General features: G+C 43.1%; 1 protein-coding gene across 1 annotated transcript; it reads left to right on the top strand.

Moving 5' to 3' along the window:
* The first annotated feature begins 21,749 nt into the window (after positions 1 to 21,749).
* On the top strand, positions 21,750 to 95,939 carry LOC126242335 (mite allergen Der f 3-like). Its single transcript, XM_049948079.1, has 7 exons — positions 21,750 to 21,828; positions 32,129 to 32,214; positions 43,422 to 43,510; positions 54,575 to 54,710; positions 59,005 to 59,121; positions 85,262 to 85,417; positions 95,760 to 95,939. The coding sequence occupies exons 1-7, from the start codon at positions 21,771 to 21,773 to the stop codon at positions 95,904 to 95,906; spliced, it is 789 nt and encodes a 262-aa protein (XP_049804036.1). The 5' UTR covers positions 21,750 to 21,770; the 3' UTR covers positions 95,907 to 95,939.
* Positions 95,940 to 119,264: the final 23,325 nt, after the last annotated feature.

Genomic DNA, 119,264 nt, shown 5'->3' on the forward strand with positions numbered 1-119,264 from the left:
CCGAGATTTTTGGAGAAAAGTGATCTGTTTTACTTTCTATCTCATCTCCCGAGCTCACGCAAACCTCATCACTCTCGTCTGACTGTACAACGTCAGGTTTGACCTCGTAGATATTGTAATCTACGTGGCTTTCAATTAGTTGTACCTGGTCATTATCGCCAAATTCATCTCGCACTTCCTCACAACATCCGCCTCTGTTTTCAATAGGACTAGCGTCGCTGGGGTTGGCTACTTCAAAAACTTCATTTGGACAAGCCTGCCATTCAGGTGCAGAGCTTTCCGTTTTCCCAGAGCTTATAAGTTTCACAGTAGAACACAGATAAATACAATAAAACGTCAACAGACTTCTACCTAAATGTACACATACAGTGAAGTAATGTCCTTACTTGTTAAAAGAAAGCATTTAAACTACAAATACACTCCTGGAAATGGAAAAAAGAACACATTGACACCGGTGTGTCAGACCCACCATACTTGCTCCGGACACTGCGAGAGGGCTGTACAAGCAATGATCACACGCACGGCACAGCGGACACACCAGGAACCGCGGTGTTGGCCGTCGAATGGCGCTAGCTGCGCAGCATTTGTGCACCGCCGCCGTCAGTGTCAGCCAGTTTGCCGTGGCATACGGAGCTCCATCGCAGTCTTTAACACTGGTAGCATGCCGCGACAGCGTGGACGTGAACCGTATGTGCAGTTGACGGACTTTGAGCGAGGGCGTATAGTGGGCATGCGGGAGGCCGGGTGGACGTACCGCCGAATTGCTCAACACGTGGGGCGTGAGGTCTCCACAGTACATCGATGTTGTCGCCAGTGGTCGGCGGAAGGTGCACGTGCCCGTCGACCTGGAACCGGACCGCAGCGACGCACGGATGCACGCCAAGACCGTAGGATCCTACGCAGTGCCGTAGGGGACCGCACCGCCACTTCCCAGCAAATTAGGGACACCGTTGCTCCTGGGGTATCGGCGAGGACCATTCGCAACCGTCTCCATGAAGCTGGGCTACGGTCCCGCACACCGTTAGGCCGTCTTCCGCTCACGGCCCCAACATCGTGCAGCCCGCCTCCAGTGGTGTCGCGACAGGCGTGAATGGAGGGACGAATGGAGACGTGTCGTCTTCAGCGATGAGAGTCGCTTCTGCCTTGGTGCCAACGATGGTCGTATGCGTGTTTGGCGCCGTGCAGGTGAGCGCCACAATCAGGACTGCATACGACCGAGGCACACAGGGCCAACACCCGGCATCATGGTGTGGGGAGCGATCTCCTACACTGGCCGTACACCACTGGTGATTGTCGAGGGGACACTGAATAGTGCACGGTACATCCAAACCGTCATCGAACCCATCGTTCTACCATTCCTAGACCGGCAAGGGAACTTGCTGTTCCAACAGGACAATGCACGTCCGCATGTATCCCGTGCCACCCAACGTGCTCTAGAAGGTGTAAGTCAACTACCCTGGCCAGCAAGATCTCCGGATCTGTCCCCCATTGAGCATGTTTGGGACTGGATGAAGCGTCGTCTCACGCGGTCTGCACGTCCAGCACGAACGCTGCTCCAACTGAGGCGCCAGGTGGAAATGGCATGGCAAGCCGTTCCACAGGACTACATCCAGCATCTCTACGATCGTCTCCATGGGAGAATAGCAGCCTGCATTGCTGCGAAAGGTGGATATACACTGTACTAGTGCCGACATTGTGCATGCTCTGTTGCCTGTGTCTATGTGCCTGTGGTTCTGTCAGTGTGATCATGTGATGTATCTGACCCCAGGAATGTGTCAACAAAGTTTCCCCTTCCTGGGACAATGAATTCACGGTGTTCTTATTTCAATTTCCAGGAGTGTATTTACATCGAATTAAAAAAAATTATGTATCGGTAGCAGGTGCCATGCATCCTGCATTTTCGATGTTACAGGTTATACAGTTCGGAAAGAACAGTGACGGTCTATTAGGGAACTGTCAAGCGAATTATTATCAATTTTTTTAATATATGTATTTTGCTTCAGTTTTGGTGTTTGTGGATATTACGGTATTCAGTCTCGTTACAACAACCTCGTGGTCGTCAGCTCCGGTATTCATCATGACGCTGTCTGTTTGCTCACGATTCTTTGCTGCCAAGAGGTCTAGTATGTTATCGCAACCATTCACACTTCATGTGGGCACCTGAACTGAATAACATTCGGAGAATGCATTTAGCACAATTTCGGACAAAGTTTTATGCCTACCACCGACATCTGTTTCCGCCGATATACCGAGGGTAGATTGAAATCACCTCCATATGTAAATGTATGTGTCGGGTACTCCTTCGAAATGAAACTGAAATTTTCATGGAACACTGCAGTAACTGTATCATATGAGTGAAGAGGTCGGTGAAAGGAAACAATTATTAATTTACTCCAGTTGTCGTGTATATACATACTAAGTTGCAGCAATTATCTACTTCAATTTCGCTTCGAAGTAAACTACTTCTAACACCAAAAAATTTAATTTAATCCTTCCTTTCTGAACAGCTTGGTAAAAGCTTCGGCTGATCGTATCACCGGCTTTAGCTAACTCTCAGTATCTACAGCAATGCATCAGTGCTTTCTACTCGCGTGAGCGTTTGGTGCTCTGATTTTTTCCCAAATACACTCCTGGAAATGGAAAAAAGAACACATTAACACCGGTGTGTCAGACCCACCATACTTGCTCCGGACACTGCGAGAGGGCTGTACAAGCAATGATCACACGCACGGCACAGCGGACACACCAGGAACCGCGGTGTTGGCCGTCGAATGGCGCTAGCTGCGCAGCATTTGTGCACCGCCGCCGTCAGTGTCAGCCAGTTTGCCGTGGCATACGGAGCTCCATCGCAGTCTTTAACACTGGTAGCATGCCGCGACAGCGTGGACGTGAACCGTATGTGCAGTTTACGGACTTTGAGCGAGGGCGTATAGTGGGCATGCGGGAGGCCGGGTGGACGTACCGCCGAATTGCTCAACACGTGGGGCGTGAGGTCTCCACAGTACATCGATGTTGTCGCCAGTGGTCGGCGGAAGGTGCACGTGCCCGTCGACCTGGGACCGGACCGCAGCGACGTACGGATGCACGCCAAGACCGTAGGATCCTACGCAGTGCCGTAGGGGACCGCACCGCCACTTCCCAGCAAATTAGGGACACCGTTGCTCCTGGGGTATCGGCGAGGACCATTCGCAACCGTCTCCATGAAGCTGGGCTACGGTCCCGCACACCGTTAGGCCGTCTTCCGCTCACGGCCCCAACATCGTGCAGCCCGCCTCCAGTGGTGTCGCGACAGGCGTGAATGGAGGGACGAATGGAGACGTGTCGTCTTCAGCGATGAGAGTCGCTTCTGCCTTGGTGCCAACGATGGTCGTATGCGTGTTTGGCGCCGTGCAGGTGAGCGCCACAATCAGGACTGCATACGACCGAGGCACACAGGGCCAACACCCGGCATCATAGTGTGGGGAGCGATCTCCTACACTGGCCGTACACCACTGGTGATCGTCGAGGGGACACTGAATAGTGCACGGTACATCCAAACCGTCATCGAACCCATCGTTCTACCATTCCTAGACCGGCAAGGGAACTTGCTGTTCCAACAGGACAATGCACGTCCGCATGTATCCCGTGCCACCCAACGTGCTCTAGAAGGTGTAAGTCAACTACCCTGGCCAGCAAGATCTCCGGATCTGTCCCCCATTGAGCATGTTTGGGACTGGATGAAGCGTCGTCTCACGCGGTCTGCACGTCCAGCACGAACGCTGGTCCAACTGAGGCGCCAGGTGGAAATGGCATGGCAAGCCGTTCCACAGGACTACATCCAGCATCTCTACGATCGTCTCCATGGGAGAATAGCAGCCTGCATTGCTGCGAAAGGTGGATATACACTGTACTAGTGCCGACATTGTGCATGCTCTGTTGCCTGTGTCTATGTGCCTGTGGTTCTGTCAGTGTGATCATGTGATGTATCTGACCCCAGGAATGTGTCAATAAAGTTTCCCCTTCCTGGGACAATGAATTCACGGTGTTCTTATTTCAATTTCCAGGAGTGTATTTCCTGGAGGTCTACCTCCGTCTTGCGTTTGCCCTGCAACCTTTGATATAGAACTGCTGTTTCTACACTTTCGGAACCCTCTAACCTATAAATTTCTTGATTACAACTGTTAAGCTCAATTCAAGATAACGATGTTGTAGCACACAAACATATTCGAAGTGTGATAACAGCGGCATGCTGAAGAAGGCCATTGACGTCATCAGTAACCTCCATTAATGTTGTTATCTGACTTACCATTACCGTGATAATAGTAACATGTAAGTGAATCTTAATATATCAGGCACTTGGTATCAAAATGCTCATTACGCTGTAGACGAATGCATAGTTACCCAGCAAGATGTCCCACACTCAGCGTCTGGATGAAATACGCAGTCGTCATTGTGGAGCAGTGGTTCCGATCCTGCACATAATTACCTTCAGAGAGGAAAAATGAAATTTTATGAGCAGTAATAAGAAAAAGGTTAAACTGTGTTTCGGTCACGAAACTATACTACTTTTAAAATATTGTTATTAATATCACTATTTCTTGAGACTGTAATACTTATCACGTAACCTACCAACCTGTACAGTTTTTGTTTCAATTATTAGCATTGAGTTGTGGTATAATGTGGTGGTTGCTAAAGTGATATGAGTGTATGAACAACTTCCTCAAAGAGTACATGCACTACACATATACTTTACACCATTCGTCTATGACAGTAATACTGAAGCATACGCCGACGCCATAACCTTATGACGACCTGTCTAATAGAGTGTTGTTCCACTTTTCAAACACAGTAGAACAGAGATTCTACTTGACATGGATTGTACAAGCCCTTGGCAGGATTCCAGAACTACGTGGCACCATATGTCTACGCACAGGTCAAGCAGTTTGTAACGTGCCGGGCTGAATCCTTGTATTAGTGCCACTTTAAGTTCACGTCACAACCGGAAGTAGTGAAACATTTCCTCACCCAGTAGATAGTGCGCAGTGTTCCTGACCTACCTTCCTTTGCTTATTCAATATTGTCTTCTCGGTAGCTGCGTCGTCTCACCTAAATCACATTGCAATTAAGAAGCCAGGATCCTAGATTATGTTTTCCAAAATCGAAAGTCAAGACCGTATTCGTTACTGAAAACTTATGGCAACCACATTGCGATTTATTTGTTATTACTCACACACACACAATATTCATGTGACCAGGCCTCTTACACTTATTAATCGTCACATTAGGTAGGTCAAAAACTTCCAGTCTTTAACAATGTTCACCATACCCCTTAAATGTTCAAAGCCGAATACAATTACACTTTTTTGGTACCGACCGGGAAAGTTAAGCTTCTGTTTCAAGTATTATCACATCACATTCCGGCACCGACTTGCCGCACTTTTGCTCCATGAGAATCTGACCGAGAACTAACTGAGAACTGCACCAGCTCGGACCTTATATAGACGAGTGCTTGAATATTTGACTATTTCTGTTAATATATTATAGTTTATAATTTCCTAGGGTTAAAATGATCCTTTCTAATTGGTTTTGAAATTAACTATTGGGTCATATTACTTAAATAACATGAGTGAGCTGTATCAATTTAAATACGCAGAACTAACTTATGCATCCGCAGTGGGAATTCCCGACTTATAACCATGGCAGCCCTCCTGAACAATAATGTTTACTTATTCAAATTTACTTAATTCTTAATTAATGCACTTACAAAGTTGGGACTGGAGTCATTTTACGTAGAAAAATAAAGGTACCAAAAGTATCAAAACAAGTCTTAATATCTATTTAACTAATAGACTTTAGGTTAATTTAAACACTTTGCTGGAATCAATAAAATTTAGGCTTTCTTTTGGATGCAGTCTTATAGCTGAATTCGATATATTAGCTCACTCGAATTTTACTTAATATGTATTGCACAATATACGTCATTGTTCATAACTTTTAATAGGATTCATTTCCAATAAAACTAATTAGCTCATCACTTTCAGAATAGACATTAGAATGTACTGAAATAATAGATTTTACTATGGGAATTTTATTTAAACTATTTCTGAATTCTGTGCTATGAGGCTGAAGGCCACAGAATCTGCAGTCGGAATCTGAGTAGTGAAAATGAAAAAAATAAAAGTTCATTGCTTAACTAAGTTACTGAAGGGGTGTAAAACCAAAACAGGATAGCAGTGGGCAACCCTTTTTAGTTACTAGTTACCGCAAATTACGACATGGTGGTCTACTGGCACGCAACTGGCGCCCTATATGTGTTCCAGAGGGTACAGATCAGACACATTAGCTGACCAAGAAAGCAATATGAGTTCACTAAAATGCCTCTCAGACCTCTGTAGCACCATTCTGACGTCGCAACACGGACACTTATCCTGCTGGAAGATGTCATCGCAGTAAGGGAAAATTTCCAGCATGAAGAGATGCAGGTGGTCCGCGATAAAGTTCACGTAATCATCTTGTGATGTTGCAGTTCTTCTTATTTCCGTGCTTGCTAAGAAACCCATGACAAGTTGTAGATTGTGTAGCAGACTCACAGTTACAAACATAAGCATTTAATAGCTTCTTGTAAGAAAGGAAATAAAGGGTTATAAAGATGGCACTGAAAGTGCTGAAACATATCTGGGTGAAACAAAACTCCATAGGTGTCTTGCGTAAGGCGGAATTCCTCGTTCGAAGTTCACGTAGTTTACTGCTGTCCTGATACTTTCGATTACCACCACATATTCCATGGAAGCCCAACTGAATGTACCCCAGCGCGTAATTCAGCTCTTACCGGCCTGCATATACGGTGCGTTGTACGTTTTGTGCAGCCATTCGTCTGGTTAATGGCGTGTAACCATCGACCTCGTGTAACAAGAAATCCGAATAATTCGACAGGCGACACGTTTCTATTGATCCACAGTGGAAGCTCAGTGATGCTGTGCCCACTGCAATTACAACTGACGATGTCGTTCGATCAACACAGGAACTTATATCTTTGTACTCTGTTAATGTAACCACAGTAAGCAAACGTAGCTCGTGAGGAAATCGTAGATGTGCTACATTAGGGTATCAAAAACACTTAACATCCTTGTCTTCATAAGTTTAAATCAATTTTTAAAAAATGACTGTCATACATTAGATTGACACAAATTGACAAATGTCATCACGAAGTAGGCCGTTATCAAGACTGCAAAAAAGAAACGTAGATTAGACTAATAGAGACAGGATTAAACTGATAATTCTCACCATCAAATATTTTTAAAAAAATTCCTATGAGTATTACGCATGATTTACAACTGGTGACTACTCAGAGAACAAATAAGAAAACTTGATTATCCCTCATATTACAGTGCAATTTACTTATTGGATGTCAAAGGTGCCAATTAGGATGTGTTGTTGTTTGGCTACAGAGATATAGTTTGTGTAACTGAACACCATACACTTGAGGCAAAGGGGTATGTATGGAAGATCAACATTCCAATACAGCACAAAGCGCAACTGTATTATCACAAAATCATAGAAAAAACTTATAAATTTTAGTATCAACGATGGATTCAAGGGTATAAGCTATTAAGGATATCCAATTTCTTAATGATGAATATGGTACAGATAGCGACAGGAAGAAGCAGCTTCATATGCCTTTTCACATGAGGACCAACTGAAAGGATACATGGTAAATGTCAGTGGTTCCCTGAAGAATACAACTTATGATGATAGTACTCTTTACAGTTCACAATTAAAGACACAAAAATGAGATAAAAACACTTTCATAAACAATATGATACTAACAAGAATTCTGAAAAGGTCTAGGATATGTAAACAAAAAGAAATGCATAAATAATTCACTACCCTACAGTATAATATGTCATGATTTCTTTTCGGCACTATACTTCACTCAAATGCAATAGGGTTTAAAGGGAATGACAATGGGTCTCCGTGGAAGTGCATATTTCTTCTAAAAGCCATTTGAAGGGCATACATGCAGCCTGCGGTTGCACTAATGTGGCTTGATCGAAGTTATTGTCTATCAGTTCAACAACAGTTACACGCACCCTCTGAACACAGTTCTTCCACAGTGTTCCACTAGTCCACTCATCAGAATCTTTCAGCACCACAGTCCATCTACCACCTTCACAGCACTGATCATGACCATTAATGTTTGATGATTCATGATTTGCTAGCTATTAACCGATTTCAATACGTGACACCCCATTTCCTCACAACACAATATGTACCACAAATCACGAAAGAATTACTTTTGGCATTGTCCACATCTATTAACGTTTGATAGTTCATGATTGGCTAAAGATTAGTCGACGTCATCACATTTTACTCCATCTCCTTGCAGCACAATGTCTATTGCAAATCTCCAAATGGGTACTTTTGACTGTGCCCATGACTATTAATATAGTTCATGACTGGCTAACGCTTAATCGATTTCAGCCCATGTCACTCCATCTCATCGCAACACAATGTGAACTGCAAGCCAATAAGAGTCTTACTCAGTCTCACAGTTGTTAGTCAAGCATGTTTATTTTTAGTCTATTGGTCTCATTCATACATGTGGACTGATGAGTGCAAGCTGATTATAATCTCAAATCATCTCCTCCCATCGAGGCCAGCAAGTGAGTTTCTCCATGGTCAAGGAAGCGTCGTCGTCTAACAGATTTCGGCAACTCCCTCACACAATAACCTCGTCCCAGGTCTCTCGTAGCAGGGAAGCCAGGTAGAGGCTGCGAGTCCTCGGTGACCGTGCAGGTCACGCTGGCACGGTGTGTGACGTCCGAAGACAGCAGTGATGTTCATCAGCCGATGTGTGCTCGTACTCCATGGGATGCAGGGCAGGCGTCTTGGCAAGGCCGACGAGAAACACCGCCGTTCTCGCTCCTCGGATGCTGACGTCAGCTGCTGTACAAGTAGGTAGGTGCCCTGATAGCAGTCTGAGTGGTGCTGGTCAGAGGTGGGGGTTGGAAAGCACCCCTTCCTCCCAGGCTCTGGCGGTGAGTATGGTTAAATGGCCTCAAGGTGTACAGTGGCTCAGTAATGTTGGACGGCCCCTAAGCTGCAGTCTACACTCTGTGTACTGGCTTGTCGCGACCAGCTTCACAACATAAATGAAAATGCACCAGGTTTACAGAAAAATACATAGACACTGAATGACAAAATTTCATAGGTGGTCTTCATTGACTTTCACAAACGAAGCATGTTATCGTTTTAACACTTCTTACGACAAGATCTGTTACATTCAGATTCGTACACCAATATATTTAATTTCATATTTACATTCTCTTGTAAATAGGAAGTGTAAAGGCTCATGTAGGACAAAGGACAAAACTTTCATTCTACATCAAGGTTGCTTCAGGTATTAACACCCCCAAACTTCGAAATCTCAACAGTATTAACTCTCTCTTTCACAGAACTCACAGATACAGTAGAGGTTCGCTCAACCTACTAGTCTATTACTTCAATTAGCAACAACACCACACTACACTGCACTGCTTGGTGCATATACACTACCTTCTTCTCATCAGTAGTACTGTGTCTACAGCTATTGCTCCATTTTACACAAGAAAATAGTGTACTACCATTCTACCACGAAATTTTGCACTGGTCATGTCACATCATATTTACATGTTGGCTCGCCATCGTGACATCTCTGGTTGATGCACATATGGTGTAACATCCCCGAAGAAATGTAATGAAATTATTTAAATGTGAATATTTATCGTGCTAAACGTAACCTCCCGGTAAAATAAGCAAAATGAAAAGAATTGAATAGAATTGCAAATAGTGCCAAATGTTAGCTTCCCACAGTAATAAAACTCAATGATAATAACAATGTGCAAAAATATTAAGTCCCCACAAAATTAACGTTAAGATCAACCTGATAAATTGATTCTGGGAGGAAAAGCAAAGGAAGTATTGTTTCAATTGTAATGATTATTTTCTTAAAAGGATGGTTTTGAGAACAAAATTATTATTTGGGCAATTCTTGAACAAATTAATTACAGTTAACATACATTACATTATCAGATATGCGCAATGCTGCTTCATTACCTTATTTAAAAAATATACCTCGTTCCAAACCTTGACCAGAGACCCATGTCGACGCCTGCCAACTCCTCACACACAACTCCGACTGTCTCTCGCGCGCTACTACCACGAACGAACTACATGCTCTCGCGACTCGCTACGTACAACAACTCCCTCGCAACTGAACTGAACTCTCGCGCGGTCAAGCACAGACTAGCAACGATAAATAACTCTCTGGTCAGAGATTCTGTCATGCCTCGCCATCGCTGCTACTGAATACATACGTGTTTCAATGGGAACAAATCAGATAAATTGCAGAAGATCGTAGGCATAGCTGATGGAAACCATTTTTATTTATATGTATAAAGACAAGCTTGGTTCTTTTTATAGGTTTTAATTACCAGACCAGTGATCATATACTCATATTTTACCTTTAAGCCTTCACAGAACGTTTTTTGTTTTCAGATGGTCTATTAATTTCATATACTTTCTAGCACATGCTCTTAAGATTATAAATTAGTCAAATCGCGCTTTCACGAGGACTGTGACGAACAGGAGGAGAACGATAGCTGCAAAAGTCACTGTTTAACTGAATGAAGCGCTCGGGGCCCCTGTAAGCACCAAACCAACACTAAAGGTGCTCCAAAAGCAGGGATTTGCAGGATTAGCTGGGATCCCAAACCATTCATCAGTAATGCGAATACCTATAACAGGAGAACGCAGTGTCAAAGCCATAAAACTTGGACTGTGGAGCAATAGAAAAATGTCGTTCAATCGTATGAGCGTTGTTTCTCATGGTTTCCAGTGTTGGTCGAGAATATGTAACGAGAGTGAAACCTGGCGGTGGTTCGGTGATGATTTGGGCGGCCACATCGTGGCATTCCCTGGGACCCATGGTTACGCTGCAAGATAACTTTACTACCAACATCGTTTTGACAGATCGGGCCCATCTCATAGAACAACGTTTGTTTCCCAACGCTAGTGGTTCAAATGGCTCTGAGCACTATGGGACTTAACTGCTGTGGTCATCAGTTCCCTAGAACTTAGAACTACTTAAACCTAACTAACCTAAGGACATCTCACACATCCATGCCCGAGGCAGGATTCGAACCTGCGACCGTAGTGGTCACGCGGTTCCATACTGAAGCGCTTAGAACCGCACGTCCACTCAGCCCGGTCCCAACGGTAATGCTGTGTTCCAAGAACACAGTGCTCCTTCTGACACAGCTCACATCGTCCGTAACTGGCGTTATGGTAAGCACGCGCTACTACAATAGCGTCATTAACTTTCTATAGCAGTTTAACCTTAGCACTGGAGTCGTTATTTGGAGACAGGTTGAACTTTGGGATTGCAATATTTTAGTAGTTCACAAGCCAGCGGAGCGGGAAACATAACTGAAAATAACATTAAATTAAAATTAGTGCATAAAAATACAATAGGATTTGAAACTTTATGGTAGATTAAATTTGTGTGCCGAACAGAGACTCGAAGTCGGGGCCTTTGCCTTTAGAGGACACGTGCTCTACCGTTTAACAGGAGAGCGTCTGTGAAGTTTGGAAGGTAGGAGACGACGTACTGGCGGAAGCCAAGTTCTGAGTCGTACTTGCGTAGCTCAGTCAGTAGAGCATTTTCCCACGAAAGGCAAAGGTTCCGAGTTCGAGTCTCAGTCCGCCACACAGTTTCAGTCTACCAGAAAGTATCATATCAACTCACATTCCGCTGCAGAATGAAAAATTCATTCTGGATACAATAGGATTTGCCTGTATCCCAAAAAATCGTGTTGATCAACAAAAACATTGTCCAAATGGCGACGGTTCCAAAAATGGTTCAAATGGCTCTGAGCACTATGGGACTTAACATCTATGGTCATCAGTCCCCTAGAACTTAGAACTACTTAAACCTAACTAACCTAAGGACATCACACACATCCATGCCCGAGGCAGGATTCGAACCTGCGACCGTAGCGGTCGCGCAGTTCCAGACTGTAGCGCCTAGAACCGCTCGGCCACTCCGGGTGGCGCGATGGTTCCACTTCTTTAAAAAATTTGCTCAAAATTCGCCCATCTGGTCACCCACACGCTACTAAATAATAAAAACCAGTCGAGATACGGAAAGATGGGGAGGGTTTTTGGAGAGCAGAAACAGTATGTGATGACAGCACGTTCTACAGTTCTTTCGTTTCAAAAATATTTTTCAGCGAGTTCCTTGAATTCGTTCAATCGTCCGAGCCAACTGCAACCTGCATCCGTCCCCCCTCTCGCCCCACCCCTCCCCTTTCTTCCATAATCTATTTCTCTCATAACACTACAATAAATGAAGCGCTTTCTGATGGTGTATGATAGTTTGCAAATTGTAATGTTTTTGAGTTATAAAAACAATTACACAAAAATTATTTTTTTTCGTCACCTTTGTACCAGTACTTACCTTGATTTGGAATACAGTTATTTATTTCTTGGGCAGACAGTATTTAATTTTAATGTTTTATTGCTTAAGATTTCAAGAATATGCGTAGTTCAGCGATATTTACATTGGAAGGTAGCCAGCAGTCTGCGCATAAGGATGGCTCACTTGTGGAACGGCGAAATATCAAGTCTTGAAGTTTTGCTGCAAGAAAGATTTCTGCTGTGAAATTTCTGATTCGTAATATCTTTGGAACAGTGAGTCCAACAGTCACAACTGTAACATACTCGTATTTTTAAATAAATGTCATATAAGTGACAACGTATGTTGCGCATCACAGACGAGTTTATTAGCTTAAAATATTGTATAATCATATTATCATGGATAAACGTAAACTGATTTGTCACATCGCATACATTACAAATCTAGTGGAAATCAATGCATGAATCAGTATTAAAAATCCGAAAACTGTAGCTCATAATATTTGTGTACTCCGTTTTGTTTCATAAATAAATTTGGTTGCCATAATTTAAGGTTGATTGTTGAAATAATAATTTAAAAAGTTCTTAATCATGTAAGGAAACTTAAGAACTTTAATGAAATGAAAGATATTTAATTTGAGATTGAATTGAGGAACTTGGGGTGCTTTAATATGCTGAAGGAATTCGGAGTTGGTTTTGAGGTAAGCCGGAAATTTAAATACAAGATCGTGGTAGGAGAAAGACAGCCGTTGTCAAAAGAGCTTTGAAACCTCTAACATTATAAATTTTTCATCCCAAAGTTAATATTCTTCTGTGTCGATAGTGAACCCTTTATTAGAAGACAGAGCTGTGTTTTGTTACCAAGAGGCAATAAATTGTATTAGAGATTTAATTCATTTCACTATAAATTGAAGTATACCTATAAAATTATATAAGAAAAGCTTTTCTTGAATAGGTGTAACATATATTCTCACCTATATAGATGGCGCTGCCATAGGTCAAACGCATATCAACTGTATTTTTTAAAAATAGGAACCCCCATTTTTATTACATATCAATGTTTTAGTTGGACCACTTTTTTCGCTTTGTGATAGATGGCGCTGTAACAATCACAAACATATGGCTCACAATTTTAGACGAAAAGTTGGTAACATGTAGGTTTTTTAAATTAAAATACAGAACGTAGGTACTTTGAACATTTTATTTCGGTTGTTCCAAAGTGATACATGTACCTTTGTGAACTTATAGTTTCTGAGAATGCATGCTGTTACAGCGTGATTACCTGTAAATACCACATTAATGCAATAAATGCTCAAAATGATGTCCGTCAACCTCAGTGCATTTGGCAATGCGTGTAACGACATTCCCCTCAACATTTTAACACGGGTAATGTATCACGAAGCAAACATCGTCCGCACTGACGGAATGTTACGTGATACCACGTACTTATACGTTTGTGAGTATTACAGGGCCATCCATCACAAAGCGAAACAAGTGGTCCAACTAAAACATTCATATTTCTTTACGCACTACACGAGAATGTAATAAAAAATGGGGGTTCCTATTTAAAAAAACGCAGTTGATATCCGTTTGACCTACGGCAGGGCCATCTAGAGGGCCAACCATAGCGCCATCTGGTTTCCCCCTTCAAGCTAGACGAGTTTCGTTCTTTGTAGTTTTTTCGTTTGATGCTTAATTCGTGAGATATTTGGCCCAGTCACTATCAATGGACCGCCCTGTATAAATAGCATTCTGTGTCGAGTGACCCTACTGGAATCCAAATTGTGACATAGTAACTAAATTGTTTCCACATAAACGTGAGACTTCTTTTGAGTACATTACTTTTTCGAGTATTTTAGAAGAATATCTCAATAGGGGCACTTGACCATAATTACTGAAGTTGCTTTGCCATCTTTCTTAAGAAGAAATTCAACCGTTCACATTTTAATCTGTCTGAAAAAATTCGCTGACGCAGTGATGCATTGCACGTACCAATAACGACATTACTTTTTAAGCTGGAACATCTTGTCAGAATTGTAGATTCCTAATGCAATCAGAGCATTCACAGAAAGTAATAAGTGCGGATTAAGTGCTTGGAGCCTTGTAACTAAATCACAAAATCCTATAACCAAAATCACTAAGTTCAACAGCGTGGAGTCTCGTTAGTATTCACCGAGAAATATAAACTTCATTGACTTTGTAGACACAACTAAAAACCAATCGACTTTATTCCACTAATAAAATTACGCAGTGCAACAAATCTTCTATAGTTCACAACTTCCTAATAGTATTCAAACAACAACAAATTTCGCACTGTTGTAAAATATTCAGTCACTGAAAGCTGCGTTGAGATTCTGAGTCCAACACCATTTGAGTTCCGAAAATACAGGGTGTCCACAACGAGACTCCAACATTTTAATATCCTATATCTTCCTCATTTCAGATGGTGGACCTGTGAATCCTAAAGGGGCAGACAGAGCATCTCAACAAGTTTGTGGTGTGCAAATTTGATACGCCAAGTGGTCGTAGTGGAGCTGAAATAAATTGGTTAAAACAAAAAAGGAGGGTATGAAGGAGCGTGCACAAGTGGTCTGGTGGTATGCAGAGACAAAATCGGCGACCCTAGTGCAAAGAAACTTTCGTCTAGTTTACAACAAAGAGCCCCCGTCGATCAAGACTATAGAGAAGTGGTGTGATCAGTTTTTAGCTACTGGGAGTGTTGCGAAAGGGCATGGTGGTGGTAAGCCTGGGATCAGCGAATATCATGTGGAACAAGTCCGGCGGTCATTCGAACAAAGTCCACAGAAGTCAGTGCGACAGGCAGCACCAGAACTTCGTATGAAACGTTCAACAGTGCACAAAGTGCTTCATCAGCGATTACGTTTGTACGCATATAAAGTGCAGGTTGTGCAGGAAATCGAGCCTGATGATCGACCAAAGCGAGAAGAATTTGCATGTGTCATGTTAGATCGCATAGCCGCGGACGAGACTTTTTTTATCACGCGTGATGTTTACTGACGAGGCAACCCTTCACGTGTCAGGGGCTGTCAATCGTCACAATGTGGGGTCCGAAAATCCACATGCACCTAGGGAACACATGCGTGACAGTCTGAAAGTTAATGTGTGGTGTGGTTTGATGAAAAATTGCATTATTGGTCCGTTTTTCTTTCAGGAGCCGACTGTGGATGGAGCCATCTACCTGGACATGTTGGAACAATTTGCCGTGCCACAGATAATAGACCTGCAGCCAAGTGTGCTGTTTCAACAGGACGGTGCACTACCCCATTGGAGCCTTGATGTCTAAAAATTTTTAAATGACACATTCCTGCAACGATGGATTGGCCATGGAGGTCCAATTCCTTGGCCGCCACGTTCGCCGGACATAACCCCCCTCGATTTTTTCTTGTGGAGTTATGTGAAAGACCTGGTATACGCTACACCAGTAAAGGACCTGCAAGGCTTGAAACAGCGCACAAGAACTGTCAACAACTCTGTCACAGAACAGATGCTCCGCAACACATGGCACGAAATCGATTGTAGACTTGGCGCTACCCGTGGCGCCCATGTTCAAGTGTACTGAACCGTTCATTTGTGCATGAAAACTTGATGAGCTGCTGTATGATTTCCTTGTTCGTCAATAAATTGTTTTTCCTCTCAGATTTTATGAGTTCAAATGTTGGAGTCTCATTGTGGACACCCTTTATTCTAATTCCTCAACTCAAGGCCACCGAAATATTCCAAGTTCGAAATAACAATCGCGGTAGCGTTCTCGCTTCCCGAGCACGGCGTTCCGGGTTCGATTTCCGGCGGGGTCAGGGATTTTCATCTGCCTCGAGATGACTGGGTGTTTGTGTTGTCCATATCATCTCATCATCATTCATGAAAGTGGTGAGATTGGAGTGAGGAAAGGTTGGGAATTTGTACGGGCGCTGACAACCGCACAGTTAAGTACCCCACAAACCAAACATCACCATCATCATCGAAATAACAACTGAAGCCCAAGCGACTCTCTCGCCACACAGTGTCTTCGAAACAGCTTAGAAAACTAACCACATACCGACAAAAGATCCTAAGCATTGTCTTGCTTATTTATTTAAAACCTTGTTTAGATGACCATTGCGTTAGTCAATACATTGTTTTCAATCTCACCAAAATTCGTGAAAATTGGAAATAATATACCATTTATTCGTTTCATAGTATACATTAAATACGCTTGGCTCATTTGCTATCTCACCTTAGAAGATTCGCCCTAAATTTAGCAGTAATAATTAGCTTCATTAACTGTATTCGCAACATCCGAAGCTGCAGTTACAGTGTGAGCGTGGGGTTGATCTGCTATTCTGCGCAACGGATTAATCTGAGATGTACCCTTTACCATGTGGCTTCTGCAAGATGCAATTTCCACTCCCACACTACTACAGAAGTCAAACAGACGCTGCTAACGTTCTAAAGAGAAATGCCTGAAAAACTTTCAGCAATAAATATCTTCTGGAGTCGTCCGCTGTAAGGAAATGACACAAAATTCTAAAATTTCTTACGTAACTAGTGGGATACTTGGGTACTGGAGTAGGGCTAGTTAGTGTAAGAAAAACATGAAACTAACGAAAGTTATTATTTATTTTGCAAAAATTCTGAGAAATCACAATGGCACTTTTAGTTATGAATTGAACAAGTTATATCCTGGTTCTTATCGGAATGAGAAGTTACCTCTCAAGGATAGGATTCGCTAATGAAATTTCTATACAAAGTTTAAGATGCTTATTGACTTGGCAGAATGGCTGAGAGGCGCGCCTACTCGACTTGAATAATTATCCTTTAGAATGTTGCTAGGCACGGTCAAGGCTGTCGCGTGTGAAATGCAGTGAAGTGTACTGTTGTGGGGGAAATATGGGGCTCGCAATAGCTGTAGCCCACAATACCGTAAGCTGCGATGACTGCTGTCTGCGCCGCTCGCTGCTGACAAATAAGGTACACTCAGTCGCAAAAGTATTCGGACAGTGTGAAGTTTCACAATGAGTACTCGAGAAACACTGACTATGAATCCCTAACATATTTATTAGCAGTATATATGCGTAGCAACATTAATTACAAAAGAATTATTGTATTATTTCGTTTCCATAACATAAATAACTGAAAAATTAACAACAAAAATGAAACATCCTGCACACCCTGCTGCTACAAAAGTATTCGGACACTGTCTAATAAATGTTCATAAGTTGTATGACGAAAATGTCAATACCTTTTGGGTCCACCTTTCATTTTAAATACCTCCTCCAATCTACTAGACATACTTTCCACGAGTTTTTTCGTGAAATCTGGGCCTATATTTGCCCATACTTGGTGCAGTTTCTCTTTCAAGGTCTCCTTCGTATAGATGATGTCCGCGCGGAGGGTCCGTTTCAATTTATCCCACAAATGTTCGCTTGGGTTAAGGTCTGATGATTGGGGAGGGGGGTGCAATACTTTCGGGCAATTGAAGAGCAGCCGCATTTGTACAATATGCACGGTATGCTTGGGATCATTATCCTGATAAAAATGAAAGTCGTTCGCAATACCTAAATGTCGTGCACTCTGCTTCAAATGTCCTCGCAGTATATTCAAATACGCTTCCTTGTTCATCGTATCATCAATGAGCACTAAATCACCCACACCATTGCCGGCGAGACCGCTACGGTCGCATGGATGTTTGTGATGTCCTTAGGTTAGTTAGGTTTAACTAGTTCTAAGTTCTAGGGGACTAATGACCTCAGCAGTTGAGTCCCATAGTGCTCAGAGCCACCATTGCCGGACATGCATCCCCACAGCGTGATGCTCCCACCTCCAAACTGTACTGTTGGTTTGTGGTTCCTGGGATTCAGCTCTTCATTGGTCTTTCACCACACGTTTGCCTTTCCATCGCTTTGCCATAATGTAAATTAACATTGGTCGCAAAATATCACCCGATTCCACCAAGCCTGATAGTATTCGGCGTATTCCCTCGCAAACTGCATACGTCTCTTCTGATTCACTGCATTTATGAATGGCTTTCGCCGTGCCACTCAACCATGGTACTGCAATCGTCGTAGTACCCTCCGCACGGTTTCGAGATGAACTTTTATACCAAGGTCTCCCTTCACCTCACTTGCAATTCGTGTGGCAGATATTTTCGGATTCTGTTGTACCTTTCACACAATCACACGTTCATCTCTCTGTGAAAATGTCCGTGGCCGTCCTGTACTGCAAAGGAATTCCAATCGGTCTTCTTTCTCGAACCGTTTAATAATGTCGTGAACTGTACTTTTCTTCATGTTCACTATTGCGGCAATTTCCCTGCAGGTTTTCCCCTTCGCGTGATGATAAACGACAAGTTGCCTTTGCTCGAACGTAGAACACTTCCCTCTGCGTCCCATCGTCGACGTGCACAGGCTAGCGATACGTGTTTACTAATCATCGCTATCGTCTCGCGGAAATGTCGGACACTGCAGTCGCTTCACCCTCTGTGCATCTCGGAATGAACTATTCTCTCACGTTGTCCGCGTTTGTCCGAATACTTTTGATGCACTTTCCCATGCCTTTTTCAGGAAATATTACGTAACAGACACATGTCCAACAACAATTCTTCGTATTTGACGCGTGTTTCACGTTGCGACATCGTACCCAGAGTCCCAAATACATTACAAAGTGCAATTTCTGTATTTGTTCATGCGGCAAACTGCAAAATTATGCGCCGTTACGCTCTGTCCGAATACTTTTGCGACTGAGTGTAACTCTCGTTCTATCTGGATTGGCCTTCGCCAATCAAACTCGCCCTATGCCTTGATGAAGTCAAGGACTCTTATTCGCCCCTAGTCTATTGGCGTGGTACACCAGTCAGATAACCAGTCCACCGTGATGCCACTCAAAATTCGCTCACAGGAGTTTCACTATAACTCTGTCCGTTCTCACCCCACAATAAGTGTGTCAGCCAACACAGTGAACAACGCTTAATTGCAAGGACTCAATATAGAGTAGCACTTCGATTCACTCTCTACAGAGGTGCTCTCCCAGTGAAGTACTGAGGAGAGACTTGTTCCTCACTCCAAGAGCGACAACGGAGCGGCGCCTCTCCACGTCAGAAGCGAAGGGGTATATCTTTCAGTCTCTTCCATTATTCCTTCAGCTCAAGGTGTCAGAAATATCGTCTGCCAATCAGCATTGCTCTTCTAAAACGGGAGAATGATGTTTCACTTAAGGCGACCAATCCGGAAACCTGTAGCATTGGCGTTTGGCGTTTGCTGTCTCCCTGTGAAAATCTCTGAAACTGCGTGCAATGTGTAAAGAATGTGTAGGCTGGCCGCTCCCACACAATGTAGCGGAATTTGCTTTTAAGCCGAACACGGGGTTGTTCCCCCCTTTCACTCAGGCCCATGCTTTCCGCTACACGGGCGGTCACCAGCCAACATAGGCTGGGTCGTCCTCTGAAGGGACCGGCGTCCCGTTGTGTGGTTTCTCTCCCGAACTAAAAGCTTCTGTGACCTTCGTCTCTGGAATGTATGTGTGTATGCCAGCCTCGAGTGTTTCAACCATGGTGTGCTTACTTGTTAATTGCATATCATTTACATGAATTCATACAACACTGACTTTATCTTATCGAGTTTGGGTTCGAATGAAGCGTCTTGACGTGTGGAATATGATTGTGAGGGCGTAATATGTAAGCAATGAAGGTCAGGAGACACGACGTCTTACAACAGTAGTCAAAATAATATCGTTACTCACCTCACGCTGCAGGCCTAAGCTAGCAAATGATGGTTTTACATACATTAAATTATATAAATATGACCAAATAGACATAGAAATTGATGGAGCTAGGATTCCCATGCCTCGCTAATGAATTGTGTTCTTGTGAAGAAACCATTGTTTTGGCGCCGTTGTTTATGTCATCTAAAATCTTTTGAAACAATTTACTCATTTGTTAAACAACAACAGTGACTTCTACATCCACACGACTTATCTGCAGCTCACACCTACGTGCCTGGCAGATGGTTCTTCAAACCACATTAAGACTATTTCTCCACCGTTCTACTCTCTAACAGAGTGTGGGGAAAATGAACAATTAAATCTTTTTATAAGAGCTCTAATTTCTCTTATTTTATTATTATCATCATGTCTCCATATGTAGGTTGGCAACAAAAATATATTTTCACATTCAGAGGAGAAAGTTGGTGATTGAAATTTCATGAAAAAACTCGTCACAATGAGAAACGCCTTTGTTTTAATGACTGCCATCTCAACTCGCTTATCATATTCATGAGACTCTCTCCCCTGTTTTGCGATAATACAAAACGAGCTGCCCCTCTATGAACTTTTTCGAAGCCCTATGTCATTCCTATTTGCTAAGAATTCTATACTGCATAGCAATAGTCTAGAGTCTAGCACAGGACGGAGAAGCGTAGTGTAGGCAATCAATCCCTTTAATGGACCTGTTGTATCTTCTAAGCGTTCTGTCACAAAAAAAGTGCAGTCTTTGGTTCGCCTTTCCCACAGCATTATCTATGTAATCATTTCAGTGTACGTTGTTCGTAATTGTAATCCAGAGGTATTTAGCCGAATTGACAGCCATTAGATTTGTACGACTGGTAGTGTAACGGAAATGTAACGCATTCCCTTTGTACTCATGTGAATGATCTCATACTTTTCGTTACTTATGGTCAACTGCCACTTTTCGAAAGACGTGCATTGCATCGTCTATCGATAACACCTTAAACACATGGAAGTACTACAGGAATGATACTATATATTTCTGCAAAAGTTGGAGATGCAAATCGTTGGTTGTCTACGGAACTGATGGATGAATCTGATAGGTCACAATTGCTTAACCCAGTTTTCGACTCGTGGACGTTGATATCTTACTTCATTATGACCCCTTCAAAATTGGATTACCAGAACATTAATTAGATGTTAGCTTGATTATCGAGTGAGGTAGTGCAGTGGTTACCATATTGGACTCGCATTGGGGAGGATGACAGTTCAAACCCGCGCCCGACAATCCAGATTTAGGTTTGCCTTGATTTCCCTAAACTGCTCTAGGCAAATACCGGAACGGTTCCTTTGAGAGGGCACGGCCAATTTCCTGCTCCATCGTTAAAACAATCCAGGGTTGTGCTCCGTCTCTAATGACCTCGATATCGACGGTACGTTAAACCCTGGTCTTATTTCTTTCTTGTTAGCTTCATCACTCGAGAATTCTGCCACGTGCTTGTAACGATCACGTAACAGTGATAAGGCCGCTAATGGAGGCAATATCGGCTGATATCTATCTGTGATGGTTATCGTTATGAAAAAGCGATGTGTGTCTGTGTTGTAGCGGCATTAAGGACGCCATGCCGCAGACAGCATTGCTTCTGTTGCTCCTAGCAGCGTTCGTGCGCTGCGCCCCAGGTGAGATCTGGATATGTTTACAAATTGTTCACCTACACTCTGCGACCAACTCTTAATTTGCCTGGAAGAGAATCCTTTCCTTATTTTACCACTAGCAAACCGCCCCAGCTCCGCAGGCCGAATTCTCTGGCATAGTGTTAATAAATTGTGTACACTGACCGTCCAAGAAGTCCCGAGACTGACTTTATTCCTGGCTTATAAGCGATGTCGGCACAGTAAGTACGGTGGCAGATGTAGTAACAGCAGATGTGCACTGGACTAGTCAGGTGTGAGCAGGCAATGTTAAGTAGTGGGAGGTGCGGATGTACTGTTTCACAAATCGGAATAGAGCAACATCTCTAAATCAAGTGTTCAACACCTTTTCCGGAATGTTTTGAAGACGCAAAAATGTCTGCAAAGTGTGTCCCGTACACCTTAACTCCAGCAGAAAAACAACGTCCGGGCACGTGCCGCGGCAATATTGAAATGTAAAGCGTGGGCGAATCTTTTCTGGAAAAAATCATCATGGTTGACGAGGCCCGTTGTTGTCAATACTAACTTACCACAAAGTGTCGAAATTCACATGAAGGGCCAAATTTGCCGACATATCATGCATTCAAACCACTGTGATGTGAGAGTTAAACAACATCCCAAAGGAGGACTTTGACAGCTTCACATGGTTGTATTAACGGAGTTAAGGGAAGACTGTGTAGAACACATGACGCATTAAAACCACAGTCTTAACATTCATTTCTTTTATTAATATTAACTAGAAACTTTTTGGACTGATGAGGTACACAAACGTTCCTTGTGAATCCATCTATCTACTAGTGAAACCCCCACAAAGTCCCTACAGTAGTTCCTGAGATTAGAATTCACATATAGACAGAAAAACCCGGTGAGGTATTTTAATCTGTGATATGTGTAGAAGATATGTATAGATGTAGAGATTCTGCTCAACATTCGCTGCCTTCCGGAGTTAGTTCGTTACTTGTTCCACACATCAGACTCACAGTGGAAAACATAAACAGAACAAACAGATAACAATTACATGCAACTAAATAAAAAATAGTATTTATATGGCTGCATGCTGGCTATTTATAGTTTTTTATATCTCTACCCAAGAATTCCTCTATGGCATAAAAGAAGTTGTTATGGAAAAGCCTCTGTAATCTAGAATGAGATTTTCACTCTGCAGCGGAAGGTGCGCTGATATGAAACTTCCTGGCAGATTAAAACTGTGTGTCCGACCGAGACTCGAACTCGGGACCTTTGCCTTTCGCGGGCAAGTGCTCTACCAACTGAGCTACCGAAGCACGACTCAAGCCCGGTACTCACAGCCTTACTTCTGCCAGTATCTCGTCTCCTACCTTCCAAACCTTACAGAAGCTCTCCTGCGAAACTTGCAGAACTAGCACTCCTGAAAGAAGTTCTGGAAACGTCCCCCAGGCTGTGGCTAAGCCATGTCTCCGCAATATCCTTTCTTTCAGGAGTGTTAGCTCTGCAAGTTCCGTAGGAGAGCTTCTGTAAAGTTTGGAAGGTAGGAGACGAGATACTGGCAGAAGTAAAGCTGTGAGTACCGGCCTTGAGTCGCGCTTCGGTAGCTCAGTTGGTAGAGCACTTGCCCGCGATAGGCAAAGGTCCCGAGTACGAGTCTCGGTCGAGCACACAGTTTTAATCTGCCAGGAAGTTTCATATCAGCGCACACTCCGCTGCAGAGTGAAAATCTCATTCTGGAACGTCCCCCAGGCTGTGGCTAAGCCATGTCTCCGCAATATCCTTTCTTTCAGGAGTGCTAGTTCTGCAAGTTTCGCAGGAGAGCTTCTGTAAAATTTGGAAGGTAGGAGACGAGATACTGGCAGAAGTAAAGCTGTGAGTACCGGGCTTGAGTCGTGCTTCGGTAGCTCAGTTGGTTAGCCGGCACGGTAGCTCAGCGTGTTCGGTCAGAGGGTTACGTGCCCTCTGTAAAAAAAAAAAAACTGAGTCAATCGATCAACAACGAACATAAATGGATGTCTTACGGCGTCCGCCCCGAGCAGACACAACGAACAAAAGCGAACAAAATGAGATTAAAAAAAAAAAAAACCGTGTTCGGTCAGAGAGCCGGTTGGCCTCTGTATTAAATAACTGAGTGGAAGGATCAACCATCGAACTTGAACAGGATGTCTTGCGACGTCCGCAACGACCAAACACAACGATCAATAACGAACAAAATATATTAAAAAAAAAAAGTTGATAGAGCGCTTGCCCGCGAAGGGCAAAGGTCCCGAGTTCGAGTCTCGGTCGGGCACACAGTTTTAATCTGCCAGGAAGTCTGTAATCTACTTTTGAAAACGCTTCTGCTATTTTTCAGACATTTTATTTCAGTGGGAAGATTGTCAAATAATTTTATAGCTTGCTATTTTGTCCTTTCTGAGCCGAAGTTAGATTCATTAAAGGATAATGCAAATTATTTTTCGTCTAGTATTGTACTTGTGAATATATTTCTTACTTTCAAACTTACATGGATTGTTGATAACAAATTTCGTTTACACTTGACTGTGTGGTTTTATCATTGTTTCATGTCCGACTTTATGTAACCGTTTTATACAAGAATGTATGGTCTTATCATGTTAGAGTTTCTTATATTACCATGTCGTACTAAATTGTAAATACAAATTTGTCTGTGGATCTATTTGTCGGTATTCTGAAAATTTGTTTTCGTACTAGTGTCGGCGAGGCGTTCAGAATAGGCACCGGCATGACGACATATAGACACCTTTTTGCTTCCGTTACAAATTGTAACTTAAATATCTTATGATTCAGATTTTTGCTTGTATTTGAAATATGTGTTTTCTAATGTTGGTTACCACATGTGCTGTTAATCACTTTACAGAAAACTGAAAGAAGGGAAAAATATATTTGAAATAAAGTTGCTGCTAGACGATAACCGCCTCGTGTCCTAGTCTTCCTAAAGCCTCCCGCACTTCAGTGTCTCACTTAGGTGAATGAAATTCAGGGCCCGCATCTCGTGGTCGTGCGGTAGCGTTCTCGCTTCCCACGCCCGGGTTCCCGGGTTCGATTCCCGGCGGGGTCAGGGATTTTCTCTGCCTCGTGATGGCTGGGTGTTGTGTGCTGTCCTTAGGTTAGTTAGGTTTAAGTAGTTCTAAGTTCTAGGGGACTTATGACCACAGCAGTTGAGTCCCATAGTGCTCAGAGCCATTTGAACCATTTTTTTGAAATTCAGGCCTGCACTGCATTACAAGATGTGTTTAAATAGAATGAACACCCATATGGTTGTCGTAATGTATACTTATATAACTACATAGCTTGATTGTATGTACCAATTGTCATTAGTTATCTTTGTGCTGTGGAACTGTTTTGTAATGTACAAAGTACTTAATGTTTGGTTTTTGATTTTTGGGACGATTTGGTAATGCTCTTAGGCTCGAAACTAGTCATCAAGTAAGAAAGAAAATTATTATTGCTGCTTCGATGGTTCTCTGTAATTTATTGCATAATTTGGTAAACCATACAGTTTCTGAGACCATTCCTTCAAGAATGCTGGAAATCAGCAACATATATTAACTTACTGACTTCATTATCCCCAACTCTGGCACTCATTAGTAGGGTAAAAGTAGCCAACCTATACATTTTAGTAAGTATACTATACAAGTCTTCCAGTTCAATTTTTTATCAATATGAACATCTAAGAACTTACTGTTTTCTACCTTGTTTATAAAATCTTGGCGATATACTAGGTTAATTCGAGGTGGGATATTTTTGACTGCACAAAGCAGTGTGAACTGCGTTTTTTTTTTTTTCAAAGTTTAAGTCTAGCCCATTCAGTAACTTTAAAAAAAAATTAAGTTAAGTACTCACTTGTTCCTATCTATCGTAACTCTAGTGCATTTGTCTTGTAGTCCACAACTTAACCATCTCTAAAAATCACAATTGACGGTAATGTCATAAAATTATAAACCAAAAGAACTGCTTACTGTAGATGTCTCCTGTTGGTAACTTTCCTAATATAGGGTGGAGCCCCTCCATTGCCATGCCGGCATGATAGCCAATACAAAAAGGCTACTGCCATCTCTGCATAAAGGGTTAGTTTTCACTAAAGAGAGGTCTCGCAGGGTGTGGATACTGCGATGTTTGCGTACGCCTGTCTCGAGTTCCTGTATAGTCGTGTGGCAAATCTTTTGAATACTTCCTTGAAGTTTTCAAGGCGGTGTTCATTGTGAAGGTCCACGGTACGAGTCTATCGTAGAGCGTTGCTAATGGTATATAGCACTTTGTTCTGTATGATCTGCAGGTGCCACAGGCGTGTAGGAGCCGCATATCCCCAGACGGGAGCTGCGTACGTCATCAGAGGTCTAATCAGCGTCGTGTATATGGACCTAGACACCCTCCTACAGGGTGTTTCAAAAATGACCGGTATATTTGAAACGGCAATAAAAACTAAACGAGCAGCGATAGAAATACACCGTTTGTTGCAATATGCTTGGGACAACAGTACATTTTCAGGCGGACAAACTTTCGAAATTACAGTAGTTACAATTTTCAACAAAAGATGGCGCTGCAAGTGATGTGAAAGATATAGAAGACAACGTGCAAGTGTGCTGTAGACAACATGGTTTATTCCTTAGAACAGAGGATTTTTCTGGTGTTGGAATTCCACCGCCTAGAACACAGTGTTGTTGCAACAAGACGAAGTTTTCAACGGAGGTTTAATGTAACCAAAGGACCGAAAAGCGATACAATAAAGGATCTGTTTGAAAAATTTCAACGGACTGGGAACGTGACGGATGAACGTGCTGGAAAGGTAGGGCGACCGCGTACGGCAACCACAGAGGGCAACGCGCAGCTAGTGCAGCAGGTGATCCAACAGCGGCCTCGGGTTTCCGTTCGCCGTGTTGCAGCTGCGGTCCAAATGACGCCAACGTCCACGTATCGTCTCATGCGCCAGAGTTTACACCTCTATCCATACAAAATTCAAATGCGGGAACCCCTCAGCGCCGCTACCATTGCTGCACGAGAGACATTCGCTAACGATATAGTGCACAGGATTGATGACGGCGATATGCATGTGGGCAGCATTTGGTTTACTGACGAAGCTTATTTTTACCTGGACGGCTTCGTCAATAAACAGAACTGGCGCATATGGGTAACCGAAAAGCCCCATGTTGCAGTCCCATCGTCCCTGCATCCTCAAAACGTACTGGTCTGGGCCGCCATGTCTTCCAAAGGAATCATTGGCCCATTTTTCAGATCCGAAACGATTACTGCATCACGCTATCTGGACATTCTTCGTGAATTTGTGGAGGTACAAACTGCCTTAGACGACACTGCGAACACCTCGTGGTGTATGCAAGATGGTGCCCGGCCACATCGCACGGCCGACGTCTTTAATTTCCTGAATGAATATTTCGATGATCGTGTGATTGCTTTGGGCTATCCGAAACATACAGGAGGCGGCGTGGATTGGCCTCCCTATTCGCCAGACATGAACCCCTGTGACTTCTTTCTGTGGGGACACTTGAAAGACCAGGTGTACCGCCAGAATCCAGAAACAATTGAACAGCTGAAGCAGTACATCTCATCTGCATGTGAAGCCATTCCGCCAGACACGTTGTCAAAGGTTTCGGGTAATTTCATTCAGAGACTACGCCATATTATTGCTACGCATGGTGGATATGTGGAAAATATCGTACTATAGAGTTTCCCAGACCGCAGCGCCATCTGTTGTTGAAAATTGTAACTACTGTAATTTCGAAAGTTTGTCTGCCTGAAAATGTACTGTTGTCCCAAGCATATTGCAACAAACGGTGTATTTCTATCGCTGCTCGTTTAGTTTTTATTGCCGTTTCAAATATACCGGTCATTTTTGAAACACCCTGTATTTAGTGTGTTTTCCCTGTTGAGCATTGAATAGAGCTGTTTGAGCCTCGCCTGCGCTCTGTTGGCAACGTACTCGATGTGGTCCTCCCCCCCCCCCCCCCCCATGTAAGTTTCCGGTCCAGCCAGACGCCGAGGTATCCGACTTTCTCTCGAAAACGTATTGGGCATGTATGTAGCGTTATCTGTCTACTGTGTTGATGTTTGCGCAGTAGTTTCGGTCTGCGTGTAAACAGAACTGCTTCGCACTTGTCGACGTTTACTTTAATACGCCATCGTTCCAGTCAGTGCTCGGCAGTTCTGAGTGCCGTCTGTATTCGTGAATTAATGTTCTAGGCGCTACAGTCTGGAGTCGAGCGACCGCTCCGGTCGCAGGTTCGAATCCTGCCTCGGGCATGGATGTGTGTGATGTCCTTAGGTTAGTTAGATTTAATTAGTTCTAAGTTCTAGGTGACTGATGACCTCAGAAGTTAAGTCGCATAGTGCTCAGAGCCATTTGAACCAATTAATGTTCGACTGTTTCCAATCTTGCGCAAGGATGGCTGTGTCATCCGCGTAGATGGCTAACGTCGTGTTTTGTGTTACTGGAAGATCATTAATGTAGAGGTTGAACACGATGAGCCCCAGAATGCTTCCCTGGGGTACTCCAGCTTGGATACCATGTTATGTCGATTGTTTGCCATGCACGTCAGTGTTGACACATCCGTTCGTGAGGTATGAGTGTATGAGACGTACGAGTCCGTCGTGGAAACCAGCATCGCTTAGTTTGTATGACTTGATGCAATAATTTTCTTGATGCAATAATTTACCAACAGCCGTATGTATTGTAGAAATTTATTTTATGAACTTCTTATGTACTACCAGCTTCGGTATTACATTGATGCCCTCTTCAGGCCCCACACGTCATAGTCGTAAAATCACTATACACGGAAGGAGCCATATAACTGGATCCGTGAATCAAATCGTTATGCAACAGCACTTGGTGGCCAGGCTGTTGCATAACGATTTGATTCACGGATCCAGTTATATGTCTCCTTCCGTGTATAGTGATTTTACCACTATGACGTGTGGGCCTGAAGTTGGCATGAATATAATGCCGAAACTAGGAGCACATAAGAAGTTCATAAAATAAATTTCTACAATACATACGGCTGTTGGTAAATTATTGCATCAAGAAATACATGCCAGCCGTTGTCCCATGGTCCACAATGGATCAACGAAGATTAGTTTGTATGAGGCTGTTATGCCAAAGGCGGCCGAAAACTGTGCCGATGTCCAGGAACACGGACCCTGTGCCTTTATTCGTGTTGTACACTCGTGTTATATGTTCAACTAGCGGAGGAGTAGTTTTGTTGTTGAGTGGTGATTCCTAAAGCCGAGCTGCTCCGGCCTTAGTGTGTCACTGGCGATGCAGTGCCTAGTGATGCGTTTTAATATTACCTTCTCAACAATCTTGCTGAGAAGGCACAGCAGACTGATGGGTCGGAAATTTTGCTGGTGCGAGTGGTCTTTCCCTGGCTTCCTGAACCTCAAGACTTCGGCCACCTTCCAAACGTCAGGGAAGTGCGGGTGTTGTAAGATGGCATTCGTTATGTGTGCAAGATATTCTACGGCTCTATCCGTGAACTCCTGGAGGACACGGTTTTGAATGCCATCGGGACCAGGGGCTTTCCTGGCATTGGTATGATTGATAGCCCAAGTAATCTCATTTGTGTTAGTGCATCTGATTTCCTCGTGCATGGGCTGGGCTACAAGTCGTGTAACCTTCTGGTCCGTTTCAAGTGTGAATACTGGGTCTCAAGGAGCCAGATTCGACATGAAGGACACTGCAAGTGTTGAGGCCATAAGCCCTGCCTCTTCCTTTGCGGAGTATGCAGGGCCGTCTGGTGCTTGTAGGGTAGGAATGTATTGTTGGTGAAGTGTCTGGCTAGCTTCCATATGGCAGCACGTGTGGTATCTAGCCCTGCGAGTTTCTGCCCCCATTGCTCGTTTCTAAGGGATTATATTTTCTCCTGAATTAGTTCCTGGAGTCTGCTGATGTGCAGTTTATACAACAGGTGCCTGGTACGCTGCCAGTATCTCCTGAGGTGATTCCTCATTGAGATAAGGCCCAGAACTTCCTGGGGAAGGGCCGTTGAGTGTTATTGTCGTGTTGTATGTGGAATGGCGTCAGATATTGCATCTTGGACTGCAGTAATAAGACCCTTCACTTCCTCATCAATTTGCTGCATGTTGACAGTTTCGTGAGTGTCCGGAATACGACTATCAAGCGTTTCCTTGAACAGGGTCCAATTCGCGCGCTTGTAGTTCAGTATCCTGAGGGCTTCTGTGTCCTGCAGTGTTTCTTTCATGTGAAGTATTACAGGCATGTGGTCCGAGTCCAGATAGTTTTCAACCGTAAGGTTGAGTGTGCATGTGATGCCCTTGATGAAGGCTGTGTCTAACACGCCTGGCTTGAATCAGACCTGTGCAACCATGTACATAGGGACGTTCGGCCCAAGTATAATATAGTTTCGCCCTAGCGCAGGTTCCTGTTGCTGGATCAATTAGAGAAGTGCAAAGTAGTTAGTTGTCTGTTGATTAGAGAGCACATGGCGCGATGTGGCACGATGGCTATGTAGGCAGCTGGGGTCAGAGTCGCATGGCACCCATGTGGAGACGGAATGGACTGGAAGACAGCAAGTAACACTGGCGGTGAGGTAGACACGTCCAAGGGTTGAAGCAAGGACCCTCACGCGGACCAGCTGCAGGCGGGCCGCAAGGCTGCAAGCTGCAGCGAGACAGTAAACCCAGGGCAAGGGCTGTATGATACAAGTTAGCAGATGGGTCGCGCACCTGATCGGCAGCAAACAGCATGGCTCAGGGGCAGGCAGTGCGGCAGAGAGCCTCTCAGTGGTGGTGTACCATGTCGACCGTGCAGAGCTTGCCTGTACATTTGGACAATGTCGGCAGTGTGTACTCAGTGCTTGGCATTGTTATCTGGTGACAAGACGACCCCCGGTGGTACTAGCTCACACACACACATCATTGTGTGGCTTGATTTTTGTGCCAGTCTGGCAGGGAAGTCGCAGAGTGGCTCCACGAACACTGTCCTGAGTTTAAACACTTCCGATGCCCACCAAACTCCCCAAACATGAACATTATTCAGCATATCTGGGATGCCTTGCAACGTGCTTTTCAGAAAAGATCTCCACCCCCTCGTACTCTTACGGATTTATGGACAGCCCTGCAGGATTCATGGTCTCAATTCCCTCCAGCAATACAGGGCTATTACAAATGATTGAAGCGATTTCATAAATTCACTGTAGCTCCATTCATTGACATATGGTCACGACACACTACAGATACGTAGAAAAACTCATAAAGTTTTGTTCGGCTGAAGCCGCACTTCAGGTTTCTGCCGTCAGAGCGCTCGAGAGCGCAGTGAGACAAAATGGTGACAGGAGCCGAGAAAGCGTATGTCGTGCTTGAAATGCACTCACATCAGTCAGTCATAACAGTGCAACGACACTTCAGGACGAAGTTCAACAAAGATCCACCAACTGCTAACTCCATTCGGCGATGGTATGCGCAGTTTAAAGCTTCTGGATGCCTCTGTAAGGGGAAATCAGCGGGTCGGCCTGCAGTGAGCGAAGAAACGGTTGAACGCGTGCGGGCAAGTTTCACGCGTAGCCCGCGGAAAATTGGCTCATGCCAGAACTGGAGACCGACAGCGCCGACTTCATCTTTCAACAGGATGGTGCTCCACCACACTTCCATCATGATGTTCGGCATTTCTTAAACAGGAGATTGGAAAACCGATGGATCGGTCGTGGTGGAGATCTCGATCAGCAATTCATGTCATGGCCTCCACGCTCTCCCGACTTAACCCCATGCGATTTCTTTCTGTGGGGTTATGTGAAAGATTCAGTGTTTAAACCTCCTCTACCAAGAAACGTGCCAGAACTGCGAGCTCGCATCAACGATGCTTTCGAACTCATTGATGGGGACATGTAGCGCCGAGTGTGGGAGGAACTTGATTATCGGCTTGATGTCTGCCGAATCACTAAAGGGGCACATATCGAACATTTGTGAATGCCTAAAAAAACTTTTTGAGTTTTCGTATGTGTGTGCAAAGCATTGTGGAAATATCTCAAATAATAAAGTTATTGTAGAGCTGTGAAATCGTTTCAATCATTTGTAATAACCCTGTACTTCAGACATTAGTCGAGTCCATGCCACGTCGTGTTGCGGCATTTCTGCGTGCTCGCGGGGGCCCTACACGACATTAGGGAGGTGTACCAGTTTCTTTGTCTCTTCAGTGTAGTTATCAGGGCAAAATTGGACGTTCATGTAATACAGAATAAATATCCATTCTTAGTAATGAACACTGGTCTCTGATTATCAGTAATACCCAAACGTTCATTCTATGAAGTGCTTGTGGTAAATGTACGTCTCATTGCAGGTGGCACAGTGCAGCAGAAGGTGTTGACACTACAGGGACGCATAGTGAACGGCGTCGAAGCGGCACCTGCGGAGTTCCCTTATCAGGTGAGTACTGATACCTAAAAACTAACAATCTGCTTAACAGTGTAAAACCCACTCTCTGAAAATAGGAAGTCCATATGGTGCCGATTGGGTTTCCATTGCAAAAGAAATTTTCGCTATTGCTAGTTACTTTGCTACCATTCAGCTCCCCAGTTACACGCCTATCCATTCACGAATCTCTCCTTCACTCAGAAATAAATGCTTCAGGTACCTGTGTCTAAACATCTTTTACCAAAAAGTTTTAGTAACTTCAATGCCGGTCGCCACGTTGATATAATCTGAAGACGGAAACTGAATATATGTAGCAAAAAAATGGAAATCATTGGCAAAGATCGGTATCCAAGACAATCGAAACTTGATAAGAGTGAATTGAAAGGCCTGGGATTTTTCCCTTCCAATAGAACTTTCTCACATACTGTGTAGGGATTCAGAGAGAGTTTCTGTTACTTTTTCGCTGGCTCTTATATTATTTGCTTTGTTTTACTATTACTCGCGTAACAATTCATATATTAAATGAAATATGTTACTAGGAAAAGAGCCCCGAAATACCTTTTAGTGATGCTGTGCCGTGACTTTCTTGGGATCATTAATTTTCAACAAAAAAAAAGATATTATGTTCTTATTCTTCTGGATCTGGCTTTCTATTAAAGGAACATTTTTCGTTACTGTAACTCACTATAAAGTTCAACATATCTTCCCTACTTTATAGTTATTGAAAAGGTTAATGAAAATTACTTTGTTATGAATACTGATGTTACAGTTCGCAATGATTGTTCAACATCAAAATTTTGCAGTGGATTTTTGTTAACAGTAAAACACCAATAAGTACCACGACTAGCACAAGAACATGAGACTATTATCGGAGAAAAAGACGTTTTTACTATAAGGTTTGCCAGACCAGAACTAAGCACAGCAAGATTTCTTTTATGTTATGAAGGTAAATTATCTTTTTTGTACTGTTAGTAATATATTATCAGCAGCCCGCGTCAACCTGCAAAACACATCATAAAATCTGCTGCTCTGCTCTGCAAGTCCGAAAGCTGAAAGAAATAATTTTATTTCACTATTACCTTCCCGCTTCTTTGCGGTATGATAGATTTCATTTAATGCAGTTTGAATGCGCCGCGGCAGCGGCTCGTTCGTTCGTAGCGCAGCTCTGCACCACGAATAGTATTTAAATAACTGAAAATGTCTTAAAGGGATGGGATAATATACCAGGCAAGCTTATTACAAATCATAATGCAAGGTTTCACTAAGTAACTCTATTCAAAACATTTAAATATATTAATTATTACACACCTTTACAATGAGTACGTAATGGCGTACGTCTCTCAATCTTGACACAAGAATGCTACGCTAGCATACACTATACTGTCACAGGCTATCCTACTCACGTAACTCCAAGAAGACGACAGAGAAATTAATGTTCGTTCTGTATTATTTATACTAGTCACACATTCTCATCTTTGTTTGATATTTAATAAGTATTGTCTGTGGCGGTTTCAGTACTCGCCGACACAGATATTATCTAAAGAAATAAATAAAAAAAAGTACATAATTTGATACAAGAACAAAACATGACACACAATGTTTTCTCTTTATTTCATAATATGTCTTTTGCTAAGAGACGTTACAACTTCTAGACGTTTTTCTTATAGGTCTGGCAGTTATGTGCATCTTAGGGAGAGTTAGAAGTATGAGAGAAATATGAGAGGAATTGACAATTGTGTAGAGTGAGTCACTGATAGAGTGTCAAGAGCGTATCATCTACTTGGCAGAATCTCATGGTGGCTGTTTGGAACTTTTGACGGTTACCTATCCATCAGATGTAGATGTAGATGTAGCAGTGGTACTAATAGTAGTTTTATTTATCTGTAGATCACTTTTACAAGGATACCGGACATGTTCGAGTATTACAATTGAAGAACGATGAAAATATTAGAATTTATATATACAAGCATTTACATACTTACGTCTCTACCTTGACAAGGTTGGGACAGGTAGTCGGCCATGGCCTTTAGTATGAACCATCCCAGAATTTCCATTAAGTAATTTAGGGAAGACATGGGAAACCTAAATCAGGATGGTGGGATTGGAGAACGCAAGGCTAGTCTGTTAAAACTGTGGCTACCCCATTTGGTTTATCCCTAATGCACAATCCTGTTTTATCAAGAAGTTGTTTAATAACGTAAAAGGCTTATACTGCACTCTTCATTCATTCCTCAGTTCCAGTGACTACTCATCATACGTACTGCACACACATTATTTCACAATACATGCACACCCACACCACCCACACATCCACCGCCCCCCCCCCCCCCCCCCCACACACACACACATAGTCAGCAGATGTCAGGACCATATCCACAATGTCTGTTTTCCATGTTGTGTGCCGCAGCTTCCAATTTCCTATCCTCGAAAACTGGGACAGCATTCCTCTAAAACGAATCAGATGTTGAGCTCAGAAAGCGGATAGAAGTCAGATTACATACTGCATAGCTTTGGGAGTAATTTTTTGTAGAAAATAAAAAAATTCAAGGAAAAAAATGGTCAGAAAGTGTTATGTGAAATTTGTTTCATTGTTGTTGTTATTATTTATATGTGTTACATTTTTATCAAATGTCAACTTTATGTTATCTAAGTAAGACATCAATGTCTAGAACGTATTAATTAATGGGTATGTTTTAACTGCTTTTTAAAATAAGTTTATCGTACAGTTTTATTCATTGGTAGACAATGCTATTATGAATTTTATGTTTATTCTTTCTTGGTAAATGTAAGTTCCGTCTTTCTCTTGTTCAGCGGACATGAACAGAGCTGTTTGTGCAGTAATCATCAATATTATTTTTTATGTGTAGAACTGATTGATAAATGTGCTCACATTGTATAGTCAATATCTCGCATTTCCAACACATCTTTACGAAACTTCCTGGCAGATGAAAACTCTGTGCCGGACCGAGACTCGAAATCCGGACATTTGCCTTTCGCGAGCAAGTGCTTTACCATCTGAGCTACCGTGCACGACTCACGTCCAAACCTCACACCTTGGGTAGCTCAGATGGTAGAGCACTTTCCCGCGAAAAGCAAAAGTTCCGAGTTTAAGTCTCGGTCTGGTACATAGTTTTAATCTGCCAGGAAGTTTCATATCAGCGCACACTCCGCTGCAGAGTGAAAATCTCATTCTTGGAACATCCTCCAGGCCGTGGCTAAGTCATGTCTCCACAATATTCTTTCTTCCAGCAGTGCTAGTTCTGCAAGGTTTGGAGGAAATTTTGTGTGAAGTCTGGAAGGTAGGAGACGAGGTACTGGCGGAAGTAACACTGCGAGGAGGAAGTGTGAGTCATGCTTGGGTAGCTCAGATGGTAGAACACTTGCCTACGAAAGGCGAAGGTCCCGAGTTCGAGTCTCGGTCCAGTACCCTGTTTTAATCTGCCAGGAAATTTCGTATCAGCGGACACTCCGTTGCAGAGTGAAAATCCCATTCTAGATCTTTACAAGCTCGACTACCATTTCTGGTTATTATTCTTATGGCGCTTTTCCGTAATTTCGAACCTGTGTTCATATTCTGTGCATTTGTTCCACACAAAAGAATTCCATACCTAAGAACTGAGTGTATATATGACTAGCATGTAATTAAAGGACTGTGGCTGATACACACTGATGACAGGACTGTAAGGGCATAACATGCTGATGAGATTCTATTCGCAAGTACTTTTGTATGTTCACACCACTTGAAATGAGAATCGGTATTCACTCCTTTAAATTTTGTGTTACGTTAAATGCAGAATCGCCGTTAGTGTTATTCGAGAGAATTAGGCTATGAGCCAACGACGAATTTAAGCCTCTGCCTTCCTTCCATTCCAGATTTCTTTATAGCGACAGAAAGCAAACGCAAACCACAGTCACACAAACGACCCAGAATCACGCTTTAGGCTTCGTAACAGGTCGGTGCAAGGCCTGCCTCAGGAGCCGTAGCGGCAGAGCGCTTCAGAGAAAACATAAAATGAATAACTTTCCTGATCTTACTACTGTAATAGGAGAAGACTTAAATTTGCCAATTATAAAAATGGAGAATCGGGCGACTAAAACTGGTAACAAAGAAAGAGATTTTTCAGAGATTGTTCACAATGTCTTGTACGAAAATAACTTCGAGCAGGTAGAAAAAAGATTCGTCAATACAGCTTTTCGAATCCTTTAACGTAGAGGAGGTCATCAGTGATTATAAGGCTGTGATAGCATCAGTTACTACATGTGTTATAAGAAATGTCAAGAAAGGTAGAACAATATTTTTGGATAACAAGAGTAATAGGGAGCAAGCAGCAGATTATCTGAGTGCTCTTCGTCAAACATTCAGCACTCATCGTGAGGATGAAGATATGTAGCAAAAATGGATTAAATTCAGAATCATTGTATGATACAAGACAAGTATATGCCAGGGTAGTATGCACGGGATAGAAAAGACACATAGTGGTTCTATAGTTTACGGTTCAAGTCAGATTCAAATGAAAAGTACAGTTGGCAAACAGAGTCTGAACGAAGTCACAATGAGCGTAAGGACAGCAATGTGAGACGCATTCAATGAATTCGAAAATAAATTTTTGTCAGCTGATCTAATATAAAATCGTAAGAAATTTTGATCATATGTAAAATCAGCAAGCGGATCGAAATCCATTACTCACTCGCTCCGTGACCATTCTAATACCGAAACGGGAGATGACAGAGAGAAGACACAAATACTGAATTTGGTCTGCCCATATTGTTTCACCGCGGAAGATGGTAATACGGTTCTTCAGTTTGGTAACTGATCTGACGATGAAATGGCAGATAATGAGCAGTGTTGGGAAAATAAATAATCAACTAAAATGTTTCTATCTTTTTCGATATAGGCAGTACACAGTCTTGTTCACCCAGAGACTGGTGGGTGAAACAGGTAGTTCTTCTTATCAATAACAGCGGAGATTACGAAGTGAACGACTAACCACAAAGAAAGCCCAGAGCTGCAGGTTATCAACATACACACATCTGACAGCAGTGGATGTGTTCTGTTTGATATGTTTGATACCTCTGTGCCTTGCTGATACAGTTATGGCTTTTATTTTAGTGTGTTTAGTGCTGCATGGAAGTGTCTTCTCTGTGAGTTTACCTCCATGCTTTCAATAACCGAACGGCAATGTGCCACTCATAGGGTGCTGTAGTTCATGTATCCAATGGTCTCAACATGGCAAGATAACTTTGCTGAAGCTAGTAATCAGGGTATGTGTAAACTGCGAGATGGGCAATAAAACCTTTGTTTTGGAAGCTTTGTACTTTGATATAGAGGTTGCTCTCCTCCTGATAATGTCAGGTAATTAAATGTAAAAGTAGTTTAGGTTACTCCAGTGGTGTGTTATAGGGACGTTACTGTTTACAATATACGTAAATGATTTAGTGCTTATCAGTGGAAGCTCCATGAGGTTATTCATAGAAGTTTTGTTTTCTAGAGCACTTAATAACACCATACGGCTGTAGCGAAATGAAAATGGCCTACAGAGGATTGATAATCAGCACTAGGATTATCTAGTGATGCTAAACGTAAATAAATGTGACGCACTGTGAATAAATAAGCGAAGAGGCCTGTTACTGTTCGATTACTCTATTGGCGATAAAGCACTGGAAACATTACAACCGAGGAATACCAATCCAGAGCGACCTAATTGTAAGAAAATCAGATGACAGGCTTAGATTCAGTTGCAGAATATTAAGGAACTGTGATTCAATCAGGAAAGAAACGGACTGAAACGCTTCTTCGACCGTTTCTTGGATATTACCGAACAGTTCTGGATCCTTACCAGGTTGATTCAATAGGTGGAGTTCTCAACTTTTATAGTAACCTGATAAGGGACAGTAGTGATATTTCAAAAATTTTACCTCAATGAGCTATTTTTTTACTTTTTTTCTTTGGTCAACACTTTCTCGTCATGTTAACAGTTTTAAAAAATTCCTGACAACTGTAACTATAATTCAACGTTATCTGAAGTTTTCGTTTTATAACATTCAAAGAAAATCTGTTTCCTTAATCGCTCCATTCTTTTTCGTTACTGAAATACTTCTTTCAACAAAGAAATCTGGTTATCTTATACATAGTAGAAGTGAAATTAACACATTAGATACGAGTATTTGACAGCTCTAACTTAGGAAACTTGAAAAACACAGACCCATTTCATTTCTACGCTTTCAAAGTCCAGATCACAAATTTTAGTCAGAGTGGCCTTACATTCAGACCATTCTTCATGAAGATCATCAAAATTAAAATTTTCAAAAAGCTGATAAAATTCACTTTCTTAAATATACATGGAAAAGTCAGTGCATTCACGTGTCACTTTCAGTATATATACAAATGCATAAACCATTGCCATCCCTGAAAACTAATTATTTTTTTCCATATCGTTCAAAACAGTTTTATAAAAACTCATGAGATTACCCATAGTTTTCCTCTGTTTGTCAGGAAAATGTTTTCAAGTAGTAGTTTTCCTTGCATACTTGCAGTAGTATCATTAACTCTACTAAGAGTTCTTTCCCATAAATCACTCACAGCTTCCAATGTTTCTATATTTATTAAGTTATATTCCTCTAATTTCAGAATTAATAAGCATTATTAAGAGAAGAGGAGACAGATCTTGAGAATGGCTTATTCTAAAGACTCTTTACATTCAAAACAATTTTTAACACAAGTTGGGTCCCTCTAACTTTTAAAATACAGTAGCTTAAAAGTGCATCAAAATAATTTAACTATCTATCTGCTGGTTTCCCGAAAGAAATCGTGTTCTTGGTACATTCCCTAATAATCCAGAGTACTGCAATTCAACATCAGACACAACACCAGTTCACCCCTCCGTTTCTCTGAGCATTAAAAATAACCATTACTTTCGAAATAATGTTTTCCATGTCTACATAAAGATATCAGAAGCATGTTTATTCTAGTTATCGATCATGTGAGCTTGGAATTAGCTTTTAGTTTTCCATTATCATCATTTAGCAATAATGTGTAAACACTCACCCTGGTACAGAAGTTCACATTGGCTTTACCTCCTGAATATGAAGTCAGACTGGCAGAGGAAAGGTCAAATGACTGAACACATTTTTTAGGCTTACATAAAAACTGGACACTGATACATCAGCCTCTTCAACTCCATCCAAAACGAAGAACGTATTTAAGGGTAAAAATTATACAGTCTCTTAATTCGACCAGGAAACATCTAATGATAATAGACATCATCCACTGTATTCCTGTGCAGGGAAGGAACAAGCAAATGCAAATGAAACGTTTTACGGTTCACTTTGTTCAAAGCGTGGGTGGCACAGATACACGAATAAAACAATGCATACGGGAATTTTGATTCCCAAACAAGGTCCACACGGTATAATTTTTCAACCGTCAAATACGGGACATCCCTTACAATATGTGACTGTTGACGAACATGTTAATAGGATAGAGAAGGTACTTCGAAGATGGCGGGTTTCTACATCTACATCTACATCCATACTCCGCAATCCACCTGACGGTGTGTGGCGGAGGGTACCTTGAGTACCTCTATCGGTTCACCCTTCTATTCCAGTCTCGTATTGTTCGTGGACAGAAGGATTGTCAGTATGCTTCTGTGTGGGCTCTAATCTCTCTGATTTTATCCTCATGGTCTCTTCGCGAGATATACGTAGGAGGGAGCAATATACTGCTTGACTCTTCAGTGAAGGTATGTTCTCGAAACTTCAACAATCTTCCACTGGAGTTTATCTATCATCTCCGTAACGCTTTCGCGATTACTAAATGATCCTGTAACGAAGCGCGCTGCTCTCCGTTGGATCTTCTCTATCTCTTCTATCAACCCTATCTGGTACGGATCCCACGTTGCTGAGCAGTATTCAAGCAGTGGGCGAACAAGTGTACTGTAACCTACTTCCTTTGTTTTCGGCTTGCACTTCCTCAGGATTCTTCCAATGAATCTCAGTCTAGTATCTGCTTTACCGACGATTAACTTTATATGATCATTCCATTTTAAATCACTCCTAATGCGTACTCCCAGATAATTTATGGAATTAACTGCTTCCAGTTGCTGACCTGCTATTTTGTAGCCAAATGATAAGGGATCAATCTTTCTATGTATTCGCAGCACATTACACTTGTCTACATTGAGATTCAATTGCCATACCCTGAACCATGCGTCAATTCACTGCAGATCCTCCTTCATTTCAGTACAATTTTCCATTGTTACAACCTCTCGATATACCACAGCATCATCCGCAAAAAGCCTCAGTGAACTTCCGATGTCATCCACAAGGTCATTTATGTACGAGGTGCATTCAAGTTCTAAGGCCTCCGATTTTTTTTCTCCAGACTGGAAAGAGATAGAAACACGCGCATTGTTTTAAAATGAGGCCGCGTTCATTGTCAATACGTCCCAGAGATGGCAGCACCGTACGGCAGGTGGAATTTTACCGCCAGCGGCGAGAATGAGAACTGTTTTAAATACTTAAAATGGCGACGTTTTCCTTACTTGAACAGTGTGCAATCATTCGTTTTCTGAATTTGCGTGGTGTGAAACCAATTGAAATTCATCGACAGTTGTAGGAGACATGTGGTGATGGAGTTATGGATGTGTCGAAAGCGCGTTCGTGGGGGCGACAGTTTAATGAAGGCAGAACATCTTGTGACAACAAACCGAAACAACCTCAGGCTCGCACATGCCGGTCTGACGACATGATCGAGAAAGTGGAGAGAATTGTTTTGGGGGATCGCCGAATGACTGTTGAACAGATCGCCTCCAGAGTTGGCATTTCTGTGGGTTCTGTGCACACAATCCTGCATGACGACCTGAAAATGTGAAAAGTGTCATCCAGGTGGGTGCCACGAATGCTGACGGACGACCACACGGCTGCCCGTGTGGCATGTTGCCAAGAAATGTTGACGCACAACGACAGCATGAATGTGACTTTCTTTTCGTCGGTTGTGACAATGGATGAGATGTGGATGCCATTTTTCAATCCAGCAACAAAGCGCCAGTCAGCTCAATGGAAGCACACAGATTCACCGCCACCAAAAAAATTTCGGGTAACCGCCAGCGCTGAAAAAATGATGGTGTCCATGTTCTGGGACAGCGAGGGCGTAATCCTTACCCATTGCGTTCCAAAGGGCACTACGGTAACAGGTGCATCCTACGAAAATGTTTTGAAGAACAAATTCCTTCCTGCACTGCAACAAAAACGTCCGGGAAGGGCTGCGCATGTGCTGTTTCACCAAGACAACGCACCCGCACATCGAGCTAACGTTACGCAACAGTTTCTTCGTGATAACAACTTTGAAGTGATTCCTCATGCTCCCTACTCACCTGACCTGGCTCCTAGTGACTTTTGGCTTTTTCCAACAATGAAAGACACTTTCCGTGGCCGCACATTCACCAGCCGTGCTGCTATTGCCTTATCGATTTTCCAGTGGTCAAAACAGACTCCTAAAGAAGCCTTCGCCGCTGCCATGGAATCATGGCGTCAGCGTTGTGAAAAATGTGTACGTCTGCAGGGCGATTACGTCGAGAAGTAACGCCAGTTTCATCGATTTTGGGTGAGTAGTTAATTAGAAAAAAATCGGAGGCCTTAGAACATGAATGAACCTCGTACATTGTGGATAGCAACGGTCCTACGACACTCCCTTGCGGCACACCTGAAATCACTCTTACTTCGGAAGACTTCTCTCCATTGAGAATGACATGCTGCGTTCTGTTATCCAGGAACTCTTCAATCCAATCACACAATTGGTCTGATAGTCCATATGCTCTTACTTTGTTCATTAAACGACTGTGGGAACTGTATCGAACGCCTCGCGGAAGTCAAGAAACGCGGCATCTACCTGGGAACCCGTGTCTATGGCCCTCTGAGTCTCGTGGACGAATAGCGCGAGCTGGGTTTCACACGACCGTCTTTTTCGAAACCCATGCTGATTCCTACAGAGTAGGTTTCTAGTCTCCAGAAAAGTCATTATACTCGAACATAATACGTGTTCCAAAATTCTACAACTGGTCGACGTTAGAGATATAGGTCTATAGTTCTGCATATCTGTTGGACGTCCCTTCTTGAAAACGGGGATGACCTGTGCCCTTTTCCAATCCTTTGGAACGCTACGCTCTTCTAGAGACCTACGGTACACCGCTGCAAGAAGGGGGGCAAGTTCTTTCGAGTACTGTGTGTAAAATCGAACTGGTATCCCATCAGATCCAGCGGCCTTTCCTGTTTTGAGCGATTTTAATTGTTTCTCTATCCCTCTGTCGTCTATTTCGATATCTACCATTTTGTCATCTGTGCGACAATCTAGAGAAGGAACTACAGTGCAGTCTTCCTCTGTGAAACAGCTTTGGAAAAAGACATTTAGTATTTCGGCCTTTAGTCTGTTATCCTCTGTTTCAGTACCATTTTGGTCACAGAGTGTCTGGACATTTTGTTTTGATCCACCTACCGCTTTGACATAAGACCAAAATTTTTTAGGATTTTATGCCAAGTCAGTACATAGAACTTTACTTTCGAATTCAATGGACGCCTCTCGCACTGATCCTCAACACTATCTGTACTTGAGACAAAACTTTTGTGTTGAGCCATCAGGTACTCTGAAATCTGCTTTTCGTCATAGGATCGTGTACTAAGTTAGACAGAGTCACGGAGATGTACAGCTTCCAGTTGCAGACGCTACATGGACAGATTTACTGTTGAAATTCCGAAAGGATACATTTCTTCCACATACGTCTCACGAAATGACCGCGAAGCAAAAATCAGAGAAATCAGAGCTTATACGGAGGTTTATTGACAGTCGTTCCTCACATGCACCATTTGTGAATGGAACAGGGAAGTTGGAAACTGGTGTTTATAGCGGGAGTTCCCTGCGCCACACTCCGTAACGTGGCTTGCGGTACAAATGGTTCAAATGGCTCTGAGCACTATGGGACTTAACTTCTGAGGTCACAGTCCCCTAGAACTTAAAACTACTTAAACCTAACTAACCTAAGGACATCACACACATCCATGCCCGAGGCAGGATTCGAACCTGCGACCGTAGCGGTCAAGCGGCTCGAGACTGTAGCGCCTAGATACGCTCGGCCACTCTGGCCGGCGCTTGCGGTACAGATGTTATCTGTTCGTCGATTTTCTCGAGTTTTTGAAAGAACTCAGAGGCGCAAAATGCTTTGTTTCAGGTGTCGCTGCAGAGGAGTGGAAGTCACATGTGTGGTGCTTCCATCGTGAACGAGCAGTGGGCACTCACCGCAGCCCATTGCATCGAAGTGTGAGTAGCTCCAAATCTCTATATAAAAAAGCCAATGGCCAGACTAATTGACTGACTGACTCAACATCACCCAGCCCAAACCGCTAAGGATCGAAACTTGAAATTTGGAGAAGGTGTGAATATTATACTGTAGGGGTCGTTTAAGAAGAGGTTTTTCGAAATTCCAACCCTAAGGAGGTGAAATAGGGAATAAAGGGGTTTTTAGAAAAATGTCGATAGTAAGGTAATTTTGAAGGCAGATCTACGAAAATTATATTTGATTTTTCGGTCAGAAATAAGGAAATACATGTTTCAGCATTTTCGGAAATTTAAGCCTATGGGGATGAAATAGTGGGTGAAACCTTTTTCTGGAAATGTTTCATTATTAAAGAACAACTACAGTATTTTTAAAGCTACATTGATGAACACTGGTATATGACTTCACGGTTAAAAACAAAAAAACGTGTTTCAGTGTTTTTTGGAAATTGAAGACGTAAGGGGGTGAAACAGGGAATGAGATTTTTTATGAAAATATTATGAAAGAATTAGAAAATACTTGTTTCACTGTTGTTGGAAATCCAATCCCTAAGGAAGTGAAACAGGATCACACTTATTCACTGACTGATCATCTCCCAGGCCAAATCGCTAAGGACAGAAACTTGAAATTTGGAGAGGGGATTGCAAGAAATTTCAATCCTAAGGGGGTGAAACAGAGGATGAAAGATTTCTTGAAAGTATATCGCTGTTAACCGAATTTTGAAGCTAGAACTACGAAAACTGGTATTTAGTTTCTCAGTAAGAAAATAAAGAACACGTGTTTCAACATTTTTGGAAATTCAACTATTAAAGGGGTAAATAGTGGGTGAACGCTTTTTTAAAAATATATAATTCCTAAATAACTGCTAAAAGATTGTTAAGGCTACAGCTATGGCTTCTGATATTTGACTTCTCGGTTAGAAATAAAAAAATATGTTTTTCATTATTTCTGGAAATTCAGCCCCTTTGAGAGTGCAATAGGGGATGAAAATTTTTACGAAATATTTCGTTCTATTAAAAAAAAATTTAAAGGTAAATCCAAGAAAATTGGTTTTTCACTTCTCGGTTAGATACAAAGAAATATTTATTAGGCAATGAAAGTTGCTATAGAAATATCTCCTCAAGAACGCAAGAGTCTTGATTAACGGAAACTTTGGACTCTAGCTACCAGAATCGCTTCTGGGTCAGAAGTACATTTGGAAAAGACCATGATTATATAGCGTTAATTATCGTGAAAAGATCATAAGGTGTTGCAGTTTGTGAACCACACAAAAATTCGATTAAACAAAAACAAAGAACTCTCCGCAGGCCATACAGTCTACTCGAGCGAAACAGCGGGCGCTGAGCCAGCGTGAAACATACTAACTGGTGTCACAGTTCCGGAAAGAGACAGGATGTTGCTGGCGCCACATTTTCTGTTTCCCAACATTATTGTTATTTTGGCGGACTGCTGAACCTGATCAGTGTGACCATCTACATAACTAAGAAATGCTTTACTTTCGTCTTCCAATACTACAGCCTCATCATGCTGTTGTAGATGTTTAGATGCTGAAAGGTCGTTTTATGAACCAGAACTAAATGATCTACATCTACATGATTACTCTGCAATTCACACTTGAAGTATTTGGCCGAGGATGCATAAAACCACTTCGAGACCATCTCTCCACTATTTCACTCTTGAGTAGCACATGAAAAAAGAAAAAAAGAATACTTAAATGTTAGCATGCAAACTGTGATGTATTTTTTTATCATAATTATCACTTCTCTCTATACTGGTGGAATTTAAGAAAATGCACAATTTTTGCATTTGGAAACGGCCTTGTCAGTCGAATGCAGTATCTCTGGTGTCTGTAAACATATCGGTGTGGTTACTTTGCAGAATTAGATTTTGCCTCTGCAGCGGAGTGTGCGCTGATATGAAACTTCCTGGCAGATTAAAACTGTGTGCCAGTCTGAGACTCGAACTCGGGACCCTTGCCTTTAGCGGACAAATGCTCTACCATCTGAGCCACCCAAGCACGACTGACGCCCCATCCTCACAGCTTTACTTCTGCCAGTATCTCGTCCCCTACCTTCGAAACTTTACAGAAACTCTCCTGCGAACCTTGCAGAACTAGCACTCCTGGAAGAAAGGAAGTTTGGAAGGTAGGGGACGAGATACTGGCAGAAGTAAAGCTGTGAGGACGGGGCGAGAGTCGTTCTTGGGTAGCTCAGATGGTGCCGGCACGGTAGCTCAGCGTGTTCGGTCAGAGAGCTGGTTGGCTTCTGCAATAAAAAAAAACTGAGTGAAAGGATCAACAACGAACTCGAACTGATGTCTTGTGACGTCCGCAACGACCAAACACGACGATCAAGAACGAAGAAAACGGAAAAAAAGAAGAGAAATAAAAAGAATGGTAGAGCGCTTGCCCGCGAAAGGCAAAGGTCCCGAGTTCGAGTCTCGGTCTGGCACATAGTTTTAACCTACCAGGAAGTTTCATGGTTACTTTGTATTGCCGAAAAAATTATTTGTGTATAATAGAGCAAGGAATTATCGTGGAGTTTCACACGAAACTTGGAAAAGCTGCTACTTAAACCTGTACTTTACTAAAAGAAGAGCATGACGAAGACTGCTCATCACGTACGCGAGTTTCTGAGTGGTTCAAACGAGATGGGCGACAAGACGTTGCAGATGATTCACGCCCGGGATGCCCTTCAACAACAAAAACGGACGAAAATATCGGAAAAGTAGGTAATCTGATTTGGTACGACCGGCGATTGAGTATTCAATCGATAGCTGAAACATTAAGAATTGGCGAAGAATGCGTAAGGCAAATTTTACATAACCAATGAAAAAAGTGTGTGCGAAATTGGTGCCGAAACTTCTCACGGTCGAACAGAACGAAACTCGCGAAAACGTTTGTACTGACACTTTTAATGCCACTGAAAACAATCCTTTTTTCGCCGAGCGGTTCTAGGCGCTACAGTCTGGAAGCGCAATACCGCTACGGTCGCAGGTTGGAATCCTGCCGCGGGGATGGATGTGTGTGATGTCCTTAGGTTAGTTAGGTTTAAGTAGGTCTAAGTTCTAGGGAACTGATGACTTCAGAAGTTAAGTCCCATAGTGCTCAGAGCCATTTGAACCATTTGATCCTAATTTCCTGGAAAGATTGGTATCATACAACGAATTTTGGTTTTTCACTTATGATCCGGAATCCAGGCATCAACTTGTGCACTGGAAGTGCCCAACTTCACCAAGATCAAAAAAGGCTCCAGTGAGAAAATCGGAATACGAGGCGATGATCATTTTTTTCGATATTCGTGGAATCGTGTATCTTCACTGGGTTCCTGAAGGTTAAACTATTAACCAAGATGAGGATCTTGCTCATCTCTATGAGAAAATAAGAAAAGAACGATCCGACTTGTGGAAGAACAAGTAATGGGTTCTGTATCAAGACAGTGCCCCGACTCATACAGCATTGTCTGTTATGAGGTTTTTAGCGAAGTCCAGCACCCCATTGTTGGACCACCTATCTTGTTCACTTGACCTAGCTAGCACCTTGTGACTTTTATCTATTCAATAAGTCTAATCTGCATTACAAGGAACAAGGTTTCAACCCGTTGAAACAATGAAAGAAAAAGCAGCACGTGTCATCAAGGAGCTTACATTGGAAGACTTCAGCACTGCTTACATCAATGAAAAATCCACATGGAACTTTGCAGGGATAGAGGAGCGGATAATATTGAGGGTGACAATAACTAAATATACCTGTTTTTTAAATAAAATGTTATACAACAACAGCCATGTCTCGTACATTGAAGCAACACTTTAGAAGCCCTCCCAGTTGGCCGTGCTGTCTAACTCACGGCTTTCCGGGCGGGAAGGAGCGCCTGGTCCCCGGCACGAATCCGCCCGGCGGATTTGTGTAGAGGTCCGGTGAACCGGCCAGTCTGTGGATGGTTTTTAGGCAGTTTTCCATCTGCTTCGGTGAATGCGGGCTGGTTCCCTTTATTCCGCCTCAGTTACACTATGTCGGCGATTGCTGTGCAAACAAGTTCTTCACGTACGCGTACACCACCATTACTCTACCACGCAAACATAGGGGTTACACTCGTCTGGCGTGAGACGTTCCCTGGGGGGTCCACTGGGGGCCGAACTGCACAATAACCCTGGATTCGGTTTGGGGCGGCGGAGGGGTGAAGTGGCGTGCAGTAGTCGTCGTGGGCTTGTGGACCACCGCGTCTGCGGCGGGGACGGAGCCTCTCCGTCGTTTCTAGGTCCCCGGTTAACATACAATACAACCAAGCTACAACTCACACACAAGGCATCACAGGCGCTGTGCTTATTCTGCTGTAATTTGTTACGCAACTAGCACTCCGCTGGGGTCCTTGCCACTATAATTTATCGCCTAGTGTGGAAAACGGTGGGAAATTCAAAAAATGCCTAATACTTTGCTTGTCAAAACTATTATTGTAGCGTCTTATTGCCACAGTGAACATAACCTGGTGTAAAACGGTGGGAGAATCTAAAAAATTTTTGACAGTTTGCGTCTTAAAAGAATTACAGATGTGTTTTGTTGCATTACTTTAAAACAGGGCTTCACAACATACGTGCTCGCGGAGCAAGCTGTGAGCAGCAAGGCGCGAGCACGGAGCAGCGCGAGCACGCTACCCCCACTACCGGACCAGAGCGGAGAGTGGGGAGAGTCACGTGGGGTACACAACAGCTGCCGCCACTCGATGTAATCCGCGGCCAGCTGCAGGGATATCACTCACGAATTATTACTGCGAAAAATGAAACAAATAAAGGAGAATGTACACGTGCCACATAATTTTATTAGCTTAGTGTATGCCTCTACCATCTGTAGACACTGAAACTAAAGAATTCCACGACAGTCCTATATTTTCAACACTTTCTTCAACACTACTTAAAATATCACCTCCAGCTGTAGTGTTCTTCATGGCTACTACATCGAGGAGCTCCTCCCTCACCTGAAGGTCTCTGTTAACACCTCTAATAAATATGGCAAGCTGCGCTGTTCCAGTGATATCAACACTTTCGTCCAGAGCTGGAGAATACGCCATAAAATCTTAACAGATATTTGCAAGCTGGCTCTGGACGTCGTCTGCCATGTCCTTATGCGACGCATAATGGTCATGTTAGATAATGGCAAAATCCGAAACTGTTCAACTTGAGATGGACACAAATGTTCCGCTGCAACTACCAAACATTCTTTTATTAAATCGCCATCAGTTAAGGGGCGCAGGGATTTTGCTAAAAGCAAAGCAATTTTGTAACCCACTCTGAGAGCTGCCTCAGTTGATTTTTCTTCGTCGTCCAGATCTTCTTTGGATAGCTTCCTTTTATGTTTAATAACTTCCTGTGCACGGTCTGGTCAATCACATTTTCCACGTCCGTAGTCTTTCGCGTGGTACGACATATAATGTCACTGCAAATTAAATTTCGTAAAAGAATTCACTGTTTTGTGACATACTAAACATTTTGCAACACCATCTTTTTCAATAAACAGATAAAATTCCTCCCAATGGGGGTTGAACTGCGAAAGCATGGTTGGGATTACACAACGGCGACTTCACATGATTTTTAACCAGCGAAGTGACTGTTAAGAGCTGATCGTAGTACTTTAAACGTTACACAGTCGGCGCGAATTCAATAGGCACGCTGCGGCCCTATTCAAACGTGCGCGCGCATTTCCCCTCCCTCCCCTCCCGCCGTACTACGCGACCTTGCAGCTGCTCGCGAGCACGTGCCTGAGCAAACGCGAGTACTCGCGCTCAAAACCGGCCAGTTGTTAATCCCTGCTTTAAAACATTATAACTTTGACATTTGTTTGCAAAGACACATGTGGATTACTGCAAATACGAGACTGAGCAATTACTGCTGCATGTAATAGGATAGGATGAGTTCAACTCGTTATTTTAAAGAAGTACCAAACTGCCTCCACCGCATCCCGCCATCCCCGCCTCCACTAGCTGTCCATGCACTCCGAACCTCTCTGGAGGGCAGGAGTGCTCTGGTCACCTCGAGCGATCCCTTACACCTACTGTGTACCAAGGAGCCTGTAGCCACTGCTCGGCTCCTCTCCCTTCGACACCAGCTTACCGGAAATTATCCCAGGTGAAAGCAAGAATCGTGGAACTTTTGAACAGAACAAAAAAAGAACAGTAGCTGACATCTACGATAATGATGTAGGCTGAAGCAATGAACTAAAATTTGAACCAGCAGTGGCATTCGACCTCACGTCTTCTGCTTACTGGTTAGATCCATCAACCATTGCAGCATAATGGCACCGCAGCCAGTGCAACTGCATGGATTACACTCCCAATACAAATTTCAATTCATGCCTCAGCCCATTGCTGCTCCCCTTCTAAACTCACATCAGTACTGCCGAGTCTCTCCAATACTGGGACAGCACCTTAGCAATGAGCGAAATGGAGTTAATCTACCTGTACCTTAGATGTAGGTGATATATTAATCGTATACAGTTAATGTTTCTGTGACTAGGAAAATCTGTACAGCTCCGGTAACTTCATTGCCAGTGTGGTGCAATGGTTAGGGCATCTGCATAGTAAGCAGAAGACCCTGATCCTAATCCCATTGCTGGTAAAAGTTCTAATTCATTGCTTCGGGCTATATCATCATTATAGACAAAGATCAGACTCAGTATGTCTCGGGAAATAAGATTAATAGCTGACAAGTGTTGGCACACTACAGCTTTTTATTTATTCCAAAAAAATGTAGCCAGTGTAAGGAGCTTGCACCATACATGTGTGTGTCTGTAACATTAACAGAGGCGTATTTAACGTTTTTAAAACCACAAAGGGACCAAGACTAGGCCTCGCCGCCAAGAGCCCCTGCACGAACCTGAGACCGTCTTGCGAGACGCACCTGGCTGGCGAAATTGTCCGCGCACTCGCAGACAGCCCCATTCCTGAAGAGCCGAAATGACCGGTTCAGTTCTAGATCTGTATAGAGAGAGCGTACACTTCGACCAATGTAATACTGCGAGGTAGCAGCGTGATACAGAGATTAAGAGAAATCAGAGCTCACATACAAAGATTTAGCTGTGTAATACTTGCAGTTTTGTATCAACTGTGCTATATACTAAAACTCGTTATCCTTCCAACATGTACAGTACACAGGTTAGGGAAGTGATCTCAAACTCGGTATAGTTAGATGTTAACAGCCCTCCCAATACCGTTATTTCAACAAGTGTTGTGATGAACTAAATGTGCACTTATTATGGACACATACCTGTACACTGAGGTGACAAAAGTCATGGGATATCTCCTAGCATCGCGTCGGACCACCTTTTGCCCGACATAATCTAGGAACTCGTCGGGAATTAGTCTCAACAAGTCGTGGAAATTTCCTGCAGAAATATTGAGCCATGCTGCCCCTGTAGCTCTCTATAATTGCAAAAGTGTTTCCGGTGCAGGATTTTGTACATAAACTGACCTCTCGATTATATTCCGTAAATATTCGATGGAATTCATGTCGAGAAATGTGGGTGGTCAAATCATTCGCTCGAACTGTTCTGAATGTTCTTCACACCAGTCGTGAACGACTGTGGCTCAGTGACATCCTTGGGAACATGAAGTCTATTAATGTCTGCAAATGGTCTCCTAGTAGCTAACATTTCCAGTCAATATTGTCCCTATGCCACTGACTCCTTTGCTTTTAAAAGCAGTAATGACTTCATTCTTAAAGAAAGAGGTTGACGCTGAGTATTTTTTTAATGTTACGTTTACCATTGTTATGTACTTTCCATGCAACACACAGCGACAGAATTGTAATTTGTAACACGTGTGGTATTCTACTTTTTTTTTTTTTTGTTTTTTCGAGTCATCAGTTTTCAGACTGGTTCGATGTGGCCCCTCCACAATTTTCTCTCCTGTGCAAACCTCTTCATCTCAGAGTAGCACTTGCAACCTACGGCCTTAATTACTTACTGGATGTATTCCAATCTCTGTCTTTCTTTATAGTTTTTATCCTCTACAGCTTCCTCTAGTACCATGGAAGTTATTCTCTGATGTCTTAACAAACGTCCTACCATCTTGTGCCTTCCCCTTGAAAGTGTTTTCCATGTATTTCTTTCCTCAATGATTCTGCGTAAGAACGTCCTCATTCCATACCTTACCAGTCCACCTAATCTTCAACTTTCTTCCCTAGCACCACATCTCAAATGCTTCGATTCTCTTCCGTATCGGTTTTCCCACAGTCTCTGTTTCACTATCATACAATTCTGTGCTCCAAATATACATTCTCAGTACATTCTTCCCCAAATTAAGGTCTATGTTTGATACTAGTAGACTTCTCTTGGCAAGGAATGCCCTTTTCTGCCGGTGCTGTTCTACCTATTTATGTCCTCCCAGTTCCGTCCGTCATCGCTTATTTTGCTACCTAGGTAGCAGAGTATTCTACTACACAATTATAAGGTTTTGAAATCAGGATTTTACTGCCAACTGAGTACCTTGCTACAATTTTGCAACAACGTAGCGACGTATTGAGTAAATCACCGCAATTTTGTTTGCATATGTGTAATCGACAATACTAGTACAAATCCCAACAGAATCTCTTAGACAAATCAGTTTGATACAGAACTGATTGGTTTCGGTAAAGTCACTGATTCTGAGTCCATCTTGATGAGAATGATTTTTAATGCTTAATCACGACCCGTTAATAGTTTTTAAATTAGTTCTCCGCCATTTTACTGTATATTTCTGTGCATTTACTGTGTGCAATCTAGATTTCGGCTTTCACGCCATTATCGAGTACAATGCTGAAAGTAAGACTACGCAGACAGTAAGACATCAAGTATATAATTGAAAAACTTTAAAAACATAGATGCAAGCTGGCATAAAATTACGAGATATGCACTTATATCTTAGACCATGTGTACTGTGCAGGATGACATTATTCCATGTCAATGTTGAGTACAATACTAGAAGCAAAACGTGCAAATAACAAGGCATAAGGTAAAAAATATTAGATATAGGTAGATATACAGTTACGAGAGACACACCTATTTCTTAGACCATTAATATCAATTTGCTGTGCACTGTGTAGGATGACATATTCGCAGCTGCACACATTTTCTTAACATGGTATAAATGGTACAAAATTAATGTCTTGTAAGAATGCAGCACATTATTGTACAGGCACACCGTATCTCGAAAAATCAGCGGAAAGCAGGTAAACTCGAGACTAGCACATGCTTTTAAGACGAAATGCAGAAGTAAATGCAAAAATAACGATTCACAGTTCCGCCTCCAAAGGTAATCACATGCGGTCCCATAACACGTAACAGTAGTAAGTCGATATGTGTGATAGTTTTACATTTTAATTTGGCTGGTGTTCTAGAGTTCACATTCTTTGACATCACTTTCAAAGTTACGTCAGTGAAGCCAAGCATGAAGAGTACACCGTTGGCGAGTCGGTGCTGCGATCAGCGAGCAGCTTGTTTTCTCTGGCTGAACATGACGTTGCTCGGTCGGTGGGGTGACCACAGAGGCAACTCGGCAAGAAAGATGGTGACTGCACAACCCAGAGGCAGCCACGCAACTGGGCACAGGGCACACAGAGGTGTGCAGAATCAAACAGTGGACCCAGCGTCTAGGAGGCTGTTCTCAGCAATAGTGCCTGCCCTGGCAAGCAAAGGCAGATAGGAAGGAGTCCACTCTCACAGGCGAGGCAGCTGAGGGCTGCCGACATCGAGAGTGGGAAGTTGGCAGCGACTGAAGTAGACCCGCAGGTGGCCCACCAGATTCTGGACACTGTGCCACCAGTACTGGACTCAGTGCTAATAATAACAGGGCCTAACTAGCAGCAGGGTGGCTAGATGGTCCACACGGACTCGTAAACCGGCGCAGGTCGTCCCTTGGAGCTGGTGGTTATCAGCCTGCGTACTTCTGCCTAGAAATAGTATTAATATGGGCTTGGACCATTCTTGTTTTGCCAAGACATCGATTGCCATCATGTATGCCACAACAGAGCTACAAAGAGCCATGGCTTGAACGTGAAACTATCAGGTCACCCACCTCACAGCGGCTCTGCCTTACTGCTGCATTGATGATGTTACAATTGGTCCCTTTGCTGGGCAGGGCTGTCCGGTAACTGCTCGACGCTGTGGTGACACTACTTGTGCATCAGCTGGTCGCTCCTGATGTGGTCTCCTGCCGATCGGGTCTGCCTCACTTGCATGAGGCGCTTGCATCAGCCCTGGTGGAGTTCCAGGTAAATTAGTTGCAGCGCAACAGAAAAAAAGGATTCACGAGAATTTTGAGAACAGGGAAGAAGGATTCCAACTTAGTTTGCATCAAATCCTGTACTAGGGGCTGTAAGATGAGAGGACACTCAGATCTACCCGGAATACCCAGAGATTCAAGTGCAGTCCTTGATGCACCGTTACCCCCACCACTGCAACGTCACCCTGTCCATCTGCCGGACAGTATCCAATAGCCCACAGACAGGTGGAGGGGGCACAGCACTAGCATATTATTCGACATCAGCAATACCTAGACACTTCGCCAAAAGGTGATCAGTACGACACTCTGCGAAATTTCGCGATATTTTAACACTGCAACCGAGCTGGAAATGCGAGCTCTTTCCATCAACAAGAATGGTTTGTTACGCATACAAGGCTTGATTTTTGCAGATCTTTACGAAGCTGTTGCAAATGTGCAGAGTCGTCATAGAAGCTCAGAGGCAAGAACGTTGTGGTACTATGTGCTTATGGCTTATTTAACTGTTCTATTTTCCCCTAGTGACTTATATTTCTCGTATGTGCACTAAAAAAGCGCAAAAGAAATGAGTCTCTTTGCAAGAAATGCAGAATCATCTGACAAATGAGCATTCGAGTTAAGGGCAGCTTTAGTTTTAGTTTCTGTTTGTATAAAATACTTCCATGAAATCCTGTGCATTATATAACCCATTGATACATCTCTCTGATCTTGTCCGCCTGAAAATAGCTCTTTCTAGCGGTAATAAGTTACAACTACTTCCCTTCCGCAAAAATGTGACTCATTCTTTGTTGCTTTTGGCTGTAGTGCTGACGTGTACGAGGTGGTAGCTGGTACCAACAGCCTCGCAGAAGGGGGAACTAGACATACGGTGGCAGGCCTTAGTCCTCATCCGTATTACGACCCTAGTGATGCCTGGGTCAACGACATCGCCGTAGTCAGGGTAAGTTTCCCAAATACTGGGTGCATCAAAAAGAATCATCCCATTTTAAAAAATCATAACTATTATATTATTTGAGATATATACGTGAACAACGTACTGTGAAAAGAGCAAACTCTCAAGTTTTACTTGGTTCCTGTTATGCTGGCATTTGGAACTGGGGGAAATTTTAAATCAAAGAATTACTGAACGACGGATCTGTCGCACTGGACCAAATGATTCAGCCTGATATTACTGGCCTCCAAGATCAAAAGACCTGACTGTATGTGATTATTTCTTGTGAGGCTTTATAAAAGACTGTTTATGTGTCTCGGTTATCGTCAACAGTGGATCAAATGTGACATGGCATAACAATAGCTGTGAAAGCTGTAACTCAAGACATGCTCGCTTCAGTGTGGGAACAATTTGGATACCGCATTGACATATGCAGTGCATCTCAAGAGGGGCGTATTGAACACCTATGAAAAGGTATGAAAAAATCTTTTTCAGTTTCTCGATAGTCAAAAAACAAAATTCATTGTATGTGTTTATTAGTTGTAGAAATATGGCCATGCCAAATCGGATGAATCTTTTTGATACATCCTGTACTTTGTAATGTGGATTCATGTCGAGTGAGTTTAAAATATCCGACAGCATCCAAACTGTACAGATTGGAAGATTCTCTATGCAAATGAGACGGTGAAGGATGGAAACTAATAAGGGGTTGCTGACCTTCCACTGGAGACAACCGACAGAATGGCACTGAAGAAATGTGAAAGATGTAAGGGACGGCCAAGAACAGGGCTGAAAGCACACGAAAATACTTGTAGCAATAACGTCATTATTACTGCAAATTTCCTTCCAAAAATCAAGATCGTGAGTTCAGAACTCCACATTCACACACTGTTCACAAAATAAGTCGAGCGACTCCCTGCACTGTGACAGAACGACACTTGTATACTTCTACATCTACATCATACTCCACAAACCGCCTAATGGTGTGTGGCGGAGGTTTCTTTCGGTACCATTATCTGATTCCCCCACCCCTGTTCCCCTTGCGAATAGTGCGTGGGAAGAATGATTGTCGGTAAGCCTCGAATTTTCTCCTCGTGGTCAACACGTGAGGTGTGCGTGGGGAGAAGTAATATGTGTCTGATTCCTCCTGAAAAGTGCTGTCCCGAAATTTCTATAGTGAATCTCTCTGTGATGCACAACGCCTCTCTTGTAATGTCTGCCAGTGGAGTTTGTTTAGCATCTTCGTAACGCTCTGTCGCCAGCTAAACGATCCCGTGACGAAGCGCGCCGCTCTTCGTTGGATCTTCTCTATCTCCTCTATCAGTCCTACCTGATAGGGATCCCAGACAGATGAACAAAACTCAGGAATCGGGCGAACAATCGCCTTATAAGCCACTTGATTCGTGGATGAGGTACATTTCTTTAAGATTCTTCCAATGATCCTGAGTCTTGTGTCTGCTTTTCCCGCTATCTGTTTTATATGGTCATTCCACTTAAGGTCGCTCTGGATACTTACGCCTAGATATTTTACGACACACATTGTCTCCAGCTGTTTGCCATCAATAATGTAGCTGTTCTGTAGTGCATTTCTTTTCCTGTGTATGCGCAATATGTTACATTTATTTACGTTCAGGGTCAACTGCCAGAGTCTGCACCATTCATCAATTCTCTGCAGGGCGTTCTGCAAATTCTTACTATCTTCTGGCGCTGCTTCTTTGGTATAAACAACTGCATCATCTGCGAATAGCCTTAAAGAGCGTCCGACGCTTTCTACAATATTATTTATATATATATATATATATATATATATATATATATATATATATATATATATATATATATTGTGAACAGCAACGGTCCTATCACACTTCCCTGTGGTACTCCGGATATTACTGTTACATCTGTCGATTTAGTTCTTTTAAGAGCGACGTGTTGAATTCTATCTGGAAGAAAGTCTTGAATCCAATCGCAGGTCTGCTGCGATACTCCGTAAGCTCGTATTGTTTTCATTAAACGGCATTGCGGGACGGTGTCAAATGCCTTACTGAAAGCAAGGAACGCGGCATCAGCCGGAGCGCCGTTGTCCACTGCGCTGTGGATCTCCTGGAGGAACAGAGCGAGCTGAGTTTCGTAGGATCTCTGTTTGCGGAATCCATGTTGAAATTTATAGAGGAGCTGTTCATTTCCCGAAAACGTCATAATTCTGGAGCATAAAATATGTTCCATAATTGTACAGTAGATTGGCGTCAACGATATAGGTCTATAATTGCGTGCATCTGTCTTACGGCCTTTCTTAAAAACGAGAATGACCTGCGCTTTTTCCCAGTCGTTAGGTACCTTTCGTTGCTCAAGCGATCTACGATTAATTACTGCTAGAACGGGAGCATAATCTTTGTAGAGTTTTATAGGTATCTCATCTCGTCCTGAAGCCATTCCACTACTAAGCGACTGTAGCTGCTTTCCAATTCCGCTATCGTTTATCTCAGTATCTGCCATTTCGACGTTCGCACGACGATTGAAAGCAGGGACAGTGTTACGATCCGCGGTGAAACAACTTCATGAAGACCGAATTCAGTATTTCGGCATTCTCTCTGTTATATTCCGTTTCGGTGCCGGTGTGGTCGCTGAGAGAATGAACAGATGATTTTGACCCACTTACTGATTTTACATACCACCAAAATGTCCTAGGGTTTTTACTCAGATCGGTTGACAACGTCTTACTTTCGAAATAATTCAACGCTTCTCTTATTGCTCACCTTACGCGTATTTTGTGTAGTAAACGTCGTTACTTCATGTGTTAACAGGCATAAATGACCATTTTGACAGAGAGCGTCGCTCCTTGTGGTCCACTCCAGATAATGATATGCTGTTAGCTACCCAACACCGTACAGTAGGTAGACGTGGATCTCAGTCGGTAGCCACTTCTTCTACTAATTTACCTGGAGTGGAATTCGGGCATCAGTTAACTTTAATCAGTAGTAAATTGCACAAGCCTGATACCAGTATAAGCATCTTGCAACATGATTAATTCTTCAGATTTTTAACTACAGAAATAACAACACTCATGACTCATGGCTATACTCGTAATTCGGAACAGAGGAATAGGTTTTGATTCCGAAAATAATATTCCACACGAACAAAAACACATTTAAAGTGTATTAGAGTACTGTGTTATCAGTTATAACTTGTGTGAAGTTACTGATTGGTCAATTTACAAATATTTAAGGGGCCTATTGAAATGTAGCAATTCTTCAGCGTGTTACTGTAGATGCAGGCTCGTAGAAAGATGTTTCCAGCGTCTCCAGTTTCATCAATGAGCAAACCTACACTTGGTTAATCGCGCTGCATCTCGTCGAGTAATGGTGCGGACCTATTCTCCACAAACAGTGTCCTCTTAACATTGCTCCTTTCCAAAATGTTCCGTACTCCACTTACATATACGTGCACCTTTCTCGCCAGCCAAATTAGTGCCGCGCTGCTTCCTTGACGCAATAAACACTTCTTCAAAAATTGCTACACTGTCCTATTGATCACTAGAAAAATAAGTGTTGTTCACAAAGAATTTCAACGTAAATGCTTGCCCTGCGTTGTTATAATATTTCCATAATAAGTGATTCCGTATATGTAAACATTAAACTAAATCTGAATATTGATAATTTGCAGAAAATTGAACATAAAACACCTATTACAACTAGTCAACCGAACGACCAGCAAATGGCATCATAGATTTGTGAATCACATAAAGGCATAGCCATTACAGCAAACAGGGAATGAAAAAGAGAAAAGATAATAATAACAACATCTACGTGTATAACATTATAGTTACATACTGTTTATCGTCCAACTTTCACTTCTACTCGGCAACACTGCAGACAAGTACTTTTAGAGAAGTCTTCCTAACCCATAAATTCATGTTAAATGTTAAGAAATTTCTCGTCATCGGGAACGTTTTGCTTGCCATCGCCACTTTGCATATTATATCGTCTCCACTTCAGCCATCATCGGTTATTTTTTGCCCACATAGCAAAATTTGTCTACTACTTTTAGAATCTCGTTTCCTAATCTAATTCCCTCAGCATCGTCTGCTTCATTTCCACTGGCTATGGACCGCTACGGTCGCAGGTTCGAATCCTGCCTGGGGCGTGGATGTGTGTGATGTCCTTAGGTTAGTTAGGTTTAAGTTCTAGGGGACTGATGACCTCAGCAGTTAAGTCCCATAGTGCTCAGAGCTGTTTGAGCCACTGGCTATGCTTGTTTACAAAAAAAATCTTTTTAACAACAAATTTTGTTCATTCCGCTGCAGGTTTCGCCACCTTTTTCAATTGATGGCGTCACAGTGGCGCCAATACAGCTCCCGGAACAGGGGGAGCAGGTTCCAGATGGCGCCAACGTCACCGTCATCGGCTGGGGAGATCTCTGGGTAAGAACTGTCTGCCTAATTTCTAATTTCTGCACTCAACTTCTCATAAAAGCCAATACTTTCAATGTTTAGATGCGCACTTTGAGGGTGTCGCTCTGCAGTTTAGACAGTTGTATTCTTCCTACAAACAGAAGATGCAGGTGAACAGGTAAGAGCTGCCTTCCTGGATTTACGAAAGTTGTTCGACATTGCACCCCATTCCCGGCTAATAAGCAAGAAAAGATCACTGCGAGATCTTTGTAGATACGATTTTGGCTCGAGAAATGTTCGACTAATAGAACCCAGCTTAGTATGCTGGACGCCGAAAGTTCAACGAAAATGAGTGTGATGCAAGGGAGCGTAATAGAACCGTAAATATTTTCAGTATTCAGAAATGACTAATTAGACAGGGTGAAAGTGACACCAGATGGTTCAATCACTATGCTGATGTCTACAGTAAACTCTCGTTCGATGATAGTAGAAAAATGCAGAGAGACGGGAACAGAATGACCACTTGATCGAATGAATCATAGCTCTCATTAAACGCAGATAAATGAAAGGTAATGCTCATAAGGATCCCAGCGGTGTTCCATTACAAGATCAGTGATAAATGTCTGGAGTTCGTCACATCATTTAAACGTTTATGGCTAATACTGACAAGCAATATAAAATGGGAGGATCACGAGAAACCAGCAACAGAAAAGGCTATTGGGAGACTTGTTGAAAGGATTCTGGGAGAGAGCAGTGCATCTATGAAGGAAAAATCGTGCAAGATGCCAGTGCGACCCAATCTAGAAACCAGTGTTTCATTGCGTGGACATGGAGTGACTTCGAATGGGAATGTTTTGGAAGAAAAACTACGTAGTTCTCGCAAATCAGTTAAGTACATTTAAACAACCAGTACTCTATGAAGACCGTACGAACATACTGCCACGATCGTATATCTCGCAAAAGGTTCATGAGAATAAGGATAAGAGAGATCAAGGCGCATATGAAGGAATGTAGACAGTTGTTTCTTTCCCTCAAAGAGCAAGCGAATCGAATCGGACGGAAGATCACTAATACTGGTATAAAATACTATCTGCTATTCACGATACAGTACGGTATATATTAAAACAGCGGTATGACTTTTTTAAATAGCACTCTGAAATTTTTATTCTGTAATTCATTTCCTCTTCTAAAGACCTATTCAAAAATGTATCACAGTATACCATTCACTGAAACACAACGTTATTAATACATAACACAACATTGACTTTGAGCCCGGGATCACAAACTCGCCCACTTGCTGGAGTTGTCAGAAAACAAAGGAAAACCAAGTAAAAACATAACACAAAGATGACTTTGGCTCTCCTGTACCATTGCCCAGGTGTAGAACATTCAAAGGTGCTCACAGTTGTGACCCTGGACACCGATACACTGGTGCACTCATTGAATGAAAGAATGATTCACAGCTTCCAGTGTTGCCTGCTGAAGCGAATTACAAGCAAGCACGACACGTTCCTGCATGTCCTCTGGAGTTCTTGGAATATCGCGATAGACAATGTCTTTAATGCATCCCCAAAGAGAAAAGTCCAGAGGATTAAAATCGGAAGACCCAGCAGACCAAGTAACTGTTCCTCCTCGACCAATCCATCTGGCAGGATATCTTCGGTTCAGAACACGAGGTGCACGCAAGGCATTATGTGCTGGACATCCATCGTATTGATACCACATAAGCATTCTGGTTCTTTGCGGTACTTCATCCAGAAGGGGAAGAAGAATTCGTCTGAGGAAGTCGGCTTACGCTGTCCCGTTTAGACCACCGTTGATGCAATAAGGGCCAATAATTGCAGTGCGTAGCATTCCACACCAGACGTTAACTCTCCACTGAAGCTGATGTTCCACCTCTGTAAGCCACCGAGGGTTGTCGCTGGACGGCTAATGCATGTTCCTTGTATTTACCTATCCTTCGTTTGAGAAGGAACATTCATCGGTAAATAGAACATTGGGGAAGAAGTTCGGGTTGGCGAGAATATGATGCTGTGCCCACTGACAGAACTGTACACGATTCTGGAAATCATTCCCATGCAATTCTTGATGTAGGTGTACATGGTAAGGATGGAACCGGTGACGTGTAAGAATACGATGTACACTGGTTTTAGGAACGCCAATCTCGTGCTCACGCTGTCGTGTGCTCACATGTGGATTCATAGCAACGGAAGCGAGAACAGTAACTTTGGCAGCTTCGTCTGTGCGAGTGCTACAATGATTACGTTGTCGTGAATTCAAACTTCCCGCTTCCTCAAGCGCTGCTACAAGACGAGAAAACATCTATCGGGAGGGTGGGTTCTTGTCAGGATATCGCTCTCTGTACGGTTCCGCAGCCTGCGTAGCATTTCTCCTACCTTCACCAACAACAACAAAAGAAACGTTATGTCGATGCACTTTGTAGCAAGGACAGCCTTTACTGTATGCCTGTTCTACACAACAGTATTTAAAAGGACTAAACTACTGTACTAAATGCACCCGTACATAAGAAAACAGTATTGCAGTTACTGTTCTGCTAACTTACATTCCCCATAGATGAGTAGCATTTCTACCTTCTCTTCGTTGGTGTACATTCTACTCAAACAACTCAACTGACGACGGTTGACGGAATGAAGGGTGTGCCGCATTCTATTTATGTTTACATTTGTCCTCTGTCAATGTTAGCACGTGGATCTGTTCCATTACCTCGAGTACCTGCACTAAGCGCTAGGAGCGTTAATGTCAATTATGTGTAACGTAATGTCTTTCAGTGAATGGTGCACTGTGATACATTTCCGTATAAAAAGGTGAATAAAAAGGTGTTAGCATGTGGACGTAATGTGCTGTTCCAGTCTCTTCTGTACCTAAGGTCCATCACCGTTCCCTTTGGATCCCTACGTAATTCGGTGCTCTCCGATACACACGATCGAACAGCGGAGGAGTGGTACTCAAGCGTCAACTTCAGGTTACAATATCTCCGGATGTAATTAACATTTTACAATGCAACAAACGGCACTGATTACGTATTTGTTTATATGTTCAGATGTGCTAACAAAACTAACGGGGTTCCATTTAAAAAAACGTAGGTTTGTGTTAAAAAACATACTTCCGTGCATTTTTTATGGTTTATATTAACCAATTACACTAGCCCCTCTCCTCACGATCGGTCTGTGGAATCGATTCGTCAGTATTTGATGTGGTTTACGAAATATATCCAGCGGTAATGTTAGGCGACTCACCCTATATATACAGGGTTATTACAAATGATTGAAGCGATTTCACAGCTCTACAATAACATTAATTTTTGAGATATTTTCACAATGCTTTGCACACACATACAAAAACTCAAAAAGTTTTTTTAGGCATTCACAAATGTTCGATATGTGCCCCTTTAGTGATTCAGCAGACATCAAACCGATAATCAAGTTCGCCGGCCGCGGTGGCCGTGCGGTTAGGGCGCTTCAGTCCGGAACCGCGTGACTGCTACGGTCGCAGGTTCGAATCCTGCCTCGGGCATGAATGTGGGTGATGTCCTTAGGTTAGTTAGGTTTAAGTAGTTCTAAGTTCTAGGGGACTGATGACCTCAGATGTTAAGTCCCATAGTGCTCAGAGCCATTTGAACCATTTGATAATCAAGTTCCTCCCACACTCGGCGCAACATGTCCCCATCAATGAGTTCGAAAGCATCGTTGATGCGAGCTCGCAGTTCTGGCACGTTTCTTGGTAGAGGAGGTTTAAACACTGAATCTTTCACATAACCCCACAGAAAGAAATCGCATGGGGTTAAGTCGGGAGAGCGTGGAGGCCATGACATGAATTGCTGACCATGATCTCCACCACGACCGATCCATCGGTTTTCCAATCTCCTGTTTAAGAAATGCCGAACATCGTGATGGAAGTGCGGTGGAGCACCATCCTGTTGAAAGATGAAGTCGGCGCTGTCGGTCCCCAGTTGTGGCATGAGCCAATTTTCCAGCATGTCCAGATACACGTGTCCTGTAACGTTTTCTTCGCAGAAGAAACAGGGGCCGTAAACTTTAAACTGTGAGATTGCACAAAACACGTTAACTTTTGGTGAATTGCGAATTTGCTGCACGAATGCGTGAGGATTCTCTACCGCCCAGATTCGCACATTGTGTCTGTTCACTTCACCATTAAGAAAAAATGTTGCTTCATCACTGAAAACAAGTTTCGCACTGAACGCATCCTCTTCCATGAGCTGTTGCAACCGCGCCGAAAAGCATTTGACTTTGTCATCGGGTGTCAGGGTTTGTAGCAATTGTAAACGGTAAGGCTTCTGCTTTAGCCTTTTCCGTAAGATTTTCCAAACCGTCGGCTGTGGTACGTTTAGGTCCCTGCTTGCTTTATTCGTCGACTTCCGCGGGCTACGCGTGAAACTTGCCCGTACGCGTTCAACCGTTTCTTCGCTCACTGCAGGCCGACCCGTTGATTTCCCCTTACAGAGGCATCCAGAAGCTTTAAACTGCGCATACCATCGCCGAATGGAGTTAGCAGTTGGTGGATCTTTGTTGAACTTCGTCCTGATGTGGAGTTGCACTGTTATGACTGACTGATGTGAGTGCATTTCAAGCACGACATACGCTTTCTCGGCTCCTGTCGCCATTTTGTCTCACTGCGCTCTCGAGCGCTCTGGCGGCAGAAACCTGAAGTGCGGCTTCAGCCGAACAAAACTTTATGAGTTTTTCTACGTATCTGTAGTGTGTCGTGACCATATGTCAATGAATGGAGCTACAGTGAATTTATGAAATCACTTCAATCATTTGTAATAGCCCTGTACATACAGGGTGGTCAGAAAATGTCTGAAACGCTTGTCGTGATGTTGTAGGACAGATTGTACTGAGACATAAATGTTAAGAAAAAATGTGATACGTTGTGCCGTTTCCGAGTTATTCAGCATTGAAGTTAGCCAATCAGGTCGTTGCGCGCGCGAATTCAAGTTTCTGCTAACCAAACAAAGCACTCGTTAGGTAACACGGCCCTGGCATGCCGCTTGAATGTGAGCGCGCGACGCCCCGATTGGCTACATTCAGTGCTTAATAACTCGGAAACGGTGCAACGTATCGCATTTTTTCTTAACATTTATGTCACGGTGCAACCTGCTCTGCAACAGCAACAGCGTTGCAGACATTTTCCGACCATCCTGTATATATATATGATGATTGTAATTAAACTTTCAAAACGCTGTAGAAATAACACCACTGGTCTAAATGACGTCAAATTGCAGCGGAATATTATCGGAGAAGGGGAAAAACGTTGGGCAGAAGAAAAAAAGTAGTGTGAAAATTGATCAACAGATAACGCCGTATGAGTCAGATTATGTAAACGAAAACACCTGTCATGCGCACGATCCATTGAGGTAGGTATAAACATGCCGGATACACGGCTTTTCCTCCTTTCGCGTCTGCGACGTTCGCCCCGACTGTCTCAATGCAGGATCGCGCCCTGCTTGTAAAACTGTATTGCAGGAATAATGACTGTGCACACGTCGCTCTGCAGAATTTCAGGATACTGAAGGGTTTGAAAAAAGGCGTTGGTCCGATGACTGCCATAGGTCTGGAGAAAATGATTCGGAATTCGAAAAGAGGGGTTCTTTTGGTGCGCAACCTGGTAGAGGGAGGAAACGAATTGATTCGACGTCAGTGGAAGCAGTGGCCACAGCAGTGCAGGAGGAGATGGGTGGTGATGTGCAAACGTGTAGTGCACGGAGAATTGCCCAAACATTGGACATACCCGTGAGCAAGGTGCGTAAAAACCTACGAAACATCCTTCTTTACTATCCATTCAAAATTACTCATGTGCAACGTTGCTTTCTGTTGACCAGCCAGCAAGAGAGACCTTCGTTTTAGAATTTCTTGCTCGCGTTGAAGTGGACAATTATTGACCGTGGAAGATTTTGTGGACAGACGAAACCCACCTCCATCTGGCAGGCTATGTCAATACACAGAATTGTCGAGTATGGACAACGCAAAATCCACACGCAAATCAACCAGTACCACTTCATCCTGCCTAGGTCACCGTGTGTTTCGGGTTTACGGCATCATTTATGATTGGGCCATATTTTCTCGAAGAGACAGGTGCTTCCGGTCCTGTTACCTGTACCGTCCCTGGTAAGCGCTATGAATGTCTTTTGCGTAACCATTCATTACACCGCTCTAACAACGTGGATATGTGGATGGGATCATTTTTATGCAAGATGGCGCACCTCCCCACATTGCAAATCCAGTTAAGCAGCTGCTGAAGCGCCATTTCGGAACTGCTAGAATTATCAGCCGCCGTTTCCCTACAGACTGGCAGTCCCAATCACCTGATCTTAACCCCTGTGCCTTCTGGCTGTGGGGCTGTCTGGAAGATGCGTTTAGTGTTCCGATTACAAACCTAGCTGCATTGAGGGAACGCATTGCGCAACACATTCTGAACGTGATCCGGAAACACTTCCATCAGTTGTAAAACATGCTGTTTCTCGATTTCAACTTGTTGCAGAAAACGGTGGACAGAATACTGAACATGTTTTGCGCCTGTCACACGGAAATTAATAATCCGTTTTGATTTTGATTGATGCTTCTTATGGGGTTTTTGGCCACAGGACAATTAAAAACCGATGTGATGCTTTTTATGCGGTTTTTGGTCGCAGGACAATTAAAAACTGGCTTTTCCAATCCGATGTGATACGACCTTGCCGTGGTGGATCACAACTATACACCCATGCACACTGAGCAGTACAGTTTGTTTAATGTCAAACGTACATCTTAGGCATTGTTGTATGATTTATTTGTCATTTCTGGTCGAGCACTATTAAATTATGAAGCTTACAGCGCCATCTATTGCTACATTTTGTAACTACACTCCTGGAAATTGAAATAAGAACACCGTGAATTCATTGTCCCAGGAAGGGGAAACTTTATTGACACATTCCTGGGGTCAGATACATCACATGATCACACTGACAGAACCACAGGCACATAGACACAGGCAACAGAGCATGCACAATGTCGGCACTAGTACAGTGTATATCCACCTTTCGCAGCAATGCAGGCTGCTATTCTCCCATGGAGACGATCGTAGAGATGCTGGATGTAGTCCTGTGGAACGGCTTGCCATGCCATTTCCACCTGGCGCCTCAGTTGGACCAGCGTTCGTGCTGGACGTGCAGACCGCGTGAGACGACGCTTCATCCAGTCCCAAACATGCTCAATGGGGGACAGATCCGGAGATCTTGCTGGCCAGGGTAGTTGACTTACACCTTCTAGAGCACGTTGGGTGGCACGGGATACATGCGGACGTGCATTGTCCTGTTGGAACAGCAAGTTCCCTTGCCGGTCTAGGAATGGTAGAACGATGGGTTCGATGACGGTTTGGATGTACCGTGCACTATTCAGTGTCCCCTCGACGATCACCAGTGGTGTACGGCCAGTGTAGGAGATCGCTCCCCACACCATGATGCCGGGTGTTGGCCCTGTGTGCCTCGGTCGTATGCAGTCCTGATTGTGGCGCTCACCTGCACGGCGCCAAACACGCATACGACCATCATTGGCACCAAGGCAGAAGCGACTCTCATCGCTGAAGACGACACGTCTCCATTCGTCCCTCCATTCACGCCTGTCGCGACACCACTGGAGGCGGGCTGCACGATGTTGGGGCGTGAGCGGAAGACGGCCTAACGGTGTGCGGGACCGTAGCCCAGCTTCATGGAGACGGTTGCGAATGGTCCTCGCCGATACCCCAGGAGCAACAGTGTCCCTAATTTGCTGGGAAGTGGCGGTGCGGTCCCCTACGGCACTGCGTAGGATCCTACGGTCTTGGCGTGCATCCGTGCGTCGCTGCGGTCCGGTCCCAGGTCGACGGGCACGTGCACCTTCCGCCGACCACTGGCGACAACATCGATGTACTGTGGAGACCTCACGCCCCACGTGTTGAGCAATTCGACGGTACGTCCACCCGGCCTCCCGCATGCCCACTATACGCCCTCGCTCAAAGTCCGTCAACTGCACATACGGTTCACGTCCACGCTGTCGCGGCATGCTACCAGTGTTAAAGACTGCGATGGAGCTCCGTATGCCACGGCAAACTGGCTGACACTGACGGCGGCGGTGCACAAATGCTGCGCAACTAGCGCCATTCGACGGCCAACACCGCGGTTCCTGGTGTGTCCGCTGTGCCGTGCGTGTGATCATTGCTGGTACAGCCCTCTCGCAGTGTCCGGAGCAAGTATGGTGGGTCTGACACACCGGTGTCAATGTGTTCTTTTTTCCATTTCCAGGAGTGTATTTATTTTTCTTCTGCCATACGATTTCCCCCTTCTCCGATAATACACTATTGGCCATTAAAAATGCTACACCACAAAGGTGAAGTGCTACAGACGCGAAATTTAACCGACAGGAAGAAGATGCTGTGATATGCAAATGATCAGCTTTTCAGAACATTCACACAAGGTTGGCGCCGGTGGCGACACCTACAACGTGCTGACATGAGGAAAGTTTCGAACCGATTTCTCATACACAAACAGCAGTTGACCGGCGTTGCCTGGTGAAACGTTGTTGTGATGCCTCGTGTAAGGAGGAGAAATGCGTACCATCGTGTTTCCGACTTTGATAAAGGTCGGATTGTAGCCTATCGCGATTTCGGTTTATCGTAACGCGATACTGCTGCTCGCGTTGGTCGTGATCCAATGACTGTTAGCAGAATATGGTATCGGTGGGTTCAGGAGGCTAATACGGAACTCCGTGCTGGATCCCAACGGCCTCGTATCACTAGCAGTCGAGATGACAGACATCTTATCCGCATGGCTGTAACTCGATCCCTGAGTCAACAGATGGGGACGTTTGCAAGAGAACCATTAGCACGAACAGTTCGACGACGTTCGCAGCAGCACGGACTAACAGCTCGGAGACCATGGCTGCGGTTACCCTTGACGCTGCATCACAGACAGGAGCGCCTGCGATGGTGTACTTAACGACAAACATGGGTGAACGAATGGCAAAACATCATTTTTTCGGATGAATCCAAGTTCTGTTTACAGCATCATGATGGTCGCATCCGTGTTTGGCGACATCGCGGTGAACGCACATTTGAAGCGTGTATTCGTCATCGCCATACTGGCGTATCACCCGGCGTGATGGTATGGGGTGCCATTGGTTACACTTCTCGGTCACCCCTTGTTCGTACTGACGGCACTCTGAACAGTGGACGTTACATTTCAGATGTGTTACGACCCGTGGCTCTACCCTTCATTAGATCCCTGTGAAACCTTACATTTCAGCAGGATAATGCACGACTGCATGTTGCAGGTCCTGTACGGGCCTTTCTGGATACAGAAAATGTTCGACTGCTGCCCTGGCCAGCACGTTCTCCAGATCTCTCACCAATTGAAAACGTCTGGTCAATGGTGGCCGAGCAAATAGCTCGGCACAATACGCCAGTCACTTCTCTTGATGAACTGTGGTATCGTGTTGGAGCTACATGGGCAGCTGTACCTGTACATGCCATCCAAGCTCTGTTTGACTCAATGCCCAGGCGTATCAAGGCCGTTATTACGGCAAGAGGTGGTTGTTCTGGGTACTGGATTCTCAGGATCTATGCACCCAAATTGTGTGAAAATGTAATCACATGTCAGTTCTAGTATAATATATTTGTCCAGTGAATACCCGTTTATCATCTGCATTTCTTCTAGGTTAGCAATTTTAATGGCCAGTAGTCTATTCCGTTGTCATTGGCTTCTTTCTGACCAGTTATGTTATTTCTACAGTGGTTTGACAGTTTAACTTTAATTATAATCACCCGATATATATACACTCCTGGAAATTGAAATAAGAACACCGTGAATTCATTGTCCCAGGAAGGGGAAACTTTATTGACACATTCCTGGGGTCAGATACATCACATGATCACACTGACAGAACCACAGGCACATAGACACAGGCAACAGAGCATGCACAATGTCGGCACTAGTACAGTGTATATCCACCTTTCGCAGCAATGCAGGCTGCTATTCTCCCATGGAGACGATCGTAGAGATGCTGGATGTAGTCCTGTGGAACGGCTTGCCATGCCATTTCCACCTGGCGCCTCAGTTGGACCAGCGTTCGTGCTGGACGTGCAGACCGCGTGAGACGACGCTTCATCCAGTCCCAAACATGCTCAATGGGGGACAGATCCGGAGATCTTGCTGGCCAGGGTAGTTGACTTACACCTTCTAGAGCACGTTGGGTGTCACGGGATACATGCGGACGTGCATTGTCCTGTTGGAACAGCAAGTTCCCTTGCCGGTCTAGGAATGGTAGAACGATGGGTTCGATGACGGTTTGGATGTACCGTGCACTATTCAGTGTCCCCTCGACGATCACCAGTGGTGTACGGCCAGTGTAGGAGATCGCTCCCCACACCATGATGCCGGGTGTTGGCCCTGTGTGCCTCGGTCGTATGCAGTCCTGATTGTGGCGCTCACCTGCACGGCGCCAAACACGCATACGACCATCATTGGCACCAAGGCAGAAGCGACTCTCATCGCTGAAGACGACACGTCTCCATTCGTCCCTCCATTCACGCCTGTCGCGACACCACTGGAGGCGGGCTGCACGATGTTGGGGCGTGAGCGGAAGACGGCCTAACGGTGTGCGGGACCGTAGCCCAGCTTCATGGAGACGGTTGCGAATGGTCCTCGCCGATACCCCAGGAGCAACAGTGTCCCTAATTTGCTGGGAAGTGGCGGTGCGGTCCCCTACGGCACTGCGTAGGATCCTACGGTCTTGGCGTGCATCCGTGCATCGCTGCGGTCCGGTCCCAGGTCGACGGGCACGTGCACCTTCCGCCGACCACTGGCGACAACATCGATGTACTGTGGAGACCTCACGCCCCACGTGCTGAGCAATTCGGCGGTACGTCCACCCGGCCTCCCGCATGCCCACTATACGCCCTCGCTCAAAGTCCGTCAACTGCACATACGGTTCACGTCCACGCTGTCGCGGCATGCTACCAGTGTTAAAGACTGCGATGGAGCTCCGTATGCCACGGCAAACTGGCTGACACTGACGGCGGCGGTGCACAAATGCTGCGCAACTAGCGCCATTCGACGGCCAACACCGCGGTTCCTGGTGTGTCCGCTGTGCCGTGCGTGTGATCATTGCTTGTACAGCCCTCTCGCAGTGTCCGGAGCAAGTATGGTGGGTCTGACACACCGGTGTCAATGTGTTCTTTTTTCCATTTCCAGGAGTGTATTTATTTTTCTTCTGCCATACGATTTCCCCCTTCTCCGATAATACACTATTGGCCATTAAAAATGCTACACCACAAAGGTGAAGTGCTACAGACGCGAAATTTAACCGACAGGAAGAAGATGCTGTGATATGCAAATGATCAGCTTTTCAGAACATTCACACAAGGTTGGCGCCGGTGGCGACACCTACAACGTGCTGACATGAGGAAAGTTTCGAACCGATTTCTCATACACAAACAGCAGTTGACCGGCGTTGCCTGGTGAAACGTTGTTGTGATGCCTCGTGTAAGGAGGAGAAATGCGTACCATCGTGTTTCCGACTTTGATAAAGGTCGGATTGTAGCCTATCGCGATTTCGGTTTATCGTAACGCGATACTGCTGCTCGCGTTGGTCGTGATCCAATGACTGTTAGCAGAATATGGTATCGGTGGGTTCAGGAGGCTAATACGGAACTCCGTGCTGGATCCCAACGGCCTCGTATCACTAGCAGTCGAGATGACAGACATCTTATCCGCATGGCTGTAACTCGATCCCTGAGTCAACAGATGGGGACGTTTGCAAGAGAACCATTAGCACGAACAGTTCGACGACGTTCGCAGCAGCACGGACTAACAGCTCGGAGACCATGGCTGCGGTTACCCTTGACGCTGCATCACAGACAGGAGCGCCTGCGATGGTGTACTTAACGACAAACATGGGTGAACGAATGGCAAAACATCATTTTTTCGGATGAATCCAAGTTCTGTTTACAGCATCATGATGGTCGCATCCGTGTTTGGCGACATCGCGGTGAACGCACATTTGAAGCGTGTATTCGTCATCGCCATACTGGCGTATCACCCGGCGTGATGGTATGGGGTGCCATTGGTTACACTTCTCGGTCACCCCTTGTTCGTACTGACGGCACTCTGAACAGTGGACGTTACATTTCAGATGTGTTACGACCCGTGGCTCTACCCTTCATTAGATCCCTGTGAAACCTTACATTTCAGCAGGATAATGCACGACTGCATGTTGCAGGTCCTGTACGGGCCTTTCTGGATACAGAAAATGTTCGACTGCTGCCCTGGCCAGCACGTTCTCCAGATCTCTCACCAATTGAAAACGTCTGGTCAATGGTGGCCGAGCAAATAGCTCGGCACAATACGCCAGTCACTTCTCTTGATGAACTGTGGTATCGTGTTGGAGCTACATGGGCAGCTGTACCTGTACATGCCATCCAAGCTCTGTTTGACTCAATGCCCAGGCGTATCAAGGCCGTTATTACGGCAAGAGGTGGTTGTTCTGGGTACTGGATTCTCAGGATCTATGCACCCAAATTGTGTGAAAATGTAATCACATGTCAGTTCTAGTATAATATATTTGTCCAGTGAATACCCGTTTATCATCTGCATTTCTTCTAGGTTAGCAATTTTAATGGCCAGTAGTCTATTCCGTTGTCATTGGCTTCTTTCTGACCAGTTATGTTATTTCTACAGTGGTTTGACAGTTTAACTTTAATTATAATCACCCGATATATATACACTCCTGGAAATTGAAATAAGAACACCGTGAATTCATTGTCCCAGGAAGGGGAAACTTTATTGACACATTCCTGGGGTCAGATACATCACATGATCACACTGACAGAACCACAGGCACATAGACACAGGCAACAGAGCATGCACAATGTCGGCACTAGTACAGTGTATATCCACCTTTCGCAGCAATGCAGGCTGCTATTCTCCCATGGAGACGATCGTAGAGATGCTGGATGTAGTCCTGTGGAACGGCTTGCCATGCCATTTCCACCTGGCGCCTCAGTTGGACCAGCGTTCGTGCTGGACGTGCAGACCGCGTGAGACGACGCTTCATCCAGTCCCAAACATGCTCAATGGGGGACAGATCCGGAGATCTTGCTGGCCAGGGTAGTTGACTTACACCTTCTAGAGCACGTTGGGTGTCACGGGATACATGCGGACGTGCATTGTCCTGTTGGAACAGCAAGTTCCCTTGCCGGTCTAGGAATGGTAGAACGATGGGTTCGATGACGGTTTGGATGTACCGTGCACTATTCAGTGTCCCCTCGACGATCACCAGTGGTGTACGGCCAGTGTAGGAGATCGCTCCCCACACCATGATGCCGGGTGTTGGCCCTGTGTGCCTCGGTCGTATGCAGTCCTGATTGTGGCGCTCACCTGCACGGCGCCAAACACGCATACGACCATCATTGGCACCAAGGCAGAAGCGACTCTCATCGCTGAAGACGACACGTCTCCATTCGTCCCTCCATTCACGCCTGTCGCGACACCACTGGAGGCGGGCAGCACGATGTTGGGGCGTGAGCGGAAGACGGCCTAACGGTGTGCGGGACCGTAGCCCAGCTTCATGGAGACGGTTGCGAATGGTCCTCGCCGATACCCCAGGAGCAACAGTGTCCCTAATTTGCTGGGAAGTGGCGGTGCGGTCCCCTACGGCACTGCGTAGGATCCTACGGTCTTGGCGTGCATCCGTGCGTCGCTGCGGTCCGGTCCCAGGTCGACGGGCACGTGCACCTTCCGCCGACCACTGGCGACAACATCGATGTACTGTGGAGACCTCACGCCCCACGTGTTGAGCAATTCGGCGGTACGTCCACCCGGCCTCCCGCATGCCCACTATACGCCCTCGCTCAAAGTCCGTCAACTGCACATACGGTTCACGTCCACGCTGTCGCGGCATGCTACCAGTGTTAAAGACTGCGATGGAGCTCCGTATGCCACGGCAAACTGGCTGACACTGACGGCGGCGGTGCACAAATGCTGCGCAGCTAGCGCCATTCGACGGCCAACACCGCGGTTCCTGGTGTGTCCGCTGTGCCGTGCGTGTGATCATTGCTTGTACAGCCCTCTCGCAGTGTCCGGAGCAAGTATGGTGGGTCTGACACACCGGTGTCAATGTGTTCTTTTTTCCATTTCCAGGAATATATATATATATATATATATATATATATATATATATATATATATATATATATAATGTCAAAGTATAATTACTTATTCGAGACGTCTGTTATATTCTGAGCAACAAGAACCGCTGTACACTTGAGTTTGTTAAATTGGAGAAAAATTCCGCTCCTTGCAAGGCGCCGATTGATCACTTTTTTTTTTCCTTTCCCACACACGTTTCAGCACTTTCTGTGGTTTCTTTAGAGGCTCTCATTTATTTTTTTCTTTCTGAAAATTATTACATTTTAGCTAGTAGAGATTACACGAATTTCGACTTAAAGTTATTTACATACAGGAAAAATAACTAGTCGTCGAATTTTGCGCTACTTCACACACAGCTAAAGGCACATCTTAAGAGTTAACACAATAATTGTCGTACGCGTATGCTACGCTGAAAACCAGGCCTAGGACGCTAATTTGGAAAATAAGTTATAAAGTTGCTCGAAGAACTACACGACACTATCAGTTATATATGTTGGTAGTTTTGTATCTATCATGCATTTCACAGCTTGTCATCTGCAAACAACGAAACGTATTTTTTTTTTTCACACTTCAGACTCGAAACCGCTACATTATATCGCATTAGTTATCGTTTTACTTCCAGATTTTTGATGCTGTTGTCTTTTTCCCTTATTATTGACGTAGGGAAACACTTATTCCTTTCACTATTGCTGTTTTTTGCTCTTACATACCCATTTGATATTTTTATTAAAAAATATGTTTCAGCTGTCATTCTAGATGTTATTATACTTATATGATGCTCATTTATCTCGCTGCGTGCTTGTTTGGCGAGCTGTGGGCTATTTCAAACAACGTCCACACTCCAAGACACAGTTTTAATCTGCCACAAGGCTTCAATAGCATTGGCGGACGAAGATTTCTGGCATAAGAAGTCACCCTCATTCTGCCAACAGCCTTGTCAAAGAGGGCGGAGGAGCGGACAGAGGTTCAGGGCACTCTCTTGTCCTAGGGGTGGGGAAACTGCCCCTGAAGGCGGAAGAATCAACAAAGATCAACGGCATGTGGATGCAGAAGGCAAAGGAAACAACTGCATTAAAGACACTTAACGTGTATCCAAAAGACACGTAACGTGTATCCACAGGACATGAGGCCTGTAACTGAAGAAGTGTCATGATGATCTCTCCTTTAGCAAAAGATTCCCGAATAGTCCCCCAGTCGGATCTCTGGGAGGGGACTGCCAAGGAGGAGGTTAACATGAGAATATATCTGCTCCTGGGTACGCCTTACAATCCAGTATCTGATTTCGAAATCTCTGTCTGATGCGATAGAAGAAGAAACAGGAGTCGATTTAGAAGAAATAGGAGACCCGGTATTAGAATCAGAATTTAAAAGAGCTTTGGAGGGCTTAAGACCAAATAAGGCAGAAGGGATAGATAACATTCCATCAGAATTTCTAAAATCGTTGGGGAAAGTGGCAACAAAACGGCTACTCACATTGGTGTGCAGAATGTATGAGTCTGGCGACATACCATCTGACTTTCGGAAACACGTCATCCACACAATTTCGAAGACGGCAAGAGCTGACAAGTGCTAGAATTATCGCACAATCAGCCAAACAGCTTATGCATCGAAGTTGCTGACAAGAATAATATACAGAAGAGTGGAAAAGAAAGCTGAGGATGCGCTAGATGACGACCAGTTTGGCTTTAGGAAAGGTAAAGGCACGAGAAAGGCAATTCTAGCGTTGCGGTTAATAATGGAAGCAAGACTAAAGATAAATCAAGACACGTTCATAGGATTTGTCGAACCGGAAAAAGCGTTCCACAATGTAAAATGGTGCAAGATTATCCAAATTCTGAGAAAAATAGGGGTAATCTATAGAGAGAGACGAGGAATAAGAGTGGGCGACCAAGGACGAAGTGCTCGTATTGAAAAGGGTGTAAGACAAGAATCTAGTCTTTTGCCCCTACTGTTCAATCTGTACATCGAGGAAGCAATGATAGAAATAAAAGAAAGGTTCAGGAGTGGAATTAAAATGCAAGGTGAAAGGATATCAATGATACGATTCGCTGATGACATTGCTTTCCTGAATGAAAGTGAAGAAGAATTACATGATCTGCTGAATGGAATGAACAGTCTAATGAGTAAAAATTGTGGACTGAGAGTAAATCGAAGAAAACCGAAAGTAGTGAGAAGTAGTATAAATGAGAACAGAGAGAAACTGAATATCAGGATCGATGGCCACGAAGTAGAGGAGGTTAAAGAATTCTCCTACCTAGGCAGTAAAATAACCAACGAAGGACGGAGCAGGAAGGTGATCAAAAGTAGACTAGCACTGGCAAAAAGGGCATTCCTGGAAAAGATTAATATCAAATATCGGCCTTAATTTGAGGAAGAAATTTCTGAGAATGTACGTCTGGAATACAGCATTGTATGGTAGTGAAAGATGGACTGTGGGAAAACCGGAACAGAAGAGAATCCAAGCATTTGAGATGTGGTGCTACAGACGAATGTTGAAAATTAGGTGGACTGAGAAGGCAAGGAATGAGGAAGTTCTGTACAGAATCGGAGAGGAAAGGAACATGTGGAAAACACTGATAAGGAGAAGGGACAGGATGATACAACATCTGTTAAACATGAGGGAATGAGTTCCATGGTAGTAGATGGAGCTGTAGAACGCAAAAACTGTAGAGGAACACAGAGATTGCAATACATCCAGCAAATAATTGAGGACGTAGGTTGCAAGTGCTACTCTGAGATGAAGAGATTACCACAGGAGAGGAATTCGTGGCGGGCCGTATCAAACCAGTCAGAAGACTGATGACACAAAAATAAAGAAAAAAAGGCTTCACTATAAAATATATATATATTAACTTTCGTTAAAACACCGTTATGAGCGTCTCTTTATCATGCAAATACGTCTATGTTACATGGACGTCATGTGTGTACTAAGTATGTGAACTATGTTTGGGATACTGTAGAAAAATGATTTTATCGATTCCATGTTCAGAAACCTGGAAAGGCTGTAGATTTAAACGATTCTTATAACGGCCAGATCATGATGGCCCAATGATTGGGAACCAGTGTCACAGAAAAAGAGACAAGCGGTAGCTGTTCAAATGTTGCTGTCAAGGCATCTATCTCCAATAAAGAATTGACGTTCTTAAGTACTCATAACCACAGGCGGTAGACACCACAACTCGTTTGAGACCTTCAACATTGGAAGCTTATTTTCCGTGAAAAATAGAACTGGTGGCAGCTCGGAAGCAACTGATGTCGAACTAAAATCGTGGGTAAGTAATCGCACACTGCAGGAAATTGAACTCATCAGGAGCAAATACTATTGTTGATTCTACAATAACGATAGGTACACCTGGATTTTCCATTGCATGGTTACATCAGCGTTAGTCAAGCTTCTTGCAACATCACTCTGATGGCCCTAACACATGCTGGCTCTCTGTTTTCACAAGTGTGTCGCAGGAAGAAGGTAGTGAAAATATACACAGCAACGAATATTCCTATGGCCTACGATTGTTACTGAGGACACCATTAAGACTGCGTTGTGGAGAGAATTTTTGGTGGACTTCATGAAGGATGAAGAAAAAATTACTTATAATCTCCTGAGAGGAGCTTGTGGAAGATTAGAAAACCTACACACTGTAAAACCGAAGGTTACTGGCGGATTAAAACTGAATGCCGCTCCGAGACTCGAACTTGCGACGTTTGCCTTTCGCGGTCAAGTGCTCAACCGACTGAGCTACCCAATCACAACTCACAATGCATCTCCACAGCTTTACTTCAACCAGAACCTCGTCTCCTATCTTTCAAACTTCACAGTTCTTCTACGAAACTTGCAAGACTAACACCACTGGAAGAAAGGATATTGAGGAGACATGGTTTAGCCACAATGTGGGAGATATTTCCAGAATGAAACTTTCCCTCTGCAACGGAGTGTGCGCTGACGTGGAACTTAAAACAGTTTTAATCCGCCAGTAAGATTCATATCAGCGCACTCTCCCCTGCAGAGCGAAAATTCATTCTGTAATATAAACCGGTTGGCCAGAATTAAGCTACAACCGATTCCATCCGAGTGCAGGTTAAGTATTTCAAATCACTGGTGAACTTCCCAGTACTACTACAGCTCCCTTGTCATCAGTTACTTTTTAGCCCTACTCAAATTAGTTGTCGTTTGGCGGCGAGTGGGAATGACCGCTGCCGCCAACATTGCACCAGTGAGAGCTCTGGTGCCATCGCTGGTTCCCATTGTGATGCCACCAAACCCATTCCACGCTGTAGCGGAGCTGTGACGACACAAGTGACGAAATGAAGCTCGTCATTTGCAGGGACAAATATGAATACTGGCCTATGATTTGAAGGATATGAGACACAAAGGAAGGAAACCGAAGAACGAAACAAAATGATGTTTACTTCACAGTTCTGACAGAGTAATCAGAGTGACTAGTTTTCTTCACTACTGGCCGTTAAAATTGCTACACCAAGAAGAAATGCAGATGATAAACGGGTGGTATTCATTGGACAAATATATTATACTAGAACTGACATGTGATTACATTTTCACGAAATTTGGGTGCATATATCCTGAGAAATCAGTACCCAGAACAACCACCTCTGGCCGTAATAACGGCCTTGATACGCCTGGGCATTGAGTCAAACAGAGCTTGGATGGCGTGTGCAGGTACAGCTACCCATGCAGCTTCAACACGATACCACAGTTCATCAAGAGTAGTGAATGGCGTATTGTGACGAACCAGTTGCTCAGCCACCATTGACCAGACGTTTCAATCGTGAGATATCTGGAGAATGTACTGGCCAGGACAGCAGTCGAACATTTTCTGTATCCAGAAAGGCCCGTACAGGACCTGAAACATGCGGTCCTGCATTATCCTGCTGAAATGTAGGCTTTCGCAGGGATCGAATGAAGGGTAGAGCCACGGGTTGTAACACATCTGAAAAGTAACGTCCACTGTTCAAACGTCAATGCGAACAAGAGGTGACTGAGACGTGTAACCAATGGCACCCCATACCGTCACGGCGGGTGGTACGCCAGTATGGCGATGAGAAATACTTGCTTCCAATGTGTGATCACGCGATGTCGCCAAACACGGATGCGGCCATCATGATGCTGTAAACAGAACCTGTATTCATCCGATAAAATGACGTTTTGCCATTCGTGCACCCAGGTTTGTCGTTGAGTACACCATCGCAGGCGCTCCTGTCTGTGATGCAGCGTCAAGGGTAAATGCAGCCATGGTCTCCGAGCTGATAGTCCATGCTGCTGCAAACGTTGTCGAACTGCTCGTGCAGATGGTTGTAGTCTTGCACACGTCCCCATCTGTTGACTCAGGCATCGAGACGTGGCTGCACGATCCGTTACAGCCATGTGAATAAGATGCCTGTCACCTCGACTGCTAGTGATATGAGGCCGTTGGGACCCAGCACGGCGTTCCGTGTTAGCCTCCTGAACCCATCGATTCCATATTCTGCTAACAGTCATTAGGTCTCGACTAACACGAGCAGCAATGTCGCGATACGACAAACCGCAATTACGATAGGCTACAACCCGACCTTTGTCAAAGTCGGAAACATGATGGTACGCATTTATCCTCCTTACACGAGGCATCACAACAACGTTTCACCAGGCAACGCCGGTCAACTGCTGTTTGTGTATGAGAAATCGGTTCGAAACTTTCCTCATATCAGCTCGTTGCAGGTGTCGCTACCGGCGCCAACCTTGTGTGAATGGTCTGAAAAGCTAATCATTTGCATATCACAGCATCATCTTCCTGTCGGTTAAATTTCGCGTCTGTAGCACGTCATCTTCGTGGTGTAGCAATTTTAATGGCCAGTAGTGTAGTTTACTGTATTTGGTATCCATCAAAAGAAAAGATATTATAAACATCTACGTTTCTTACAAGTATGAGCGAAACTGCGTCAAACTTATGAAGTAGCAAATAATGAGATTTGTTTATCATTCACTAAGTTTTTCATCTTTGGTGCTTGTTTAATATCTCCTGACATATAATCTGCAATTTTTGCGGTTACTTTCCAGTCTTTAATTCTCTTTTGTATCCTGTAATTTTATATACCGTACTTTCCACAATTCTATTGCATTTTTCATTGAACTACCTTGGACTTGAATAATTTTAATCTCCAATACAACTTGAACTAGCCACTTCATTTTCACACTTTTTTCCGACAGCTTGGACACCGGGTCCTTATCAACGTTATTTGCATCCGTTAACTCACTGCGTATACAACGTTTTATCATGTATTTGACATCATTTACTAAGCGAAAAGACAGCGTTGGCTACAAATGGCGGCTTCAATATGGGAGGACTACACGAGCACCAGTGAGAGGTCTAGTTATTTTTAATAAGTCTATGGTCTCCTCTTCGCCTGCGCAAAGCGTTGTGCCTCACAACTATCAAGTACGCAACTTTCCTTGTGTGAAAATCCGCATATTTCAAGGAAAAAACATAACCCCGGCACAAATTAAATTTAAAAATAGACTTTTGACATGCTTACAGTCGTTATAGAGATTTATACTACACATGAATATCGTAATTTGTATTTCATTTTTATAGGATAAATTGACTTTATAGTTCATGTGTGGAAGAGTTCAAGACTGACACAATTGTAAAAAACCATCCGTTTTATGAAATACACTACTGGCCATTAAAATTGCTACGCCACGAAGATGACGTGCTACAGACGTGAAATTTATCCGACAGGAAGAACATGCTGTAATATGCAAATGATTAGCTTTTCAGACCATTCACACAAGGTTGCCGCCGGTGGCGACACCTACAACGTGCTGACATGAGGAAAGTTTCCAACCGATTTCTCATACACAAACAGCAGTTGACCGGCGTTTCCGACTTTGATAAAGGTCGGATTGTAGCCTAACGCGATTGCGGTTTATCGTATCGCGACATTGCTGCTCGTGTTAGTCGAGATCTAATGACTGTTAGCAGAATATGGAATCGATGGGTTCAGGAGGCTAATACGGAACGCCATGCTGGATCCCAACGGCCTCGTATCACAAGCAGTCAAGATAACAGGCATCTTATCCGCATGGCTGTAACGGATCGTGCAGCCACGTCTCGATCCCTGAGTCAACAGATGGGGACGTTTAGAAGACAACAACCATCTGCACGAACAGTTCGACGACGTTTGCAGCAGCATTGACTATCAGCTCTGAGACCATGGCTGCGGTTACCTTGACGATGGTGTACTCAACGACGAACCTGGGTGCACGAATGGCAAAACGTAATTTTATCGGATGAATACAGGTTCTGTTTACAGCATCATGATGGTCGCGTCCGTGTTTGGCGACATCGCGTGAACGCACATGGGAAGCGTGTATTCGTCGTCGCCATACTGGCGAATCACCCGACGTGATGGTATGGGGTGCTATTGGTTACACGTCTGGGTCACCTCTTGTTCGCATTGACGACACTTTGAACGGTGGACGTTACATTTCAGATGTGTTACGACCCGTGGCTCTGCCCTTCATTCGATCACTGCGAAAGCCTACATTTCAGCAGGATAATGCAGGACCGCATGTTGCAGGTCCTGTACGGGCCTTTCTGGATACAGAAAACGTTCGACTGCTGCCCTTGCCAGCACATTCGCCAGATCTCTCGCCAACTGAAAACGTCTGGTCAATGGTGGCCGAACAACTGGCTCGTCACAATAAGCCAGTCACTACTCTTGATGAACTGTGGTATCATGTTGTAGCTGCATGGGCAGCTGTACCTGTACACGCCATCCAAGCTCTGTTTGACTCAATGCCAAGGCGTATCAAGACCGTGGTGGGTGTTCTGGGTACTGATTTCTCAGTATCTATCCACCCCATTGCGTGAAGATGTTATCACATGTCAGTTCTAGTATAATATATTTGTCCAATGAATACCTATTTATCATCTGCATTTCCTCCTGGTGTAGCAATTTTAATGGCCAGTAGTGTGTAAACTCGTAAATAGTAAACGGTAGGCGAAAGGAAATTTCGGAAAGATGTGCCGTCGAGCGAAGTATTTTGGTAAGACATAAAGTCATAGGCACAAGTTCGTGACTGAGCTATTAGCATTGCTGTAGGTAGGTACAGCCTTTCTTCGCTGGACACAAGGAGGGGGAGAGGGGGGGGGGGCTGATGAGCCTTTAACTCCTGGCAAACATCCACGTACCTCACTTGATAGAAGGTGGACATGGGGCTATCCTGGAGCAACTGGAATGAAGAAAAATCCCCACCCCTATCTGGGACTGTAACTGGAACCTCCACGATTGGAGTCTGGACCACCACAGTGATCAGGTATTTTTGTACTCAACAAAAATAAACACTATTTCATGGAGTTCAATAGATTTGACGTGATATGTTTGAAATCATTTCCAGATGGGAGAATTTCCTTCTATTTCAGAAATATCCTACTTAAAATTAGGATCAGCATGCTTAGAGACACTGTGCACAAGTATTCCATACGTCGATTTCAGATTTTTTCCGTCAGTAACCTCACCGCTGTTTTCTATCGCTGTGGAGAGTGGAGAGCTGTGGTATATGTCTTCAGACAATCCTTGTCGATGCAACGTTGCTTCTTTAGACTTTAAATGTTAAATGGTAACTACTTTAAATTAAGCTATAGTTAATTATATGCTTCATTATTTTTATATTGTGTTAAAATTTTGAGTCCTTCTAATAGACGTCTGACTATAGGTGACTCACATCATACACCGTAAGACATACGAAACGACGCAAGACGAAGGGTTTATTTGAATAGGACGGAAATCGATAGATGTGATGTACTTGTACACACAAACAAACGATTATTTTTCAGAAAAAAATGGATAATGTTTTTAAGATAAAGGGCTTCAAAAAAAGATCTAGTAAATAGCGCGTTGGTCCAACTCCCGCAAGCAGTTACATGACTTGGCACTGATTGATAGAATTTGTTGGAGGTCCTCGTAAGGGACACGGTGTCAGATTCTATCGAATTGACGCTTTAGACCGTCAGAATCCCGACCTGGTTGAAGGACGCTGCCCATATTGCTCAAAACGTTTTCAGTTGCGGAGTGATCCGACGACTTTGCTGGTCAAGGCAGGGTTTGGCAAGCAGCAAGACAAGCAGTAGAAACTTCTCGCCATGTGAGGGCGGGCATTATCTTACTGAAATGTAAGCCAAGGATGGCTTGCCCTGAATTGCAACAAAACGGGGCGTAGAATACCATCAGGTAACGCCGTGTTTTAAGGATGCCGCGATGACAACCAGAGGGTCACGCTATGAAAAAGAAATGGCATGCCAGACCATCATTCCTGGTTGTCGGGCCATATGGCGGGCACATCCCACCACTCTTTAGGATGTCTCCAGACACGCCTTCACTAGTCATCGAGACTCAGATCGAAGTGGAACGCATCACTGAAGACAATTCTATTCCAGTCAATGAGATTCCAGGTCGAAGATGTGTCTGCGACGGAATACCAACCTGACTGTCGCCCGTCATATGGGCCGACAACCAGGAGTGATGGTCTAGTGCGCCATTTCTTTCAATTGCATGACACTTTTGTTGTCATTCGCGGCACCCTTACACCATAGCGGTGTGTTGACGATATTCTACACCCTATTTTGTTGCCCTTCATGGCAAGTTATCCCCGGCTTACATTTCAGCAAGATAATGCCCGACCGCATACTGCGAGAGTTTCTACTGCTTGTCTTGGTTCTTGCCAAATCCTACCAGCAAGATCGCCGGGTCTCCACCTAATCGAGAGCGTTTGGAGCATAACGGGCAGGGCCCTCCAACCAGTTCCAGATTTTGGACACTGACCATCTAAAGCGTCAATTGGACAAACTTTGACACGACATCCCTTAGGGGGACATCCAAGAACACTGTCAATCAATGCCAAGCCGAATAACTGCTCGCATAAGGGCGGTAGGTGGACCAACGCTTTATTGACTTGCTCCGATTGAGAAGCTCTTCCCCCTAAAAAAATCGTCCATCTTTTAAAAATTATAATCATTTGTTTGTATGTAGATGTACAACACATCAATAGATTTCCGTCCCTATCGAATAATTCCTTTGTGGTGCAACGTTTTTAATCTTTATTTATTTACTTTTTTATTGTCTTAGAGTGTACATTTCCTTGCTTTAACTCCTATGTTTTGAAAAGTAGAACGTATTGTCATAGCACTAGCATAAAAAAATATGTGTGTTTTTGGATAGGGTCCGCCTTTAGCAAAACACATTTTTTGTTTTTTAACCCAAACATGTTTCACTGCAGTTGCAGCATCTTCACTGTGCTTTTATTTTCTATCTGTTAAAGATAAAGCCTCCCCCCATGAACCATAGACCTTGCAGTTGGTGGGGAGGCTTGCGTGCCTCAGCGATACAGATAGCCGTACCGTAGGTGCAACCACAACGGAGGGGTATCTGTTGAGAGGCCAGACAAATGTAAGGTTCCTGAAGAGGGGTAGCAGCCTTTTCAGTAGTTGCAGGGGCAACAGTCTGGATAATTGACTGATCTGGCCTTGTAACACTAACCAAAACGGCCTTGCTGTGCTGGTACTGCGAACGGCTGAAAGCAAGGGGAAACTACGGCCGTAATTTTTCCCAAGGGCATGCAGCTTTACTGTATGGATAAATGATGATGACGTCCTCTTGGGTAAAATATTCCGGAGGTAAAATAGTCCCCCATTCGGATCTCCGGGTGGGGACTACACAGGAGGACGTCGTTATCAGGAGAAAGAAAACTGGTGTTCTACGGATCGGAGCGTGGAATGTCAGATCCCTTAATCGGGCAGGTAGGTTAGAAAATTTAAAAAGGGATATGGATAGGTTAAAGTTGGATATAGTGGGAATTAGTGAAGTTCAGTGGTAGGAGGAACAAGACTTTTGGTCAGGTGAATACAGGGTTATAAATACAAAATCAGATAGGCGTAATGCAGGAGTAGGTTTAATAATGAATAAAACTATAGGAATGCGGGTAAGCTACTACAAACAGCACAGCGAACGCATTGTTGTGGCTAAGATTGACACGAAGCCCACGCCTACGACAGTAGTACAAGTCTATATGCTAACTAGCTCTGCAGATGACGAAGAAATTGAAGAAATCTATGATGAGATAAAAGAAATTATTCAGATAGTGAAGGAAGACGAAACTTTAATAGTCATGGGCGACTGGAATTCGATAGTAGGAAAAGGAAGAGAAGGAAACGTAGTAGGTGAATATGGATTGGGGGTAAGAAATGAAAGAGGAAGCCGCCTGGTGGAATTTTGCACAGAACACAACTTAATCATAGCTAACACTTGGTTCAAGAATCATAAAAGAAGGTTGTACACATGGAAGAAGCCTGGAGATACTGACAGGTTTCAGATAGATTATACAATGGTAAGACAGAGATTTAGGAACCAGGTTTTAAATTGTAAGACACTTCCAGGGGCAGATGTGGACTCTGACCACAATCTATTGGTCATCACTTAAAAGGAAAATGTAAGTGAAACATTATGTAAATAGACACACACATAGGATCAAATAATTTCAGACATAGAAATAACAAGTTTTCAAATCGTAATTTTGACTTAAACAATTTGTCTACTTTAAGGTGTAAGTGGTTGGAGATGACAAACTGTGCAAAAAACGGTCACTGTAGAAACACAACACATCAGAAAAACCACACCATGTGGTAAAAAAGGTATGAATTCGTAATTTATGTGTTTTTCAAAATATCTGTAACCACTATATGAAAACTAATAGCTACATGTATACAAATAGCAAAGAACACTCTTTATCTTGAACAGATGGAAAATAAAAGCCTACTGAAGATGCTGCAATGCAGTGAAACATGTTTGGGTTAAAAAAACAACAAATGCGTTTTGCTAAGGCGGACCCTATCCAAAAACATATATATTGTTAAATCAAACACGGAAGAAAAGAGCTTCAACCCCAAGATGATTAGTATAAGAAAAGACTGTTGACTTTCACAGTACCAGGGGCCGAGTCTAGATGGACTGCGCAAAGTGGACATACAAGTAATAAACCAAGAGGAGTGCGAGGCAGTGTGGAATGAGCGTGGCTACCCTGTCTACCCTACACAGATCTGCGCTGCTCGTTTCGAGGACTTAAACTACGGTTCCTGCCACGTAAGTACAGAGCGAGTTCGTAGTGAAAAGCCAGCTTGGGTGACGAGCACAAGTGAGACAGCTCATGGGTCAATGTTCCGTTCTGTCAGTAACTGCTGACTTCTGGCTGAGAATGCCGTTAACTTTTGTCACAACGTTTAAATAAGATCACCCAGCAATATAACAGTCACCATTGTTAAAAGAGCACGTTTGTGGCTTTGGAGCACTCTGCATGCTGTAGAACTAAGACAAACAAATACTAGTGTTCTTTTAGTCATACTGGATCTTGTTGACCTGCAACACGTTATTAAATTAAAAACTGTCGATGGAGACCAGCCACAAATGCTCAAAAAATTAGTTTATTGTCGTTTCTTTACGACCGTCCACTTTCTCGAAAAGAAAGATCTGGAAATACGCAGTGGCACCCACGCTTCACTTCAACATATTCTCAATCAACAACTGACCTAGCTAAGAAATAGTTCCTGCAGATTTTCCTTCAGCTATTCACACAAGTTAAACGTAACATAGATCACCAAACAGTTGAACTTCAAGCAAGCATGTCCTTACTTTGAATTCTGTAGTATTAGCACTGCTTAAAATCTCAACTGCTGCCACAGAAGAAAGTGTACACAGATGTAAACCAAATGAACACGCTAGCCGGAGACTCTCAATACTTAATAAAATATATTTCGATTTTTTTAAACTTTCTATTATGTACTGCGTTAAAACTTAGATAAATTTGTACCGAAAGGTACTTGTTTATGATGTCAGTCTGAAGTTGATCATATCTTTATTATTCTCGTCGTCAAATATTCTGACTAATTCGGATACGGACATCAAGTGTTGCTGACCCAACTATTTAAAAAAAAATGAAAAGAAAAAGAACAAAAATGTGCAACTGCGACTGAAAAAAAATGAAATATAAAAAAAATGTAAATGATCAGATACGTTGCCCCATTCAGGCGGGACACTACACTCAAGCAAATACTGAAATTATATGTTTACATATATGTTATAACAAAAATTGTTTTGTAGCCCTTATCTAATAAGTTGCGTTGTTTGTGTGCGTAAAGTATACTTCCTGCATTAATTTGTGGAATCTTTCACGCATATTCTATTTTTAGTGAAAGATGACTGAGAGCATTGCTCATTAGGAAACCTGTGACATGTTTATTTGAAGGATAACTTTTGCTTGTAAACAATAATACCACATGTGAAGCAAATGTCTCAAGTTGCATCTGTAATGAAGAATACTGTTGAGAAGTTTCTGAGCCGTAGTCGGTTGTACAGTACGTGCATGTTGTACTCATTTGCACATTTCATGCTTCTGCTAAAAAATACGTAAGTATTAAATAGGAAAAAAACACCTTTCATTAGAACAATGTAAATACACTCCTGGAAATGGAAAAAAGAACACATTGACACCGGTGTGTCAGACCCACCATACTTGCTCCGGACACTGCGAGAGGGCTGTACAAGCAATGATTACACGCACGGCACAGCGGACACACCAGGAACCGCGGTGTTGGCCGTTGAATGGCGCTAGCTGCGCAGCATTTGTGCACCGCCGCCGTCAGTGTCAGCCAGTTTGCCGTGGCATACGGAGCTCCATCGCAGTCTTTAACACTGGTAGCATGCCGCGACAGCGTGGACGTGAACCGTATGTGCAGTTGACGGACTTTGAGCGAGGGCGTATAGTGGGCATGCGGGAGGCCAGGTGGACGTACCGCCGAATTGCTCAACACGTGGGGCGTGAGGTCTCCACAGTACATCGGCGTTGTCGCCAGTGGTCGGCGGAAGGTGCACGTGCCCGTCGACCTGGGACCGGACCGCAGCGACGCACGGATGCACGCCAAGACCGTAGGATCCTACGCAGTGCCGTAGGGGACCGCACCGCCACTTCCCAGCAAATTAGGGACACTGTTGCTCCTGGGGTATCGGCGAGGACCATTCGCAACCGTCTCCATGAAGCTGGGCTACGGTCCCGCACACCGTTAGGCCGTCTTCCGCTCACGCCCCAACATCGTGCAGCCCGCCTCCAGTGGTGTCGCGACAGGCGTGAATGGAGGGACGAATGGAGACGTGTCGTCTTCAGCGATGAGAGTCGCTTCTGCCTTGGTGCCAATGATGGTCGTATGCGTGTTTGGCGCCGTGCAGGTGAGCGCCACAATCAGGAGTGCATACGACCGAGGCACACAGGGCCAACACCCGGCATCATGGTGTGGGGAGCGATCTCCTACACTGGCCGTACACCACTGGTGATCGTCGAGGGGACACTGAATAGTGCACGGTACATCCAAACCGTCATCGAACCCATCGTTCTACCATTCCTAGACCGGCAAGGGAACTTGCTGTTCCAACAGGACAATGCACGTCCGCATGTATCCCGTGACACCCAACGTGCTCTAGACGGTGTAAGTCAACTACCCTGGCCAGCAAGATCTCCGGATCTGTCCCCCATTGAGCATGTTTGGGACTGGATGAAGCGTCGTCTCACGCGGTCTGCACGTCCGGCACGAACGCTGGTCCAACTGAGGCGCCAGGTGGAAATGGCATGGCAAGCCGTTCCACAGGACTACATCCAGCATCTCTACGATCGTCTCCATGGGAGAATAGCAGCCTGCATTGCTGCGAAAGGTGGATATACACTGTACTAGCGCCGACATTGTGCATGCTCTGTTGCCTGTGTCTATGTGCCTGTGGTTCTGTCAGTGTGATCATGTGATGTATCTGACCACAGGAATGTGTCAATAAAGTTTCCCCTTCCTGGGACAATGAATTCACGGTGTTCTTATTTCAATTTCCAGGAGTGTATATATATAAATTAATTTATATGCTTTCAGTTGTAAGTACATTACTATTTTATTTATTGTATAAGGCATCCACACAGCATACAATGGTGCTAACTACACAAACATGATTATGAAGAACAGGAACATGTGATATGTTGGTGACGATTCAGACACTGTACTAAAACAACTCTAGCTATCTGAAGATCGTCCTAATGACCCGAAACCAGTCATGGCAATAAAATTAAGTTTTTAAAAAAATATTTGTGGCAGGTTTGTAGTCTCCCTCAACAATTATAAATAAGCATTTTTATGTAGGGATGTTAAATCTTACTTAGAGTTTACTAGCAGACTTCTGCAACAATAGTACGGTAGGCACTCCGTGCTGGAATCTCAAAAGCTTGTTCTTCGCTACTGCTAGAGTATTTGAAAGCTTCGCCAGGTCGTGTTAAGATAGGAAATAAAAGGGGTTTGGAAGCATGCTACTACTTTTGTAGCGAGCCAATGAAGTTAGAACGAGTGTTGTATTATCATCTTTAGAAAACAGATGATTTTCTTTTAGCGAACGATGTTCAGCACGTTTAAGGAACAAATACTACGTACTATTAACTATTCTCTTGCATCTATCGTATACTTCGAAGAAAGACCACGAAAGCAAAGCGGAGAAGGGCACATGCGGAGACACACGGTCATTTCTGCTTCACTTGGAACGGGAAATGGAAGGAGAAATAGCTATATGAAGTATCATCTGCCTTTGACTACAGCTTTTACCGTTCATTTCTGTGCTTCATTGGTCAAACAGAAACATTGCCTAATAATGTCTCAGAAGGATTTTTTTGGCGTTGAAGTCAACACTACTGTTGGCTCTATTACAAGGAAATAGGAAAAACGAACATTTCAAGTATAAGCAACGTCTAGATCTATTGTCGTTTTAAAACTATACTGCATAAACAGGAGATAGACTATATTGTCAGTATTACCAGGTCGATTTGATGTTCGTATGTTTTTGAATAGGGGGTAAGGAACTTGGTATTCAGTTAACAGGTTTAGGGGAAAAAGGAAACTACCACAGCTGATTAACAAGTACTGCAGTGTAGCCTACTTGATCAAAATGATATATTTTACAACACAAGGCAACTTTCATGGCTTCTTAAAAGTCCCATAAATTCCTGATGGCGGTTTTGACAATACGTTAACGTACTTTGCCGACGTTTTCTGTAATTTCTCTGAACCGCCGGCCATATTCGTGAAGGAACTGGCGCTGGCCAGGGCCTTCTATACAGTTACATTTTTCTTAGCATCAGGTTCTGAGGACCGTGAGATGTTGGGATCCACAAAGTTTTGGTGACGTAAAATGTTCCACTTTATTTGTATCCATTGTAATATCCATTCCATGTATATCATCTCGATATATGCAGTATAATCTACTTGCTGCGAAAGTAAGCAAAGTGTGTGGATTGTTCTGTAGATTGACAGCCCATTTCACCACATTTATCTGCTGACTTTCCTGCAGTCACTGTAAACCGTTGTAACATATCAGATTATACATGCAGGTTGAGCACGCAGATAACTGAAGATTGCATAGTAAGACTCTCGTCACCCTACCGTTATCATCACCTGGAATCTAATTGCATGCAAGAAGAAGTAATCTCTCTTAGTGGCAACTCAACACTGATTCCCTGTACATCAGAATTTTCATTAGTCGTGAACCAAACTCAAGCAAGTAACAATACGTCTGCCATGCAACGTGTCACAATTCAAGCATGTATGTATTTATGTATATGTACGAAGAATGACGAGGTATTTCGAAATAAATCAGAAAGAAACACATTATCTTTGTATTGTCACAGGCACACAGACTTACAAGCTTCTGATTTACAACAAACAGAACATCATGTTTGCATATCACGATTCGTCAACAAGCAAAAATCTACAGATGGGTGCAAAAAAATGTAGATACCATTTGATAGTTAATACCTTTGGAACGTGTTGTTGCAATTTTACGCAGTAGCGTAGTGCATTTTCTCAACAGATCTTGGATCAGGTCTTCCAGCAGGTGACGGAGCAGCAGTGAATGAAGCGACATTGTCGTTTAAGCAACGCAAGGCCGTATTGAAGTGGTACTGGAATGAACGAAAACGTGATGGCGGTGCAATGGCAACGGCGTAATTTGTATGGATCTCACCCACAACACTTTATCGTATTCAGGATAAATTTCAAGCCAAGGTTACTGTTCAGGATGTACATTAGGAAAGGTCTGGACGACCAAAAACATCAACAAGTCCAGCTTCCAGAGCAGCTCGTTTGTGAAGCAGGGTACACAATAAAACGGGGTAAGCTGACCAAGCGTACGTTGAATTCTGAAGGCTGCAAAGTGCAAAGTGTACATTCCAAGATCACCATACGCTGAACGAAGACGATCCAGATCAATGGCTGGAGTACTGCGAGTGGTTTGAAGGCATGCTTCTCGACGATGAACGGTATGCAGGGATGGTTATATGGTCTGACGAGGCGCAATTCAAACTGAACGGTACTGTAAACCGCCACAACTGCAGGTACTGGTCTCCTGAAAATTCTCCTGTCCACATGAACAAATAAGTTAACCTACCGGGTGTCAATGTGCGGTGTGGTATGTCATCACGCGGTTTGACTTGCCCATTCCTGTTTGAAGGAACCGTAACTGGTGAGGTGTATATTCACATGCTGCAAACATCAATTTTACCTGCCACCTGAAAGGTGTTTGGAAATGAAAGATTTTACCTACAACAAAATGACGCTCCATCTTACTACCACAGAGATTTCAGAGCCTACTTGGATGGCAATCTACCTACACGATGGACAGGTAGGACAGGAACTGTTGAGTGCCCACCCCAGTCTCCAGACCTTACACCTCCTGACTTCTACCTAGGGAGGACCTTGAAAAAGGAAGTTTTTTCAGTAGGAGACAGCTGTACTGAACGAGCTATGACAAACCAAATGGTTCAAACGGCTCTGAGCACTATGGGACTTAACATCTATGGTCATCAGTCCCCTAGAACTTAGAACTATTTAAACCTAACTAACCTAAGGACATCACACACACACCCAGTCATCACGAGGCAGAGAAAATCCCTGACCCCGCCGGGAATCGAACCCGGGAACCCGCGCGTGGGAAGCGAGAACGCTACCGCACGACCACGAGCTGCGGACTATGACAAACCATCGAGGTGTCCTGTGTGGCTATTACACCAGCAATACTGACAGCCGTAGTCCGGTCAACAGTTCAGCGGCATCGACGTTCTTTGATTGAGGGTCACTTTGAACCCATAAAATAACCTTCCCTTTCTCCTGCCCCCCCCCCCCCCCTCCAGCCCAAGAATTGTAACGTTACGTCGTTTTGTTCCATTAGTATTGACTGTTGAACAGTGTCTACATTTTTCTGGACCCCTCTGTATTTTATACTTCATGAGAGCTGACTGAACAACCTTGAATCACTAAAAAGAGAGAAAAATATTTTCGGTGCTATAACAAGCTTCCATTCAACTAAATATGAGCAACCTGCGAGGATCCATTTTACCTTGCGTAAGTACCCCTCGTCATGTCGGCTCGCGGAGAAATCTCAATTAAGCAATGCCATCATAACACCGCCACTCTCACTGTCTCACTGTGATAAATAAACTGAAATAGTCTGACCGAATTCCTTATTCATTGTAGAATCTTCACAACAGTGTGAATCTCCATCAAATGAGACAATCTTCCTCTCACCATCAGAACTGACCAATACCAGCATTAACATCCAACAAACCAGTCCAGAAAATGGCAAATTCTCTTTCAAGCAGGTAGATCTTCATGGTCCACAGTCTACGAATGAATCCTATTAGTTGGAAGCAAATCTGACTTCCAAAGACTCAAAATCGCTACATTATGTATACGAAAAAGCTGCTTCAGCGCTTATATTGATTAATCGAAACTACTTATAGCAGATGTGCGTACCGAATAGCAAAGATAAATATCACGATCCACTAGAAACAAGATATAATGGGAACAAATGAAAGTGTCAAATAAATAGGCATATTTAATATTCTCTTCATGTTGTAACCCATGAAACTTACCAGAAATGATGTACTCCACTTCAGCACAATTCGGATGCACAATCCTTTCAACTCTCGAAAAGCAAACAAAGTAATGATTACATTTCATCTTCGACTTTAGAAGATTTAATACACTCTGGGCATTAAAACTGATACACCAAGAAGAAATGCATATGATAAACGGGTATTCATTGGACAGATATATTATGCTAGAACTGACATGTTATTATATTTTCACGCAATTTGGGTGCATAGATCCTGAGAAACCAGTACCCAGAACAACCACCTCTGTCCGTAATAAGGGCCTTGATACGACTGGGCATTGATTCAAACAGAGCTTGGATGGCATGTACAGGTACAGCTGCCCATGCAGCTTCAACACGATACCACAGATCATCAAGAGTAGAGACTGGCGTATTGTGACGAGCCACTTGCTCGGCCACCATTGACCAGACGTTTTCAATTGGTGAGAGATCTGGAGAACGTGCTTTCTGTATCCAGGAAGGTCCGTACAGGTCCTGCAACATGCGGTCGTGCATTATCCTGCTGAAATGTAGGGTTTCGCAAGGATCGAATAAAGGGTAGAGCTACGGGTCGTAACACATCTGAAATGTAACGTCCACTGTTCAAAGTGCCGTCAATGCGAACAAGAGGTGACTGAGACGTGTAACCAATGGCACCCCATACCATCACGGCGGGTGATACGCCAGTATGGCGATGACGAATACACGCTTCCAATGTGCGTTCACAGCGATGTCGCCAAACATGAATGCGGCCATCATGATGCTGTAAACAGAACTTGGATTCATCCGAAAAAATGACGTTTTGCCATTCGTGCACCCAGGTTCATCGTTGAGTACACCATCGCAGGCGCTCCTGTCTGTGACGCAGCGTCAAGGGTAACCGCAGCCATGGTCTCCGAACTGATAGTCCATGCTGGTGCAAATGTCGTCTAACCGTTCGTGCAGATGGTTGTTGTCTTGCAAACGTCCCCATCCGTTGACTCAGGGATCGAGACGTGGCTGCACGATCCGTTACAGCCATGCGGATAAGATGTCTGTCATCTCGACTGCTAGTGATACGAGGCCGTTGGGATCCAGCACGGCGTTCCGTATTACCCTCCTGAACCCACTGATTCCATATTCTGCTAACAGTCTTTGGATGTCGACCAACGCGAGCAGCAATGTCGCGATACGATAAACCGCAATCGCGATAGGCTACAATCCGACCTTTATCAAAGTCGGAAACGTGATGGTACGCATTTCTCCTCCTTACACGAGGCATCACAACAACGTTTCACCAGGCAACGCCGGCCAACTGCTGTTTGTGTATGAAAATCGGTTGCAAACTTTCCTCATGTCAGCACGTCGTAGGTGTCGCCATCGGCGCCAGCCTTGTGTGAATGCTCTGAAAAGCTAATCATTTGCAAATCACAGCATCTTCTTCCTGTTGGTAAAATTTCGCGGCTGTAGCACGCCATCTTCGTGGTGTAGCAATTTTAATGTCCAGTTGTGTATTATCTGATATACCCAGGCAATTGCTAAAACTTCACGCTGAATAACTATATACTACTTTTCCCAGAGATTTACAGACCAACTTGCAAATGCAATTGTGCGAAATTCTATTATCCATTTACTTCATAGATGTGCTACACAGTGACTGCTGTCTGTTGCTTTGGTTAATTTGGATGGTGCAACAAGTAGCTTGGCATAATTTTGACTTGACTAGATCTAAATAATTTTGTTGTTCTAGTGCCCATATCCAAACCACATCTTTCTTCAGTTGCTTTAGCAGGGAATCTCCTGACAGACAATGATCTTCAACAAGTCGACGATTTTTGTCTTCCCATCTATTCCAGTTACACTGCTAATTATATGTTCTGTAATTATTATTGTTAATGTAGTTTTGTCGTTGCTGTGAGCCTGATTTTGGCTGCATCAGATATTTTGATTACCTTCCTGCATTCGGCACTCTTCATTAATGACTTCCATGCAATCTAGCGTCAACAACATTTCTTCAAAATAGTGGTAGAGCTTCACTTTAATTAAGAATTGAATTAAAACTTAATCCTTTACAAGATCGTCTAGATATACGTTTTCATCCAGAGACGTTGAAACTAGCTACTCATTGTGCCTTTTTGATTTTATTTTGTATTTTGATTTTATATTTATAATCCTGTATACACCTAACCAGAAGTCTTGTTCCTCCTGCCACCGAACTTCACTAATTCCCATTATATATTATATCCATTTCCCTGTTTAGTTTTTCTAACTTACCTACCCGATTAAGGGATCTGACATTCCACACTCCAATCCCTAGAACGCCAGTTTTATTTCTCCTGATGACGACGTCATCCCGAGCAGTCCCCACCTGAAGATCCAAATGGGGGACTATTTTACCTCCGGAATATTTTACCCAAGAGGACGTCATCATCATTTAACTATACAGTAAAACTGCATGCCCTCGCAAAAATTACGGTTGCAATTTCCCCTTGCTTTCAGCCATTCGCAGTACCAGCACAGCAAAGTTGTTTTGGTTGATGTTACATGGCCAGATCAGTCAATCATCCAGATTGTTGCCCCTGGCAAGGCTGCTGCCCCACTTCAGGAACCACACGTTTGTCTGGACTCTCAACAGAGACCCCTCCATTGTGGTTGCACCTACGGTACGGCTATTTGTATCGCTGACGTACTCAAGCCTCCCCACCAACAGGAGGTTCATGGTTCATGTGGGAACATTACACACTAGAACGCATATTTCCATTAAAGTCCATATCAGGTTGCAATCTTATCCAGAAATCTTGCAATCAATCACTTACAGAAATAAACTGAATATTTAAATTCCATGTCTCATTTGATACCTTTAGTCTATCTCTGTTTCCCAGGGCAGAAAGCTATCTTAAATTGTATAAGTTATGTGTATGAATATGTTAAAGACCTGAAGAAATATTACAATGTATGAGTACTCATTATCTATTATTTCATTTTCGCTCATTATACACTTCCACTCATTGTAGCAATGCATCTCAGTAGGACTTACTGATAGCGATTAACAGGCTACCTGTTTGAAAGTTAGAGTTTCAGCTTAACTTTCAAATGTGGAAGATGAAAACATGAACACATATGAAATAGAATAAAATCAGTCACAGAAAATGTTATAAATTTTATTGAAAAACTGAATTTTTGCAGACGTAAGAGCAAATTACATTCAAGATTTGTCAGATTTGGTGTGTTATTCGAAGTACTAATATTAGTTGCTTATAATTATTTAATTATATAGTGTTTCATAAATGTCATTACTTAGATTGTCGCTTGTAATCAATATATTAGTTAAAATACTGACATTTTATAAATAAATATATGAATTACAATTGAATTGAAAACAAATATTTTTAAGATTACTAGAAAGAAAAGATGTATTATTTCAAGAATGGCCAGAATACAGCTATTTAAAAGATGATTTTCTACGGATACAACAACTAACTTTATCCATTGATCTCCGTAGGGTGACTCAGGGGGTCCACTGCTCTACGAGGGGAAGATTGTGGGGGTGGTGTCGTGGGGCCACGAATGTGCAGTGCCTCCCTACCCCACAATCTACACACGTGTCTCCAGCTATGTAGATTGGATTATCGACAGGACCAGTGATTGATAGCTGTATCCCTAGCACCGTTAGACCTGTATTTGCTACAGTTTTTAAATATTGATAAAAATTGATGTTCAGTGTTGTGTTATTACAAAATGTTATCAGTATCAACGTCTGTACACAAGTGACAATAAAATTCCATCAGCAGTTTAATGTAGTAGCACTCTTATACTTACGTCATGCTCACCTTCGCTCTTAAAAAACATCATTACATTGTAATATCTGTCATTCAGTGCTCACCTTACACAGCAAAGTGAAAACATGCAATTATGGTGGTTAGGCATCAACTTTTAATTATTATCTCAAAGAAATCAAAATGTGATTATGAAACTCGGTGAAGGTACTAATTCTTCTGCACATATTAAACATGGTAATAATTGTTCCCACATTCCATCTGTGAATGTAATCGGACGAAATCTAACAAATCACGCTTAAAAAATGTAATACACCTTGTAGTGATCATGGAGCACTTTTTATATCCTATTTGCATCTGCCCAAATAGAAAAACTTTTGTAATGCTTTCAGAGTCTCGTTCCTCATCTTATCCCTCTGCAGCACTGCATGTCTCCGTCACACAAATCCACCAACATAGCGGAGGTCGGTAACGCACCCCCGTGCACGAACGTTACACTCGGAAGTAGCACGCACGAATCCTGGTGGCGGAAGAAATTTTTAAAATCCTTTGACTGGCAAGAACAGGGGAGTGTTAATGTAGAGTTCCAGGTCACCAGACTTTGCACCAATGTCCTGTAATCAATTCGAAATCTCTCTGCCGTGTCCAGTAGAGTGAGGGCGTGGCACTGTTGATGGAGATCCGTCTGCTGGATGGGGGCGTTATGCTTGGAGGCCCCTTGATGCTATTTGAGAATGGTGGGCTGTGTACCAGCACTGGGTTTCATCCTGTAACATCTCCAGGCATCGAACTTACCCAATTTACGCTGATAGTAACTCAAAGACGTAAGTTGAACAGCTCTCATCTGTGATATTAAGAACTGTCAGCGATGAATAAAAATATGAATAAAAATATAAAAATATCTCGCTTAGCTTTCACGGAGAAATGAAGACTCTTACAGACTAATATATCGTCCTCTGTCATTCTGGTTGTGGTAGAAGATGGACGCAACTGTGTGTTCTAGGGCTAGGAGACGCATTATTATTGTGATGAAGCACTTGTATGAATATCAAGAGCTCTGATGGAAACCCAATTCTAAGCAAAGAAGGGAAAGCAGACAAGTGGAAGGAATATATAGAGGGTCTATACAAGGGCGATGTACTTGAGGACAATATTATGGAAATGGAAGAGGATGTAGATGAAGATGAAATGGGAGATATGATACGGCGTGAAGAGTTTGACAGAGCACTGAAAGACTTAAGTCGAAACAAGGCCTCGGTAGAAGACAACATTCCATTAGAACTTCTGACAGCCTTGGGAGAGCCAGTTCGGACAAAACTCTACCACCTGCTGAGCACGATCTATTGAAACACGTGAGGAAATACTGCGCCTACAACTTACCTTAGAAGATAGATTAAGGAAAGGCAAACCTACGTTTCTAGCATTTATAGACTTAGAGAAAGCTTTTGATAATGTTGACTGGAATACTCTCTTTCAAATTCTAAAAGTGGTAGGGGTAAAATACAGGGAGAGAAAGGCTATTTACAATTTGTACAGAAACCAGATGGCAGTTATAAGAGTCGAGGGACATGAAAGGGAAGCAGTGGTTTGGGAAGGGAATGAGACAGGGTTGTAGCCTCTCCCCGATGTTATTCAATCTGTACATTGAGCAAACAGTAAAGGAAACAAAAGAAAAATTCGGAGTAGGCATTAAAATCCATTGAGAAGAAATAAAAACTTGGAGGTTCGCCGATGACATTGTAATTCTGTCAGAGACAGCAAAGGACCAGAAAGAGCAGCTGAACAGAATGGACAGTATCTTGAACGAAGGATATAAGACGTACATCAACAAAAGCAAAACGAGGATAATGGAATGTAGTCGAATTAAGTCATGATGCGGAGGAAATTACATTAGGAAATGGGACACTTAAAGTAGTAAAGGAATTTTGTTATTTGGGGAGCAAAATAACGGATGATGGTCGAAGTAGAGATGATATTAAATGTAGACTGGCAATGGCAAGGAAGGCGTTTCTGAAGAAGAGAAATTTGTTAACATCTAGTATTGATTTAAGTGTCAGGGAGTCGTTTTTGAAAGTATTTGTATGGAGTGTAGCCTTGTATGGAAGTGAAACATGGACGATAAATAGTTTAGACAAGAAGAGAATAGAAGCTTTCGAAATGTGGTGCTACAGAAGAATGCTGAAGATTAGATGGGTAGATCACATAACTAATGAGGAGATGTTGAATTGAATTGGGGAGAAGAGGAGTTTGTGGCACAACTTGACAAGAAGAAGGGATCGGTTGGTAGGACATGTTCTGAGGCATCAAGGGATCACCAATTTAGTATTGGAGGGCAGCGTGGAGGGTAAAAATCGTAGAAGTAGACCAAGAGATGAATACACTAAGCAGATTCAGAAGGATATAGGTTGCAGTAGGTACTGGCAGATGAAGAAGCTTGCACAGGATAGAGTAGCAGGGAGAGCTGCATCAAACCAGTCTCAGGACTGAAGACCACAACAACAGCAACGAAGCACTTATCCATCAAATAAACAAGTTGCTTGTATAAAAATTTTTATATATTGATCACTTCTTAAATGATATTCTGTAGTCTGAAAGTTTAAGCACCAGTAAAGAGCAGTGCCTGAAAGAATGCTTCCTGCCAAGAGGAAAGCAATGACAACTGACAAGAAGGTAGGAGACGAGGTACTGGCAGAAGTAAAGCTGTGAGTACCGGGCGTGAGTCGTGCTTCGGTAGCTCAGTTGGTAGAGCACTTGCCCGCGAAAGGCAAAGGTCACGAGTTCGAGTCTCGGTCGGGCACACAGTTTTAATCTGCCAGGAAGTTTCACAACTGACAAGAGTTAAAACTTTAATTAATTCCCGCTGAAGTCTGATTGCCTTCCTGTAGAACAGGAATCCAAAGCCCCAAACGATGAGGAATATGAGAATCTTCTCCGTTATCTCATCATCAAACAACGTAAACACATCCATTACAGTCACCTACACTCAACTCACATACATTCATATACAAATCTGCATTGCAGCATGAAAAACGGCTATTGAGCGTGTAAGAGAAACACTCTTTCTGATTAGGTGGCTCAATCTACTCCTCAACGCCTTCCATCCAACAATGCCCTCCTACTCTCTGTGTCTGATATCCAAACTGCTCTTTCCTTTTCCATTCTTCTCTAGACAATTCGCTTTATTATTTTCGATTATGACTTATTAAACGTTGCTTGTCTTATGTACCTATAAGCAAATGACGCCTTTGGTACTGGAATTATTACATTCTTCTTGAAGTCTGCGGGTGTTTCGCCTGTTTCCCCCATAACAGATGCAACAGTTTCTTCGTGACTGGGTCTTCCACTGATATTTTTAATTTGTGGTAATGTCATCTGCTCCACATGCCTTGTTTCGACTCACGTCTTTTGACGCTGTGTCAGATTCTCCCCATAGTAACTAGTCATAAATGACATTGTATCATGCAAAAAAGTGCTCCATTTTGATGTTTACGTTGTATCTTATTCAGGAAACATAGTGTGTTTCCGCCTTAGATGTTCCCAGCTACTACTAGTGAATGTGGGCTGGTGTTGCAATATTGCTGATCACATCAGCATGCTAATATTGCTACATTTTTCACCTTCTCTTTTGTTGTTTTAGTTCGGCTTCATTAAAGTTGTCACTTGAGACGTGGCTATGTGATGAACACAAATACCTATGCTCTAGTTTAATGCTACTTTTAATATGTAACGTCTATAAATAGGGGTAACTGATTATTGTACTAGCAAACACGGTTCCTCTATCAGGATTGAAACGAAAGTTATAGCAAGTTCAACGAAGAGGAGTGAATCAGAATTCAGTTTGATATCTGATGCAAGGCAAATGGGCACAGATCTACATCTACATCTACATACATACTCCACAATCCACCATACGGTGTGTAACGGAGGGTACCTCGTACCACAACTAGCATTTTCTCTCCCTGTTCCACTCCCAAACAGAACAAGGGAAAAATGACTGCCTATATGCCTCTGTACAAGCCCTAATCTCTCTTATATTATCTTTGTGGTCTTTCCGCGAAATGTAAGTTGGTGGCAGTAAAATTGTACTGCAGTCAGCCTCAAATGCCGGTTCTCTAAATTTCCTCAGTAGCGATTCACGAAAAGAACGCCTACTTTACTCTAGAGACTCCCACCCGAGTTCCTGATGCATTTCCGTAACACTCCCGTGATGATCAAACCTACCAGTAACAAATCTAGCACCCCGCCTCTGAATTGCTTATATGTCCTCCCTCAATCCGACCTGACAGGGATCCCCAACGCTCGAGCAGTACTCCAGAATAGGTCGTATTAGTGTTTTAGAAGCGGTCTCCTTCAGAGATGAACCACATCTTCCCAAAATTCTACCAACGAACCGAAGACGACTATCCGCCTTCCCCACAACTGCCAATACATGCTTGTCCCACTTCATATCGCTCTGCAATGTTACGCCCAAATATTTAATCGACGTGACTGTGTCAAGCGCTACACTACTAATGGAGTATTCGAACGTTACAGGATTCTTTTTCCTATTCATCTGCATTAATTTACATTTATCTATATTTAGAGTTAGCTGCCATTCTTTACACCAATCACAAATCATGTCCAAGTCATCTTGTATCCTCCTACAGTCCCTCAACGACGACACCTTCCCGTACACCACAGCATCATCAGCAAACAGCTGCACATTGCTATCCACCCTATCCAAAAGATCATTTATATAGATATAAAACAACAGCGGACCTACCACACTTCCCTGGGGCACTCCAGATGATGCCTTCACCTCCGATGAACACTCACCATCGATAGCTTGGTGGCAGTGCTGAAGGCTTGTGTAATGAACCGAATCGGGTGCTGGCGCGAGGTCGCAGTGACCCGCATGAGTGAGGAGGCGGAGGAACATGGCCACAGTAGAGGCGACCAAAAACTAAGTATCTAAGGCGGACACCCCTCCACACTGGGAGTGGTGGACTGGTCCTAGTGGCTCCCTCAACCAAAGAAAAAAAGTTCTTTCACCGACCAATTGAGAGAAAGCACGGAGCAGCGTAAACAATTACATGAAAGCACAGTTTTGTAATTCTGGTGCTAGAGAGTTAATAAGGCGGAATTAAAATTATGCGTTTTCAATTTTGCGAAAAAGATGGTGGCTGACGTCACAGCAGCACAGGGAGGGGGAAGGACGGCAGGAACGCCATTGTTAGAATCATGGAGCGCAGGCTGCGAACAGGACGGATGGGCGCCACAGTCGTTAGCCTAAATCTCCTAAATAAGCCTTGCATTTTGCTCAAACAGAACCGGAGTGTGTGCAGTCACATGTGCGTAGATTGTCCGATTTTATAATAGTGAATTGAAGGTTTGATTTGGACTGTGATGATAACAGAGGTATAGACAGATATAGTTCCCTTACCAAAGCCCATTCTGCTCAACAACATGGATGCCGTTGTAACTGGGAAGTCAGCTGCTGTGCTTGCTCCTACCGCTGTACTTCTCTTTTATGGTCAACCAAAAACCGATGATAACCTGTCGTAACGATCGTTACTAATTTGAATTGTGGGAACTTAGTGGAGCAGGACTGCGTAGCTCCACATCGTTCCTATGGAAAAGATCCTGTTATTGCATAGGGAACGCATGTGTGGCAAAAAGAGCATCGTACTCATAACAACGCAACTTGGATTAGCCTTGTTATGACAAGATTTATTACAACCTTGAACCGGATGGAAGCTTGCACCAGTGGCGTAAGCGCCACACAGATGGGCATAACTGCATGGCTGCTATCATAGTGGATTCTGAGTCGCACAATACAGAAGTCGCGCTGTTTGTAAAAAATTTTAATTCCTAATCCAAATTTTTCTTTTGTTCCCTTTACTGCTTGCTCTATATACAGATTGAATAACATCGGGGAGAGGCTACAACATTGTCTCACTCCCTGCCCAACCAGTGCTCCCTTTCATGCCTCTCGACTCTTATAACTGCCATCTGGTTTCTGTACAAATTGTAAATAGCCTTTCTCTACTTGTATTTTACCCCTGCCACCTTCAGAATTTGAAAGAGAGTATTCCAGTCAACATTGTCAAAAGCTTTCTCTAAGTCTACAAATGCTAGAAACGTAGGTTTGCCTTTCCTTAATTTACCTTGTAACATAAGTCGTAGGGTCAGTATTGCCTCACGCGTTCCAACATTTCTACAGAATCCAAACTGATCTTCAGCGAGATCGGCTTCTACCAGTTTTTCCATTCGTCTGTAAAGATTTTGTGTTAGTATTTTGCAGCCATGACTTATTAAACTGATAGTTCGGTAATTTTCACATCTGCTAACACCTGCTTTCTTTGGGATTGGAATTATTATATTCTTCTTGAAGTCTGAGTGTATTCCGCCTGTCTCATACATCTTGCTCACCAGATGGTAGAGTTTTGACAGGGCCTGCTCTCCCAAGGCTATCAGTATTTCTAGTATAATTTTGTCTACTCCCGGGGCCTCGTTTCGACTCAGGTCTTTCAGTGCTCTGTCAAACTCTTCATACAGTATCATATCTCCCATTTCATCTTCATCTACGTCTTCTTCCATTTCTATAATATTGTCCTCAAGTACAGTACATCGCCCTTGCATAGACCCTCTACATACTCCTTCCACCTCTCAGCTTTCCCTTCCTTGCTTAGAACTGGTTTTGCATCTGAGCTCTTGATATTCATTCAAGTGGCTCTCTTTCCTCCAAAGGTATTTTTTTTTTAATTTTCCTGTAGGCAGTACCTATCTTACCCCTAGTGATATATGGTTCTACATCATTACATTTGGCCTCTGGCCATCCCTGCTTAGCCATTTTGCACTTCCTGTCGATCTCATTTTTGAGACATTTGCGTTCCTTTTTGCCTGTTTCATTTACTGCGTTTTTATATTTTTTCCTTTCATCAATTAAATTGAATATATCTTCTGTTACCCAAGGATTTGTAGTAGCCCTCGTCTTTTTACCTACTTGATCGTCTGCTGCCTTCACCACTTCATCCCTCAAAGCTACCCATTCTTCTTCTACTGTATTTCTTTCCCCTATTCCTGTCAATCAGTCCCTAATGCCCTCCCTGAAACTCTGTACAACCTCTGGTTTAGTCAGTTTATCCAGGTCCCATCTCCTTAAATTCCCACCTTTTTGCAGTTTCTTCAGTTTTAATCTACAGTTCATAACCAATGGATTGTGGTCAGAGTTCACATCTGCCCCTGGAAATGTCTTGCAATTTAAAACCTGGTTCTTAAATCTCTGTCTTACCATTATATAATCTATGTGATACCTTCTAGTATCTCCCGACTTCTTCCATGTATACAATCTTCTTTCATGATTCTTGAACCAACTGTTAGCTATGCTTAAGTTATGCTCTGTGCTAAATTCTACCTGGCAGTTTCCTCTTTAATTCCTTACACGCCTTCCATATTCACCTACTACTTTTCCTTCTCTTCCTATTCCTACTATCGACTTCCAGTCACAAATGACTATTAAATTTTCGTCTCCCTTCACTATCTGAATAATTTCTATTATGTCATCATAGATTTCATCAATCTTTTCATTTGTGGAGCTAGTGGGCATATAAACTTGTACTACTGTGGTAGGCATGGGCTTCGTGTCTGTCTTTGCTACAATAATGCGATCACTATGCTGTTTGTAGTAGCTTACCCGCACTCATATTTTTTATTCATTATTAAACCTATTCTTGCAGTATCCCTATTTGATTTTGTATTTATAACCCTGTATTCACCTGACCAGAAGTAGTGTTCCTCCTGCCATCGAACTTCACTAATTCCCACTATATCTAACTGTAGCCTATCCATTTCCCTTTTTAAATTTTCTAACCTGCCTGCCCGATTAAAGAATCTGACATTCCATGCTCGAATCCATAGAACGCCAGTTTTCTTTCTCCTTATAACGATGTCCTAAGCAGTAGACCCCACCCGGAGATCCGAATGGGGGACTACAGTAAAGCTGCATGCCCTTGGGAAACATTATGGCTGTAGTTTCCCCTTGCTTTCAGCTGTTCGCAGAACCATTACAGCAAGGCCGTTTTGGTTAATGTTACAAGGCTAGACAAATCTGTCATCCAGACTGGTGTCCCTGCAACTACTGAAAAGGCTGCTGCCCCTCTTCAGGAACCACCCTTCCATTGTGGTTGCACCTACGGTACGGCTATCTGTATCGCTGAGGCACGCAAGCAAGCTTCCCCACCAATGGCAAGGTCCATGGTTCATGCGAGGAGGGGGAGGGGGCGGTGGGCTTACCTTCACCTCATGGAATATGTGACACTCACAAATGAACAGTGTTTCTTTAATGTCTTCATAATTTAACCTGTCTTGAAAATGGAAACTTGTTTTAGTTTCTAGTAGTTTCTGTTTCAAAGTGTATTTTATTTGTAACTGATTTGTGATAATACTTCTGCTTAATGTCATTGCACCTGCTGCTTATTGGTGTATAGTAGGATAATAATGTACTAGACAGGTGCTTAAATATAATACTGAAAAGATTTTCTAGACTACAACACCTTTAAATATCAGCAGAATATTTGTTTCAAGGTACATGACCTTGTTGTACTTTGGAACATGTTTCACAGTTGGAAAAACCTGAATTTCCTGTAGTAATTTTTGTAATTAAAGAGAAAGAGTGCAGCACATAAAAATTGAATACCAGTGAATGCTATTACTTGCATATGGAATAAGGAAATGTATCACATTTCTGTTACACAGCTGGCTAGAGGCTAAAGTCTGAAAAGTGCTTAGAGCTAGAATATTCACCCCCGTGGCAATGCACCTCCTACAGTTCAAAGTAGTCAACAACGTCACGAGCAATTTCAAGATAGGTGCAGGTTGTTTATGTAAGGGTAAATCCACAGATCATACCAGTGTGTGCATGTTCAAGATGCAGATAGCATTCAAAAGTGTTTTGTACAGAGTCTACGAAAGTCTATGACATCATGCCAATATAGAGTTTGCCATTTCTCTTGTGTTTGTCTGAAGTTTATGCGGTGATGTTTGTTCCACACCACGCAGGGTTCAGTTACCACAACCCCTTCATGTTGGTGATAGATAACAATGTGTACAGTTTGACGAATTCATTCTGGGTGTAGAGATGGAAGACGATAATTTCCATTCACGTTCAGTTTTTAGTGATGATGCTCTGTTCCACTGAAGTGGAAAGGTGTCTCCACAAATTACGAATATGTGGAACAAAGCAGACACATGCCACAAACCAACATGAGAGAGACTCTCCAAAGGTTCATGTGTTCTGCATCGTATCCCAATCAAAGACTTACGTTCCATCCTGTTTTGTGGATAAGACGACATCTAAAAAAACACAGGAAATTTTATTCTTCAAGACTTTGGGTTACCACTAGCACCATCATATGAGAGAGTTTCTGAACAATGATCTGCCTCAGCGATGTATCAACCACAAAGGCCACAGGGACCTCCCACTGCATCATTGGCCTCCAAGGTCCTTTGATCTCATGGAACATGATTTTTTGTGGAGTTTTGTGAAAGGGCCCATCTGCGAGACTCCCTATTCAACAACCCTGGATCAACTGCGCCGCCATGTAGCAACAGCAGTGAACGTAGAAACTCCAGACGTGTTCCCAAAAGTGTGGAACTGGTCTGACTGTCCTCTGGAAGTTTGTCGTGTGACTAGAAAAGGGCACATTGAACTATGTGAAAGGTAACTGAGGACTTAGATCCTAAGAGTAACAGAATAAAAAATCCCCAAGTTCTATTTGTTTACATATAAAAAAAATTAACCCTTGCAAAATCTGATGGTTTTTTGAAAATAAAGAGTTTGTAGCCATATACGGAAGTTAAAATTTACCCCAAGTTTCTGTCTTGATTCAAATGATAACTACAATCTTGTGAGATGGGATTAATGTTTTTATAATACCCTGTAAAACTATCCAATGAAACGATCAGTCTGTCAGGTTCAACTTAGGTTACATATATCAGTCTAGATTCGTTAACATTGCGAACATTGCATTAATAACGACAGCTGATGAACTGTAATATGCCACATACATTTATCGGGTTACAATATAGCCGTTACTAGTCACCAGCAAAGCACCTGATACTGTCAGCTTTGATACGCTGCTTACAAAGTTGTGACAGCTAATATTTCCAGATAGTGCCATGAAATAATTTTATATCTACTTGACAAAAAACAGCAGTGTCATGTCTGTAAGTAAGTAAGTTACGTGTTCCATTGATCAATAGCACGGAAAAACCATTATGATGTGGAACATGTCAAATGCACAAAAAATGCGCACAGGAAACAAGTTGTTTTTTTTTACGATATAGTGTTATACCTAAATATTTCTATTATCCATCCCATTCCCTTAAATGGCACAAAATGCATATATTATATCTCCAGATTTATTTACTCATATTCAAGAATTCATCTATGGTATAGAAGGAGTTGTCAAGGAATGAGCAGTCTGAGACGCGGCACAGTGGCCAGTTTTGGGTCTGCTGTTGCTTTCTATCTCACATGGTGGCAGTATAGAGTATCTGCAATGAAACACACATAAATCATTTAACTTTGAGTTGGATGGAAATAAGTATATTTGCATAAAACATGAATGACATCAGTTTGCCTTGGTTATATATCCATTAGACCCCAACAGATGGTAGTGTATGTTAATACTGCAAGTTCATAAATTTCCTATAGATTGGTTGTCAGTTTCATTGAACAAGTTAAAGCAAAGCTTAAACAAGATTTCAGGTCTGAATGCAACATATAGGTGTCGATGTTAGTGTAGTGTTCGTAAGCTTTAGTAAAAAAAAAAAGTCAGAGAAACGGTGTGCAGTTAAATATCTCTAGAAATACTTGTAAAGCTTAACACTTAAATATTTTCGAAGTTTCTATGTTCTACAACAGACAGTCGTTGGTATAGTACCCAATGAGTTATCACAACAAGCAGTTTTTATTCACTATGTGAACGAGAACATTGCATAAGATGAAGTGTACAAGAACGTGCCTAATAGTTTGTTCACATCTCTTTCCTTGTCTTTTCAATTATACTGTCAATACCTTTCAAGAATTGAAATTTCTCTTTATCAGAATTCAGTTTTTTCCTTAAAAGAAAAAGCAGATTCAGCTCTAACTATGTAACATTTTTGAATTTTTTTTTCTTTGGTATCTTTTACACTGTAAATATTCAATCACGTTTCTACATCAGTACTGTAGATATATTTTTTGCACTGCATCCCGTAGGCGCCCACATTTCTTCATTAGAGCTTAAATTCTATATTCCAGACTTTGTTGGCCAACTTTCATCTAAAGGAAACATCTGTCTCATGAGTTAGTTTTACAGGAAATGTTCTGAAGCTTATACTTAGGTCTAACAAAAAATGGTTCAAATGGCTCTGAGCACTATGGGACTCAACATCTTAGGTCATAAGTCCCCTAGAACTTAGAACTACTTAAACCTAACTAACCTAAGGACATCACACACACCCATGCCCGAGGCAGGATTCGAACCTGCGACCGTAGCAGTCCCGCGGTTCCGGACTGCAGCGCCAGAACCGCTAGACCACCGCGGCCGGCTAGGTCTAACATTTTATGGTGATTTTGATGGCGACTACAGGTACCAGATTAAATTCGAATGCGATATTTAATAATGTTCAAGTGCATTAGTTGCTGCTGGAAAGAACATTTAGCTCAATGAAAGGGCTGAAAATGTGAAATGGAAAAATTTTGTAACATCCTTATTTACTAAACGAAATAACCAACATGTTCCACAGCGATTCTTAAAGGAAAGTAATGAAGAATTAGAATACCTTTGCAACTCACCTCATTAATACTTTTCCCCAAAATAAACATCATATCAGGGTTTTTTCTGATTGAAAATATCGACGATTGATTCCAACGAGTAAACCGTCTGTTTATTAGGCGACATCCCATATAGCTTCAGGAAGCCGCTAAAAATATTAATCTTAGATGCTGTTTACATAGTTTTTGATATGGCATGAGTAAACTAGGAACTCCAAATAGTATTTGTATATTACCGTAATTGATACAGAATCACCTGTTGAGTTGGAATACTGTCTTTAGTTAAAACCATATGCAACGTTTGGGGCTCCTGGAAATATAATTTCTAATAAAACCAGATGTAACTTGTCATGCTATATTAAGTTGAAATTGATCCACTTGCTCTTTCAATCAGTCTGTCAAACTGATTGATCATACACACACAGTACAGATTCTTTTACGTCTATGAAATTTCAGATTTTAAAAAAATGTTTTAGTAGTCAACACTCATAGTAATTTTCAGTACCTTGATTCCACCTTAAAATACGAAGAATGACAAGTGAAACGAGAATTCTCGCCTTACGGACGAACTGTTTATCTTGTTGTATTAATTCGTGCCTGTTTTTCAACCCTGAACTGTGACCTTACGTTTAGACAACTTTATCCACCTCAGCAGATCCAGTTCGAATCCCGCAGTCTTCAGGACTAGCTGACGTCTAATATATCAATGACCTCACGCCGTTTGTGACGTAGCCCTTTGAGGCTTGAGCAGCTCATCCACATATTCAGCTGAGACTGCGTCTCTCCAATGCACGAAGGAATAACGCTACTATCTTAGCTGAAAGTATTAATCCCCTCCAGCTGGGTGTGTCATGACAGGCGAGTGTCAGATCCAGGATTTTGGTTTGGAAAGAGCTTTACCAAGCTGAGATTAGGCTTTTATCAAGGTAAACACTAAAAAAGCACACAAAATTGTATTTTGCTCTGAAAGAATACTATCTGTTCCTTCATTTTAAGAATACTGAATGTTTGCTCTTTGACAGGCATGCTCCTGATATTACTCCACGTTATGTGCCGTGGTTGACAACTCGATATTAATTATTTTATTGAGTAGGCTGATAATCTGTTTAATGTATGGATCAATATAACCCTGTATAAAATTATCATAGAAATTAATTAAGAACACAACAAATAACGCTAGAATGGCGAGTGACCAAGGAAAAATACGTAGAATATGGGAGCCAGAAACATTTCTTTTTACACTTGTCATACACTGCATTTCCTCGGATGCTAACTTTGGTTACTTAATTTAATGGCAAGAATGGTAATTATTGGGTGAAATTATTTTCTCTAGATTGGCTGAGGGGGAGCAGGAATGGAAAAAGTTTTACTTCAGATTTATTTTAAACCCCATCAAGAAAACACTAAATTAACAATTTGTCTCAAAATTTGAGTCCACAAAAGGTGGCAGTGCAAGCAACAATATTTACCTTTACATTTGGTTTCTTTCTTTCTTCACAAATGATTTACTGGTGCGGGAGGAGGTGGAAAATGAACATTACATTCATGAATACAACAAGCATGCCACTTCACATTCACACACAGGCATTAAATCCAATATAGGGTGTGTACCACATACTATGCTCAGTACTGAGCAATTTAAGCATAGTTTCGAACACAGCTTTGCTTTTTCAGGTGGAGGGATATCACCGTTTCCACTGAATGTCGTGTATGTAACACCATCTACACTGCGCAATATCTCCTGTAATGGCTGATACTTGGGTTGAAACAGTGTTTTTCAGAATACACAAACATGCTCAAATCGGACTCCATCTACATGTGTTAGCAGCAGCATGAAGACATTAGTCTTCCCACAATTGGATGGACCTGCAATAATTGCTTGTATATTATCAGGAAGGAGAATTCCATTCTTCTTCAGGTCTTTTTTTTTTTTGCATCTTCACAGGACGAGTCACGGACAACAAAGTCCTTGTGATGAGGATGTTTCACCCACCCTGCCATTATACTAACTACTCCAGGTACTGACATGTAGTTGATGTATATAAAAAGAAACACTTGAAGGGACAGTAATAGTATGTGTAACCACTATAGCTTCATCACTTAAATGAGTGAGCTGTATTGGCTACAAAGAGAAAACAGCTATATACATATATTTCACCCATGAAGAGTAACTTGATCATTCATTATGTCAATAACTGATATAGCATTTAAAACAAAAATATTATTAATTCTAATATTTTGACTATAATGTGAGAGGAATGAAATAAAACACAACACGGTTTGAGATTATATACATATACATTACTTATTTATTTAAATATCATACATAGGATGTAGTATTTTGGAAAAATCATTACACTCTTCATGTATATTCTTCTTCGCACCTGTACAGTATTTCCCAAACAAAGCTTTTTGGTATGCAATAAATTCCGCACTTATCTGACTCAGGCCAATGGATGCCTCACAGTGCTCAGGCTTTTCACACGCATTTTTAATCTTTCTCTTTGCATTCAGCATTCATCTGCAAACAAAGGTGCTGCTTCAAATCATCAACATGTACACTATGCACACGTAGGGAGTTTACGTCATTGTATGCAGAGTCTATGCTTGACAGCCAACGGTTCAGTGAGTCATATGCAAGACGTAGCGCAGTATCCAGATCGTATAACTTCATAATTGAGGCATGCCTTAGATAAACACAGTTGTCACCCAATTTCACACATAATGCACAGTCATCATAAACTGCTGTAATAGAAAGTGTCGCACCTGTAAGGGAAATATCTGGGGGAGGAAAAGTTGGACAATACTCTGTAGTCATCTGTTGATTGATGTAGCACTCTGCACGACATATTTCATCCCACTCGAACTCAGAAATCGGCACTTTAACACCCTTAGATACATTTTTCATTTCAATTCTCTCATGCAAGCCCCAGACATGATGTGCTTCTCTACCAACGGTTACACGTTTCGTACACAGGGAGTTAAATTGTATGAGGAAGTGAAAAGCATGGATACACTTGATACCTTCTTATCCACAGCATCTGCGCTCTGTGGTTGCACTATCACAGAGGTGTTCTGCTGGGATGAGTCATATGTTGATGACCAGTACTGCCCTCCATCTTGATGTTGTGTAGGACCAGCAGCAGGGTTCAATGTGTTGGGGGCAGATCGCATATCCTCATCACATAAATCGATGAGAGGGACAGACAACAACATCTCCTTGTCCTGCTCCAGCAAGTGGGCTATGTGCACTACAGGATCCCACATGGTTGCTACTGGTTCAGGTGTGCTGGAGTTTGTTGCTGCCACTGGTCTAGTGGCAGCTGCAGGTCACAATAAGATGGCAGCTGAGGTTGCTACAGGTCTGGACGTCGCAGAGATTGGCATGTTGGCGCTCAACCCTGCTGGCTTGTATGCATCGAGGGTTACTGCTGAACAGAGACGAGGAAGCATTACACATGGAGTAATACGTGAAAACAATGAAAAATAATAATAATAATAACAATAAAATAATTAAAATAATGCTAACCACAGAGACAGATGTGATCTGGGATACTTACTTTTTCCTCCTGTTCTGCAGAGCCATGTTGGAGTGTGACTGCTGTCGATGCTTCATGGTTCTTCTCCTTCTTCTGCTGCTGCTGCTGCTGCTGCTGCTGACTGACTGACTGACTGAGCAAGACTGAGGTCCCAGAGCTGCTGAGCCTCCCCTATAGCCCCTCCAATGACGTTACCAGAAACTGCCATCCTACTGACTGGAATCTAACACTGGACTGGATTAAGGGCTCCTATTGGTTCCCGTCATTTCCCCCCACCACAGACCGCCATCTTGTATTATGTCATGGAACGGACAACAGTGCCCTCTGGTAGCAGTACTGTGTATTAGGTCCAGACCTCGTGGTAAACACACTGTTTCCCGCCAAAATCCACCATCCTGGATAACGGTACGTGCGTCATCAGCTGACGTCATGAACGCCATCTTGGATAAACGTAATGGAAGGGATGACAGCGCACTCTTGTGGTGGTAGTGTGTACTAGGTCAGTTGGACTTTGGACCTCGTGGCAAATACGCTGGATGGCAGTAGTGCCTCAAATTGCTTAAATAAAGTCTGGTGCATGATTTCGGGAGTTGACGATTAGCAAGCATATTTGCAGAGTCTTTTAGATGGATTATTGTTTCGACGATTTACGACTTGTTTGGCTCTCTGGACATAAATGTATTTCGTTATTTACGAGTGGTTTGCAGGTCTGTATGGTGTGCAATGCATTATTTTGACATATAACAATTAGCAAGCGCGTCTGCAGAGCGTTATACACGAGTTATTTGGGTAATCTACGAGTTGTTTGCAGGTCTGTATTCTGTGTATTGAACTTATTTCGGTAATTCAAGAGTTCTTTGTTTTTTTGTTATTTCGGTAATTTACGAGTAGTTTATAGGTCTGTAGGCTGTGTGGTGTGACAGCAAGCATGCCAGAGCGTGTGTTTTGTATCAGTGTAATAAATATACTATTCCTCAAAATCCATCCCTAAATAAAGTGTTCCAAAATAAATAAAGTACACCCCTTCCTCTCTCCAGCAGCCCAGTGCAGGCTGAGTCATTTTCCCGCCAATCCCTAGGAAGAGTCGGCGGTCGGATGACTTAGGTTAGTGGAGGTAGCCCAAGTGACCTATTTTCTCGCCATTTTCTGAGGTTAGTAGAGGTGTGTTGCATTGTCCTGATGGAATTTGAACTTTCCACTATTTTCTGGCGGAGGGGGTTAGGATAGTGGAGGTGGCCCAATTGACCTATCTTCCCGCCAAAATTCAAACTTCCCACCAAAATCCGCCATCTTGGATGACGTCATCAGATGATGTCACAGCCGCCATCTTGGATGATGTACCGCCGCCATCTTGGGTAACAGTACTTGGGGTGATGACTGCTTTGTCCCCCCACTGGCGTAGCATCAACCCTTAAAACATAGAGGGTGACAATTATTAAAGTATATGAAATGAAGTCGTCATAACTCCTGAACAGTTCGCCTTAGGATGTGCCACTGCATGGTTGGCTGTGTGGCATGATGGGAATTAGTAAGGTTTGGTTTAGTGATGAAACCCATTTTCATTTGGATGGGTTTGTCAATAAGCAAAATAAGCGCATTTTGGTGACAGAGAATCCGCATTTCGTGATCGAGAAGTCTCTTCAGCCTCAATGAATGACTGTGTGGTGTGCAATGTCCAGTCACAGAATAATCAGTGCGATATTCCTTGATGACACTGTGACTACCGAATGGTATGTAACCAAAGTGGTCACGATTTCGACAAGATGTGGTTGAGGCGAGGACTTCGACCCCATCGAAGCAGGAGGGTGTCTAATGTTGGAGGAACACTTTGGGGACCGCATTCTGACTGTGGGGTATCCAGAGGCTACTGGCATGTGCCTCGATTGGCCACCATATTCTCCGGATCTGAACACATCCAATTCCTTTTTGTGGGGCTATGTTAAAGACAAGGTTTACAGCAATAACTCCAAAACCACTGCTGGGATGAAAACAGCCATTTAGGAGGTTATCAACAGTATGAATGTTCTGACAATTCAGCAGGTTATGCAGAATTTTGCTATTTGTCTGCGCCACATCATCGCCAATGATGGCAGGCATACCAAACATGTCATATTCTAAATCGAATATCTGTGTTGTCATTTACATGTTGAATAAAGTGTGTGCATGCCATAGTTTGTAACTAATTTATCGTTATTTCATATAGTTCAATAATTGTCACCTTATGTCTCTGCATCGACCTCGGATTTGAAGGGTTTAGAAAATACAGGATGGTTCATAGACGAGTCAGAGGGTATTACACTGGAATAATACAGGGGATTTACTACATGCACACCTATAAAAATGCTTATGGGGTACTTTGTGGACATGTGTCGAATTGTTATGAGTGCTAAACAGGAACTTATTCTGGTATGGAGTATGATGAAAACATGCATTCAAGGAGCCCACGAGGAAAATGAGGTCATCATCAATAATATAATATGGAAAATGCCCATATGACTGGTGGATGAGGAGTGTCTGAAGCTTTTGAAAGTTCTGGATGCTGGTGTGACACCTCATTACTTCATATGGATAGCAGCCATTCGCCCAATAGATGAAGCTACCTGCATCCATATAAAGTAACTTCGGATCGGGAAAATGGGTTTTCACAAACTCATAATGAATTCAATGTATGTGGAGTTTGGTTAGGTTTATATGTTCATCCCCACATAGACAGGCTTCATGAACTCTTCTGCAGCCTGTATCATCTCCATAGCAACAGAAATTTCCTTACACTATAATGCCCAATGTATTTCTTTCCAATGTGAATTTCGCGGCATTTTCTCAAATTCTCAATTGTTTTGCCGCAAATTGCATTTTCCATCAATATTAAAAAATCTTTTCTAAAATCATTGTTCACAGAAGTCCGCTTTTCGGTATTGAAAACAATATAGACCTTCAACCAGCCTGACTGCTTGAAGGATATAGTGTGCTTAATTTCAGCCAGCTCCATCCCAAAGCTGAGGCACTGTAGTGGAGAATGTATCCCTGCTTGTTCCTCAGCATTGTCATCAGTTTGAGGATGGAGCCTCCTCACGGAGCTAGTTGTTCTGGACATAGTGCCAAATAGCTGTGTGCATCATGAAAACTAATAGGGTATGTGAGTTCTTCCTCCACAACATAACCAACACCAGAATTCGCCACCACTCTAAGGATGTTTTCACCTAATCTGACACATTCATCTTCGGACAGCAATCCAAACCCGCCAATCGGTAGCGATTGTTGCATGATGGGCCTGTATGAGTTACTGGCATCCAGATGCTAGATGCACTGAACCTCTCACTCATCCATGGGTTTTCGCCTTGGTATGCCTATGGATACATTGGCAATGTCTGCCATTGATCGCCTACTCAAAGAGAAGAAGAATTGTCAACATCGATCAACAGTTCAATGTTGACTTTCGTTTTCTTGAGTATAGTGTCCCAAGATATCACAGGTGCTGAGCAATAAAAGGTAGTATCCAGATGATATGTGATCATATACACATTCCAGAATTTCTCAAAAACATCAGCAAGCAAATGCAGGTCAGTGTACATATAAAGTCTTGCATACTCCCCTAAATTTAGAATATTGAATTCCTGTCAGACATTTACAGCATGCACATACTCTGCATCAGATATAGCATCACCTATAAGGTTACTGATGAATGCAGTTATGTCAGGTACTATACAATCCAGATACTTGTATGGGAAAACATCCATCCTTGTCACAAGCTGAAACTTTGTGTTGATCTCTGTGCCCTCCTCCTGGGTTCTTCATGGGAGTAAATGAGTGGGCAACTCAAATGCGTCTGTAATCTCTTTGTGCTTTAATTATGGTGTGCCTTTCCTGAACTGGTGTCTGTCACTAATAGGACAGGAGAGAAAACTGTTTCTAGCCACAGGTTCACTATAACTAGACAATGGAGATGTTGATGGTTGTTGTTGGCCAGAAGGAGCATCGGGCCTGCAGAGATGTGTCCTGTGTGAGACGATAAGGCATGCTGACTGCAGTGCTGGCAACTCAGCCCTGACCCAGTTGGTGGCAGTGTCCTAATTGTTGGAGGAGTGGAAGTCCGCAGCCGCCAGAGCAATGGCACAGGTGAAGTGGAACCAATGGCAGCAGTGGTGGGAGTGGCAGCTGTGGTGCTACCTGTGTGGCAATGAGACTTTTCCTTGCTGATGAAGCAGGCCTGAAAGGGCTGTGCTTTTATGCAGCCCTCCTGTCCCAGCACCCAAACCACTACATACTGCAGGGATGGTGGTGGTGTTGTTGTTGTTGGTGGTGGTGGTAGTGTTGGTGTTGGTGGTGGTGATGATGGAATAGCTCCCCCAGACATGTTCAACTCACCAACTGGTGTAGAGAAAGAGTAACAAAAAAATAAGCACAACATTCCAAGCAGTGATTAAACTCAAATGCTGCCAAGTAAGAACACTGATTATATGTACTAAAGAAATAAAGAACAGACAGGATGAGTATATAAATTACCAATATCATTCCGCCTTCACAATGAAGCTATATTCCTGAGGTTGTCAGGGATCATCCCCACATACATCAATATCTCTCACTCTAAATTCTCGGATTCAAAGAGCTGCAGCTCCCGCTCCATCTCCTCCACCCATTCCACCACCTCTGTACCACAGTCAGCATAGAACCAGTGATCCAGCTCCCTGCAATCACCTACTGATGCAGAAACAACATACTGATTTAAAACCCTGTACTACAGAGACACACACATGCAAATTACAGCACTATGAAAAAAATTTAACGAGAGTGCATACTTGCACGACAGCTGTGACAGTAAATCATCTATTGCTGAAGACTGTTCCACAATCTCTAGGGGCTGTGCAGCATCAGCCCCACACTCACTGGCTTACTGTCTTTCCCAACTCCTCCATAATTTGGGGTACATATGCTGCAACAAGAACAACAGTAAGAACTGTTTTATACTACTAACATATATTCAATAATAGTACGAAATTTGAATATACTGCTAAGTACACATACTGTGAAAATTTGTAATATGTACTTAATGGCAATTCCTCCAAGTACTCAGAATGGTGGGGACGCTTGGCTCTACCACTGGCTTTGCTTGTATTTTCTGCTGCTGCTGAGCGCTTCACCTTCATTCAACTAGAGATAGGGCTGATGCACTAACAACAAACGTATCTGCTGATTAGAGCAGAATTAGGGAGAATGTGTGGGGGTTAGGGTTTATGTATACTCAAGCTCCACCTACTAATTCAGTGGGAACCAATAGGAAAGCTGAACTCTGGGAAAAACACAGATCTGGAAACACATCTTTAGGAGTCCTTCCAGGAATCCCTTCATGCTTCGTTGGAGTCTTTCATGGGACTAGGTGTTCCAGGAGTCACTTCGTTCTTTGTCAGTGTCTTCCAAGTGTGCAAGTGTTCCAGGGATCTCTTCACACTTTGTGGGTGCCTTTCACTTGTGCAGATGTTCCAGCAATCCCTTCGCTCTTTGTCAGTGTTTCAGGCGGCACTTAAGAGGGCATTATGGGCAGCCAGTCGACAAAGAAGCTGCTGACAAAGCCAGACCTGAGGAAAAGACTTAAGTTGTACACCTACATATTCCAACTCTTACATGAAATAAAACCTACTGATAAAATCGGAATGTATGAGTTTGCTGTTGACTTTCTGCACAGAACCGATGATGACGTCAGTTTTTTAAAACAGTTTCTCTTTTCTGTTGAGGCTAAATTTCGTGTCAATAGAACAGTTAATTGTCATAACTGCAGCATTTTGGGGGCAGAGAATCCACATGAAGTTATTCAGCATCAACGTGACTCTCCCAGAGTTAATGTCTGGTGCGGTTTGATGGAAGATCGTGTGATTGGTCCTTCCATTTTTGTAGAAAAAACAATAAACGGGAACGTTTACTGTGACATGTTAACAGAGTACGATATTGAGGCGGCAATGGGGCTTGTGTTTTTCCAATAAGATGGCGCCCCACATCATTACAATACCCATGTGTGTGCAGCTCTTGACACTCTCTATCCAGGAAGGTGGATAGGCAGGGCCTGCACAATACCTTGGCCACAAAACACTTAAGCCCTTTGGACTTTTTCTTTTAGGCAACATAAAAAATGTTCTGTAAAGTGAAAAGATCAGAGACATGAATCATTTATGGGAAAGAATCGTCATGGCAGTTGGGTCACCTGAAATGTTGGTGAATACGTGGCGAGAAGTGGAATATCGTCTCGACGTGTGCAGGGCAACAAATTAATCCCACGTAGAAGTCTACTAACATTAAACAAAACTTGAAGGAATTCTCTTTCATGATATGTCCTTATTTATGTAATTATTCATTTATTTCCCCATTAAATTTATACTTAAAACTAGAGAGTTCTTTTTCAAACACCCTGTACCATACAAAACTTGTACTCCACATGTTGACCAGTCCCAGTGCGAACGACCACTGTGTTTCCTGTGCTTGTTTGAGTCCTTCTTTCCAATCTGCTGCTGTGGGGGAAGTTTCCCTCTTCTTTTCATGAGCCATGTTGTCATCCGACAGCTACACTATGCGAGCTTTACTCACTCTAGGAAAACCGTTTGTTGCTTTCCATTACACAGTATTTGCATCATATGTTAATCACGTCTTAAGACTCTGTATGGTCTGGCACCCCTGGTCTAGATGTAGCGTCTTTGACTGGTCTGTGGGTTTGAACCCCATCATTGCTCAAGTATTTAACAAAATTCATCAGGAATGACAGCCAAAGACTTCTGGCATGAGACTTCGAACTCATTCTGCCAACGATCTTGTCAAAGAGGGCAGAGGAGCGATAGACATTAAGGGCGATCTCTTGGCCTTGGGGTGGGAAACTGCCGCTAAAACGCTAAAGATGGAGGAATCAGCAATGATCAATGGCATGAGGATGAAAACGGTAAGGCAAACCACTGCATTAAATACACATAATGTGTATCTAAATGATGTATGACCTGCAATTGAAAGTAAAGTTTGTGTAATTGAAGACGTACCATAAACATATCTCCATTTGTAAAAGATTCTGGACTAGTCCCCCATTTTGATCTTCGGGAGGGGACTGCCAAGAGGGAGGTGACCATGAGAAACAGATTGAATAACCAGTGAAAGGGTGTGGAATGTCTGAAGTTTGAATGTGGTAAGGAAGCTAGAAAATCTGGAAAAGGAAATGCTAAGGCTCAATCTATATAGAAGTGGAAAGAAGACAAGATTTCTGGTCAGGTGAGTATAGTTTGATATGAACGTCATCAGAAACTGGTATGATGGGGGTAGGATGTGTTATGAATAGGGTAATAGAGCAGAGAATGAGATACTGTGAACAGTTCAGTGATAGGGTTATTCTCTCCAAAATCAACAGCAAACCAGCAACGACAACAACAAAAAATGGTTCAAATGGCTCTGAGCACTATGTGACTTAACTTCTGAGGTCATCAGTCTCCTAGAACTTAGAACTAATTAAACCTAACTAACCTAAGGACATCACACACATCCATGCCCGAGGCACGACTACAACAGTTCAAGTATGTATGCAGATGTCACAAGCGGAATATGAAAACGTAGAGAGAGTATATGGGGTACTGAATCGGTAACTCAGTACATAAGGGGGACGAAAATCTATTAGTCACGGGGGATTGGAATGAGATTGTAGAGGAAAGTGTAGAAGAATGCGTTCCGAGAGAATGTGGACTTGACATTAGCAATGAGAGAGGAGAAAGACTTGAGTTCTACACTAAATTTCAGTTAGTAATAGCAAATACTCTATTCAAGAATCACAAGAGGAGGAGACATATCTGGAAAAAGCCAGGAAATGCGAGACAATTCTGGTTAGATTATGTCATGATTAGGCAGAGATTCCTAACTTAGATGTTGGACTG

The sequence above is a fragment of the Schistocerca nitens genome, chromosome 1, assembly GCF_023898315.1.
Source record: "Schistocerca nitens isolate TAMUIC-IGC-003100 chromosome 1, iqSchNite1.1, whole genome shotgun sequence".
NCBI lineage: Eukaryota > Metazoa > Arthropoda > Insecta > Orthoptera > Acrididae > Schistocerca > Schistocerca nitens.

Bases quoted from the DNA above. Each gene is read 5' to 3' on its own strand.
- LOC126242335 (XM_049948079.1), top strand. From the start codon at position 21,771: ATGCCGCAGACAGCATTGCTTCTGTTGCTCCTAGCAGCGTTCGTGCGC. The intron at 21,829-32,128 runs GTGAGATCTGGA...GTCTCATTGCAG, and splicing joins GTTCGTGCGCTGCGCCCCAG to GTGGCACAGTGCAGCAGAAG. The intron at 59,122-85,261 runs GTAAGAACTGTC...TGACTTTCACAG, and splicing joins TCGGCTGGGGAGATCTCTGG to TACCAGGGGCCGAGTCTAGA.